Raw genomic sequence first — 144179 nt, forward strand, 5'->3', positions numbered from 1 at the left:
TGGCCTAGTTGGGAGTGCACCCGAAGGCGCCATCCATGTCATTTCTCCGACACTCCATTTGTTCCGACCCATGGTCGGAACAAAAGTTTTAAGAATTACATAATACCTAGTCAAAAATAACCACATATGTACTCCGACTGTGTAATAAATAGGTATTAAAAATAATAAAAACAAATCTAGGTCTCGTACCAGGGCATGACATGCTTCGGCCAATGAATCGATTTTCTCACCACGAGACTATGGCTGTGCGCCATAGTCTCGTCAATGTGTGGGAAAGGTTGCCAGTGTTAATGCTAACCAGTAAGCATAGCCTAATTTTATGAACATAATGCTAGGTCATAACCTGTTCGAACTTACCTTTCTTCGGTTCAGAGACATGGGGGGTATCTGTGGAGTCATCACCACTGTCAAAGTTGATGTCACATGTTTGAGCGGAGGCGGAGGGGAGCATTTTGTCGTCCTTCGCTGCTGTTCTTTCTTAAAACTTTCCCAGATCTGGTGCCTGCCGACATTACGTACACTTCCAAATAAACTAACTAGCTTGGCTTGCGCAATCAAAAGAGCATCAATGTGAACTTCAGCCAAGTGTCTCTGCTTGTTGAGCTCTGCGAAGTGACTTCCAACAGGAGCAGTCAGATGTATGCAGACCACTGTGATTGGCGCATTTGAAAAAAATAAAAAAGTATGCATATTTATTTATTTAGTTGTTTATAATATAAAAGTTTGAAGAATTACATAATACATAATTACGGTAATAAAAAAAAGTTTCACAGCTAATGTAGCCGTTAGCACACTCAGGATCTCGTAATTACGAGACAATATCTCGTAATTACGAGATCCTGAGTGTGCTAACGGCTACATTAGCTATGACATTTTTTTTTATTTGGTGAATGCTCAGCACCACCGTACATTAACCTATAACCCCAAGGAAGAATTGGAGGGAAAGAGCCATTATCAGAGAATGTCTAATATGAGGAGAATGGGCACTCGCGGGTTAGTTCCGGTTTTCTGGACTGGTTGCAGTAATAATCTCTGACCACGCGGGGCGCTATTAGGCGAGTCCAGAATGAATGGGAGCCAACGGGGTTTTATCCTCAGAATCCACTTTTCTCACGATGTAATTTTTTGTCAAGTAATTTGAAAGGTGGGGCTAAGATAATAAACTCAGCTGAATATTGCATTTTTTAAGGTCACGTATCCGTTCTATAAAGGCGTTAAAAACATGCGATGACGTCACACATTGTCATACAGTCAGAGGTACTGCTTTACAGCAGTTTCTAAAGCACTTCCCTTTTCCCGCAACGATAACACCAGCTGGAGGCAAGGCTTTTTTTTGCTGAATACCCTAGTTACAGTTTTAGTGAGCTAATGTAAAAAAAAGAAATGCGCGAATGTTTTACATATGTATGTTACTTACAGAGAGTGTTTTTTCTAATCCTCACTAGTGCCGATGATAAAGCTTTTTTTTTTAGTAACGATTATGAGCCATTTCTTTCTCCTAAAATAGAAACCTGGATTAGAATCATAATTTTAAGACTGCATCAATTTAGTTTACATCAGTAAACAATCTGCTAGAGAGCAGTGTTCTGTTGTACTCCTCATGCCTCTTCCTTACTTGATCTCTACAGTTGGACCTTGATGCTGTGACAACGGACAAGTCTTCTTCCTTCCTGTCCTTTTCCCCTGCCTCTGTTCAGTATGTTCAGTGTTGTTAAATCATTTCGCTTTTTTTTTATTAGTTACTGTTCTTATTGTGTTCTTGTTAGTGTGATGTTTGAATAAACTTGCCTGTTGCAATGTTGGTATAATGTTTGTATAATTACTGTTATACAACTGTTACTGTTTCAATGTGACCCAGACCATATTTCTCATTTAACAAACATGTGTAGCTTATAATGTGTTGCAGGGCAGAGCGATTATATTCAATGGCTTAAAACAAACCCATCTGTAAAGATCAGTGAATGCATAGAAATCAATGACAAGTGGTGCAGATGGTTTTCCCTCTGTGCAAGGTCATTAGCCCAAGTCCTACAAAAAAAAACGACTGTAATAGCTGATAGCTGTTGAAGTTGTTAAATCGTTAACTAACCATTTGTATGGAACAATCGGTTAAGGTAAGTTAAGTGCTTGAGTCTCGACACTTTAGAGAATGTCTAGCGCGCAACTTGAATAAGCCATGTGCGATATTACCCGGGCTCCAGCGCAACTTTCCTTACCAGGTGAAGCCTCAGATAGCCTAGGACAATTCATACAGGAGCAAGTAAGAACGTTACCTTTTTCTGTCCTTGGGAAACGAAAAGACGGACAATCCGTTTCCACTGTAAGTGCAGTTTATCATTGCACATTTACGAGGCATTTCTTTTTTAAACTATCTTTATTTTCGAAAAATAGACAATGACAGATGAAATGATATTGAGCGGGACATTGACTGTATTATTTAAGGTGGTCATACCGTACCTACCATGTATATAACACATTGAACATTGAACACAAGAAATTGAAGAAATTCCATTCATGCCCATGTACTTTCACCATACATACTATCTAAAAAATAAAAGGGCCTGCAGGAAAATATAAATACAGTACGCAAAAATTGAGTTAACACGTTTCTGAATGCTCCTCAGCTTCAGATGCCGTCAAGAGGGGTCTCTGGTCGTAATCAGTCGCAAGTCCGTCCCTGACCAATCAGCATTCATTAGCAGAATGCTAGCGTGTATGGCCAATAACGGCCCAAACTGTAAGAAATCGAAAGGACATAAGTAATCACTCATTTGACTTTTGAACCATAATCTATATTGAACTTGTGGAATCTACAATAAAATGTGCGATATTTCAACGACATGCAGGTGAAAGAGGCATAATTAGCCGTCTAGCCCCATAGACTCCCATTCAATCTGGACTCGCCCGCGATCACCCCCAGTGGATGTCTCATGGAACTACAACCAAAATCGGTACAATGGGGTGTATAGGGAGTGCCCGGGCTCTTCGTAGACGGGCTCTGCCATTATGTACATTGGGCTAACAGCGCTCTCAGTCAAGCATAGATGGGTCTGAAGACATGCTGTGTACACAATGACAGGCTTAGCTAGGAAATTTAGAATCCTTATTGAGGGTCGCCGATCAACTAAAAAACATTTAAAATTAATTAAGTGGCTACAGAAAAAACTAATCCTCAAGCAGAAGATGAAATGCAAAACCTGCAGAGGCAAAATGAAAATGACAAAGAAGTCTTGTGGAGACTACTATGAATGGTAAGTTGGTCTTCTTCTTAAGTTTACTGTCAAATTTACTCTTGACTTTTTTGTTAAAGAAATATATTAATATTTTAATCTGCAGGATGTGCAGAGGGGGCTTCAATCACAGGAACAGAGTGAAGCAGTCTATAAGGCACAAGTCAATTTTCAGCCAGTCCAAGTTATCTCTTTTTGATTGGTCACGGTTCATTTACAGGTAAGATTATGACACAATAATGTAGGCTAAGGATAGATGAGTGGAGTGTTTTCATTGTGCGCCTGCATGTAGCCTTTGGTAATGTTATTTTAACGTATAGCTTGAGAATTTAAGGAAAGGTGAGAATGAAGTGAACGGCTCTTCTGCCAAAGTGCACCACATACACCAGCAGCCAAAATGTGACATTAAAATAGCCTGTAGCCAAATAAACACTGTCATGCTCTTACACAATGTCAAATGTGATGTGAAGCCTTGCGATGTGATGTGAAGCCCTACGCATACCGGCTCTGTTACTAATGTGTTACACGTGTCCTTTCTATTTTCTGAATATTATTACAGTCTATGTGTGTGTGTGTGTGTGTGTGTGTGTGTGTGTGTGTGTGTGTGGAAGGGGGGGGGGGGGGGGGGGGGTGTCATTTGAAGAAATGCAAATTATTTGTGATGCTTTGTTTCAGGTTATCACAAGGACTGCGTTTAAGACAGATTGACATGATGATGGATGAGATATCAAGGAGTCCGACCTCTCTTTCAAAGATGGCAAAGAAGCTACGAGAAGTATGTATTTTTGGCACTTAATAGAAGAAGGAGAAGGAAGGGACAGCGATTGGGTGGAAGACACGAGTATGTGGTGATCGACGAAAGCCACTTCAGACATAAGAGAAAGGTCAGAAAATATTGTTTTAATTTTCATAACATGTACATAAAATATCAGAGTGACAACTACCATAATTAAAATATGCTGGAAAATTAAGTGGTAGACATCACTGACAACAACACACATTGATAATAGTAAAGTGCATACACACGCATTGTGCACCCATTCCCCTCTGCATTCGGCCAAGTGTCATTCTTCACATTCAGCCCCAACCTACACACACTCATTTACCCACATGTGCCCACTACTCTACCCCGACAGCTCTGCCCCTAGCTCTGCCCATCATCAAAAAAAACCTACACTGATGTATTCTGTATATTGTAAGCCCCCCCCCCCCCCCCTCACCCCTAACGCCTGCTACCACCCCCCACTCCACACAACCCATAGCCCATCACCAGAAAGCCCCCCCGCCCCTCGTGCCTGCAAACCCCACCCTGCAAACCCCCCTCCCTTTGAAAGTGTTAACATTAGATCAGGGGCAAATTCAACCGATGCACCGGTTTTCGCAAATTAATTGCCGATTGACTTACGAGGCAAGGTCTTTATCTGTGATGTCCAAGCCGACCCTACAATCCCTCAATAATCCCTCCCCAATGTCCAACATGCACTTTACATCTTTACAAACTCAATTTCATTGCATTTCTTAAACCAATAACTATGTGCACGTGACAATAAAACTTTGTTGTATCCTTGTGTAATGCATATCTTATACACAGAATGTGTTATGCTTTGCTGCGACTTGCTTGCCTTCATGATCATTTTCTCTTTTGTTTTGTTTTAACACAGTATGGGAGAGGCAGAGCGGCTGGGGGTTGGAAAAGAAAAAAGTGGGTTTTTGGCATGTTGGGCGTGAAGAAAAGTGATGGGAAGAGTCAGAGACCAATCCTGCGCCTGGTGGACCGGCGAACCAGACAAGAACTTGTCCCTTTGCTATGCCGACATGTAAAAATGGGCTCTTACATCATTAGTGATGAATGGCGGTCATACCGCGTACTTAATGATCTGGGGTTCAGACACTTGACTGTAAACCACAGTATGCGGTATATGGATCCTATTACATGAAACCATACACAGCACATTGAACGTGCTTGGCGAACTGTTAAGGAGCAGGTCTGGAGACAAAGGGGCAACCGGACAGAAGAACTGTTGTCAGACCACCTAAATGTGATTGAGTGGCATGAATGGATTGCAAAAAAGTACCACAGTGGTCCATTGGGTAGGATTTTGCATGACATAGCAGAGATGTACAAACATCTCCGAAACACATACACAGTCTTTCATTAAAGGCACACCAGGTAAAATTTTTAGGTTAATTTAACAGCTTCTTAGTCACTGATGGTTAAATGGCTAATTACCGAGTGAATGGAGCGTCTCTCACCCATCTCTAAAAACATTGCCTTGAGTGCCTTTAAGAAACCTATTAAATCTTAAAAAAAAGCTATTGGAGAGTTCTTTGTTAGAGAGTTATAAATAAAGTATTTTCATCCCCCTTCCCAACAGTGTGTGCTGAGATCATTCATTTCCAGTGTGAAAGTTAAAATATTTGCTATCGTTAATAAATGTTCTAATAAATATTTGTAAATAATTAATAATTTCTATTCCGACTTTATTATAAGGGTCCCCCATACTGATAGTTATATATTACTAATATATTAATTAAGCTTAACCAACTTTATTATAAGGGTCCCCCATACTGATAGTTATATATTACTAATATATTAATTAAGCTTAACCAACTTTATTATAAGGGTCCTCAATACTAATAGTTATATATTACTAATATATTAATTAAGCTTAACCAACTTTATTATAAGGGTCCCCCATACTGATAGTTATATATTACTAATATATTAATTAAACTTAACCAACTTCATTGTAAGAGTCCTATGAGGAGTGGTTCATATTGGGATAGGCAGAAGCACAGTTTAATAACAATTAGTTAAATAATAATATGTCATTAACTTTTATATTAACATATCGTTTGTAAATAAACATTTAACATTTAAATAATGTAAGAAATAACTGTTAATTAGTGCCAAAAATACATTTAGTTAACTATTAATAAATATGAATACAATATTAGTTAATAGATTGTTTTCTATTTGTTAAAACATTAACATACAGATTGTATGCAAACAACTAATATTTAATTAATGATGGAAAAACTATTAACTTGTGCCAAATAGATATTTTAGTAACAATTAACAAATATTAACAAAGGGTTAGGTAATGACTAGTTTGCTATTTATTATGGCACCTTATTATAAAGTGTTACCTAACTTTTTTTTTTCAAACAGTGCCATTGTTAACAACTTTCTGTCCCAGCTTCTTAGTCGAACTGTTCTTCCTTGTTCTATGAGCCTCTCAGGAGGTTTTCTTGATCTGGTAGACCTTCTAAGTGTCTCAGTCATTGGGAAGGGTGAAGGATGCTCACTGTGGTGAACATCTGGTGCACCACCCTCTTGTTGTTCAGATCCAGTGTCCTCGGCTTGATGTTCAATGCCCTGAGCCTTTAGCAGACTCCTCCTGTTTCTCCTTAACACTTGTCCATTCTCTGTCATAACAACAAACGACCTGGGTCCTTCTTCACTGAGAACTATTGCTTTCCTGTCCCAGCAGTCAGGGCCCTCAATCTTCACATCATCCCTTTCCTGAAGAGGTTCCAGACGCCTTGCGGTTTTGTCATAGTTCATTTTCTGTCTGTGCTTGAGTCTCATCCTTTTGTCAACCAGCTTGTTGTTGTGTTTGTCATCTTTGTTGTTTGGAATGTGTGGGAGTGTGTTGCGCAGCTTGCGACGCATGAGTAGCTCAGCAGGGGATGCTCCATCCTCCAGATTTGAAGCCCTGTAGCTTAGCAAAGCAAAGTAAGGATCAGTCTTACTGTCTCTTGCCTTTTTCAACAGTCTCTTTACAATTTGTACCCATTTTTCAGCCTGTCCATTGGCTTGTGGATACAAGGGGCTAGAGGTGACATGTTGAAATCCATATTGCATTGCAAATTCTCTAAATTCACCACAAACATACTGTGGACCATTATCACTGATGACACATTGTGGAATTCCAAGTCTTGCGAAAAAAAACTTTCATGTGTGTGATGACAGACTGTGCTGATGTACTGGAAAGCTGTGCAACTTCCGGATAGTTAGAATAGTAATCAATCACCAGAAGATAGTCTTTGCCTTGCAGATTAAACAAATCCGTGCCTACCTTTTGCCATGGTGCAGTGAGTAGGTCTGCTATCAGCATCGGCTGCTTTGCTTGTTTGTATTGATGTTTGAGACATGTTTCACATTTCTGTATCATCCCCTCAATATCCTTGTTGATGCCTGGCCAGTAAACTGCCTCTCTCGCTCTCCTCTTACATTTCTCCATGCGTAGATGTCCCTCGTGGATACGCTGAAGCATATCCTGGCGCATGGATTGTGGGATGACAATCCTGTTTTGTCTCAGCACCAGCCCATTAGCCACACACAAGTCTGGATGCACCAAGTAGAACCCCGGACAGACTCCTCTTGACCAGCCATTTTGCATGTGGTGGGACACTTTCTGCAGCAGAGGGTCTTTCACCGTCTCCTGTACGATTTGCTGCAACATGACATCCGACGTTGGAAGCGAAGCAGTCACCATGTTTATGTGTGTTTCAGCATCCTCAGTTGTAGGGCTGACCACCATGTCACTGCTTGGTGCTGGTGCTGGTGATAAAGCACCTGCCAGCACAATATATTTTCCCGGTGTGTAAATCAGCTTAAAGTCATAACGCTGCAACGCTAACATCAGGCGCTGAATTCTGGGTGACATGTCACTGAGGTTTTTTTTTCTGATAGAGATGAGCGGTTTGTGGTCAGTCTCTGCCGTATAGGTTGGTAATCCATACACATAACTGTGAAACTTTCCGAAGCCAATCACTAGACCCAAAGTCTCTTTTTCTATCTGTGCACAGCGTTGCTCGGTCTCTGTCATTGATCTTGACGCATATGCTACAGGTTGCCATTTGTCTCCATTCATTTGGAGCAGCGCAGCTCCCAAGCCATCTTTCGAGGCATCCGTGGAGATTTTCGTTGGTTTTGATGTGTCAAAGAATGTGAGGACTGGTTCCATAGTTACAGTGTCCTTTAATTGTTTCCACTCTTTCTCATGTCGAGCAGTCCAATTAAACACTGTGTTGTGCTGTAGCAATTCACTGAGACATGCTGTCTTGGAGGTAAGATTAAGAATGAATTTTCCCAGGAAGTTGATCATTCCCATGGCTCTCAAGACACCTTTTTGTCAGTGGGGGCAGGCATATCCAATATGGCTTGCACTTTTGACTGGTCAGGTTCCACCCCATCACTTGTGACCTTGTCTCCCAAGAAGTTCATCTCTGTGACTCCAAAGAGGCACTTGTCTCTATTCAGTTTTAGTCCACTCTTTTTGACTCTCTGTTAGAGTTTCTCCAGTCTTTCATCATAGTGTTGTCTTGTAGACTCTGGTGCCTTCCAGACCCTCTATTATGGACTCCATAGCTCATTGGAAGATCTCTGGCGCTGATTTAATGCCAAACGGGAGCCTCAAGAAACAGTAACGCCCAAATGGTGTGTTAAAGGTAGTGTACCTGCTGCTTTCTGGGTCCAGCCTCAGCTGCCAAAACCCCTGTGAAGCATCTAGTTTGCTAAAAAGCTTAGCATTAGCCATTTCACTCATTATCTCTTCTCTTTTTGGAATCTGATAATGCTCTCTTCTAATATTTTCATTTAGATCTTTGGGATCAAGGCAGACTCTTAGAGCGCCTGTGTTCTTTTTCTTGACACAAGTAATGGAGTTCACCCAATCCGTGGGCTCTTCCACTCGCTCAATGACACCCAGTTGAGTCATTCTCTCAAGATCTTTTTTCAAGCCAGCCCCGAGTGGTGCAGGCACTCTCCTTGGGGCATGCACTACAGGCACGGCATCATCCTTGAGATGAATTTTGTAAGTGTAAGGTAATGTCCCATGTCCTTTGAAGACCGAAGAGAATTAATTGACAATGTTTGAACTTCCCTCACACTGTTGGTGTTCCAGTTGTTTGCCTTGTTTGACCACTGTCAGGCTGTCAGTGTTTATCTGATAGATCCTCTTTACTAGTCCTAGGTCCTCAGATGCTTTCTCTCCTAAGAGTGACTCGTGTCCATCAGGGACAACGATGAACAGCATGTTATGCAGTTTGCCTTTCACAGTCACTTTAAGTCTGCATGCACCTTTTGTTTGTATTGGTTGGTAATTATAAGCCTTCAGAGGTGTGACCTTCTCTGTGAATATTTTAGGCTTTTCAGTCAGTGTGTTGAAATCCTTCTCACTGATCAAGTTAGCTTTGGACCCTGTGTCAATTTTAACTGTACTTACAGTTTGATCTGTATTGTTCATTTCTGAGGACTGAAAAGTGACATCATATGCCATGATTTTAATGAAAAATGTGTCACTCAAATCATCGCTGTCATCTGAGTCTTCCTGCACTGTGTGTACACCCTGTCTTTTCTTCTTAGAGAGACACATCCTTGCATAATGATTTTGCCCTTTACATTTTGCACATGTTTTTCCATAGGCAGGACATTGTCTCGGTCTGTGTTTCTCGCCACAACTCTTGCAGGGGAACATTTATTTTTCACTGGTTTTAACCCTGTTATCATTGTTTTTAAATTTGCTCCATGGTTTTCCTTTTGTTGCCACGGCAATCACTGCTACGTCTTCTTCGCGCACTGCTCCATGAGCAGGCTCTCTGAAAGTCAGCACATGTTGTCGTGCTAGCTCACAGCCTTGACATATTGTTATAGCGCTGTGTAACGTGAGTTCTGTTTCCAGGGCTCTCAAGTTTTGAACTGAGTTCAGAGTGAGATTTTAGCGCGGGGGGGGGGGTATGTTAACATGTGACCGCTTACAAATGTGTCCACAAACATGGTGACTAATGTATGATAGTAAGCATTATTGGCCCTTAACACTAATATTCAGAAACAACACTCCCTCAAAAGGCTATTGTTTTAAGCAACACCAGAAGAGGCTATACTTTCCCCTGAACTTTTAAACGTTGCAAACCTGCAGAAACATAAGTATATATATTAATGTGGCATTCATTCCAATGCTTAAAATATATCTGTTGCATTCAGTAGGCCAATGCTGTGGTAAAGTGTGTAAAGTATGACCAAGTGTTTCTTTCTTTTCAATAGATGGAACTTTATCAATCCCCTGTAGGAGAAATTTGTAAATGTTTGTCCCTGTAAAACAATAATGGTAAAAAAAATAATTCCAAAACATGACGGTAATCAAGTAAGTCAAACCGTCCAATCCGAAGGCTCTTCTTAACCACTCCCCCTTTCTCACTTCCACCAATGTAAAGTGAACAGAACTGAGTAGGGGAGGGCGTAGCCTAACAAGTTTTTGAACGACCCAGGGAAACGCAACGCAAATTCAATGTGAACATGTATGAGGCTTTGATAAAATCCCCTACGATTTTTTTAGTGTCTCCAAAATAGGGCATGGCCGGGCAAAAGAGGACGTCTGGTTACCCTACGCACGGGAAACCCATTTGATTCCTACCTGTTCCACTGTTAAATAACGGCCCAAATTGGCGGGCGCTATCCTGGTAATTTCTCTGCGTGAGAAATACGAAGTGTGGCGTGAGAGCGTGTGCATGGGCTGAATTGCGTGTGTCTCACGCGAATGCGTGAGACTTGAGAGCTCTGTGTTTCTCTAAAGAGTTTCTCCCGGAGCCTCTTCTCATTTGTTCCAAACACAATTTGGTCTCTTATCATGGAGTCTCTGAGATCACCAAAATTACAGGACTGAGCTTTAATCTTGAAGTCAGTAAGAAAAGTATCAAAAGACTCACCCTGGTGCTGTAGGCGTGAGCGAAAGACGTACCTCTCTGTTACGTCTCCAGGATGTTAGCTTGCTACGTCTAGGGGGGGAGTAGGGGAACCATAACACATGTTACTGTTAGACTGACTGGGAGAACAACAAAGCAGGGCACAACAGCAAACTAGGTACATAAGTGTATTTATTTGGCGAGCGTTCCGCCAAGGGGAATAGAGAACTATAAGCGGAGCCAAATCAAAGAAAACAAGATAAAGTGACAACTAACTAGTGCACACATACAACCTAGCTAATACATACAGAGGGTGGCCCCGCTTCTAACCTGATGTGATAACAGAGTAAATCTACGTGATGGTAGTGTAAACCCAAGGGTATCTTACCAATTCACCTAAACCCCTATGGCATCTCAAAAACAAAAGGCAACAACATGACACAGCCAACACACAGGCAGACAATGGCGTTTTTCAATGGAGACCAACAGGTGCAAGTTATCAAGGCCTGATGACTCTGACATGCCAACAGACAGCTCCCAGATTGGACAGGGGGTTGGACGATGGTGGAGGAACAGTCAATGGCGTGAGACCTACAGAGAACGAGAGGGGAGACACAGGAAAACAACCACACACGTAACACCCCCACCCATAAGAGCAAACATCACACACGAGAAAGGGCATCCGCACACATGTTCTCGGAGCCCTTCTTGTGACGAATCACCAGGTTGTACCCCTGCACAATCAGCGCCCACCGCATGAGGCACTGATTCTGATTATGCCTCCGGTGGAGAAATACCAGTAGATTGTGATCCGTGAAGACCACAATAGGCCTAGAACTCGATCCCAAATAAACTTCAAAAAACTGGAGCGCATCAGCAAAGCCAGAGCTTCCTGTCGATAGTAGAATACCGTGTCTGGCACTCATTGAACTTCCGTAAGAAGTAGCAGACTGGATGGTCCAGACCGATGGAATCCTCCTGGATAGGAACGGCACCGGCACCTACATTACATGCGTCTACCTCCATCTTAAATGGCTTCTCAAAGTCAGGAGCCACCAGAACAGGGGTACTACATAGCAGAGCCTTAACGGAAGCAAAAGCGTGTTGGCAATCTGGAGACCACGCAAACGGGACAAAGGGGCTCAACAGACTGGTCAGCGGGGCGACAACAGAGGAAAAATTCCTACAGAAACCACGATAGTAACCAGCCATACCCAAGAAGCGGCGCAGCTCACGCCGGGTGGTGGGCACGGGGAAGGCAGTGATAGCAGTCACCTTAGCCTCCACGGGGCGCACTTCACAACCTCAAACCCGTTTACCAAGGTAAGTAACGGTAGCCCTACCGAACTCACATTTTGCCAAATGCAGCGCCAAGGACGCACCTCGCCAAACGCTGGAACACTGTTGTCAAGGTATTTACATGATACAACTTAAGCATGTTGACATGGCAAATTCTTGACTTGCGCCTCCGATCTGGGGTCTGTATAACATAATCTGTGTCACTCAACTTCCATCCCACACAATAAGGACCGGAGAAACGGGCAGAGAGAGAGGATCCGGGAATGGGCAGCAGAACTAGAACCGGGTCACCTGTCTGCAGTGAACGTGGGACAGCCTTCTCATTATACTGCTCCAGTGCAGAATCTATCTTTTGCATAGCAACCAGCTTATTACAAGTTATCGGTAGAGGCAATGGGTCGAGACTAAGGCCAGCACACTCAACGGCACTGTTCTTATCAGGCTGTGGAGGGGGCACAGGGGTAGAACCAGTAACCTCATTTACGTGCGAAACTGACTTGCGAAACTGAGTGGTGGGAGAGGTAGCAAACACATGAGCGGGCTTGTGGGTCAGTACAAACTCGTCCGCTAACACAGCAGCCTGGGACAGTGACATCACTTTTTGCTCATTCAAGTATGTTACTATTCGTTCGGATATACTATTCTTAAATTCCTCCAGCAGGACTAATTCTCGAAGAGAGGAAAAATCTGTAGTTTAGTGGCGGTGCACCACCGATCAAACAAGGTGGCCTTCTCTCGAGCAAACTCCACAACCACACACGTAACACTCTCGTACGTTTCATTTTTCTTTGATAGACAGTGCTCGTCAAATTTCTTCAAGACTTCATCAAACTTGTCATTGTCCTCAGGTTGAGCATACACAAAAGTGTTGAAGACCTCTATTGCGTCTGTGCCGGCGACGGTGAGCAGCATGGCTATTTTTCTTTCATCTGCCAGTCGATCCACTCCGACAGCTGCAATATACAGCAGAAACTGCTGTTTGAAAGCCCTCCAACTTGCATCTACGTTTCCAGTCAGCTTTAGCGGACTTGGCGGTTTCATTGCAACCATAATGTTGTGTTGCTTCTTATTCTTGACCCTACTCCTGGTACCATGTAATGTTCTTATTCATCTATAAATAAAACATCATGAATAGAACTTGTGCTAGCTTCGGCTAACTGTTTTAATATGAACTCCTTCCATGTACTTTCCCTCTGCGGTACAACATACAGTCAATCCAGCATCTGTTGATGTTAGAGCACAACCTAGTGTCAGCTCCTTTGTTAGCACTTATCATTACACGGAGTGGCTGTAACTCTGCACCACGGCTGAATTTCGGGAACGTTTTTGAATACTGCGTTATGCCGCGTTTCCACTGCAGGGTGCGGTACGGTTCGGTTCGCCTCAGTCCAGTAGGGAGGGGGTGGTATAGCCCAGCTCAGTTCAGAGGTCGCGTTTCCACCGCCGACAGTACCCTTTGTGGTAGGACGGATGTCGATCGCCGCGGCAGCTACGCAAACATCGTGACAGTGCGACACAGTGTAGCCTGCTCAATAAAAACAATGGAAAAGTTGAACGCGACACATTAAACCAAGAACTACCATGGAAGTCGTCCAGCAACCGTTCCTGGCTTTTATGCTTTTCACATGGCAGTTAATCAACTTCCGAATGCAAGCTTTGTTTCATAATAATAATACCTCGAGGCTACTGTTTGTTTGTTTTTATCCCCACGTTGCCCGGAAGTGACGATTCTGTCGACCAATCAACGGAGGGGGTTTGTAGCTCGAATTTTCCGGTACCCTTTCAGGCGTCTCGTCTCGTTTTCAGTACCCCAACAGAGGAGTACTGACAACGAGGGAAAAACTAGTACGGCTCAGTCCGGGTCATGCCCACTTTTGGCGGTGGAAACGCAATCCGTACCGCAGCTTTGTGAACCGAACCGTACCGCACCCTGCAGTGGAAACGCGGCATTAGTGGCCCACTAATACCTATATTAAAGCATCCATAAAATAGCATGTCATGGCACCTTTAAATGTGATGCATGCCTCCGAATCGTGTGATGGGTCCTATCAGCTGCGTTTTTGGGGATAAAATAAGAGCGATGACATGACAGTAGTCATCGCTCTTATTTTATCCCCAAAAATATATAATAATATAATAATAATAATTTTCTAATAATAATTAACACACCGTTGGTCTCCCACCATATGCACTGTCATCAGCACAAATGATCTGTCCCTAAAAGTTAAAATCCACCATCCCCCTGTCTTTTTTTACAACTCGACCACTGATAAATAGGTCTGAAGTCTATTGTTGACGTTATCCAGGGATGGGTCAGAAGTGATCTGACTGTAAAGAATAAGAGTGAGCTGTATGGCGCATTCTGAATAATTCCTTTGTTTCCTTGAATCGTTATCAAGTCAATTGTTGAAACGTAATCATTGAACGGGATTCGTTGGGAAGAATATCATCAAAATGACGAAGTGTTCATAATGTCCAACACGTGACCGCTGGAGGACAGGTTGACGTCACGGAAGCTGTCACTGCGGTGACGGCGTCTGAGCATGCGCAGTATGCCGACTGTGTTGACAGCTGTGTTGTCAGGTTTCTATTGACTCTTTATACTCCTGATCGGAACTCCATAGTTGGAGGATAATGGCCGGGACAGCGCTAAAAAGACTCATGGCGGAGTATAAACGTGAGTTAATGTTATTACGTTATGTTATAAGGTTACCGTACCCTGTTAACTCTGCTAGCGTCACAGTAGCTAACTCTGCTAGCGTCACAGTAGCTAACTCTGCTAGCATCACAGTAGCTAACCCTACTAGCACCACAGTAGCCAGCCTGGGTCAGTGTTTATTAGAGTCTCCTCCACTCTGGTTGCATGGCAACTATTAAACACGTTTGCTAACAGACATGCCAGCTGTGCGTGGAAGTGGACCAGAGGCAACAATAACGAGTTATAACACGTTATGTGTTATAACACGTTACCTCTTAACTCTACTTGATGACTCTTCTTCAGTCTACTTAGTTGATGTGTCCTCGTCAGTCTACTGGATGAGTCCTACAGTCTACTTGATGGGTCCTCATCATGTGTTCTTTGTGTTCCTCAGAGCTGACCCTGAACCCCCCAGAAGGCATCGTGGCAGGTGAGAGAGCGGCTGTGGTTAGCCAAACTGTTTTATATATTCACCAATGTTCTACAAATGGAATACACTCAATCCACTGTGATTTATTTTTGTATTGTGACCACAACTTATAGAAAGCTTCAACTTAAACTGAAACCATTTATGTGGCATCAAATTTTTTCATGTAAAGCTGTAAACCAAAATATGTCATCATGTTTCCTACATGACATCATGCTTTATATTTATCTGTAAACCAACGTGTTTGTGTCTAGGTCCGGCCAATGAGGAGAACTTCTTTGAGTGGGAAGCTCTGATCATGTAAGTTACTACCATCTCGAGATTTGAGGTTCAGATCGGGCCTGGACCTGGTCCAGGACGCTGCCACTAGGCCGGAACCTCTCCACTGAAGCCCTTATTCCACCTCCAGACCGCTTATTCCTTTTAAATCCAGGGTCAAAACATTTTAATCTTCAAGGCTTGGATTTTATCTGGTTGGATTTGTGCCTGGAATTTGTCTCTTTTATCCGTGTTCAGTGATGCTTATTTGTAGTTTTGATTCTCATCGTGATTTTACTCACCTGCTCTGAGCTGTACGGCACTTTGGTCAACCAACGTGCTTTAGAAATAAACTCACGGACACACATAGCTATAAAGCTCTAACTGTAACTCTGAAGTATTGAAGTTAGAATCCATTAACGTTGGTTAAATTCTCTATTCATCAGTCTGGTCAGGCAACACAGACAGCAGAAGACACAGGTCAGATATTGTCAGCATATTCAACAGAAGAAAGGTTGATCTATTTCAGCTAGCTTCATTATGAAGTCTGAAGGTCTCACCTCTGATTGACTCTGGTATCGTTATTGTGCAGGTACAATGTGTGACCACTAGGTGTCTCTCCTCCCCTGCCGTTAGTTGAACACAGAGTAGAAACGTCTTCATGTGTGTCTATAGTTCCTCTTGTATTTTCTGATCTGGTCTGCATCAGTAGGTCCTAACCTTTGCCTTCCGGTGGACCAATTAATATCAACCTGACGCCGGGATTCCACCGCACGCGTTACGGCCGCGTTACGGCTGCGGCACGGAACGGCTGCGACTTTGCCCTGCTTGCATTTCCACCGGGCGCGTTACGGCAGCGCAACGCTGCCTTGCGAGCCAGCCGTAATCACGCGAGATCACGAGATCACTCGTTAATCCTAAAGCTAATGTACTCAACTTCCACTCCAAAAATGACTGCAATTAAATGCCACGCTTTGTTCTTCCGGCCATTGTCCTTATAAAAAGGATGATAAATGATACATAAATGACTTCATGTTGCTGAACTTCGACAATCCCAACTTTACATCAACATTATTACGTCATGACCGGTGGCACCAGGTCAGCAGTCAATCAATCAAAGGATCTCAGAGGGTCGGCAACATGGACGACGAGAGACTCATTGTCGAAGTTCAGCAACATGAAGTCATTTATTTACCAAATCATCCTTTTTATAAGGACAATGTCAGAAAGGACCAAGCATTAAATTGCTGGAATTTAATTGCAGTAGTTTTGGGAGTGGAAGGTGAGTACATTAGGTTTAGGATTATCGCGTGATCTCGCGTGAATACGGCTGGCTCGCAAGGCAGCGCTGCGCTGCCGTAATGCGCCCGGTGGAAATGCAAGCAGGGCAGAGTCGCAGCCGTTCCGTGCCGCAGCCGTAACGTTGCCGTAACACGTCCGGTGGAATCCCCGGGTAAGGATAACCTGGTAGAGGCAAAGGAGCAGTCTAAAGGCCTGATTCAACCGGACGCGTTACGGCTGCGGCACGTCTTGGCCGCGGTCACCGCAGCAGATAGGTTCCACTCTAATCAATGAGACCATTTCCACCGGGCGCGGCTGCGGAACGTCTCAGCAGCGTCCCAGGAGCGGCTCGCCGTGCCGCAGTGCTATCATTCCGTAGCATTTCTATTTTTGCCGCAAGCCGTTGCTGAACCGCATCAATTTCAACAGAGCAGATCGAGCAGGGCAGGAAGTGAAAAAGTAAAAGCCATAGAGCATCCGGTCAATTTTCTAAATAAAACACAATACTCAGCTCATGTAGCCTATCACAACTTCACATCAACATTATTACGTCATGACCGGAGGCACCAGCTCAGCAGTCAATCAATCAAAGAGTGTCAGAGGGTCGGCAACATGGACGACGAGAGACTCATTGTCGAAGTTTTGCAACATGAAGTCATTTATGTACCAAATCATCCTTTTTATAAGGGCAATGGCAGGAAGAACAAAGCGTGGCATTTAATTGCAGTCGTTTTGGGAGTGGAAGTTGAGTACATTAGCTTTAGGATTATCGCGTGATCTCGTGATCTCGCGTGAATACGGCTGACTCGCAAGACAGCGTTGCGCTACCGTAACGCACCCGGTGGAAATGCAAGCAGGGCAAAGCCGCAGCCGTTCCGTGCCGCGGCCGTAACGCGTGCGGTGGAAACAGGCCTTAATAAAGAAGGCCATGGCCAATGGGAAGAGTGGAAAGAAAAAAGTGTTTAATTATGAAACGCCAACTATTAAATTGCAAAATTATTATTTTTTAAATAATAAAAAGTTATAATACTATATTTACTCCAGGATATCATAATATTAATGTATTTATTTTCAATGATTTATATATATTTTTGTATTTATTGTAAATTTAATGATTATTGCCAGAGGTTGCTAGACCTCTGGCAATAAGCAAAATGAACTGATCTATGTCCCAATCTTTCTTTCTCACTGTCTGTTTACCTCACTGTGTATCTGTCTGCCTACTTGACTTTCTCCCTGTCTGTCTGTCGTACTCCATGTCTGTTTACCTAACTGTCTGGTCCGCCTATCGGTCTTTCTCCCTCCCTGGCTGTCTGGCTGTCCTTCTGTGTGTCTCCCTGTCTGTCTGTGTGTGTGTCTCCCTTCCTGTCTCCCTGTGGGTCTGTCTGTGTGTGTGTGTCTCCCTCCCTGTCTGTGTGTGCGTCTCCCTTCCTGTATCCCTATGGGTATTTTTGTGGGTCTGTCTGTGTGTGTGTTTCCCTCCCTTTCGGTCCGTTTGTGTCTGTCCCCCGTCCCTTTCTGTCTCCATCCCTGTCGTCTGTGTGTGTGTCTGTCTCCCTGTTTGTGGGTATGTGTGTGTGCCTCCCTCCCTGTCTGTCTCCTTCCCTGTCTGTCTCCAGGGGTCCTGAGGACACGTGTTTTGAAGGAGGAGTGTTTCCTGCTGTCCTCAGTTTCCCGTCTGACTACCCCCTCAGCCCCCCCAAGATGAGGTTTATCTGTGACATGTTCCACCCCAATAGTAAGTACTGGTCCCCCCTCACAAGGACTGGTAGACGATACAGAGTACTGGTCCCCACTACAAGGACTAGTAGATGATACAGAGTACTGGTCCCCCCTCACAAGGACTGGTAGACGATACAGAGTACTGGTCCCCACTACAAGGACTAGTAGATGATACAGAGTACTGGTCCCCCCTCACAAGGACTGGTAGACGATACAGAGTACTGGTATACCCGCTACAAGGACAAGTAGAAGATACAGAGTAATGGTATCCCCTCATCAAGGACTAGTAGATGATACAGAGTACTGGTACACCCTCACAAGGACTGGTAGACGATACAGAGTACTGGTACACACTCAAAAAGACTGGAAGACCATACTTGGGTTTGGTTTAGGTGTGATCGTGATCCGACTGTAGGAAGCAAAACCAATCCTTTGTTGGTAGTCTAGTTATATCCAGAAACAATAATAATCAGCCAGGCTTTTTGGGATCTTTTCGAAGATAAATATAAATCTGGTCCGACATAGATGAGCATTCAGGGCTAATCTAAATCTGGTCAAACTACTATTTGAAGCAGTTGATGGTGGTCGCACCAAACTGACATTTTCAACAATTCAGTGAATGCTGGAACTGATAGGAACCCTAGTACAAGCCTGGGGACCATGGATGTGTGGTTGTGGGCAGTAGTGATAATGATCTCCTCAGGACCTCTCTGGGCTTCACAGGCTCATTGAAGGATGTCTCTGTTTGTGGATTTTGTCCAACTTGTCCCACTGACGCTCTTTAAAATGTGGATGAACTTTATATTGGACTTGAATATCCATAAACCACAGAAGACAATCATATTACTGGTACCGTGATCCACAAATATGGTGCTTGTGTGCTTTGCAAAATAATATCCACACTTACTTTCAGAACCATATCTTTTTTATGAACTTTGAACTGTGAATCACTTGGATGCTCCTTCCCAGTTCCTGCTGACCTCTCTCTCACAGTAGGGTTCTGTCCACAGTGGCTTCAGGATGTCCACCCTAGATCCATGGGTGCACCTCATAGTTTAGTCCCATGTGTTCCGCAGCCAAACGCATTATACGTACATAGCACACACCTCTGGATGTTGGCGAGCCGATTTACATATTGCCACCTTCCTGCCTTGTTAAGAAAATAACAGTTTGAGTGAAATGTATTGTAAAGGCTAGAAACCTGCATGCTATAATGTTTTTGACATTTTGGAACAACGCATTCAGGGTGCACTCACACTAGGCCATCCGGCCGTGGCCGTGGCCGTTTTCACAGCTAACCGTGCTCAAATCTGCCAGTGTGAGTGTGGCCAGTATGGCCAGGCTAGGCCAACTTGGCCACTTGGGAGAGGTGTGCTGCTACGGTACGGGCCGCCATGGTACAGATGCTAATGAGCCGACCCACGCACGGCTACGCAACCTGAGCTGGATGACGTATAGTCCATGCGATGACCATGGTCATAATAAAGGCGGCGAGCCTTCTTTCCCATTCAACGGTAAACATGGCGTCAAGCGGTTCAACTGTTGGTTCACGTTGGTCCCATAGAGAAGTCGAGTGTCTGTTAGCCATTTGGGCAGACGATACTATTCAGGCAGAGTTGGAGAAGACCTACAAGAAATTCGATGTATTTGGGAGAATCCACAAATCAATGACTTTATTATGGTCCATGCAGCGGACGCTTGGTGATGACGTGTTACGACGTGATGACGTATGTACAAGAGCCTACCGTGGCCCGGCCACAGTTGCGACGGCCAGATGGCCTAGTGTGAGTGCAGGCCAGAGAACAACGGGGCCGGTTGAGCACGGTTAGGTGTGAAAACGGCCAACGGCCACGGCCAGATGGCCTAGTTTGAGTGCACCCTCATAATCTAAGAAATCTGTTCCATCTCATGTGTAATATGTAAGGACATCATGTGTGAGAGATGTCTTGGCATTTGTTCATCGTTGTGTGCAAGTTGTATTGTGTGACGGTTTTTCATCAGTTGGGTTTATGTATGAGCTGCTGTACGACAGGATCACAGAGAATATACCTTTCACTTGAAGGCCCCCCTCGCATACAGGCCACTTTACTGCAGATCACGTTGTTGATATGGTTGACTTGTGCTCCTTCACTCCACCCTCACCCCTTCATTCCACCCTCGCTCCTTCACTCCACCTGTACCCCTTCACTCCACCCTCACTCCTTCCCTCCACCCTCACACTACCCTCAATCCTCATTCCATCCTCCCTTTATCCTCACTCCTCACTCTGGAGCTCCTTCACTCCACCCTCACCCCTCACTCTGGAGCTCCTTCACTCCACCCTCACTCCTCCCTCTGGAGCTCCTTCACTCCACCCTCACTCCTCACTCTGGAGCTCCTTCACTCCACCCTCACTCCTCCCTCTGGAGCTCCTTCACTCCACCCTCACTCTGGAGCTCCTTCACTCCACCCTCACTCCTCACTCTGGAGCTCCTTCACTCCACCCTCACTCCTCCCTCTGGAGCTCCTTCACTCCACCCTTACTCCTCACTCTGGAGCTCCTTCACTCCACCCTCACTCTGGAGCTCCTTCACTCCACCCTCACTCCTCACTCTGGAGCTCCTTCACTCCACCCTCACTCCTCACTCTGGAGCTCCTTCACTCCACCCTCACTCCTCACTCTGGAGCTCCTTCACTCCACCCTCACTCCTCACTCTGGAGCTCCTTCACTTCACCCTCACTCCACCCTCACTCCTCCCTCTGGAGCTCCCTCACTCCACCCTCACTCCTCCCTCTGGAGCTCCCTCACTCCACCCTCACTCCTCCCTCTGGAGCTCCCTCACTCCACCCTCACTCCTCACTCTGGAGCTCCTTCACTCCACCCTCACTCCTCACTCTGGAGCTCCTTCACTCCACCCTCACTCCTCACTCTGGAGCTCCTTCACTCCACCCTCACTCCTCACTCTGGAGCTCCTTCACTTCACCCTCACTCCACCCTCACTCTGGAGTTCGTTCCCTCCACCCTCACTACTCCCTCTGGAGCTCCTTCACTCCACCTTCACTCTTAACTCTGGAGCTCCTTCACTCCACCCTCACTCTTAACTCTGGAGCTCCTTCACTCCACCCTCACTCCTTAACTCCACCCTCACTCCTACCTCACTCCTGACTCACAACCGTTTGGTATTCATCCACAGTGGCGTTAGGATATCCACACATCCTTCCTCCACCATTCCCATACTATGACATCTGTTGGTTTTGTATAGAGGCCACTGTGTAAGCCAATGTGTTCACCTCATGGTCACAAGGTGGGGGCTTGAGTTTTGGAGAAACGAGTATAGCGAGTAGAGTTTAAGAGTATAGTAAAAATTGTGGATTGTGGTAAACATAACGTGATTTTTTTTCTTTTTTTCTCACTTGCTTTAATATCGCATGTCGCATTAACAAGTTTATGCAATTAATCCATCCACATTTTATAGATCTTTAATTTAAACTAAGTTTAAACTTGAAGTTAAACTTGAAGTTCTGTTCTGAAAGTGATTGGAAGACAAGTTTTTTACAAGTAAAAATGTGTAGATCGTGAAATATCATTGTCTATTTCATTTTACAGAGGACATACATCCAAGTATTTGTGGATCGGGGTCTACACACTTGTTGAATTGCATGTCTTCGAAGATCAGCATGTGTTCGGGAGGAGGTGTTTTCTTGTGGCTAGAAAACTATCCACAAAGTATGAGTAGAACACACTGATCAATAAAAATGTCTATCGTTTCATATTATCCTCTATCGTTTATATCGTCTTGTCGCAAATCACACTCTTTACGGTAATATTTTACGTCATTTGGACGACGCTATACATTCTTCCACACGGCACATGAACGCAACACAAACAAACGTGGAGGAGAGTGAACGTGACAATTCTGAATAGGAGAAGGACTCCCACGACCAGCCAAGACAAAGTGAGCTCGTACCTAAAAGAGGGGCTACGAAATAGGCCTTTCCATGTGGTCACTTTATATAAACTACCGAAATTTTCCGACTATAAGACGCCCCCTTTTTTTTCTTATTTTTCGATTCTGCGGCTTGTATAACGGTGCGGCAGAGGACAGCTGATTTGGAACGGAACAACAGCTGTTCGCTTTCAAGGGGAAAAACTAAGGAACTTCAACCTACTTAGGCCTACTAATTAACCTTCAAAAGCTATTAAATCTTCAACAAAATATGCAGATACTGTCAAAATCAGTTCCAGGGAGTATATAGGGATTATTAATGTTGTTTTTGATGGTGTTTTTTTCTGGAACGAGTATTCGAATATTCGCTCGGAAAAACCAACGAGTATTCGAAGCCTGAAAAATGGCATTTGGGCCAGCCCTAATGGTAATTAAACATTAAAACACCTGCGGCTTAGAGTCCAGTGCGGCTTATATATGTACACATCATTCAATTTAGCTGCTGCGGCACTCCGGTGCACCTTATAGTGCGGAAAATACGTTATTTATTCATTGAATTTACAGAAAATGTGCTATATTGTGATATATATCGGAATATGAATGACCTATATCGGGATATGATATTTTGGTCATATCACCCAGCCCTACTGAAGTACAAGTACACACTCTACAGCTCTAGTTGTACACACTACTGTTAGTGTTGTTGTATTCAGGTTACTCGTGTGTCTAGGTACGTGGGATGACATCATGGTTGTAAAGGGTTAGCCTGCAGTTAGCCCTGTGGAGACTGTCATTAAGCAGGTTCCCTGTGCTATGCTAACCATAGGGCCGGTCTGAGCGTGTTCCCGATAAGAGCAAGATGACATGATGACGGTGGTCAGCACCACCGTCATCATCATTACCGGGCCACCTTCACACACCCACAAGGGGGAACACACAGCTCACATTGACAAATGGTCTCCAACCTTCATTCCTGAACATTAGCTCCAGGGGGGTATATCCTGCTCACATCAGATTGTGATGACGTGGTGGTGATGAGGATGGTGATACCGGTGATGATGATTTCATTATATTGATACTGAATAATGTGTTATTGAGCATATTGGATGGCAGGTTGTGAATCTCTTTTAGTGATAATAGACTGTGTTGGAAATGAAGTGCGAGGTTCTTACCTTGTAATTAAATACAGTTGTTTACGGCTCAACATGTATGATTTGTTCCCGCTATTATAAGCAGTGAAGCTGCTCATTATTCTATGGAGAACTTCTTTGCCGTTGCAGTTAAGATATATGCATATCTTTACTGACCTGATGCTGAGGAATCCATTGCTTGCTCTCTCCGCCCGCCAGGCTCTGCCTGTTAGTTCTCTACTGACCAGCCACCACTCATGGGATAGGATCAGGCTGCTCCGTACCTAGTTTAGTCCATCTCGTATATTAACCAGTTAAATGGGTACTTACAATATTCAGTTCTAGTATTGATGATCATGGGAAGGTTCCAGTTCATCTAAAGGGTGTGCATCTCTACAATTACAATTAGGGCATTTAGCAGACGCTTTTATCCAAAGCGACTGACATCGGATAATACACACATTGACACACCGACGGCAGTGTCAACCATGCAAGGCGACAGCCAGCTTGTCAGGATCAGTTAGGGTTAAGTGCCTTGCTTAGGGACACATCAACACTCAGCTAGGAGGAGCTGGGGATCGAACTAGCAAACTGAGCTATGCTGACCCATCTCTAGTACTGATGATCATGGGTATGTTCTAGTTTATCCACAGGGTGTGTATCTCTAGTAGTGATGATCATAGGTATGTTCCAGTTTATCCACAGGGTGTGTATCTCTAGTAGTGATGGTCATGGGTATGTTCCAGTTTATCCAGACGGCCGGGTGTGTATCTCCATCCTGCACGCCCCAGGTGACGACCCCATGGGCTACGAGAGCAGTGCTGAGAGATGGAGCCCAGTCCAGAGTGTGGAGAAGATTCTGCTGTCTGTGGTCAGCATGCTAGCAGGTACCTACCTACCGGTCTGTCTGCCTGTCTGCCTGTCTGTCTGTGGACAGCATGCTAGACGGTCCCCCTCTTGAATGTGTGACTGTCTTTAGAGCCCAACGATGAGAGCGGTGCCAACGTGGACGCGTCTAAGATGTGGAGAGAAGACCGCCTGCAGTTCAACCTGCTGGCCCAGCAGGTGGTCCGCAGGTCCCTGGGCCTCTAGACATGAGGTCATCAGCCTGAGTGCGTGTGCGTTAGTGTGCGTTAGTGTGCGTTAGTGTGTGTGTGTGTGTGTGTGTGTGTGTGTGTGTGTGTTTGTTGAATCATGGACGTCTAGAATTGTGCGTCGCTCAAGAGATATCACTGAACCGGCTCACTAGTCATGACAACCATTAGAGACAACACCACCCGGCCGTGATGGAGCACAAACTGAAGACCATTGATCAATCTTTCTCTCTGTGTGTGTGTGTGTGTGTGTGTGTGTGTGTGTGTGTGTGTGTGTGTGTGTGTGTGTGTGTGTGTGTGTGTGTGTGTGTGTGTGTGTGTGTGTGTGTGTGTGTGTGTGTGTGTGTTAAAGAACTGCTTCAGAGACTCAGTATTAGAGGAGCAGTTTAACTCAAGCCACACCCCTTCCCATTTTGCACCAATGACGACAGAGATACAGCTTTCAATTCATGAGCCTATCGATGGCCCCCATTGTGATGAACTCACCTCTTCATTCAATCAATAAACTAAATGAATACTACAAATACCTCTTACCTCTTTCAGTGTCAGTGGCGGCTGCTGGTCTTTTAAAGAGGGGAAGCTCATTTTTGGCCTACATCAAAATAGTTGTCAAACTGCCATCGTGTGCACCTTACTAGCTGGCTAGTTCACTCCGACCTAGCCAACAGTATAAATTAACGAACTAACGAAACGATATTAATCTCGGAACAAGGAAATGCGGAAAGTATGTTAAACTGAAACAAGGAAATACAATAAATGTGTTAAATTAATAATGGAAGCAATTTCGCCAAGCAAATACCAAGAAATGTGTTTGTCATGAGACTTCACTTGCAAAATCCGCGATGGGACTGAACTCAGATAGTGAAGTGACTGTGTATATCTCAAAATAGCTGTCAATCAAAAAGTGATTCAGACTTTCGACTGATCCTCCAATCATAACGCGGAAGCCCAGCGTCCAGGCTAGCCCAGGCCAGCCCACTGCTCCATCCACCCCCAGAGACGCTGAGCGTCCGGGGGCGGGACAAATCTGGGCATTTATCCAATGACCGTCGAGTTTCGAGGCAATGAAAAAAACTGTTCCATGCAGTCTCATTGAAGTGAATGGACGCTCGGCTTCTACGGTTTAATGCATTGACATTACGGGAATGTATGAGAAGTTAACAAAATCGAGTCAGTCTTGGATAAGATTCTTATCGAACTCGTCTTCGACATGAACGTATTTTAACGAATTTGTAGTCAATGAAATGTTAACACAACAATACATATTTGACAATTTAATGTTCGAAATTTTAGGGGAAGCTGAGCTTCCCTTGCAGTCTTAGAGAAATCGCCACTGTTCAGTGTGCATGCGTTTCTTTGTGTCTGTGTAAGAAACTACTGGTATATGTGTTTTTTTCAACCTTGTGGATAAACACCAGGTTTCTCCTTGCTAGGTGCTACTGTAGCAAGCTTAGGGTTGCTCGATTAGGGAAAAAATCATAATCAAGATTATTTTGTTCAAGATTGAAATCACGACTATTCAAAAGATTATTTTTGAGTTTGAAAACATGATGTACAGTATTTATTCAGCATGTCTCTCCCAAAAACACTTTGTAACTGCGAACTTTGAAATTGTGTCTTAAAAAATTGGAAAACAAAATGGTCAATTTTATTTATTTTTTTAATCAAAAATAGTGTACAGAAATGTATACAGCTGTTGTGCACTTTTTATAAAACATTTAAGAAAAATAAATGTATAACAATCGAAAACTCAATCATGTTAGTTTTGTGATCGTCGAACGCTAAAATCGAAATCTAGATCGAAATTCAATTAATCGCCCAGCCCTAAGCAAGCTATTTGTTCAGTGCTTATGTAGCTTGCTAACCAATCTTTCCCTGCTAACTCCTAATATAGCATGCTACCCCCTGATTACAAGGTGGTGTTTGCACTCAGCCATTGGCCCGAGGCTAGACGCTAGAGCTACCAACCTGTCCGGACCGGCCCAACACACTTATTTTACAGGCTAGGAAGTGTTGCTAAGATACACAATATGAGAAGACTCTAGGATACATAAGAGGGGATTATACCATATATCCTAGAAGGATAGTATCCTAGGGAACATCCTAGAAGGATAGTATCCTAGGAAACATCCTAGAAGGAGAGGATCCTAGGAAACATCCTAGGAGAGGATCCGAGGAAACATCTAGAAGGAGAGGATTCTAGGAAACATCTTAGAAGGAAAGGATCCTAGGAAGAATCCTAGAAGGAGAGAATCATAGGAAGCAGTATTATATTTATAACAGTATAGAGAGTATTCTGGTAAAATATTCACAGCATATTGGATGGCCGCAGTAGTATTAATACTAGCAGTAGGCTACTATATGTTGACAGCAATAGTATTCAAACTAGCAGTACTATTGGATGACAGCAGTAGTATTAGTACTGGCAGTACTATAGGGTAACAGCAGTAGTTTTAGGGAACTCGGCGCTAGCCCTGCAGCTAAGCTCCGCGAGTAACATCCCTTTCTCTGGCCCCGTGCTCACCCCGCCGGAGCTGCCGCCGAAGGGAAGTCGGGAGGAGGAGACACATGGAGTAGAAAGGGATTGTACTCCCGGAGCTGAGCTGCCTGACTGCCGCCGAGCTACCCCAGCCGGAGCTGCTCGTCCACCCGAGCTGCTAGTCCGCTGGAGCTGCCACCTAGCTTCGGCGCCAGTTCAGCTCCCGGAGTACACCGCCCGAGCTGCCGGACTGCGGCCGGACGGCTTCAACGGCGGCCGGCAGCTCCGGCGCGGGGAGCTCGGAGGCAGCTCAGCTCCCGGAGTACAATCCTTTTCTTCTCCATGTCGCGGTTCATGGACTTCAGAGAGTCAATGCCAAAGTTCCTTCCCCCAAATTCTTCTCAACCATGGCCGAGATATCCCCCACTACGAGTCTTTACTTGGAAGTGGAAGTACCAGAGACGTCAGATACAGTCTTTTATTATTCATAATATCATCCGAGGCGCACATAGCTTTTTGCCGTGATATTAGATAGATTATATAAATACCCGTATATAATATTATTATTATGTTATATTATATAATATAGATATAGAGCTCCAGGAGTCAGCAAACGGCAACAACCCCTTCTCCTCCATGCACCATGCTGTGGTTCAGTCTGACAGCTCATTGGTCAATGGGCAGCAGCTCATTTGCATCAATGCTACAGACACCAGAAACAGCGCATTCTGAAGGGACTGAAACAGGGGAATAGCGGCAGACGATATTTTTCTGGAACTCAAATACTATGTTTACTTTTTGGAAAACACCATAATATGTCTCCTTTAAAATAAGGTGACAAATAGAAAAAAAAAGATATAAAATAACAATTGAAATAATTAGCCTTATATAGTATAATCGAAAGAGTTCAGAAGTTAAAATGTGCAAAAAAAATACAGTAAGAGGAAATATTAATAATTAAATTTAGGTAGTCTATGTTATTCTTTGTGTCTGCATGTGTGCATGAGTTGGACAGCATTAGTGATTACAGTCCTGATGGCCTGAGGAAAGAAAGTCTGTCTCAGTCTCTCTGTTTTCGCAGCATGACATCGGAGGTGTCTGCCTGATCGCAGCACTACACACAGTCCGTTATTGGGGTGATTGGAATCCTTCATGATCCTACAGGCTCTGGTTGTCCACCTCCTGGTGTATAAGTCCTGCAGAGTAGTTCCCGTAGTGCGTTCAGCTAGCCGTACAACTCTCTGCAGAGCCCTCCTGTCCTGGGCAGTACTATTGCCAAACCAGGCAGAGATATTGCATGGCAGGATGCTCTCCACAGCTCCAGAGTAGAAGGATCTGAGAATACCCAGGGAGACTCTGAATTTCCTCAGCTGCCTCAGGTGGTATAGTTGCTGCCTTGCCTTTCTCACCACAGTGTCAATATGGAATGACCATGTCAGGTCCTCTGTGATATGGACTCCGAGGTATTTGAAGCTTCTCACCCTATCCACGTTATTCTCATTAATCCACATTGGCATGTACATAGTATTATTACTAGCAGTACTATAGGTTCATTCTGTAGTATTATCCTAGCAGTACTATAGGTTAATGCAGTACTGAGTTTCTTAGATGACAGCAGTAGTATAAGTAATAGCAATACTACAGGTTAATGCAGTAGTATTAGTACTAGCAGTACTATAGGATGACTGCAGTAGTATTAGTACTAGCAGTTCTATAGGATGACTGCAGTAGCATTAGAACTAGCAGTACTATAGGTTAATGCAGTGGTAGCCGAGTTCTCTGTAGAGTTCAGGAACTATGCAGCCAGGTCAGGCTGGAATGACAAAGCACTACGTGGGCTTTTTCTTTCCGGCCTCTTTGAGTCCATCAAGGACGAGCTGGCTACTAGGGAGGAGGCGGACACTCTTGACGAAATGATCTCCTTTTCCATCCGGCTGGATAATCGCCTACGCGAGCGGCGTAGGGAGAAGACCGTACCCCCGGCACTCTCTACTCCCTGTTCTCCACACTTCCCGAGAGCTACCCTCTCTGCCCCCGTGACACGTGCTGTGCCTGAAGAGGAGCCCATGCAGCTTGGGCGCACTCGTCTCACCCAAGCTGAGCGGCTCCATCGGATTAGGACCGGAGTGTGTTTGTATTGTGCACTACCCGGACATCTCATCTCCACCTGTCCGTCACTGCCAAAAGACAGGGCCCAGCAGTGAGACTCGGGGCCCTGCTGAGCCACACCCCCTCCGTCCCCGTTCCTTTCTGTTCACGCTCTCTGCTGGATGCCACTCTTCTCTCCCTCGGACGTCCCTTCCCGGTATCGGCCCTTGTGGACTCGGGAGCGGACGAAAACTGCGCCGGTTTCGCATCTCAGGTTGGCATCATTTTAGAACAATTACCCTCTCCCCTAAATGCTAACGCCATGGATGGCTGCCACCTGGCCCTTATTACTCATCGTACTAAGCCCCTTGAATTAATTGTTTCTGGTAATCACCATGAAACACTTCAGTTTCATGTCATCCTGTCTCCCCTTGCTCCCCTGGTCCTGGGTCACCCCTGGCTCAAGCGGCACAAACCCCATTTCGACTGGTCTTCTGGCAAGGTGGTGAGTTGGAGCACTTTCTGTCATTCCACCTGCCTTCAATCTGCCCTGTCTGCAGCAGAGTGTTTAGTAAGTGGAAGTGCGCTCACCCTGCCTCCTCATCGCCCCAATGACTGCCCCATTGATCTCCTCCCCGGCGCCCCTTTGCCCAGTAGTCGCCTGTATAACTTGTCCCGTCCTGAGAGGGAGGCCATGGAGAAGTACATCAAAGATTCTCTTTCGGCTGGCCTCATAAGACCCTCCTCTTCTCCTGTTGGTGCAGGTTTCTTTTTTGTCTCCAAAAAGGACAAGTCTCTTCGTCCATGTATCGACTTCAGGGGACTCAACAACATCACAATCAAGAACAAGTATGCCCTACCCCTCATCAGTTCCGCATTCGAGCCACTGCAGGGCGCTACAGTCTTCTCGAAATTGGACCTACGCAATGCCTACTACCTGGTCCGTATCCGTGAAGGGATGAGTGGAAGACTGCTTTTAACACCCCCGTCGGCCACTTTGAATACCTTGTCATGCCCTTCGGTCTCACTAATGCCCCAGCCGTGTTCCAGAACAACTGTGACGTGGGTAACAGAGAGCTGCTGGCTGTGAAACTGGCGTTGGAGGAATGGCGACACTGGTTTGAGAGGGCAGAAAAACCGTTCGTGGTTTGGACCGACCCCAAGAACTTGTCCTACATCGACAGCGAAGCGCCTTAATTTCCGCCAAGCCCGATGGTCCCTGTTTTTTGGGCGCTTTAACTTCAACCTCAACTGCCGTCCCGGTTCCCGTAACGTCAAACCTGATGCCCTCTCTCGTCAGTTCAACACTGAGAACGCACCGACCCCCCCTGACACTATCCTCTCTCCTTCCTGCCTCATGATCGCTGCCGTCACCTGGGAGATCGAGTCCCGCATCCGGGAGGCCCAAGTCACTGAACCAGATTCGGGTAACGGTCCTCCTAACCGTCTTTTCGTCCCCAGTGCGGTTCGCTCCCAAGTCCTGGTGTGGGGCCACACATCGCGCTTTGCCTGTCACCCTGGCGTGGTCTGCACCCTGTCCCTCCTGAAGAGGCACTTTTGGTGGCCAGCGATGGACGTTGACACCCGGGCATTCGTGCTTGCCTGCACGGTTTGTGCTCGGGCCAAGTCCTCCCATCAAGCTTCTTCCTGTTCCTGGTCGGCCCTAGTCTCACATCGGCCTTGATTTTGTGACTGGTCTTCCTCCCTCTATATCTCACACTGTAATACTCACTGTTGTTGACAGACTTTCGAAGGCAGTTCACTTCATTGCCCTTCCCAAGCTCCCCACTGCCACCGAGACTGCCCAGCTGCTTGTGCAGCATGTTGTCCGCCTTGTCCGGGATTCCCACTGACCTCGTCTCCGACCGTGGTCCCCAATTCATCTCCCAAGTTTGGAAAGCCTTCTGCCGAGCGCTGGGAGCCTCTGTCAGCCTGTCTTCAGGATACCAACCACAGACTAATGTGCAGGCTGAGAGAGCTAACCAGGACCTAGGAACCGCACTTCGTTGTGTGGCTGCGCGCAACCCCTTTGCATGGAGCGACCATCTCTCTTGGATCGAGTATGCCCACAATTCCATGTCCTGTGCGGCCACCGGCATGTTCCCATTCTAATGTTCCCTGGGGTACCAGCCACCCTTGTTTCCCGCCCAGGAGGATGACATCTCCGTCCCCTCGGTTCAACAGCATCCCCGCCGTTGCCGCAAAATGTGGAAGGACGCACGCTCCGCTCTGCTGCGCTCCGCTGAGCAGAACCGGCACATTGCCGACCGCCACCGGGCTCGGGTGGGTCAACAGGTGTGGCTGGCCTCCAAGGATCTCCCCTTACAGACTGGCTCCAAGAAGTTAACCCCTCGTTTTGTTGGCCCTTTCCCTATTGTTTCGGTCATCAACCCCTCAGCTGTCACTCTCAAGCTGCCTCCAGCCATGCACGTACACCCCACCTTCCATGTCTCTCGCCTTAAGCCAGTTTCCGTCAGCTCTCTCTCCCCCCCGGCCGTTCCCCCCCCTCTTCCCCATTTGATTGACAATCACCCAGCTTACACCGTCCGGCGGTTGCTGGACATTCGTCGTCGGGGCAGGGGGCATCAGTACCTCGTGGATTGGGAGGGTTATGGGCCAGAGGAAAGAAGCTGTGTTTCGCGGAGTCTCATCCTCGACCCCTCCCTCATCCGTGACTTCCGTCTTGCAGTGTCCTCCCATTTTAAATTGTTAATGTTTACTTTTTTGAGGTTTGACCTAATGTTGTCCTTGGAGCGCTTTTTCTGGCCTCCAGGTGCACAGTGGCCAATTTAAAGCTGTGAGTAGAGGACCTGCTTTGGGTGCCACTTTTGACGCCAGAGAGATAGAGGATTTTGTAAATCGTACGAACTCCAGATGGCGGAGGTTATCCCCATTTTCTCCAACACCAAGGCCAGTCGGTTTTCGGGGGGATGCGGGGAGTGGAGGATGGCTGCTATAAAGACTGTGAAGAGGGTGGGGGCAATAATGCAGCTTTGTTTGAGTCCAGTTTCAACCTTGAAAGGTTCAGTCTCAGAGCATTGCAGAGGACAGCTGCTGACATGTTGTCATGGAGGAGTCTCAGGATCCTGATATACTTTTCTAGGCATCTACACTTGGATAACATTGACCAGAGGGCCTGGCGGTTGATTAAGTCGAAGGCTTTTGTGAGATCTATGAAGGCCATGTATAGTGATTGTTTTTGTTTCTTGCATTTTTCTCGTAGCTGTCTGGTTGTGAAGATCATGTCAGTTATGCCACGGGCAGGATGGAAGCCACACTGTGTTTCAGGGAGGACCTCCTCTGATAGAGGAGGAATCTCTTTAAAAGAATGCAGGTGATGATTTTCCCATTGGTAGATAGGAGTGAGATTCCCCTGTAGTTTCCACAATCTGCTTTGTCACCTTTCTTGAAAAGGATGACAATTAGTGCATCCCTGAGGTCTGATGGCATCACCTCCTGGTCCCAGATCTTCATAATAAGGGCATGTATGTGCTGATGGAGGTTAGCCCCTCTGGCCTTCAGGATTTCTGCAGGAATCCCATCAGGGCCAGTGGCTTTGTTGTTCATCGCTGAGATGCCATCGCAGACCTCCAGCAGAATTGGTGGATGCCCTCCTTCGCTGGGTATTCTGGGACACTGTTAAGGACCTCCCCCTCAACTGTTGTTCTCTGGTTTAACAGATCCTCGAAATGTTCCTTCCAGCCTGCCTTGACCTCCTCCTCTGTTTTCAAGATGTTCCTTCTGTCTTTCGACCAGAGGGGGTTGGATCCCCGGTGACTGGGTCCACATATTGCTTTGGTAGCACTGAAGAAACCCCTTGTGTCTCCTATGTCTGCCAGATGTTGGATTTCCCTTACTCTGCGCTGAACAATGGCCTTAGCGGTGGAGTGAGCTTTCCTCTTGGTTTGGCAAGTGATGTCCTTCTGCCATGCACAAAAGGCCTGCCGTTTCTTTTAAATAAAAAAAAATGTTCGATTTCCTGGTCATTGTCATCAAACCAGTCCTGGTGCCTCTTAGATTTAAGACCCTGCACTGCCTGTCCATTGGTAAGGATGGTGGATTTCAGCAGGTTCCAATGTACTTCAATGTCGTCAGGGTACTCTGGTGGTAGGCTATCACATAATGCAGGAAGCAGTACTATAGGTTAATGCAGTACTGAGTGTGTTGGATGACAGCAGTAGTATTAGTACTAGCAGTACTATAGGTTAATGCAGTAGTATTAGTACTAGCAGTACTATGACTACAGTAGTATAAGTACTATAAGTAGTATAAGTACTACTGCAGTTCTATAGGATGACTGCAGTAGTTTTAGTACTAGCAGACAGTACTATAGGTTAATGCAGTAGTATTAGTATTAGTAGTACTATATGTTAATGGGGTAGTATTAGTAGTAGCAGTACTATAGGTTAATTCAATAGTATTAGCACTAGCAGTACAATAGGTTAATGCAGTAGTATTATTACTAGCAGTACTATAGGTTAATGCAGTGGTAGATGACAGTAGTAGTATTAGTACAAGCAGTACAATAGGTTACTGCAGTAGTATTAATAATAGCAGTATTATTGGATGACAGCAGTAGTAATAATAGCAGTACTATAGGATAACAGCAGTAGTATTAATAATGGCAGTATTACAGGTTAATGCAATAGTCTTAATATGAGCAGTACTATAGGTCAATGCAGTAGTATTAGTACTAGCAGTAGTTAATGCAGTAGTATTATTGCTTGCAGGACTCTAGGTTAATGCAGTAGTATTAATACTAGTAGTACTATGGTTAATGCAGTCGTATTAGTACTAGCATTACTATAGTTTAATACAGTAATATTAGTACTAGCAGTACTATAGTTTAATGTGGTTGGATTAGTACTAGCAGTACTATAGTTTAATACAGTAGTACTAGTCCTAGCAGTACTAGTTTAATGTGGTAGTATTAGTACTAGCACTTACTGCATCTATCCAATGTATATCTCCACCTGACCTGTCCTCTCCTTTACTCCCAAACTCCACCTCCTCCCCCTCCACCTGTCCATCTCTTTTCTAACTCTCCTCCCAACCCCATCAGCTCTGCCTCCACCCAACCCCATCAGCTCTCTGCCTCTACCCAACCCTATCAATTCAATTCAATTTGAAATCACCATTACAGTCTCAAAGGGCTTAACAGGCCAAATATTTGTGACACCCCCCTTTACCCATGCCCCCACACGGGCAAGAAAAAAATCTTGAGAAGAAACGCAGTGTAGGGGATCCCTTCTTCCAGGGATGGTCAGGAGTGCAATGGGTGCCACAATTGACATACAGGTAAATACATGCACATCATATTAAAATGGTGATGGGGTTCTGGCCGGTTATCCATGAGGAGAGTCCAGGCATCCAGTCCAGTACCCGCAACACGCTAGAACAGACAGAATAGTGAATTAGAACGGAAAAGTACATAGTGGGAATGTATAATGTAATAAGAAAAGCACAAGCAAACAGAGTGGTCTTCACTTCGCATCTGTTGTTTTCACACTCCAAATGCAAGATTAAAGAGGTGCGTTTTGAGCTTTCCTTTGAATAGCTCCAGAGTCAGCTTCCCTGATCACTGATGGCAGCCTATTCCATAGGAAGGGGGCTCGATAGGCAAACGCTCTCTGTCCAGCCGATTTCTTTTTAACCTTCGGCAATGAAAGAAGGCCGGCTCCCGAAGACCGGAGGGACCGAGAAGGACTATAAGGAATGATCAGGTCCTTCAGGTAGGATGGAGATAATCCATGCAAGGCTTTTTAGGTTAGCAATAGCACCTTAAAGTCTGATCTGAAAGTTATTGGTGGCCAGTGTAGAGAGGCGAGAATAGGTGTAATATGATCAAACTTTCTCGTTCTGGTCAGCAGTCTAGCTGCCGCATTGTGTACCAGCTGTAGACTTTTTGTGGTAGAGTTCGGTAATCCCGAGAACAGTGCATTGCAATAGTCCAGTCTTGACGAAACAAATGCATGAATCAGTGTCTCTGCATCCACTGCAGATAACATTGGTCTGATTCTTGCAATGTTTCTCAGATGGAAAAAGGCAATTCTAGTTATACTTCTTATATGTTGGTCAAAGCATAATTGAGGGTCAAACAGGACACCAAGATTTTTGACGGACGCACTCTGTGGGATGGCGAAGCCATCCAACCACAGAGATACATCCTCAAACTCTTCCCGGTCCCGCTTCGAGCCGATAATTATCAGCTCTGTCTTCCCAGTATTAAGCTGTAGGAAGTTTTGTGACATCCAGCCCTTCACAGCAGCCAGACAGGACTCAACCCTTTGAATCTGGGCCGAGTCCCCGGAATCTACAGGAATGTAGAGCTGGGTGTCATCCGCATAGCAATGGAAACTAATTCCGAAGCTGCGGATAACGTCGCCCAGGGGAAGCATGTAAATTGCAAAAAGTAATGGATCAAGAACCGACCCTTGTGGTACGCCAAAGTGCAATTTACAGTGCTTTGATTCTGCACCCTCATGAAGCACAAATTGGGTTCTATCTGTGAGGTACGATTCAAGCCAACCAAGAGCCGTACCCCCAAAACCAACATAGTGTTCAAGACGGTGAAGAAGAGTGCTGTGGTCGATCGTATCAAGTTTAGTCGAGCGCCATTTGCGTTCAAGGATCCTGCAGTTTTGCTTCAAAATGCGCGTTTCTGCATTAAACCAGGGGGCTGGTTTTTTCGATGTTCGTTTTTTTGTTACGTTCGGAGCAACTGAATCAATGGCAACAGACAAGGCAATGTTGAGGTCATCAGTAAGGCACTCCACAGAACCACTATAGTTACAGAGAGGTGCAAGTGAACCAGATAACTTATCTGCCATAGCTGTAATGGTTGCAGGTGTGATGCGGCGACAGCTGAAAGTAGCTTGCTGATCGTCGCAGGGGCAGGATACCACCACCTGGAAAGTGAGCAAAAAGTGGTCTGATAAAGCTGAGGTGTAGGAAGAGACCACTAGCTGTGAAATGTCTACACCGCGGGTCAGAACGAGATCCAGCGTGTTTCCACCGATGTGGGTTGGGTGCTGGACGAGCTGTTTGAAGCCAAGCGTATCTGTAATGGACAGAAAAGCCCTTGCGAGGGCATCAGACGGGTTATTCACGTGAATGTTGAAATCCCCAATAAGCAAAATATTGTCTGAGTATGTAGCCAGATCAGCTGCAAAGTCAGAAAACTCATCAACAAAAACTGAATACGGTCCTGGGGGACGGTATACTACAGCTAAAACGAAAGAGTCTGGAACTCGTTTCGCTTCTCGGGGAGCTGAGGTGCAGAGCGCTAGCACCTCAAAGGATCTGAAAATATATCTATTCTTTGGCTTTAAATTAAGCTTAGAATTAGATATCAGGGCTACTCCACCACCTTTCTTAACTTCTCTAGATACTTGGGTGCTAACGTAATGGGGTGGAATAGCTTCGTTTAGGGCTAGAAACTCATCTGGTTTTAACCAGGTTTCACAAAGCCCCAGTATGTCGATATATCAATAATTAGATCATGGACCAAGAGCGCTTTCGATGAAAGCGACCTTATGTTCATGAACCCTATTCTGAGTGCTTCCTTTTTATTATTTTCAGAGGGAGTCTGGTTAACACTCAGCTCTGAGGCGATCAGTGGGATCGCCGGAGTTGGACATACTGGTCGCGGCCCTCGCCTGCGGGTTTTACACCTCGAGACAGCGCGAGGCCGCACCACCGTACATATAGGTACAGCGTTAGTTTCAGAGGGAGTCCGGTTAACACTCAGCTCTGAAACAATTGGTGCAATAGATACTGGTTCAGCTAACCCATCTGCTGTTCTAGACTCTGCAACGTAAACTATCATGTTGCTAGCAGGTTTGCTAAACTCCTGCAGCCCAGCGTGCTGTGAGTGGATGAGTCACGCCTGACTAAGACATCTATCTATGTTTTTTGACATAATTGAGGCGCCTAACCCAGTAGGGTGTTGGCCGTCTCTCATGAGCACACCAGGGCGACCCCACAGGGTGGGCCAGTTATCTATGAAACCAAAGCCCTGCTCTGAACTATAAAGGGCCAGCCAGCGATTTAGAGACAATAATCTACTATAACGCTCATCATTACCCTTATCGGGTAGAGGGCCAGAGAGAATTAATCGATGCCGACACATCTTTCTGGCGAAGCCACAAAGCCTAGCTATGTTGCTTTTTGTGACCTCAGTTTGTCTTGTCCTAGCATCGTTGGTGCCGACATGAACTACAATATTGTCGAAACTAGTGTCGGTGTTTGGTGCATCTAATCTAACTCCGTATGAGGTCTGACCGCATGTCAGCACCCTAAGTTTAGCTTCAATGTCGGGAGCCCTGGCCCCAGGTAGGCAAATAACTTTCGCTGGCGAGTGTAGCCTAACTTTACGTGTAACAGAGTCACCTATGACTAGCGTTTTTACCCCCAAAAAAGAGTATCTGTTTTCTTTACGCTCGCTACCCTTTCATCCTCTAACTGACAGATACGTCTCTCTAACAGAGCTATCTTATCCATGAGAAAGGCAGAGCAAGAACAACCCGAATCCATGCTTACCGTGGTTGATGCAGACGGAGCTCCAGCGAGGAAACAGCGAATACAATACAGAGTATGCAGAACAGGTCACAGATATAAATACCGAAAAGTAGATACAAACCGAGATAGCAGGTCGACGCTAAGCGTCCTGCTAACCAAACCAAACAAACCAAACCAAGCCGGCTACCCGGAAGTTGCGTCTGCGGCGTCACACGGCTGCGTCTGCGGCGTCACACTGCAGCCTTCGGGTCAGCCTGTAGAGAGAGAGCACAGGTTATCAGCTCTCTGCCTCCACCCAATCTCATCAGCTCTCTGCCTCCACCAAATCCCATCAGCTCTCTGCCTCCATCCGTCCACTCCAGCCGCTGACCTCAGATTCTCGGGCGGGGCTAGATGAAGGATAAGAAAATAATACTTAGCCTGCATCTGTTGGGGAAGGGCTCCGCCCCTCTTGGTCAGTCCTAATTGGGAGACAGGCACACCAGTCCTAATAGGGAGATAGGAAAATCATAGGCATGGCCTTGCGGCCATCACAGTGTCTGTGTGTATGTGTTTGTGTGTGTGTGTGTGTGTGTGTGTGTGTGTGTGTGTGTTTGTGTGTGCACATGCATGTGGTGGCATGGTTTTGTGTGAATATGTGTGCAAATATATAACCTGGCTAGAGTTATTAATTTTTCCCAAAAAAAAGCCACAAACAACCCAACCCAACCACACACGAACACACACACATGCACACTCACGCACACGCCTGTTATTTGTCAGAACTGGCTTATTAATCATTTAAGATCTATCACCATTAGTCCAAGGCTGTAGCTGTAGTAACACACACACACACACACACACACACACACACACACACACACACACACACACACACACACACACACACACACTTGTTGCCTTCAAAGCCCTTATGTTGTTATGATGGTTTGATCTCTTCCATTAAGAGCTCTTATCTGAGTTAGTAGGCAGCATCACACGGTGCAAACACAACACTCGTCATGCAAACATGTTCACTGTATGATGCTAAATATTGGAACACACATGACAGCTATTTGTCATCTGTGTTCGTTTGTTGCTAGAAGAAGATATATACAACCTATTTTAGCATATTTTAAATATAGAGGCAGATATATAGGAGTTTGTATATTGCTAGTATATAAGCTTGTGTTTAGCAGAGAGCAGTATATTAGCTGAAAGAAATGCTAGCATGTTGCTAGTATATTAAGAGGCAGGTTATTAAGCGCAGGTTGGTATATCAAGCTAAGCAGGAGTCTAGTAGCGTTTTCATTGAAGTGGTGGGGCCTTGATCCGGGCATGATGGTTCATGTTGACTCAACAGAGAGAAGAGAGAGAAGAGAGAGGAGCAGAGAGAACAGAGAGAAGAGATAGAGGCGCAGAGAGAAGAGAGAAAAGAGAGAGGAGCAGAGAGGTTTAGGGGACATTTGGGTCCTTTGAGTCTGTGGTGGAGTTTGTGAGTAACTTCCTTTTGATCCTGACCACAGACGTACAGATAAAAAGTAGTCTGAACTTCCCTAACAAACACAGACTGTCAGGGTGAACATTACACTGGGAGCTGCTCAGTGCAACCACATTCTGCTACTGGTTATGCTGGGAGCTGCCAAGTACAACCACATTGTTGCCCACATTGGGCCATCATCGTACAGTGTGTTGAGTGGCCACGGGCAATGGAGACAGCTTTATCCACACTAGACTGATGATGTCAAAAGATGAACATGAAACCACAGAAGGCTTTCCTCAGAGGAGAGTGTGCGGTTGCTTCACTTTACTCCGGTTTCGGCCAGAGCGTAACAACCTAAGGCCACGCCCATTTATGAGGATAGCCTTCTGCTCAGCCGAGGCCAGACTGATACTCATGAACACACAAACCTAATATGTGGCTGGTCTCAGGGGGCTAACTGGGAGCGGCCCAATGCAGCCAGTCTTCTACTCAGCTGCTGCCCAATATAACCAGTCTTCTACTGGTTCTACTGGGAGCTGCCTTATTCTGGTAGACATTAGGAACTTCCCAGTATAACCAGTCTTCTACTGGTTCTAGAGAGGGTGTGTGTTGCCTTGTTATTCTCTGAGATAGGTAAGGGACCGTAGGATAGAGAATAGAGAGATGAGGGGAGGAGAGAGAGGAGCAGGGGGAGAGAGAGGAGCAGGGGAAGGAGAGAGTGGAGCAGCGGTAGGAAATAGAGGAGGGGAAGAGAGAGAGGAGTTGGGGGAGAGAAAGAAGCAGGGGGAGGGAGAGGAGGGGTGGAGAGAGAGGATAGGGAGGAGGGGAGGAGAGCTGACGGGAGGAGGGGTGTTGGACGACTCCGCCCATGACTGGGGAATTCTTCTGGCGCACACCTAACAGAGAGAGACTAAGATCAATTAGTTTCAAACTGACATTGTAGCGCCTCTCTCTCTCTCTCTCTCTCTCTCTCTCTCTCTCTCTCTCTCTCTCTCTCTCTCTCTCTCTCTCTCTCTCTCTCTCTCTCTCTCTCTCTCTCTCTCTCTCTCTCTCTCTCTCTCTCTCTCTCTCTCTCTCTCTCTCTCTCTCTCTCTCTCTCTCTCTCTCTCTCTCTCATTCTGAATTTATGTAATCGTCTCTCTACCTCCCTTACCTGTCTGCTGCTACAAGCCCCTTCTGCTGTCGGCCGTTGTTATTTAAATACGCAGCCTGTCACTGTCACACACACACACAGGAGCCAGAACTATACATACACACAGACAGGGGAGAAAGACACACACAGCATATAGTCTGTCAGACAGGGAGACAGACACACAGCCAGAGAGGACACTAATCCCTTCATTTAGTGGATCTGAGAGAGAGAGAGGGTTGCTCTGGTGTATTTTATTGGTTGTGCTGTGACAGGTTAGAGACCTGATCCAGGAGGGTCCGAACCTATAGGGAGGGGATTGACCCAGCAGATCCAGGGACATCATTCCCATCACTCCCTCGAGACCAGGACCAGCCCTTCACATTCCAGTCCCTCACGACCAGGATTAGACCTTCAGGAGAAGGACTGGACCCTCAAACCTCCAGGATAGACCTGCAGACCTTCAAGACCAGGACTCTCATAACCAATCTTTTCGACTAGGACCAGATCTTAAGGACTGGACCTTCAACCAGATCTCTAGACCTCCTCCAGACATCTGGACCAAGTCCGGCCCAATGCGTTGCTTTTACTGGGTTGGCTCCTTGACTCGTCTGCTGTGTGATTAGTGGCTGCAGCCATTTGTCCGTCAAACAGCCCATTAACCAGGACTTCTGACTGGAGAACAGCCAATGTGAATGTCAAAAGAAAGATATGAAATTGAGGCTATCCAGGACCAGACCGCCAGGGGTCGACCTGTGGCATCCCCAAGAGAAGCAGGGCCTGATGGGAGCTCTGATAGGCTACCGTGGGCTGTAGTTTTGCCCTGGGTCTAGAACCCCCAGGACCTCTTGATGTGGACCTCCAAGCTGCTGCTCCTGCTGGGGGCTCTCACCTGTTCTCCTCCTCTGGCCCACACCTGGACACCCTGCACAGGTAACACACACCTGGACACCCTGCACAGGTAACACACACCTGTGCTGTGTTCCGATATCCATACTTCCATGAGTACACTTAAACGTAGGGTTAGGGGTTAGGGTTAGGACAGTCAACAATTAACGACACCACCGCCAAAGGCGGTGGTGTCGCTGGCACGGGCCATCATCAGGCGTCCCCCCGGTGTTCCCCTACCCACCCCAACGTTCAAACCAAGGGGTTGCCAGGTCCCCAGCCTGTCAATCCAAAGCCTCTCAGCTCTGCGCCGTTGAGCAGCAGACCAGAAAGGGTTGGCTTCGAGCACCGATGCGGAAAGGGCCAGCCATCCGTGCTCCACAAAATGCGCAACCACAGGTAGGTGAGCGTCCTTTTTGTGTTTGATGTTGTGTTTGTGTTGGTGGAAGCGGACACGAATGGTGTTCCCCGTTTCCCCCACATATTGGAGATCGCATGCGAGGCAATGGATGAGGTACACACAATTTTTGGTGTTGATGTCCGAGTGCCGGTCAGTGGGAAAGACGTCTCCATTATTTTTGTTGTGGGCCCACGGAACGAAATTATAAAAATAGGAGCGTCTGTCGCTCCTATTGTTGTTAGGAGCGACAGACGCTCTTGTTCCTCCGGTAGGCCGCAATAATATCATAACCCGGAAGGGAGGTGGTGGAGTCCAGAAGACATTGGAAATTTTCTCTGACCCGTCGGGTCAGGCGAGAGGAGGAGGTGGAGTAGGTCGTTACTAAGGGGATACGCGTCAACGGGTGGACGCACTAATTTAAACTCCTTAAGGGAGAGACGGCGGGCCGGGCGCGAGTAACCCCAAAGAGACAGGGCTTGAAATAGAATTTTGACAGCCGCCCAGAAGTCGGAAGTTCTGGAGCAGATGCGTTGAAAACGTAAGAGTTGCGACTTGAGGAGCCCAGCGAATGTATGTTTGGGATGGAAGCTGTTCGCATGCAAGAGCGCATGCGTGTCAGTGGGTTTGAAGTAGACCTTGACGTCTAGAGTGAGGGACATCGCGAAATCGGGACCTTTAAACGTGGTGGTGTCAAGGAAATCGACGAGGAGAGGTGTTGACATGATTTAAGTGTGATTGATGGATCGTGCGTGTTGAGGATTTTTAAAAACTGTTGGAATTCCGATTCCGAGTGTTGCCATACGCCCCAGATGTCGTCTAAATAGCGCATGTAGGAGAGAGGTTGCAGAGGGCAGACGGCGAGCGCAGAGGTTTCCCATTGGGCCATGAAAAGATTAGCGTAGGAGGGGGCGAATTTCTTCCCCATGGCCGTGCCCTTAACCTGAAGGAAGAACTGGTCGTCAAAGAGGAAGTCATTCCTAGTCAGGTTAATTTCAAGCAGGCGGAGGAGTTCGTCATCAGGGCGCGTGACGTCAGGGTTCAGATTAAAAGCATTGCGCACGGCGCGCATGCCCCCAGCAATATCAATATTGGTGTATAAGCTGTCAACGTCCATCGTAAAGAGGAAGGCGTGCGCGGGGATCCGGAGAGCACGCACCTTGGTAACGAAATCATAGGTATCCTTCACGTAGCTCGCGTGGGAGATAGACAAAGGATAAAGGTAATGATCGAGAAACTCGGCCGTGTGGTAGGTCTCGCTGCTGCAGTCAGAGACGATGGGGCATCCCGGGGGGATTTTGAAGGGCTCACTCCAGGCCACAGGCTCTTTATGTATTTTGGGCAACATGTAGAAGAGCCTGGGCCTGGGTTGGGCATCCCCCAGAAGGTTATCGCGTTGTTTGTGCGTAATGTATTTTTTTCTCCAAAGGGAGTGAATCAATTCAAAGATCATCGGAACGGTCTCAGTATATATGGGAGCCTCAAGTTTGGAGTAATAGCGCGCATCGTGCAGCTGCCTGTGGCCCTCCCATATATACTGAGACCTATCCATGATGACAACAGCGCTGCCTTTATCGGCGGGCTTGATGACTATGTTTTTGTTTCCAATCAGTTGTCGGAGAGCCTCCGACTCCTCGGGGAGGAGGTTAGCGGGGACCGGGTTGATCCTAAAGGAGTCAGCGTAATACAGGAGGTCATCACTGATCAGACGCGTCACCTCAACCGGGATATCATCATCTGGCGGAACCCACGAAGACTTGTAAGTAAAGGGTATTTTCTCAGACGGGGGGTGATCTCTAAAGTAAACAGCGAGTTTAACCCTACGGTGATATTGTTGTAAATCCGAGCGGACCTGTTGGTAAAGCTCACAGGGGTTTATGTCGGTCGAAGGGATGAACGTGAGTCCTTTGTCAAGAAGGGAAAACTGCGCCGCGGTCAGTCGGATGGACGGAGAGAGGTTTATAATGGAGCGGCTCCCTCGAGGCGTGTCTCGGGACGCGGGAGCGCTCAGTTTAAAAACTTAACCCATTGGCTGAAGAGGAGCGCTGCCGTGTCCCGAGACCAGTGGACGTTGTCCCTCTCAGTCACAAAGGACTTCCTGGGCAGAGCGGGGATAGATTCATAGCGGGTGGAGATAAACGTATTTAATTTTGAGAGAAGCTCCTGTTCCCTGAACGGGAGCGAGCGAGAGTAATTAATCTCCGGGATGAGGATCGCTGCGCAAGGGAACACGATGCGCGCCCATTTGACTGCGGATTGAAGATTACCCACACACACCCATTCTGTTTTGTTACCCCTCTCGTTGATGCCGAACGCCAGAACCAGTTTGCGGACCTTGGGGTCGACGGCGGTCTTCGCCAGAACCGCGGAGGCATGACGGAAGGACGCGCCAGGGTAGCCGTCGATCTGAAGACCAGGTAAGCCATATTCGGCGAAGCACGTGACGTTAGAATCCCCTATTACCAGAAGCGGTTCCCTTGACTGCAAGCGCCATTCCTGGCATTTCTTACCCGTGCTGGGGTGTCGGGTGGGTCTGGCGAGAGTCACAGTCGGGGTGGAGATCGGGAGGGCGGGGCTGGCGGGGCCCCGTGCGTCAGCAGCCGTGTCGTTCCTCTCAGCGTTGGCCCGGGCTAACCCATGCGTGGGTGTCGAGCCGGAGGGCGGTAGAGGAAGAGAGGAAGAGGGAGTCGGAGAGACGACCTTGACAGGGACAGCAGCGGGCGTCAGGACCCCGTGCAGAGGCGCAGGTGCGGAGGATGGCGAGGAGGGTCCCGGAACGCGCGTGGCTGCGGTGCGTCTGCGGAGGCGGCAGGACGCGAGCCTGGTCCTGCGGGCCAGCGGTGTGTTGCTCCGAGGGGGTCCCGGGACTGCAAGTCGTGGAGGAGAGGGGGTGGGGGGCACAGGAGACGAAGAGGAGGAAGGGGGGGAGGCTGGGGGGATGGGGGGGCACAGAGGCGGAGAAGGCCAGCGAAAAGGTACGTGACGGCAGCCTGGAACTCCGGTCAGCAGGTCCCGCCCCCATGTTGAGGGCAACCGGACCGGGCCCAGGGGTCCGGAAGCCGGGGGTAGACAGCGGCGGTGCATCAGGTGGATTGAAGCGCGGCAGCGCAGCGCCAGGCGCGATGTCCGGGAACAGCTGGACCAGTCGAACCGGGGTGTCCAGTGTGTCTCGGAGGCGAGCGCACAGCGCCTCCACCGTCTCCGGGCGCAGGCGTTCTCCGAAATGGCGTTGAGCCCAGGCCAACGCCACAGCGAAGTTGGGGCGCCAGATGGGGTCTGCAAACAGGAGGAGCGCACCCACCTTCTCATCTAAGGCAGCCTTGTAGTGGTCGCGGAGCACCAGCATCGTGGTGTGCTCCCAGTTGCGTGCGTTGCCATCGATGAGCTGCGCGGTAGCAACGTTGGGGACCGCAGGGCGTATGGAGACCCTCAAAGTCTCAGCGAGCCTGGCGACAACGGGCAGGGGCTCAGGACCCTCGCTGTTGACGAGGTGGTGAGAGGCCTTCAAGGCCGCCAGGATCAGCCTGTTCTTGCGCCTGAAGTCCGGGGAGTCGGAGAGTTGAGCGGCAGGGGCGCGCGAGCGGCGCCTGACTGGGCGGAGGCGGACGCGCAGACCCAGTGCGCGCCGCGTTGGCCACCGGAGGCTCCGGACGTCGTGGAGGTCGGGGCCGGTCTCGGGGTCGCGGGTCAGGATGCGGGGGTGGAGGCCTCACCTGTGGCCGTGCTCTCCGGGGTCCGGCGGGGGGGCCCGGAGCCCAGGCAGGGCGGCGAGGGGCCCGACGCCCTTCAGGCGCGTGGCGCTGGGGAGGCCTCTGCATCACCTGGCGAGGAGGTGAGTAGGCATGCCGGCGAGGAGGCGAGTAGGCCGGCCGGCGAGGAGGCGAGTAGGCCGGTCGGCGGGGAGGCGAGTAGGCCGGTCGGCGGGGAGGCGAGTAGGCCGGTCGGCGGGGAGGCGCGTAGACCGGTCCGTAGGCCTCAGACCAGGCTCCGCGGTAGTGGTGGCGAGCAGGCCCGTAGGGAGACCAGTCCCTGACGGGCCTGGCGTGTTGCTCACCTCGCCCTGGAGACGAATGGCGCGGGGCCCAGAGGCGTTCCTGTCCGTTATCATATCGACGGAAGCGATCCTCCGGGACAGGTGCAGCCCACGCAGAGAGACTCATCAACGGAGGGGGGTGGGTGGGGTCCCGAGGAGACCGTCTTCTACGGCCCCGTTGGACCAGGGTCCACTCACCGTCGGCTGGGTGGTAGTCGGGATGCATTGTTCTCCTCTAGCAGTGTAGGAGCTCGAACGATAGCGGAATGGAACTAAGCTAAACTGTAGGTTTTAAATAAGACAAGTGTGATCCAGCCAATATCCGTTTTTATTTCAGGAAATTTGGCTGCTGCAGGCTAGTACAACGTTTCGTCAATTTAATGACTTCATCAGGTACATTTTAAGTAGCAATAGAAACAGACCGTATGATCGAGAATCCTATCAAGCCGAGGTAACTAAGCACGAATAAGACAGCACAGAAACAAATACTTTTATAGACATATACAACAGAGGGAGGGGAAATTTGACGTCTGGGGCAGAGGTGTCCAATGGGGGGCCAGTGCATCACAACAAATTTGAAATTTGGGGTGGAGAGCCAATCGGGAGGTCAGGTGGAGAGCCAATGGGGGGTCAGGAGGATAAACAATTTTTAAGATTTGAATTGGGCCAATAGAGAGGTCGGATTTTCAAATGTAATTGTGCCTAATGCAACAATGTATCTTAATTTGGTTGTGTCTCCCAGTCACCAGCAGGTGGAGTGAGGGGGACCACGGTGCCTGCACCTTCCGGAGTCGCCAGCAGTGGTTGCTGGTTGTCCCCAGACCGGGTGGCGTTGGGAGGACAGCTCGCGACAGAATCAAAAATAAACACATAATAAAATGACACTGTTGCATTAAATGATTGCAGTGGGGGACAAAAAACAAATAACAGAAAAGAATGAAAGCATAAAAAAATTCGGAACGTGCCCCGAATAATATATTTAGTAATAATGTGACCGTAAATACGGTTCAAACATCAGAAGCATCCTTATTTACACATGGTATACATTTTTAGATTACATATGTACAAGAGAGAAGAGGAAGCAGCAGGTGAGTGGGGGGTGGAAGATGAGCAGGGTTGGTAAATAAATAATATGGTAAAGGGAGGGGGGGCCGATCGTAAGGTCGAATTAAACCGCACTGTAACTAAAAGTATATACAATGTTATTTTTATATGTTACACTACCATCAAACATCCAGGAGATGGAGCTGGAGAACCGTGGTGATATAATTAATTTGGGTCACCAACAGGGGGTGCTAATGTGACCGGTTCGTTCAGCGTTGTGTTTCTTTCTAATTATGAATGACGTGACCCACGATGTGTCTGGACTCGGGCACTCCGACGTCCATTTATTCGATCTGAATCTGAATACACACATATACAAATAGCTTCCTTAGCCCTTGTGCCCTTACTCCAACTCTCTTCCCAAGGGTATCGCAACAAAGGGCAACTACATACAATATTACAACAGAAATGATTGAAATAAAAGGAATAAAAGACATACCTGAATACACACATATACAAATAGCTTCCTTAGCCCTTGTGCCCTTACTCCAACTCTACGAAACACACAGGGGGGGAAGGGGAACTAGCATGGCTACACGAGGGTCAGTTATATGCTAGTACATCGCAACAAAACACAAAGTTACCCATAACACAGAAATCTATCTAATAACTATGGATAGATTATAAACCCCAGACTTCCAATTAAACAATATATAATCAAAATAACTAATATAAATAATGATAAATTATAAGATGGTCAAAGATTTGATTACAATATAAATGTACACACCTCTTCCCAAGGGTATCGCAACAAAGGGAAGAGGGCAGGGGGCGCGGGAAACTTATCGGGTTCTCTGGAATGTGGGCGGGAGTATAGAAGGAGGTGGAGCCAAATCAAAAAAATAAATAAAATAGAGCTTAACCCTCATAGGGTGTTCGTGTTTTTGTTACACAGGAGGTGCTGCTGGGTCTGGTGGACCCATTGCCTTTTAATTCAACATACTCAAGCTTTTTTTTTTAAATACTCACCAGATGGTTACTTCATCCCAATTGCAAGTAATATAAACAACACATATGTTAAATTTGTTCACTTTACCTTTGTTAAATCACATTTATGAATAGAGGTGCCACTCGTTTTTGTTTCTTTTTGCATTAAAATGCAACAAAATAAGGAAATGCCTCATAAAACAGGCATAACTCATGGGAAATAATCAACATCATTAGAAATTGAAACATACTCAATAACATCTGTCTGAACAACACATTAAAGCCTTTGAACACGGCCATTATACGTATATCAGACTATACCACACATGAGGGGCAGTCTCACTGTGTGTATTGCATATGTATTTTTTGCACTGGTTGCATGTATATTGTGTTTTTCTGTCCATCATGGGTCCACACACTTCACAGCGTTTCTTTTTGGCTGACGGGCTGGTCCGCTGCTTGCGGGTTGTTCCTGGGGCTGGCTGCTTGCGGGTTGTTCCTGGGCCTGGCTGCTCGCGGGTTGTTCCTGGGGCTGGCTGCTTGCGGGTTGGTCCTGGGGTTGGCTGCTCGCGGGTTGGTCCTGGGGTTGGCTGCTCGCGGGCTGGTCCTGGCTGCTCACGGGATGGTCCTGGGGCTGGCTGCTTGCGGGTTGTTCCTGGGGCTGGCTGCTTGCGGGTTGGTCCTGGGGTTGGCTGCTCGCGGGTTGGTCCTGGGGTTGGCTGCTCGCGGGCTGGTCCTGGCTGCCCACGGGATGGTCCTGGGGCTGGCTGCTTGCGGGCTGGTCCTGCCTGCACACGGGATGGTCCTGGGGCTTGCTGCTCGCAGGCTTGTCCTGGCTGCTGAAGGGCTAGTCCTGAGGCTCTTTTACGTTTCGGAGCTGGCTGATGCTCATCCTCCTCTTCAAACTCTGAAATGTTATCCTCACTTTCCGAAACTATTTCCTCTGCATCACCATCAAAACCCTCTGTCTCTTCAAATATCAGCTGTAAGGCAGTCTGAACAGAGAATTGCTTTGCCATCTTGATCAGTTGTGGTATGGAACCACGCTGACAGAGCTTTTTTATAGTGTCAGGTCCCCAAGCTTGATAGTGTTGGGTGCTCCAATTTTGCAACCTTGTGCGGGAACAGTGGGTGCACACTGTGGGTGCTCACACCATGGGCCCATTCACCTGCTTTACTCTTTCCCCCTCTCTCTTTCTCACACACACACACACACACACACACACACACACACACACACACACACACACACACACACACACACACAGAGGAAGAAGGGAAAATGAGGGTGCACAGAACCTATGATTTCCACACTTAAACTAGCTCCGGGTCCACTGGACCCGAACACCCTGTGTGTAATATAAATGTGATGGGGGGGTATACAGGGGGGGGTCATTGAAAATGTTTTCTGATTCATGTTCCTCACAGAAAATGAGCCAAAGCCAATGAATCTTAGTTCAAAATAATAATTATTTGTATCACTTTTATAAAGCTAAAAACTGAAAACGGGTCCCACAGACCCGAACACCTTATAAGGGTTAAGGCGGCATGGAAAGCTAAACTTCAGGTAATACAGAAAAACAAAGGCAATTGTGTAATTATAATTTAAAGGATATAACACACCCTGTTACACTAAGTGACTCCAAATTATATTCAGGTTGGAGATCCAAGATGGCGGCCTCCGTGAGTAGAAACGTAAACATAACATTAAATAAGAGCGGTATTAGGGGTCACAAAAATGCCAATGTGTGACGATAAGGTAGAACACGAAACGAATCGAAGGAGAACAAAACACAAAGGGTATACAAATTGAACCGAAAACTTAAAAAGAGTTCGGACCAAAATGGCCGCAGAGCGTCTTCGTTCCCCGCGGTCAGTGGCGAAATAGACCAAAATCATACGTTCCATCAAGCAACCAGGAGATGGAGCTAGAGAACCTTGGTGGGGGATCCAAGATGGCAGCCCCCGTGGGCAGAAACGTAATCCGTTCATTAAATAAGGGCGGTATTAAGGGTGACAGAAATTCAAATGCGTGACGATAATTAGTAAAGGCAGAACACGAAACAAACCAACGGAGAACAAAACACAAAGGGTTGCCATCTGAGCCGAAAACTAAAAAAGAGTTCGGACCAAAATGGCCCCAGAGTGTCCTAGCCCTCCGCGGTCATTAGGTGTCGCCAAATAGACCCAGATCAAACGTTCTTTATATAACGGTGGGTTAAATCAACCCACTATCTGGGTTTGGAGGGTACATTAAAGCACTTTTCAGGTGAGTAGGGGATGGGGAATAAATGAGAGAATGGCAGGGAAGGGGGGGCACAGGACATCAATTGAATAAATAACAAGGGTGCAATTGGAAACCAAATTAAAAAGCAATATTGTTTGTAAATGGCTTACATATATGAAAAACAAAAAAGAGTAGGGGGACGAAGGGGGCCTGGGGCTGGGGCATGGGGGCAGAATAAAAAACACACACATGGTAAGAAAAATAATAAAGGGGGATCCTTTGTGGGGGGCCGGGGGCTGGGTTGGAAGTCGTGTAAGGGCCCGTGTCCACCAAAAGCGTTTTTAAAAGACGGAGCGCCGGTCTGCAATGCATTCTCTATGGCAGGACGCGCAAGCAGCGCGCCTTTTAAAAAGCTGCCCGGAGCGTTTAAACGCTCCATGCGCCTTGCGCTTTTAGACGCGCGCCCCCGTTGAAAAAAGTTGAACTTTTGAAGAAAAGCGCTCCACGTCATCGGCGCTTTTTTTGAACGACCAATCAAAATCGAGGAGGAGGCAAGGCTAAAAGTATCAACGGAACTCAAACTGAAACAAACTGAAACATGTCGGACGAAAGCTTGATAACAGCTGTGAGTGAGTGTCCGGTCCTGTACGACCTCACGTTAAAGGCGTATCACGACCAAACAAAACGCAACCAGGCCTGGCGAGACATTTCAGCTATGCTGGGCGTTACAGGTGAGAATTATTAATTGATTATTTATATTTGTATCATGTTTATTAATGATATTATCGCATTTAACTATTAGCCGTTAGGTACAAACTGCCACCCGTACTTGGCAGTTAGTATTAACATTTACTTGGCAGTTAGTATTAACGTTAACTTGGCAGTTAGTATTAACGTTACTGATAGGTAGGCTTGATATTAACCTTGTAGGTTGTGTGAATTGCTAATTGTAGAGACATAATCTTGTATCAACAGCTGAAGTGTCCCGCAAGAAATGGAAATACTTGCGTGATAAATATTTGAGGGAGAGGAAGGCAGAGAGGAACAGAAAGAAAAGTGGGGCCGGTGCCACCTCTTTCAAGAGGTGGAAGTATATGGCCATCATGGGCTTCCTGGAGCGCCATGTGAAGGAGAGGGTGACGTCGAGCAATATGGAGCAGGGAGATTATAGCCAGGAAATAGCACCGGAGATCTTGGCCCTGCTAGCGCCCAGTATGTCTCCCCAACGAGAGGTAGGCCTATAACAAAAGCTAGTAGCCTAAAACATATGCTAAAAACATACCCTAACATACTAGTGTTCTTAAGGTTTTTGTTAGGTGAAGCCAGATGCAGAGATATTTATAAGAATTCACCATTTTAATTTGCACATTTTAAACAAACAAATGTATGCTTTCTTTCACAGGTGGTGGCTCAAAGTGAAGAGGAGATATCTCCTCCCTCTCCCAGCCTATCAGAGTCCGGTGTGGACACCTCTCCTCCATCTCCTCCCACTACCTCTACGGTGGCTCTGGTCACACCGCGGCGTCCTGTACCTCCACCACCACGCAGGAGACAGCTGGAGCAGCCGCTGTCTGTGTTCCAGCAATCTATCCTGTCCTCCCTCCAAAAAGAAAAGGAGAATACACTGGCTCTGGACGAGGATGAGCATTTTATGCTCTCAGCCTCGTCCCATCATTGAGGAGGCTGTCAAACCAAAAAAGGGCCCAGGCGCGCATGAGGATGCAGCAGGTCCTTTACGATGTGGAGTTTGGAGAGTAATTAATTTGTAATCATTTTCTATTTAGATTTAGTTTTAAGATTTAAGATTTTTTTAAATGTGTAAATAAAATTTGTAATAATTTTCTATTTAGATTTAGTTTAAGCTTTAAGATTTTTTTAAATGTGTAAATAAAATTTGTAATCAGTTTCTATTTAGATTTAGTTTAAGCTTTAAGATTTTTTTTAAATGTGTACATAATATCTTGGAATCATTTTCGATTTAGATTTAGTATAAGCTATAAGAAATATTTAAATGTGTACATAATATCTTGGAATCATTTTCTATTTAGATTTAGTACAAGCTATAAGAAATGTTTCAAATGTGTACATAATATCTTGGAATCATTTTCTATTTAGATTTAGTACAAGCTATAATAAATGTTTCAAATGTGTACATAATATCTTGGAATCATTTTCTAATGAATCAGTTAATTAAGCATTTTAATGCTAAGACAATGTTGTTTTGTTTTCATTGCATTAGGTAGTAGATACATAATGAATGCTCTGATGATGATGAAGGTGTTAAAGGTGTGTTTTTGTCTTCAGAAGTAATCCAGCATACAACATGAATGTTAGATTGATTTAAGAAATTTTATTATTAGTTTTGGTTTTTCGCCTTTTTTGATTTAAATATATACAAAAATGATCAACTAAATTCCATCCTGCCAAGTCACTCGACCAGGCATAGATGAAAAATAGCGGTTGAAGGTCTCCCTCACTGCGACCGCGTTGTTGCTGCCGTTGTTGCTGCCGACCCTGGGGATGCTCTGCACTGCACCCTGTGATGGCACAGTTGGAGTGCGGGGGCCATCCTCTCCCTCACCATCCCATCGCATATAGTTGTGGAGGATACAGGTGGCTTTCACGGCGCTCTCTGCAACCTCTGGAGACACGCCGAGAACCCTCCTGTAGGGCCTCCACTGGTTGGCGAGGATGCCAAAGGCGCACTCCACAATTCTCCGGGCATGGGACAGCCGAAAATTGAAGCTCCTCCGCTCTCCCCCCAGGTTTTGGCCAGGGTAGGGCCGCAGGAGGTTCCTCCGCAGAGGAAAAGCTTCATCCCCAATGAAAACATGCGGCTGGAGTCCCAGATGGTCTGCTCCAGGTAGGGGTCGATCAAGTGGAAGGTCCAGGTTCCCCAGCCGCAGAGCAGTGCCAAAGGCCGAAGAAGAGAGCGTGCCTCCATCACTGCTCCTGCCATAGGCCCCGACATCCACGACCCTAAAGCGATAGCGGGCATCCACCACCGCCAGAAGGACGATGGAGAATGCCCCCTTATAATTAAAGTACTGGCTGCCAGTAGACGGTGGGGCCTGGATAACCACATGTTTGCCGTCTATGGCGCCGAGGCAGTTGGGGAAGTCCGCCAGCTTCTCGTAGTCCCCCGCTATCTTCATCCAGTCCTCTGCCCCTGGCACAGGCAAGTATGTGGAGACCATACACTGCCATATGGCCTCACACACACTCCTCACAATCCTCGCCACAGTGCAGAACCCCACCCTGTAGCTGAAGGCTATGGACCTGTACGAGTCTCCAGTTGTGACAGGTACCTGCAACATAAACAAAGATAGCCTACATTATCTTCAGTTAATTAGAAAACAAAAAAGAACTGCACAGCTGCTAATAAAGGTTTGCCTTCTTATTAATTAAATATGAAAATAGCCTACATTTAATTTATTGAATTAATAAGAAGCCAAACCGTTAACTCCTGTTAACTCCTATAGACCTAACGTTGAATACCAACTGTTGTGTTCATTTACAAAGACACATTTCAGTTTATACTACTCACCTCAGACAAATGCAAAGCCGTTGGGCGGGACTGATGCTCTCCCTATAATTGGTGTTCATCTTGGCGATGGTCGGCCCAATAAATGTTAAAACTCCTTCAAACTGCTGCCGGTTGAGTCTGAAATAGACCTTGAAGCGATCCTCGTCCAGGCGGAGCTCTTGGCACAGCCGGTGGTATTCCCCGTACTGCCCCCTGCCACAATTAATACTGTGGACCCACACTCTCCTCCGGGCAACCACGACAGGCGCAGGGGGATCGTCCGCAACCTCCGCTGCCACGGCAAGAAGCGCTATTACTCTTGGATTCATTTTGCAAATTGTAGGAGTAACCAGGACGTTCAGGTGTCAGATGCCATATGATGGAGCCAACAGATAGAAGCTGTGTATCTATGGATACAAGCGATGACGCGTATTTCATGACGTAAATGAAAAACGCTTCGTGCATCTTTTTTTGAGCGGCTGAAACCAGTTCAAGGAGCGCTCCGCCTTTTAAAAACGCTTTTGGTGGATTTGTGGGGTAGGGAAGGGAAAGGTTGGGGTTAGGTTCAGGGGTGGGAGAGGATAGGTTTAGGGTCAGGGGGTGGGGTTAGGGTTGGGGTTAGGGTTGGGGTTAGGGTTGGGGGTGGGAGAGGTTATGTTTAGGGCCAGAGAGGGTGGGGTTGGGGTTAGGGTCTGGTGAGGGAGGGGGTTAAGGTTAGGGTGGGGGGTGGGAGAGGTTGTGTTTAGGGCCAGAGAGGGTGGGGTTGGGGTTAGGGCCAGATGAGGGAGGGTTAGGGTTAGGACAATCAACAATTAACGACGACACCGCCAAAGGCGGTGGCGTCGCTGGCACGGGCCATCATCAGGCGAAACCTCGGGGGTCCCCGGCCCAACCCAACGTTCAAGCCAAGGGGTTGCCATGTCCCCAGCCTGACAATCCATATCCTTTCAGCCCTGCGCCGTTGGGCGGTGGACCAAAAAGGGTTTGCTTCGAGCACAGACGCGGAAAGGGCCTGCCATCCGTGTTCAACAAAATGCGCAACCACAGGTAGGTGAGCGTCTCTTTTGTGTGTGATGTTGTATCTGTGCTGGTAGAAGCGGACACGAACTGTATTCCCCGTTTCTCCCACATATTGGAGATCACAGGTAAGGCAGCGGATAAGGTACACACAATTTCTCCTGTTAAGATCAGCATGGCGATCAGTGGGGAAAACGTTCCCATTGTTCCGGTTTCGGGCCCACGGGATAAAGTTATAAAAATAAGAGAGTCTGTTGACTCTGGGCTCCGACAGTGGGCGTAGTTTGGCCCTGACTAGCAGATCTCTAATATTCTTGTTCCTCCTGTAGGCCGTGATAATGCCGTAGTCAGGAAGGTAAGTGGTAGAGTCCAGGAGGTGTTGAAAGTTCGCCCTGACCAGTCGGGTCAGGCGAGCGGAGGAGGTGGAATATGTCGTCACAAAAGGTATACGGGCCTCAACAGGCGGACGCACTAATTTGAAAACCTTAAGCGAAAGACGGCGGGCCGAACGCGAATAACCCCTGAGGGCAAGAGCCTCAAACAGAACCAGAGGTTCTGGAACAGATCCGTTGAAACCGTAGGAGTTGTGATTTTAGTAGTCCCGCAAATGTGTGTTTCGGGTGAAAGCTGCTCGCATGCAAGAGCGCGTGTGTGTCTGTGGATTTAAAAAAGACTTTGACTTCCAACGTGAGGGACGTTGCGAAGTCAGGTCCTTTAAACGTTGTAGTGTCCAGGAAGTCTACCGAGGAAAAGTGCTTGCAAGATTTGAGCGTGATGGACGGATCGTGCGTGTTTAGGATATTTAGAAAACAAGCGAATTCCGCTTCCGAGTGTTGCCAGATACCCCAAATATCATCCAAATAGCGCATGTTGGAAAGGGGACGTAGAGGACAGGCGGCGAGCGCCGAAGTCTCCCACTGTGCCATGAAAAGGTTGGCATACAAGGGAGCGAACTTCTTCCCCATAGCCGTGCCCTTGACTTGGAGGAAGAACTCCTCGTTAAAGAGGAAATCGTTGCTAGTGAGATTAATCTCCAGTAAACGAAGAAGTTCGTCGTCAGGGCGCGTGACGTCAGGACAGGCATTGAACGCATTACGCACTGCTCGCATGCCCCCAGCGATATCGATGTTAGTGTACAAGCTGTCCACGTCCATAGTGAAGAGGAAAGCGTGTACAGGGATTCTAAGAGCGCGGACCTTGGCAACGAAGTCGTAGGTATCTTTAACATAGCTCGCATGGGAGATGGATAACGGATAGAGGTAGTAATCTATGTATTCGGCCGTGTGGTAGGTTTCACTGCTGCAGTCCGAGACTATGGGACGACCAGGTGGGATCTTAAAGGGTTCGCTCCAGGCCACAGGCTCCTTATGAATCTTGGGTAACATATAGAAGAGCCTGGGCCTGGGTTGGGCATCCCCCAGGAGGTAATCCCGCTGCGCACGCGTGATATATTTTTTCCTCCACAGGGAGTGGATCAAGTCGACGATCATCGGAACGGTCTCAGTATATATGGGAGCCTCTAGTTTGGAGTAGTAGCGCGTGTCATGCAGCTGTCTGTGGCCCTCCCATATATACTGAGACCTGTCCATGATGACAACAGCGCTGCCCTTGTCGGCGGGCTTGATCACAATGTCAACGTTACCGATCAGTTCGCGGAGAGCCTCCGACTCCTCAGGAAGGAGGTTGGCTGGGGCCCGGTCGATCCTGAACGCATCACGGTAGTACAGAAGGTCAGCGTTGACCAGATGTGTGACCTCTGGCGGAATGTCATCCTCGGGTGGGACCCAGGAGGATTTGTTGGTGAAAGGTAATTTCTCCGACGGGGGGTGGTCACGGAAATGGACGGCTAGTTTCACCCTGCGGTGGTATTGTTGCAAGTCCGAGCGCACCTGTTGATACAACTCACACGGGTCTATGTCGGTCGAGGGGATGAATGTGAGACCTTTGTCCAGGATGGAGAATTGCGCCGCGGTGAGTTGAAAGGACGGAGATAAATTGATAACCGAGCGGCTCCCTCGAGGCGTTTCTCGGGACGCGGGAGCACTTAGTTTAAATAACGAACCCATTGGTTAAAAAGGAGCGCCGCCGTGTCCCTAGACCAGTGGATGTTGTCCCGATCGGTTACGAATGACTTGCTGGGCAGCGCGGGGATCGACTCATATCGGGTGGCGATAAAGGCGTTGAGCTTAGAGAGAAGCTCTTGTTCCCTGAACGGGAGCATGCGCGAGTAGTTGATTTCAGGAATTAAGAGCGCTGCGCAAGGGAACGCGATGCGCGCCCACTTGACAGCGGTCTGGATGCTACGGAAGCAAGCCTGTTCTATTTTGTTGCCTCTCTCGTTGATGCCGAAGGCCAAGACCAGCTTGCGAACCTGAGTGTTGATAGTGGTCTTGGCCAGGACCCCGGAGGCGTGCCAGAAGCACGCGCCCGGGTAGCCGTCAATCTGGAGACCAGGTACACTATATTCGGCGAAACGCAGGACGTTCGAGTCCCCTATGATTAAAAGCGGTTCCCTCGATTGCAAGCGCCACTCTCGGCATTTCTTACCCGTGCTGGGGTGTCTTGTGGGTCGAGCGAGGGTCGCAGTCGGGTTTGGAGTCGGGGAGGCGGGGCCGGTCGGGTTCCGTGCGTCAGTGGCCGCGTCATCCTTCTCCGCGTAGGCTCGGGTTACCCTGGGAACGGAGGGAGGCGAGGACGGCCCGGGGGTGGGCGTGGCTGCGCCTCGTCGGCGGAGGCGACAGGAAGCGAGCCTGGTTCTGCGAGCCAGCGGTGTGGTGCTCCGGGGGGTCTCCAGGGTGGCCAGACGCGGAGGAGAGGGGATGGGGGGCACGGGAGAGGAGGGGGGGGAGGCGGGGGGGATGGGGGGGCACACGGGAGGAGAGGACGGGGAGGAGGAGAAGGCCAGCGAGAAAGTGGGAGACGGCAGCCTGGACGGGGAGCGCCGGTCAGCAGGGGACGGGGAGCGCTGGTCAGCAGGGGCCACTCCCATGTCAGGGGCCGCGGGTTGGGTGAAGCGTGGTAGCACAGCTCCAGGAGCAGGGTCCAGGAACAGGGGAACCAGCGGGACCGGAGCGTCGAGTTCCTCCCGAAGACGAGCGCGCAGTGCGTCAACCGTCTCGACGCGCAGACGCTCACCGAAGTGCCTTCGAGCCCAGGCCAAGGCCACCGCAAAGTTGGGTCGCCAGATGGGGTCGGGGAGGAGGAGGAGGGCACTCACCTTCTCATCCACCGCGGCCTTGTAGTGGTATCTGAGCACCAGCGTGGATGTGTGTTCCCAGTTGCGCGCGTTCCCGTCAATCAGTTGCGCGGTCGCGGCGTTGGGGACAGCAGGGCGAATGGAAACCCTCAGGAGTTCGGTGAGTCTGGCGATGATGGGAAGGGGCTCAGGGCCTTCAGAGTTGGCGAGGTGGTGAGAGGCCTTCATGGCCGCCAGGATCAGTCTGTTCTTCAGACTAAAGTCCGGGTCGTCAGAGCGCGGAGCCGTTGGCGCGTGCTGCGCCTCCCTGGGTTGAGGTGGACGCGCAGACGCAGTGCGCGCCGCCGTCACAACCGGGGGCCCTCGGTGTCTTGGAGGCCGGGGCTGGTCACGGGGCTGAAGGTCGGGACGAGGAGGTGGAGGTCTCACCTGCGGTCGTGGCCTGGGGGGTCCAGCGGGAGGGCCCGGAGCCCGTGCAGGACGGCGAGGAGCCCGACGCGTCTCAGGCGCGCGGCGGTGAGGAGGCCCCCAAGCCTCGCGGCGAGTAGGCCGGTCTGTAGGCCTCAGGTCTAACCTCGTGATGAGGTCCGGTAGGTCCGTAGGGAGACCAGTCCCTGACGGGCCTCGCATGTTCTTCCCAACGTCTGGGAGACGGGTAGCGCGGAGTCCAGAAGCGTTCGTGACGACGGTCTAACGGATTTAAGCTCTCAACAGCATAACCATACAGCTTCGCCACATCGGCGGGAAAACACGGCACACGTAAAGTACATCCATGGAATCAGCCGTTCAAAACTGCATGAATCGTATGACAACTGGATGGCAGGGGATGCGGAATAGGAATACACAGCAGGGGAGAACATGAGAGCCCCAGCTCGCCACATAGTTGCCTGGGTGCTTTAAGCGTGGAACAAGCTGGATACCGAGTGGGTGAAAAACTATGTGTGTATGTGTGTTTGTGTGTCACTCTGTTCGAGCCTGCATGAGAGTTCAATGTTGTCATTAGCTGTTACGTCTTTCTGACCAATCGCAGTTCAAGGCCGACCTGGGCTGTACCACTTCGGGAGGGGGCGCTCAGTTACTCCCCTCTAGACAAATTCGAATTGGTTGTGACGTTGACCCGGCGCCCCCCGAAACGTTAACGGGCCACAGGGAATTCTCCCAACTCTCCCGATTACCACTCTGCGTGTGCGTGCGTGCGTGCGTGCGTGCCTGTGTGTGTGTGCAGGCGTTATTTAACTGCCTGGTAAACATGTAGGCCTACGGTAATATTCATACTGGTTTAAATAATGCATTTGATAGTAGGCTATTTCCCATCCTTGCTGAGCAAGAGTTTTGTTCGAAAGTTCAGTGATAGAAAACAAATAATAGCCCGGGCTATTGACGTTTTACGGTACCACTGTCATGCACCTACCCGATGTCAAGTGGACCGGGTTGAATTCACTGCGGGTCTCTCTTATATCCATCTTACCAAAGATATTTTGGTACTGTCCTTCTCAACACTCTCTGATCTCACTAAAAGGCTAGCAGCACGAAACGGCAATATCGACGAGATGCGCTATGCATGGAGAAGAAAGAATACCGACGTTGAATTTGCAACATTTTGCAACAAATTATTCAAAATCTGCCCATACACGGCAGAATTTTGCGGTTTCACTCGCTACAATGTTGCATCTGTGGCTGCTGGTAATTCAATCACAAAAAAGTAAATTCTACGGGGCTATTTTCAGCATTATGATGGTTTTTTTACGGCACAGCGATCCGGGGCTATTCCCAAAAGATCCGGGGCTATAGCCTCGAATGCCCAGGTCTAACGACGTGCGGCGCATTCAAAGTTCTCCGTCGGGATGTCGGATACGCATTGCAATTCTCCGCCCGATCGATCTTATATGTTGGCAACAAAATATTTGTAAATACTTTTGTAAATAAACTTCCAAAGCTTTAAAAATCCTATTTGGTATTTGATTGGTCCTGTGCAAAGTAAACAACGTACAAAGTAAATAAGGTCCAAAGTCAAACCGAGTAGCGTTTCCGGAAATGATTTTGTTAGAGGACCAATCACAGTCTCTGTTGCGTCGACTGATAGTTAAAAAATATTGGATGCGCACGTAAACTACGGAGAGGTTCTCCGACAGGCTCTCCGTGTTAGTACAGCACTTTACGGAGGACTATAAACTGGCCAGCCTCTCTCACGGAGGTCACCTATTTTGGTTTCAAAACGGCGAGTGATGTGATTTTCATGCCTGTCTATGTCAGATCCTGTACCCTCCGCCATTGTACTTCAGTTTTATCAACAGCCTCTGTTAGCTTATGCCGCGTTTCCACTGCAGGGTGCGGAACGGATCGGTTCGCAAAGGCAAGGCAAGGCAACTTTATTTATATAGCACTTTTCATACACAAGGCAGACTCAAAGTGCTTCACATATAAACATTGTCATACAATAAAATAAAATAATAGATAAGTAAAAGAAAACATGCAAGAAATGAGTCAAATAGAAAGTGCAATGTATTGAAGAGAAAATTAAATTGAAAGTTAAAAAGGATCAGATTAACAGTCTCTCTGGAACCCAAGTCGGGACTACAAACCGACCTAAAGGAACTTGGTCCTTTCTCAGGCTATTCTAGGAATCTAACCCAGATTCTAGGAATCGAACCCAGATACACCTATTCTAGGAATCTAACCCAGATTCTAGGAATCTAACCCAGATACACCTATTCTAGGAATCTAACCCAGATTCTAGGAATCTAACCCAGATACATACCTATTCTAGGAATCTAACCCAGATTCTAGGAATCTAACCCAGATACACCTATTCTAGGAATCTAACCCAGATTCTAGGAATCTAACCCAGATACACGTGTCTTTCTCTCTGGTATCAGATCATGTATTTTTCTGGTAAAAATAGAAAATAAAGGGAAAGTTAAAAAGGCATTTTAGTAAAATAAAGGTAAAGTATTTCTGAAAGCTAAAGCAAACATAAAATAGAAAAAGGCGTTTTAGTATTAAAATAGAAAATAAAGGCAAAGTTAAATGTATTTAAGATTTAGCAGAAAGCTATAGCAAACATAAAAGTCTTCAGTCTTGTTTTAAAGGTGCTCAGAGTTGGGGCAAGTCTTAAATCCTCTGGGAGTTTATTCCAGCTATTTGTTGCATAGTAACTAAATCCTGCTTTCCCATGTTTTGTGTTTACTCTGGGGATAATTAACAGATTGGTCTCAGAGGATCTTAGTGGTCTAGAAGGCTGATGTAGTGGAAGCATATCAGTTAAATATTTTGGGCCTAAACCATGTAGGGATTTATAGGTTAGCAACATGATTTTAAAGTCAATTCTCTGACCTACAGGAAGCCAATGTAACGATTTCAGAATTGGTGTAATATGATCACATTTTTTGGTCTTTGTTAGAACTCTAGCAGCAGCATTCTGAACAAGCTGAAGCTTCCTCAGAGTTTGTTTTGGGAGACCTGTAAGGAGACCATTGCAGTAATCAAGCTTACTAGTGATAAAGGCATGTACAAGTCTTCGGTGGACATGAGCCCTCTAAGTCTTGCTACATTTTTAAGGTGATAATATGCAGATTTTGTAACTGATTTGATGTGACTGTCGAAATGTAAATCTGAATCCATGATAACCCCTAGATTTCTGGCTTTGATTGAGGTTTTCAGGGACAGAGAGTGAAGGTGTTCGGTTACTTTAAGCCTTTCTGTTTAAGAACCAAATACAATTATCTCTGTTTTGTCCTCATTTAGTTGAAGGATATTTCGGCACATCCATTCTTTCACTTGCTCAATGCACTGGCACAGCAGATCTATGGGCCGATAGTCATTTGGTGATAGCGATACATAGATTTGCGTGTCATCAGCATAGCAATGATGGTCAATATTGTTATTTTGCATGATTTGCCCTAGTGGGAGCATGTAGATGTTGAATAAAGAGGGTCCTAACCCTACGTTGGTTGATTCTGATACAAAGTCGCCAATGGAAACAAAGTAGTTCCTATTTTGTAGGTAGGACCTGAACCAATTTAAGACGGTGCCTGAAAGCCCCACCCAGTTTTCTAACCTGTCCAGAAGTAATGTATGGTCTACAGTGTCGAATGCAGCACTGAGGTCAAGTAGCATTAGTATTGAGATTTTGCCAGAGTCTGTGTTAAGACGGATGTCGTTTACAACTTTAATAAAGGCGGTCTCCGTGCTGTGCAGGGGTCGAAATCCTGATTGGAAGGTGTCATAGCAACCAGTTGATGCCAGGAAGTGATTAAGTTGCTGGAGGACAACTTTCTCAATGATTTTACTTATGAAGGGTAGATTTGATATTGGTCTGTAGTTGTTAATAACAAAGGCATCTAGGCTCCGCTTTTTTAAAAGGGGTTTAATAACTGCAGTTTTCAAAGCTTTTGGGAAATTGCCTGACTGGAGAGAGTTGTTAATTATCTGCAATATGTCTGCTGCTAGGCAGTCGAAAACATTCTTAAAGAGGTTGGTAGGTATAGTATCAAGGCAACAGGTGGATGTCTTTAGTTGTGTCACAGTTTCCACAAGATTTTGAGAGTCTATAACATTAAAGCATGCCATCCTTGCCACGTTATTTTTGCCTGAACAGGGTGGTAGTCCAACATTTTTGTTTGAAGTGGAGATATTGATGGCGCGTCTGATACCTTCAATTTTATCAGTATAAAAAGCTGCAAACTCATTGCATTTCTGCGTGGAATGGAGATCAGGTGGAATTTGTGTTGGGGGGTTGGTCAGTCTGTCAACAGTTGCAAATAGGGTTTTTGCATTATTAGTGTTGGTTTTAATGATATTGGAGAAAAATGTTTCTCTAGCATTTTTTAAGTCTAAATTGTAGGCACGGAGGCTCTCTTTATAGATATCATGGTGAATATGAAGTTTTGTTTTACGCCAGATGCGTTCAACCTTCCTGCATTCTTTTTTCTGTGCTGTTACAGAAGCAGCTTTTCTCCAGGGTGCCTTTTGCTTTCCAGAAATCGTTTTAACCTTATAAGGTGCAATGACATCTATGACTTTCAAAATTTTCAAATTAAAGTTTTCTACAAGATCATCAGCAGAACATGGGTTTAGAGGTGGTAGCAAGGAGATGGCCTTTTTAAAAAAGTACATTAGAATCTTCATTGATATACCGTTTTTTGACAGTGTTTGATTTTGTCTGTATGTCGGGAATAAAAGATATGTTAAAGAAAACACAAAAGTGGTCAGACAAGGAAGGATCAGTCACAGAGAGATCAGAAACATTGAGGCCCTTTGTGATAACCAGGTCTAGAGTGTGCCCCTTACAATGAGTAGCCTCTTTCACATGTTGAGACAGTTCAAATGTGTCCAAAATGGTAAAAAGAAATTTTGCACACTTGTCATTCAAATCATCAGTATGAAAATTTAAGTCACCAGTTTTAACTAGACAGTCAAATTCTGTGGAGATGCTAGACAATAATTCTGTGAAGTCATCGAAAAAATTTGCAGAATATGTGGGTGACCTGTAAATAATTAATAGGAGAACTCTGGGGGAGCATTTCAATACAGCACTAAGGTATTCGAACGATGGAAAATCACCAAATAACATCTGTTTCCCCTGAAATACATTTTTAAATATAGCAGCAACCCCTCCACCTCTTTTTCCAGATCTACATGCATCAAAAAAGTTATAGTCGGGAGGAGCTGTCTCTATCAGAACGGTTGCACTGTTATTTTGTTCCAGCCATGTTTCAGTTCAAAACATAAAATCCAGTTTAGAAGTGTTAATAAAATCATTAACTAAAAATGATTTGTTATTAAGAGACCTCACATTAAGTAGAGCCATCCTGATGGTGCTGTTGATAGGCTTTAAGGTTGTTTTTGGTTTGGAGGCAATAGATATGAGATTTGTGAGGTTAGCAGTGTGTCTAAGTTTCCCTTTGTTTACTCTCTTAGTGGTTACAGCATGAATGCGAAAGTTGCCCTGCTTTGACGTAGGCAACCTTGGGTTCAGCAGATTATGAGAAACTTCCTTTATACTGTGTCTACGGCTGAACCCTTTTTTGTCTCAGTAATACTCAGGACTACTATCAGTACGGTGGTGGGGGTGGGGCGCCATCCTCCTGGGTGTTAGCAGCCTGCGGCCATGACGTGGCGATGCTATCATTGACACAGATGCAAGTTTGATGCCAGCATATTCCAGTTTCTTAAATTCGGCTGGAAAATCGCAAAGGGAGACATCGGAGACTCTATCCCAGCTGGAGTTGTTGTTGTGGCTATGGGAGAGATGAGGCTGGAGGTCATCGTCGATGGGGGAATGCAGAGGAGGGGGGTGGCCGTTCCTCGCCAAGCCAGCATCAGCGATGGGGGAGGGCACAGTGTTGATGGCGTCGGGCGGGCTGTTGTCTCTCTTCAAGGTCTGTGGGCTGTCTGCTATCTGTGTGTCAGATAGTGGCAGAGTAGTTGTGTGGGGGAGGCTGTAGTCTCGCTTCTTCTCAACCTGTGCTCTGATTGTGGCCTGTGCGTCAGACCATGGCAAGATTGTGGCCTGTGCGTAAAGCGAGAAGAGAAGATTGTCCCTCAACAGTTTTGAGCCTAACCTGTTTGGGTGTAGGCCATCTGCTCTGAAAAGATATTTGCGCCCCCAGAATAAGTTGAAATTGTCAATAAAGTCCCTTCCTCTTTCATTGCAGACTCTGGAAAGCCATGTATTCAGTGCAAGTAGACAACTGAATCTGTTTATTCCCCTGTCAACTGTTGGTATGGGTCCACTGATGAAAGACTTGATGTGTATTTTGTCCAGTGTATCCAATAGATCAGTGTAATCCCTCTTCAGAAGTTCTGACTGTTCTCTTTGAATATCATTAAATCCTGCATGCACAATAATCTGTGAGATTTTGGGGTTTTCCAATATGATTTTGGCTAGTTCATGGTTGATATCACTAACCATTCCATATGGGAAGATGCATGTTTTGATCTTCTTACCGGTTATATCCTTGATAGTTGAGTCTCCTATAATCAGAGTGTCTGGTTCATCTGTCTCTGAGATGGGGCCTTGTTGGACGGTGGCAGACACATGCGCAGCCCGCCTCCGTGGCGACTGGTTGTTCCGTCTCTGTCCGCACTGTTCGTCCGGACGCATCTCGGGGCTCAGGGGTGCATCGGTGGCAGGTGCGTTCTTGGAATCTTGAAGTGGCAGGAACCGGTTCTTCAGTGGCAGGGTTGACGGGCTAATCCGGCTGATACATGTAACTTTAGCTTTGGGTAGCTTAGCATTTGGCGTTGAGTGAACTTGTTGATTCACTTTGGTATGTTGCTTTGGCTTAGCGCCGACTCTGTGCTAGTGAGACGCAGCTGGAACTGTCTCTCTCTTGTCCAGCTTCGGGAAGGATACAGTGTAGCTTTGGTCATCTTGCTATATCTGAGTGAGCTCAGCAAACTCACCCATCGGCACTGTATCCTGTAGGAGTCCTTTGCATTTTTCTACTGCTGCTAGTCTAGTTTCAATTAAAGCCAATGTCTTTTCCAGTTTGGCGCAGTCTGTGCATTTCCCAGTCTCCGTGCCTGAGATATCCGAATGCGGAGGCATGTTGGCGATAGGAAAGTCCAAGGCTTTTTCTGCGGTCTGATCCGGGAGTAAAAAGTGCCAAAATGTATTGTTGAATCGAGCGATTGAGGACGACGGAAACAAACTATATAAATAAAATAAGATAAAGTAGATCTGAACGATGAATTAAGTAGTTTTTTCCAATGCCTAGCGGAGCTTCGGGAAACATGACCTCTCTCTCTGCTCTCTCTCTCTATCTCCGTACCGCAAAGGTGCGGTACGGGTTGCGTTTCCACCGCCAAAAGTGGGCGTGACCCGGACTTATCTGTACCCGTTTTGGCCTAGTTTTCAGTACTCCACCGTTGGGGTACTGAAAACAAGACGAGACGCCTGAAAGGGTCCCGGGAAATTCTAGCTACACACCCCCTCCGTTGATTGGTCGACAGAATCATCACTTCCGGGCGACGTGGGGATAAAAACAAACAAACAGTAGCCTCGAGGTATTATTCTTTACAATTAACATGTCGCGTAAAACGCTTGCTTGGGCGAACAAGGAGGTGGAGACGTTCCTCTGCATTCTTGGGGAGGAAGACGTTGTTTACGATGTTTACGTAGCTGCCGCGGCGATCGACATCCGGCCTACCTTAAAGGGTACTGTCGGCGGTGGAAACGCGACCTCGGAACTGAGCTGGGGTCTCATTTATAACCGTTGCGTACGCACAAAACGGGGCTGAAATTGGCGTACGTGACTTTCCACGCCAAGGTTGTGATCTATAAAAAACCAACTTGACGGGAAAATGTGCGCAGCCCTAAGCAAACTCTGACCCATGCGTACGCATGGTTTGGAGGAAAAGGAGAATTGGCGACACAGATGGTGTGGTGGTGAACTGAAATCAGACCGAAGAATTGTAGAGTGAGAAGAACGATTATGTTTTATCATCGCCCTTCATAAATTTAATTTCAACCCGTATCATGCGTTAAATCCTAATCAGAATAATTTAAGTCAACTGCTCAGTTATTACTCCAGAAACATCTCCTTAGAATAGAAATAAAAAAGAATTCTCTATATTTAATCCCGTCACTCCATACCCCCATGTGTCAATAACATAATATTTTTATGTGACACTGTAAACACATAATCAAATGTCAATTAAATCCCAAGTGTGGAAAACCAAGCCACACTCCTCATCACAAACGTTGTCCGTTACTCTTGATGCTTTTCATGACAAATCACGCATTAAAAAGGGGTTATGTTCAAGAACATTTTACGTGGGTGATTACAAACTGATTATCCAAGGTGTTCTCGGTCAGTCTTATTACCGTAACCCTATAAATACAGAGGTCTGCGCCGTGGTAATGCTGCACTATATGGCACTTCTGGCGGACCATGCAAATGGCAGGATTCGGAGGGAGAGGGTATTTAGGGACCATAACGATTTATTGGTAGGCTACATAAAAATATGTAACTCTATGTCAGACCACTTCTTTTTTAATTCTGGGACTGTGCGCTCCGTGCTACTGACAGAGTTCACTGCTGCAGCAACATGTTGCCACTCACTCTGCTTTTTGTTGTTGGCGATCCCAATCCCGTGACCGCAGAACAAAACTACCTTTCGGGCCTCCATCTCACCCAAAAGTGTCTCCACTTCAACCTCCGTGAAATTTCGCTTTTTTGCTTTTCTCAGTACTTCTGCCATTGTTTCCGACAAGACATAATACTTGCATCTGAGTCTGTTTTATATGCAGATCGAATTCATGAGGTCATTTGCATTGATCATTTATGGTTAAGGGGCGTGTACAAGGCGGAACGTGAAGCTGATTCAGCTGCGCACACTTGTAGGCACTCTGTGATTTATAAAGCAAAGACTGCGTACGGTGTGCGTACGCAGGGTTTTATAAATCTGAATATTTTTTGGGGCACGCAAAACTTGGCTTCTAGGCGTACGCACATTTTTAGTAACGATCCCACGCACAGTTTTATAAATGAGACCCCTGGGCTATACCGCTCCCTCCCTACCGCACCTTTGCGAACCGATCCGTTCCGCACCCTGCAGTGGAAACGCGGCATTAGCTTCAGACGCTGTGGATGTTAGTTTCTGCTGGTGAAGTCCCACCCACTGGCACTGCTCTAATAGGTCTGTAGCGTGAGTGGGTCCCAGCTCCTAGAGGGGGGTGGGACTAATGGTTGTAGTCTTGCGAGAATCATCCCCTCTTATGCTACGGCCACACCAAACGCGTTACTCGCGTTCGATAACGCGAGTAACGCGTTATCCGTGGCATACTGGTGAAGGAGTTGGACTGGTAACTGGAGGGTGGCCAGTTCGAATCCTGAGAAAATCCACGGATGAGGTGCCCTTGAGCAAGGCATCTGAAACCCCCCTGCTCCCCGGGCGCTGCACCGCGGCAGCCCACTGCTCCGGTAGTGCCGGTGTGCCCCCATGTGTGTGCCCCCATGTGTGTGGACCTCTGTGAGTTTATGTGTTCACCGGCTACCCGGATGGGTCAAAAGCAGAGAAAGAATTCCTAGTACGCGAGTAACGCTCCTAACCTGACGCTTGATCATTGTGTGATGGTTCAACGCTTCCAACGTGTCAACGCGCCAACGCAGCTAGATGAGTCCATGTCCATGCAAGTAAACGGAGCGTTCCCTCTTCGTCATAACTATCAAACCAAACATCCTTCACATTCACCGGGCGAACATTATGAAAGTAAAATGCACATTTCTCGCTAAAAATGTTTCCATAAACGCATTTAATGGCATAACTATGTTACTATTTCCACCCAGAATAAAGAAAGATGTCGGCCGTATGCTTCTGTGCAAGCGTCACTACTCTCTGCCAGTGAAGTCTGGTCAAGCTCCACGCTGATTGGCTATCGCGGCTAAGCGTCACGCGTTGGAGCGTTGAAAGTTAATTTTTTGAACTCCGGGCGTTGGTGCGTTGGGCGCGTTACTGCGTTTACGTGTGTAATTACGTGCGTCTGCCGCCCCTAACGCGTCTACGCGCCTATACCAATGATTCCCTATGCAAAAATGCCGATTTTCGACGCCCCTAACGCGAGTAACGCGGTTGGTGTGGCCGTACCTTTACACTTCCTATTTTCTTGTACGCAAAAATCGTCATATTGCGTCATTGTAAACAGGAAGTGTTGGAGATTGATACGGTCCAGTCCAGTCTCTCCAGAAAATAAGGGAATGATGCTCGACCATTCAAAAATATGAGTGGGTTTCTAACGATACAAAGCTTAAGTGAAATGGGTGAAGTTGCCCTGTAATGCTCCGCTAAGTTAAATGAACCAAGACAGGACAATCTAAATCGATAGATAATACAATAATAATAATTTTAGCAACCAATGGTTGCAATATCGTAAGAGATGCAACACTAGGGACTAAATATGAGATTATTGCTTGTCCGTAATATTCCCTGAAATTATTCACATGACATTGACACTGTTAACTATTGACATTTTCACCGCAGTACTAAGTAAATAAGTAGTACTTTATTTACTTAGATAAGCACACACACACACACACACACACACACACACACACACACACACACACACACACACACACACACACACACACACACACACCTTGAAGAGGCGGGTGTGGTGGTCCATGAGGAACAGAAGCAAGGCTTGGCTGTGGGCGGGGCTCAGCTCGCGGTTCCGGACGACGGCCTTCTGGAAGGTGCAGCTGACTAACATCCTGTTGGGAATCTGGCAGAAGGAACACCATCATGTCACCCACCCGTGGGATTACCCATACCCTAACCATAAAATATGGTTAGATTACCAATACCCTAACCCTAACCCTATGGTTAGATTACCCATACCCGAACCATAAAATATGGTTAGATTACCCATACCCTAACCATTAGATATGGTTAGATTACCCATACCCTAACCATTAGATATGGTTAGATTACCCATACCTTAACCATAAAATATGGTTAGATTACCCATACCCTAACCATAAAATATGGTTAGATTACCCATACCCTAATTGTTGGAGCTATGCAGTTCTTAGATTTAATTGTAAAACATTTATTTAGTTTGTTTGCTTAATATAAAATAATAGGACTATTTCATGTTTATTTTCTCGTTTGTAGTATAAATTAGTTAATTTGAGTTTGTTTTTGTTTTGAAATTATTACTAGCCTATCTATAGAGGTGTCGGGCATAGGTAAGACCGGCACTGGGAAGGGTCATGGTTTTTTACCAGCTGTACGAGAGAGACAAAGGACTGAGGCTGCTGGTTCACACTGTGTTGCACATTGTTTTGTTTGCTTGGAAGATCGGAAAATAAACCTGCACACTGTAAAAAATAAAAAGTTGAGCAAACTCAAAATTGCAAGGCAACTTACTGCAATCAATTTTTGAGTTTTGAGCCCATCAAAAAGGTCATTTTCTTCTTTAGACAAACTTGAAAGTTAGAGTAATACCAACTAAGATTTTTATATTTTACAAACTCAAAAAAATAAGTCAGGGGTGTTAACTTAATATTTCAAATTAAGGTTAATATTATTGTGGCGGTGGCCAGCTGCCCCCCCACCGCTACGATCAGCCGGTCGGGGAGGAGCTCCAAGCAGTCGGCTGCTGCCAGGAGCCAGTCGTCCAGACTGAGTCAGACGGACGGACAGAGAGAGAGAGAGAGGCACAAAGACAGACAGACGGACAGAGAGAGAGAGAGAGAGAAGCACAAAGACAGACAGACGGACAGAGAGAGAGAGGCACAAAGACAGACAGACGGACACACAGAGAGAGAGAGAGAGAGAGGCACAAAGACAGACAGACGGACACACAGAGAGAGAGAGAGAGGCACAAAGACAGACAGACGGACACACAGAGAGAGATAGAGGCACAAAGACAGACAGACAGACAGAGAGAGAGAGAGAGAGAGAGAGAGAGGCACAAAGACAGACAGACGGACACACAGAGAGAGAGAGACACAGACAGACAGCGAGAATGCATCAGCATACATTATCACAAAATAAACGTGAGCTCCGTTGAAGTTAATCACAGTGAAATTGTTAATCAAATCTAAATACCACGGAAAAGGAAAAAGAACATTTAATAATAATGGATTGAATTTATGTAGCGCTTTTCCGGACACTCGAAGACGCTTTACAGTGGAGGGGGGACCTCTCTCACCACCACCAGTGTGACGCACCCACTGGGGTGACGCACGGCAGCCGGTCTGCGCCAGAGCGCTCACCACACACCAGCGTTCCCCCAAGAAAATCTCTTAGTCAAGGTGGTCAAGGAGTGGGGGGGGGGGTCTTCGGTGAGCAATAACATGCTCACTGTCAAAAACCGGGTCAAACTTACACGTGTCACAAATATAGCTGCCAAATTAATTGGTCTCCCCACACCCACACTGTCAGAGCTCAATATAAAGGCCATCTCACGCATTGCATCCACAATAGCACAGGACAACACACACCCTCTCAACTGCCACTTCACTCTCATGCCCTCTGCACGCAGGTATAGGTCCCTGTTGTGCAGGAGGGCTCGCTACGGCAAAAGCCTGGTGCCTGCAGCCATAACAGCACTCAATAAAAGGCCAAGATAAATCACCCCCAGTCCTACTCTGTGTAGATGTTTATGCAGATCTGTGTAGATGTTTATTTGTTTCTGTTTATTGTCTGTCGGCGTGCGGCCCACATATGTAATGTACTGTGACGTGAAGAAAAATTTCCCCTTGGGGACAATAAAGTCTAAAGTCTAAAGTCTAAAGTCTAATAATATATACAACCATTTACTGCTGTTTCAATTCCATTCAAAAAGTTTTATGGCACGACTATTGTTTTGAACACTATTACAGATGCATTATTTATCTTTATTTTTTGTAGTTGATGGAAGCATGTTTTCTTTCCCTACGAGAGTTTTTCACCTGCGTGAAGTTGGCACCCCATGTGTAAAAAAAACATGTAAAACTATTTCTGATCGTTTGTGCTTCGTTTGTGCACGTTTGTGCACGACAAATGAAAATTTGTGCTCATACCGTTTTTGAGATATCAAACATTACATTTTGTAAACATATGACGTCGATCAGCACCCCAATATTGTCCGAATCGGTTCAAATGTGTCTCAATCATTTGTGCATCGTTTGTGCACGTTTGTGCACGACAAATAAACATTTGTGCTCTTTTAATTTTTAAGTTATTAAGGTTTAATTTTTTTCACTCAGCACCCCAATAATGTCAGAATTGGTTCAAATTGGTCTCATTCGTTTGTGCATCGTTTGTGCACGTTTGTGCACGACAAATGAACATTTGTGCTCTTTCAAATTTTAAGCTATTAAGGTTTCATTTTTTTCACTCAGCACCCCAATAATGTCCGAATCGGTCCAAATCGGTCTCATTCCTTTGTGCTTCGTTTGTGCACGTTTGTGCACGACAAATTAACGACAAATGAACATTTGTGCTCATACCACCTTTGAGATATTAAACATAACATTTTGTAAACAAATCACGTCACTCAACTTCCGAAGCTGGCGCCCCAAAGGTGAAACAAATATATAAAACTTCTTCTGATCGTTTGTGCTCGACGCATGAATATTCCTGCTCTTTTATTTTTTTAAGTAATAAGGTTTCATTTTTTCACTCACCGTTTTTTGTTGCACTGACAGACTTCAACTTACTGCAATTAATTTCCCACCATCAGTTTATTTTAGGGCTTACAAGCACACAGTAACATTTCTTTTTTTTTTCTTCAGTATGACACATTTTCTACATGACCAGCAACTGAATAACAATGATTACATGATACTGTGTGCAGAACCTAAACTTGTGTTTCCTTCAGAAAACCTAATATGTAGTTCAGTTCTCTTCCATACATGTGTTCATTGTTCAGTAAATACAATTTTCTCTGTGGTTCAGGTTTTCATATCTTTCATCTCTGTTTTGCCATCACACATCTTACAACTAAACATTCTTCATTGATTCTTCTCTTAAATCTAACATAATCAGAACCACAATCTGCATCTGCTTTAATTGACCAAGTTTGTTACTAAAAGGCGTCGTCAGCCCCTTTTTACTGGGGCACGTGCCCCAGTAAAAGTCTCCAGTGCCCCAGTAAAATTCCATTGATCATTATTAAATTAATCTGCAGAAGCGCCGCTCTCGCTATGGAATCGGCAGGATTCATCAAGTGCATCTCCTGCTGCCTCGGGAGTCTTCAGTCGAGCCTGCCACTTACCAGCCAATCAAAAAACGAAAGGGGCTATATAAAAGCCAATCAGAAAATAGCCCTACTGTGTCTGGGTAAGATTTAACGCAACAACCAATGAAAAAAATCAGTTATTTCCGGATTCGTCCACGTGACTCTTCTGAATCGTTTCGTTGGAAATCACGGGAGCTGGAAACAGCACAGAGTAAGGCCCAATCTCAATACTTCCCCTTACCCCTTATCTTCCCCCTTACCCTTGAAGTTGCGCGTTCATGTGAGAGCTAGTGGTGTCTCAATACCCAATTTGATCAAGATTAAGGGATAAGATTGAGTGCTATGTACCCCTTATTTTTAAGATGATTTGAGAGCTCACTTGCTCCTCCAAGGGCTATCCCAGAGCACATAGCGAAACCGGGAATTTAAAAAAAAACATGGCTGCTTGAAGCGAGGAATATTTTACAGCTATCTACACAACTTTTTATATGTTTATAATGACTCGGTTTGATCTGAAATGTGCTACACGAACGATGCATAGTATTGTAGGTCTTAACTGAAGCTTTCAAACGGTAGTTTTAGGATACAATTAGCGCGAATACCACCGGCACTCCATTGGCTTATATGGTAGCTTGCCAGCTAGATGGCCTGCAGCGGATTCGAATTGTATCTGAATCCGTTCGGTTCGTTTATCACAGTTCGGAGCATTCTGGAGATCCGCGGATTTCGGTTTCATGAAGGCATTGCCTTATGTAGCGTATTTTGCCTACTGTAGCCTACGTCCGATCCAAGGGTGTTTAGGACCCAGCGGAATGCATTCTCTCCAGTGCTGCCCGAGCCAATGAGACTTTTCCCGCCCCTCCCTTCAGCCTGTCAGCGTTCAAAACAAACTGGGCTTTAAACTTCGTTGCGCTCGTCGCCAGAGTTCTAAGCCTCGTCGGCCGTTAACCCTTACATGTTACACTCAGTGCACCATGTTTTCAAATGCATTTAGGGGAACATTTATTGCACAAAAAAGCCTTGCAAGTTGTCTGATTGCAGTCAATTAACACATTGCAAATAGACTGTGGGTCTCATTCATTTTTGTGTTTCTCCCCCAAACCCGCCGTCAAAAAAAAGTCCGCCTTTTTACTATCACAGACATGATCCTAATCCGAACCGTATCCGAAACCGAGGCCCAAAACGGTTATCTGAACCGAACCGTGGACACACTGATCCGTTTCACCACTATGCTACACACACCCTCAACTCTTCAACGATGGCGGCAGCATCTAAGATATATATATATATCGCTCTTCTTCTCTGGCTTTTATTGGCGTTTCGGCGCTCTGGTGACGGGGCAGCCAGCTGGCGACGATGAATGATGACGTACCCGAAACCGAGTGGCGTCTCATTTCATAGGGGAAAGATCTCAGCCCTTGGCCCTTACACTTGCAAGTGCTAGGGTTAAGACAAAGACAAAGACAAAGCAAAAGGGGCAAGGGGAAGAATCGAGATTCGGCCTAAGTCATCTCCTGTTTTAACGTTACAACAAATTCACAACTTGTTTGACACAAACAATGACGACTTGATTGCTGTTAGAGAATGTTGCCCACATAATTAGCACCAGTTTTTCAATACTGAGCGTCTGTAGCCTGTAGTTTTATAGCACACACACACACACACACACACACACACACACACACACACACACACACACACACACACACACACACACACACACACACACACACACACCATGCGTGCAGGTAAACACGCGGAAAATGAATAATGAATGAAAAATTGTCTGTCTTCAAAACTTGAGGAAGTTTTAGTGGACAAAAAATTCCTTAACACAAAAAAGGAAATTATGGATATAGCCTACAGGGTGTTTATAACATACTGGATCCAACAATGTTCCCAACACTGACACAGATAATTCAGATTGCACTCACAATTCCTGTAAACAGTTGTAGTTGTGAGCGATCTTTCAGTGTGTCGAGAAGGCTCCACACCTGGCTTAGGTCAACCATGGGGCAAGGAAGGCTATGCAAAGTGAGTCAAAGCCAAGTTATTGACCGCTTTGCCACCATGAAGGCGCGGCGATACAGCTTAATAGTGAAAAAATTATCATTTGAAAAGGCTCTATGCAGTAGTGTATGGCCTTTTTTAGTTTAATTTAAGAGCTTTGATGGTTCTATAACATTTTCCAGGTTGATTGGTGGTAATGAGCCACCTCACCTTAAGTCTGAAATTCTATTAGTTTTAAACCTTGTTTCTTGCCTTTTTAGTACATGTCGTTCTGGCAAAATTATGCTGTTTCCACACAGCTTCTAAATAAATATAGATGTGTAGACTTCTCCTGATAAAGAGGTGAAGGTCATAAAGAGACTTTTTGTTTATTTGTCAGTTACCTTATTTGTAAATCTTTGAGATGTGTATGTTGTGGCATTCCCCCGGTGCCACGCCCCCTGTTCGGGAGAGTCGAGGCCGGGATATACCGCCGGTGGCCAACAGCCGGCGACAAACCCCGACCTCCCGAGAGCCGCAATCGGGGAAACGAGGAACACCTGGGCGGGAGACACCCAGGTGTTAAATGGAGGCCACCAGCCGACAGAAAGGAGAGAGTCGAGTGGAAGAGAGGACGACGCAGAGGATCGAGACACCGTATAGTGAGCCGCACGGCGGACACGTGGACCACGACTCGAGCAACCCCCCGACTTTGATGTGCAGCGTGCGCTTGTGTGGCTATTGGAAACCGAGTGTAATAAACCGCCGTTTGAGGCTTTGGACCCTCACACCCTGCCTGGTCCTTATTCTGAGCCCCTCTACCGAACCGAGTTACCACATATGGTGGAGAATGCAGGCAACTCGGTCCACGTACGGCTCCCGGTAAGGACCCCTCCCCGCGTTTTGGCAGTGGCTCTTCGTTTTTTGATTTTTTTTTTGTTTTTTCCGGTGCGGTTCCTCCGTTCGCGGAGGTGAATACCCGCGGACGTAGATGCAGAACCCCGGGACAGCCGCAGGACCAGCCGGCCCGAGAGAGTCGGACCCCAGCCTGGCCCTGCTGACGGAGGCGGTGCTCCGCCTGACCCAGCAGGCCACCCGCGACCCGCCGACCACCGCCCCGACGAGTCGGCTCACAAAGCTAGGACCCGACGACGATGTCGAGGCCTTCCTAGAAACATTTGAGCAGGTGGCAACCCGGGAGAGGTGGCCAGAGGCCCAGTGGGCCTATATAGTGGCCCCGTTTTTAACCGGGCCCGCCCAGCAGGCGAGTCAGGACCTCAACCCCGGGGACGCGGGCCGGTATACCGCACTCAAGGCGGCCATCTTGGCCTACTATGGACATAGCCTTGCTGCGAAGGCCCTCAATTTCCACGAGTGGACGTTCGACGTCCGAGGACCCGTGCGGACCCAGGTGGCCCACCAATGTCGGCTAGCCCGGAGGTGGCTGGTAGACGGAGCGGGACCCAGCCCCGTGGATCGGGTCGTGGTGGACAACACCGTGCGACAGCTGCCCCCCGACGCCCGGAGGGTGCTGGCCCACCACCACCCTGAGACCGTGGACGACCTCGTGCGCCAGCTGGAGAACTGGCAGGTGGCCCAGCGGCTGGCGGCGGGCCTGAGACCCAGCCCCCGGGCCACCCGGAGAGAGACTCCAACACCGCCGTCGAAGACCCGGCCGTCCACCCCGCCCCGAGAACGAGGGGAACCCGAGACCCGGCGCTGCTACCACTGCGGACAACGGGGACACCTGGTCCGGGACTGTCCCGACCGACAGGACGTCCCCATGCCCTCCGCGTTCACCGCCCCGAGAGACCGCCCCACCTGTATGCTGGCGACCTGCTGGACACAGAGCGTCAAAGACTCCCCCACCGTCCCCATCAAGGTGATGCACCAGGACACCCATGCTCTGGTGGACACGGGGAGTGCCGTGACCCTGGTGAGGGCCGACCTAGCCGGGGGCAGACCGGGAACCCCGATGCAGGTCTCCTGCGTACACGGCGACACCCGGACATACGAAACCTGCCACGTGGTAGTACGCACACCACAGGGGGTCTTCGTCGCCCGGGCCGGGATAGTACCGACCCTTCCGGTGCCGTTCCTGATCGGCCGGGACTGCCCCATCTTCACCCGCTTTTGGAGCCCCATGAGGGGGAACCGAGGGGGACGGGAGCTGCACCGTCCGGCCGGCCGAAGCGGACGCCCGGCCCAGCGAGGGGCAAGGCGCCCGCCGACGCGAGAGTCCGGGTCGGAGACCGGACCCGTCCCGACGACCGCCGCCGACCCCGGACCAGCCCTGGGAGCGACCCGCCGACCGACCGCCGCGCGGACCGAGACGGACGACGAGCCGGGTTCCGGAGGAGAGGGACCGTCGGCGCCGGGAAGCCCGCCCCGATCTACCGGGGACCAGGTGCGACCGGGACCGGGAGACGGAGCGGGGCCCAGCTCCGACACCGTTACCGCCTCCGAGAGGGGGAACACCCCCGAGGAGCCCGAGAGCTCCCCCCTAACTGAGCTATCGGACTTCGCCCAGGCGGGGGGGGAGAACTCGGCCCGACCGGGACAGTTCGCTACGGCCCAGCATCGGGACGATGCCCTGCGGCACGCGTGGGGACATGTGGTCGCCCACGACGGTCAGGTGAGGGACTCAGTGAGCCACCTGACCCACCCCCACTTCTGCACTCAGCGGGGGTTACTGTACAGGGTCGACGTACGCGAGGGGGAGGTAGTACAACAACTGGTGGTACCGCAACCGTACGCGTCTAAGGTTTTGTTCATGGCCCACACACATTTGCTCGGCGCACATCTGGGCATGGACAAAACGCGAGAGCGGGTGGTGGCGCGGTTCTATTGGCCCGGGGTGCGTAGAGATGTAGCGCGTTACTGCCAGGAGTGTCCCGACTGCCAGCGCGTAGCCCCGCGGGCAGTGGAGCGGAGTCCGCTCATACCGATGCCCATTATTGAGACTCCCTTCGAGAGAATAGCGCTGGACATCGTAGGACCCCTCCCCAGGACGAGCCGGGGACATCGTTATCTCCTCGTCATATTAGATTATGCGACCCGATACCCCGAGGCCCTCCCACTGCGTGCGGCGACTAGCAAGGCGGTAGCCCGAGAGCTAGTATTACTCTTTAGCCGGGTGGGGCTCCCAAAGGAGATCCTCACCGATCAAGGCTCGTGTTTCATGTCCCGCGTAGTCAAGGAGCTACTGAAACTGTTACAGGTCTCCCAGCTCCGGACCTCGGTATATCACCCGCAGACGGACGGGCTAGTCGAGCGGTTTAACCAGACCATCAAACGGATGCTCAAAAAGAGTATCGAGGCGGACGGGAAGAACTGGGACCAGTTGCTTCCCCACGTCCTCTTCGCCATTCGTGAGGTGCCCCAGGCTTCCACGGGGTTCTCGCCCTTCGAACTCCTTTATGGGAGGAGACCCCGTGGAATACTGGACCTGGCGAAGGAGGCGTGGGAGAGTCATCCCTCTCCACACAGGACCACCATCGAGCATGTGGAGCTCGTCAGGGACCGAATGGCCAAGGTCTGGCCCATAGTCCGAGACCACCTCGCCCGTGCTCAGCAGGCCCAAGCGCGCGTGTATAACAGGGGGGCGCGCGTGCGGAACTTCCGACCGGGCGACCGGGTCTTAGTGCTGGTTCCAACCAGCGAGTGCAAGTTTCTCGCGAAATGGCAGGGCCCGTACGAGGTAGTAGAGGCCGTGGGGCCCGTTAACTACAAGGTGAGGCAACCCGGGAGACGCAAGCCCACCCAGGTTTATCATGTGAATCTGTTAAAACAGTGGCGGGGTGAGGACGACCCTCCCCTACGGGCCCCCATGGCCTTGATGGCTCGGCCCGCGATCCCTGACGTCCCGATGGGGACCGACCTCAGCCCCGCACAGAGACAGGAACTAGGGGAGCTGGTGCTGCAGAGCCGGGACGTGTTTTCGGACGTGCCGGGGCAGACCTCGGTGATCTCCCATGAGATCCGGACCGCTCCGGGGGTGACGGTTCGGATCCCGCCCTACCGGTTACCCGAGTCCCGGCGCAACGCCATCCGAGCCGAGGTGGAGCGGATGCTGAAACTGGGGGTAATTGAGGAATCCCGTAGCGCCTGGGCTAGCCCTATCGTGCTGGTGCCCAAGCCGGACGGGACCCACCGGTTCTGTAATGACTTCCGCCGGTTGAATGAAGTGTCTGACTTTGACTCCTACCCCATGCCTAGAGTAGACGAGCTGATCGAGCGGCTGGGACCGGCCCGGTACCTGTCCACGCTGGACCTAACCAAGGGGTACTGGCAGGTCCCCCTGGCCCCGTCGTCCCGGGAGAAGACGGCCTTCGCGACGACGGGGGGCCTGTTTCAGTACACTGTCCTGCCCTTTGGTGTCCACGGGGCCCCCGCTACGTTCCAGCGGATGATGGACCAGGTCCTAAGGCCGCACAGCAGTTACGCCGCAGCATATATCGATGATATAATCATCCACAGCGCCAGTTGGGACGAACACGTCAAGCACGTGCGGGCCGTGCTCAACGGCCTACGAGCGGCCGGGCTTACCGCCAACCCTGCAAAGTGCAGGTTGGGGCGGGAGGAGACGGCCTATTTGGGGTACCGGGTGGGGAGGGGGAACGTGCGACCCCAGGAGGACAAGGTGGCGGCTATCCGGGAGTGGCCTCAACCCCAGACCAAGAAGCAGGTGAGATCGTTCCTGGGGCTGGTGGGGTATTATCAGCGTTTTATCCCGGGGTATGCCACCCTAGCCTGCCCCCTGAACGATCTCACCCGGAAGGTCCTCCCGGATAGGGTCCACTGGACTGAGGCAGCGACGAGGGCCTTCGAGGACCTACGGGGGGCCCTATGTAAGGAGCCGCTGCTGGTCACCCCTGATTTTAACCTCCCTTTCACCCTCCAGACAGACGCGTCCGAGGTGGGACTAGGTGGGGTCCTATCCCAGGTCCGGAACGGAGAGGAGCATCCGGTGACCTATCTCAGCCGGAAGCTCCTCCCCCACGAGCGGAACTACAGCACCGTAGAAAAGGAGGCGCTGGCCATTAAGTGGGCCGTCACAAAACTAACGTACTATCTCCTAGGACACCAGTTCGTCCTGGTGACGGACCACGCCCCACTGAAGTGGATGGCCACCGCCAAGGACACGAATGCTCGGATAACGAGGTGGTTCCTGTCCCTCCAGCCCTTCTCCTTTACCGTGGAGCATAGGCCGGGGCGGGAACACACCAACGCCGACGCCCTGTCCCGCCGAGATGCGTGCGGGGGCTGGGCCCCGCGCACGGAGGGGCATAGGCAAAGGGGGGGAGTGTGTGGCATTCCCCCGGTGCCACGCCCCCTGTTCGGGAGAGTCGAGGCCGGGATACACCGCCGGTGGCCAACAGCCGGCGACAAACCCCGACCTCCCGAGAGCCGCAATCGGGGAAACGAGGAACACCTGGGCGGGAGACACCCAGGTGTTAAAAGGAGGCCACCAGCCGACAGAAAGGAGAGAGTCGAGTGGAAGAGAGGACGACGCAGAGGATCGAGACACCGTATAGTGAGCCGCACGGCGGACACGTGGACCACGACTCGAGCAACCCCCCGACTTTGATGTGCAGCGTGCGCTTGTGTGGCTATTGGAAACCGAGTGTAATAAACCGCCGTTTGAGGCTTTGGACCCTCACACCCTGCCTGGTCCTTACTCTGAGCCCCTCTACCGAACCGAGTTACCACAATGTGTTCAAATAAATATCATTGTACGGTACTCATGAATCCATCTTTGCATCTTTACCTTTACCAGTGCTTTAATATAGCCTACAGTATGACAGTGACAATGATTTTGACGCTCGTACATACCCTTCTGTATCCATCTATTTCATAAAGTGTTGGCAGTTGGGGGCCTGTGCCCCAGTAAAACTCTAGGTCTAGCAACGCCCCGTACGCTACGACTTTACTCACCTCTCAGAAGACAAAAACCGGTGTTAGCACAGGAGACGTTTGAGTCGAAGCCTTCAGATCTTCCCGCGGTTGTCTTCTGCAGCACAACTACGCCGCGTGACCAACTGCGTCACTTGTTAAACAACAAAAGCAGGAATATTCATGCGTCTAGCACAAACGATCAGAAGAAGTTTTATATATTTGTTTCACCTTTGGGGCGCCAGCTTCGGAAGTTGAGTGGCGTGATTTGTTTACAAAATGTTATGTTTAATATCTCAAAGGTGGTATGAGCACAAATGTTCATTTGTCGTTAATTTGTCGTGCACAAACGTGCACAAACGAAGCACAAAGGAATGAGACCGATTTGGACCGATTCGGACATTATTGGGGTGCTGAGTGAAAAAAATGAAACCTTAATAGCTTAAAATTTGAAAGAGCACAAATGTTCATTTGTCGTGCACAAACGTGCACAAACGATGCACAAACGAATGAGACCAATTTGAACCAATTCTGACATTATTGGGGTGCTGAGTGAAAAAAATTAAACCTTAATAACTTAAAAATTAAAAGAGCACAAATGTTTATTTGTCGTGCACAAACGTGCACAAACGATGCACAAATGATTGAGACACATTTGAACCGATTCAGACAATATTGGGGTGCTGAGTGACGTCATATGTTTACAAAATGTAATGTTTGATATCTCAAAAACGGTATGAGCACAAATTTTCATTTGTCGTGCACAAACGTGCACAAACGAAGCACAAACGATCTGAAATAGTTTTACATGTTTTTTTTTACACATGGGGTGCCAACTTCACGCAGGTGAGTTTTTCTCTTAGGTTTGTTTTCATACATTGGTAGTCAAGGCGGGGTCCTACTGTTGTTAAGGCCTTAGCCATACAGTGCTGGGGGAAACACTGCACCAGCTGGAGGTGGAGAGTGAGGGAATTAATGAGCCAGCCAATTATACAGGAGGATGATTATGATTATCTTTTCTTCCATGTATCCCCAATGTAAGTTGGCCTGACTTGCAACTAATAAAGGTAAACTTGTCATTAATATGTGCCATAATGCATAGGCAGCACACAGATCATTCTCAGACACTAGGGGTGTAACGATACGTGTATTTGTACTGACATTTTTCGGTTGGGGTCTAACTGTTTCTTTTCGGTGCGTACCGATAATTTTTTTCATCTTTTTAATCTTAATTTAAGAAATTTTGATTATCACACTGGGAGTGTCTTGTCTTGTACCGAAAAACCTACTGAACTGTGAATGAGGTACGTTCTTAATCGTGACTTTTGTGTATGGCTACACCACTATCAGACACTATGATACCACATCCTGTTTTTGTGAGACAGACGTTCCTTTGTGAGACAGACATATCCACCACCGCAGCGGGGGCGGGGGGTGGCGGTTGTCGATAAGGGGTCGGTTGGTGAGAAGGGGTCGAAGTCGAACACTGATCAAACTTGATCAAACAGGAATTCTTACTTCCTCATTGGCTAAAAGGGTTATTTGAATGGTCATTATCTAGTGTGCGTGCTGCTTTAAGATAGCATCAACTCAGAGCAGTATTGTAGCCATGATTATTCAGCAGGGTGGACTTATGCAAAGTAGGGTAGGCCACTAGATATAGGCAGTACAGTAATGTCCCTCGTTAATAACTCGTCAGATTGAACCGCTACATGGAGGAGAAAGGGATTATGGCGGGGCGGACTCCCGGACAACCGCAGAGTCAGCCCCGGGAACTGACTCCTGCTGGAGTGGTTTCTCTGACGTCTCTGGTACTTCCAAAACAAGTAAAGACTGGCCATGGTTGAGAATGAATTGGCACATGAGAAAGATGGCGGCCACAAGAGGAAGCCTCTCTCAAACTCGGACACTACTATACTTCCTCACATACACTACTATACAGTACTCTAACAGTACTATACTCTCTCACATACAGTAGCCTACTATGCTCTCAGACATACACTCTGATACATGGAAAAGGAGTATAATAGTGTGAGTATCAGAATCAGAAATCAGAATCAGAAAGGATTTAATTGCCAAGAAGGGTTTTACACCAACCAGGAATTTGGCTTGGTGATTAAGGTGCATACATTAAGACAATAACAATGAACAATGAAGAAGATATATATATATATATATATAACACCATATAAACAAGCAGGAACATAAGCGATCAATTAAAAAAGGATAAAATAGAATAAATAAATTAAAAACTAAAGTAAAAGATACAAGAATTTAAGAATTTAAGATACAAGAATATAAGAATTTACAAATTGGTGATGGGTATGAGTGCCAGAGTCAGTGTCAGTCAGTGGGGGTGGTGGTCCTGGGACTTGTTAAGGAACCCAACTGAAGAGGGGAAAAAACTGTTCAAGTGGCGGGAGGTTTTGGTCCTGATGGACCGCAGCCTCCTGCCAGAGGGGAGAGTTCCAAATAAACTGTGACCAGGATGGGAGGGGTCGGCCATAATCTTGCCTACCCGCCTCAGAGCCCTGGAGCTGTGCAGGTCCTGGAGGGATGGAAGGTTGCAGCAAATCACCTTCTCCGCAGAGCGTATGATACGCTGCAGTCTGCTCTTGTCCTTAGCCGTAGCAGCAGTGTACATGAGTATAGTGGTGTATATGCGAGATTATAATAGTGTGTGTAAGACCAAGTATGAATTATGTCCAAGGCGGGGCCTCATGTGTGTGTGTGTGTGTGTGTGTGTGTGTGTGTGTGTGTGTGTGTGTGGTTTACCGGCTTTGGAGAGGAAGGAGGAAGACGAGGGGGCGCGGTGGTCCAGTGCGAGGGCCAGAGATGGCTGCAGGTTGATCCTCCTCAGCACTCGCTCCACGCCTCTCTCTGAAGGGCCGACCGCCAGCGGGTTGGAGAAGGTCCTCAGCTCATGTTGCCTGGAAACATTCAAACCGATACCCTTCATAACAATATTGGATTGCATTAATGTTCCCAAAGTGCAAAGATGCTCGACTGTCAGGAAAAAACTATCCAATCAGAGAGCGGGGGCTGATTAGGGGCCCGTGTTGGTACAATAACCGGGTCCAGGAAACCGAGGTCCTGAGCACTGATTGGTTGATTGAACAGATGCATTGACATTTGAAAACATCTTAGAGCACAAATCACTCTCTCTCTGATAATGGCTATGCTACTTCTTACAAATTAATCTCAAATATAGCTCATAGATCCTTACCCTAACACCTGCAAGGTTATCTTAAATGAAGTTAGATTACCCACTGGGATGCCTTCTTCTTCTTTGATTCAAGCTCACCTGGGGTCACATTTTCGCTGTCACAGTCCTTTGAAAGGGAGCTGCTTAGTGACTTACACTCTAATGTTGCCGTGTCATGTTTTTGCTGGTTTTGTTTGGGTATTGTGTATCATTGTGTGTGTGTGTGTGTGTGTGTGTGTGTGTGTGTGTGTGTGTGTGTGTGTGTGTGTCACTGAGCTGAGCCAAATGCCTGGCCAGGGGAGGAGAAACTTTTGCGGCGCAGCAAAGGTTTCGCGGCGCAGCAGAAGTTTTGCTGCGCTGCAAAACTTCGGCGACAACGCGTACGGGCAGCAAATGCATCTTTTGGTGTGAACGCAGGGTAATGCGTTTATTCAAAATACATACTGACCAATTTGAATATTTTCACGAAAACTCAGAGTTTGGCTATTCAGCCTTCTAAACCGAGGAGTCAAATCTACAGCCATCATTACTGGCTTCTTCCTCTGTGGAGAATTGTTGGGAAACGCGTTGCAAGGAATGTGGGAATGCGCCATCCATAGGCCAAAAAGGAAAATGTTAAAGGTCCCATGACATGAAAATCTCACTTTATGAGGTTTTCTAATATAAATATGAGTTCCCCTAGCCTGCCTATGGTCCCCCAGTGGCTAAAACTTGCGTTTGGTGTAAAACGAGCACTAGCTGTTCTGCTCGCCTTTGAAAAAACGGAAGCTCAAGTGCGCTGATTTGGAATGTCTGTGTTTAGGACGTCATCAGCATCTAAGCTCCTCCCCTTACTCTGCCTGGCCCGCCCAGAGACGTTGGCCCGCCAATGAGACTCGACCGTGCGAGCGCCACATGTGTGTGTGTGAATACACACACTGTAACGCAAGTGTTTCTTGTCGGTTCTTTGACGTCTCTTGTATTTCCACAACGAGACTGTCGTGGGGGTTATCTGAGCCATGGTTGAGAAGGAATTGGGGGAAAGGAACTTTGGCTTTGACTCGCTGAAGGGCATGAACTGCACATGCCGCCGGTTGCCGCGAGGCACCATCGCCCGGCAGCGGGCAGCCGGCAGCAGGCAGCGCGCGGTTCAGTCGACTTCAGGTTGATGTGAAAGTGGATGAAGCAGAGACGTCGCAGAACCCGACAAAGTCGTTTGTGATTCATAATATCGTCTGGAGGCGCACACAGCTTTTGGCCGTGATAATATGTATTATATGATACAGATATCTATGTATTATATGATATTATTTAGATATAGAGCTCCAGGACTGTAACGCAAGTGTTGTATACTTCCTTGTTATTTGGATAACCGTTCTGCTTTTGGTGTTATGGCGCATAACACGTCGGACTCTCGTCTCTGGTATTTCTACAACGAGACTCGTATTGGGGGTTATCTCAGCCAAGGTTGAGAATGAATTGGGGGGAAGGAACTTTGGCTTTGACTCCCTCAAGAACATGAACCACGACATGGAGGAGAAAGGGATTGTTGGCGGCGAATGTCTCCCGCTTGAGCCCCGCTAAGGGACCACCGCCGGAGGCGAAGGTGCCTAAGCGCTGCCCGGCAACGATCCCTTTCTCCTCCTTGTCGCGGTTCAGTCTCCTTCACATTGATGTGGTCGTTGAAGAACCAGGAACGTCGGAGAACCCAACGCGGTCGTTTGAGATTCATAATATCGGCTCACACAGCTTTTGGCCGTGATAATATATATTATATGATATAGGCCTAGATATATATATGTAGGCTATATGATAATATTTAGATATAGAGCTCCAGGACTCCTGTGTGTTCTAGAATATTTACAGAACACGGCTAAAGGCTGTGTGCGCCTCGCCATTGCAATACATCCACTGTAAACAGAGCGCATGGTACCGTGGCTGCAAGCTTCTCAGGGCCACACCCCCACCCTCCTCCTTGACCCGCCTCGCTCCTCCTCATTTGCATTATAGCTACAGACACCAAAACAGTGCATTTGGGGGAAGCTCAATGTGCGACTGGCTCGGAGTGGCTGTAACTCTGCACCATGGCTGAATTTCGGGAACGTCTTTGAATACTGTGTTAGTTGCCCACTAATACCTATATTAAAGAATACATAAAATAGCATGTCATGGGACCTTTAATACACAAAGAACAAAAAAAGAAACACACACATTAATAACACACAGGCCAACCAATGATAGATAAGGAGACATTTCTGGACTGGTAACAATGCAGTGGCAGATTAAAGTAGCACTCCCATTATTGGTTTAATTGGCACCTGTGATTATCCTACAAGGCCACAAAGGGTATTGGTCTCTATTATATTTGCATGGTGGAAAAACAATTATGAAGCTCTTAATGTGCAATACCAAACTGCCGTACGCAAATATTGGTTTGCGTACGGCAGTTTGGTATGGCGTCAAAACAGTCTCATTAATAATGAATGCACAGAGAAGGATTCACAAATGTATTTTGTAATTTAGATATAAATTAGCCTACTCTCTTCTCACAAATACATTTCAATGCACACACAAATGGATATTGGTATGTACCCCCCCCTCCCCTCATCGTCATCCGCTTATCCGGGGTCGGGTCGCGGGGGGAGCAGCTCAAGCAGGGGGCCCCAGACTTCCCTTTCCCGGGCCACATTGACCAGCTCTGACGGGGGGATCCCGAGGCGTTCCCAGGCCAGTGTTGAGATATAATCTCTCCACCTAGTCCTGGGTCTTCCCCGAGGTCTCCTCCCCACTGGACGTGCCTGAAACACCTCCCAAGGAAGGCGCCCAGTGGGCATCCTTACCAGATGCCCGAACCACCTCAGCTGACTCCTTTCTAAGTAAAGGAGCAGCGGCTCTAATCCGAGTTCCTCACGGATGGCTGAGCTTCTCACCCTATCCCTAAGGGAGACGCCAGCCACCCTTCTGAGAAAACTCATCTCGGCCGCTTGTACCCGCGATCTCGTCCTTTCGGTCATCACCCAGCCCTCATGACCATAGGTGAGGATAGGAACGAAGATCGACCGGTAGATCGAGAGCTTTGCCTTGCGGCTCAGCTCTCTTTTCGTTACAACGGTGCGGTAAAGCGAACGCAATACCGCCCCCGCTGCTCCGATTCTCCGGCCAATCTCACGCTCCATAGTACCCTCACTCGCGAACAAGACCCCGAGGTACTTGAACTCCTTCACTTGGGCTAAGGACTCATTTCCTACCCGGAGTAAGCAATCCACCGGTTTCCTGCTAAGAGTCATGGCCTCAGATTTAGCGGTGCTGATCCTCATCCCAGCCGATTCACACTCGGCCGCCAGCCGATCAAGTGAGTGCTGAAGGTCACAGGCCGATGATCCAATGAGGACCACATCATCTGCAAAAAGCAGTGACGAGATCCTCAGACCACCGAACTGCAACCCCTCCCCACCATGACTACGCCTCGATATCCTGTCCATGTATATCACAAACAGGATTGGTGACAAGGCGCAGCCCTGGCGGAGACCAGCACCCACTGAGAACGAAACTGACTGGCTGCCGAGAACACGAACACAGCTCTCGCTTTGGGAGTACAAAGATTGGATGGCCCTGAGGATAGACCCCCTTACCCCATACTCCCGCAGCACCTCCCACAGTTTCTCCCGGGGGACCCGGTCATACGCCTTCTCCAGATCCACAAAACACATGTAGACCGGATGGGCATACTCCCAGGCCCCCTCCAGGATCCTTGCGAGAGTGAAGAGCTGGTCCGTAGTTCCACGTCCGGGGCGAAAACCGCATTGTTCCTCTTCAATCTGAGGTTCGACGATCGGCCGAACCCTCCTTTCCAGCAGCTTGGAGTAGACTTTACCAGGGAGGCTGAGAAGTGTGATACCCCGGTAATTGGCACACACTCTCTGGTCCCCCTTTTTGAACAGGGGAACCACCACCCCGGTTTGCCACTCCTTTGGCACTGTACCCGACTCCCACGCGATGTTGAATAGGCGTGTCAACCATGACAGCCCCTCAACACCCAGAGCCTTTAGCATTTCTGGCTGGATCTCATCAATCCCTGGGGCTTTGCCACTGCGGAGATGTTTGACTACCTCAGTGACCTCCACCAGGGAAATTGACGACGAAACACCATCAACCTCGAGCTCTGCCTCCAACATAGAGGGCGTGTTATTCGGATTCAGGAGTTCCTCAAAGTGTTCCTTCCAACGTCCGACGACCTCCTCAGTTGAGGTCAACAGAGTCCCATCCTTACTGTACACAGCTTGGATGGTTCCCCGTTTCCCCCTCCTGAGGTGCCGGATAGTCTTCCAGAAACACTTTGGTGCCGACCGAAAGTCCTTCTCCATGGCCTCTCCGAACTTCTCCCACACCCGCTGCTTAGCCTCCGACACGGCAGCCGCTGCAGCCCTTCGAGCCTGTCGGTACCCTGCAACCGAGTCAGGAGTCCTCCAGGATATCATATCCCGGAAGGCCTCCTTCTTCAGTCGGACGGCTTCCCTGACCACCGTAGTCCACCACGGTGTCCGAGGGTTACCGCCCCTTGAGGAGCCTAAGACCCTGAGGCCACAGCTAGCCACCGCAGCTTCAGCAATGGAGGCTTTGAACACCGCCCACTCCGGCTCAATGCCCCCAACCTCCACAGGAATGCCAGAAAAGCTCCGCCGGAGGTGTGAGTTGAAGATACCTAGGACGGGGGCCTCCTCCAGACGTTCCCAGTTCACCCGCACTACTCGTTTGGGCTTACCAGGTCTATCCGGAAATTTCCCCCATTCCCTGATCCAACTCACAACCAGATGGTGGTCGGTTGACAGTTCCGCCCCTCTCTTTACCCGAGTGTCCAAAACATGCGGCCTCAGATCAGATGACACGATCACGAAATCGATCATCGATCTTCGGCCTAGGGTACTCTGGTACCAGGTACACTTATGAGCACCCTTATGTTCGAACATGGTGTTTGTTATGGATAATCCATGACTAGCACAGAAGTCCAATAACAAACGACCGCTCGGGATTAGATCAGGGAGGCCGTTCCTCCCCACCACGCCTCTCCAGGTGTCTCCATCGTTGCCCACGTGGGCGTTGAAGTCTCCCAGCAGAACTACGGAGTCCCCTACTGGAGCCCCATACAGGACTCCATTCAGGGTCTCCAAGAAGGCCGAGTACTCTGAGCTGCTGTTTGGTGCATACGCACAAACAACAGTCAGAGTTTTCCCCCCTACAACCCTTAGGCGCAGGGAGGCGACCCTCTCGTCTACCGGGGTAAACTCCAACACCGCGGCGCTCAGCCGGGGATTTATGAGTATCCCCACACCCGCCCGGCGCCTCACGCCCTTGGCAACTCCGGAGAAGAATAGAGTCCAACCCTTATCCAGGAGTACGGTACCAGAGCTGAGACTGTGCGTGGAGGTAAGCCCCACCAGATCTAACTGATAGCGCTCCACCTCCCTCACAAGCTCCGGTTCCTTTCCCCACAGCGAGGTGACGTTCCACGTCCCCAGAGCCAGCTTCTGCCGCCCGGGTCTGGTCCGTCGAGACCCCTGACCTTCGCTGCCACCCATGTGGCTGCGCACCCGACCCCAACGGGTCTTTCCACAGGTGGTGGGCCCATGGGATGAAGAGAGGGGGGGTGCCACGTTGTTTGTTCGGGCTGTGCCCGACCGGGCTCCGTGGCAAACCCGGCCACCAGGCGCTCGCCATCGAGCCCTCCGTCTGGGCCTGGCTCCAGACGGGGGCCCCGGGCTTCCTCCGGGCCGGGTCACATCTCCTCTTTTTTCGTTCTTCATTGGAGTTTTGTGAACCATTCTTAGTCTGGCCCCTCACCTGAGACCACTCTGCCATGAGAGACCCTACCAGGAGCACAAGGCTCCAGACAACACAGCTCTCAGGTTCACAGGGACACGCAAACCTCTCCACCACGATAAGGTGACGGTTCCAGGAGAGGGATATTGGTATGTATAAATGTAAAATAAATCCATTAACAAAAGTAAGTTTCACACATTTCTGATCCACACACGGGACTTTGGACTGCAGTCATGTGAAAACGAGGGAGGCATCTGATTGGCTACAGAGAGTTCCTTGTTGAAAAAAATGCTTTTGTTGATGGATTTATTTTACATTTATTCATACCAATATCCATTTGTGTGTGCATTGAAATGTTATTAGTGAGAAGAGAGTAATTTATATATAAATCACAAAATACATCTGTGAATCCTTCTCTGTGCATTCATTATTAATGAGACTGTTCTGACCCCATACTCTCTGCCTAGGTTTTAGTTTTAGTATATGAAGCCTCTCTGTACCTTAGTTTGAGTTGTTTTCATGATGTTTCTGCCAGTTGTTCTTGTGCAATGTAGCACTTTGAGATCATTTGTTTGATGTAATGTGCGTTATAAATAACGTTTATTATTATTATTATTATTATTATTATTATTATTATTATTATTATTATCCTTCAGGGGGGGAGATGTTGGAAGGTTGTAGAGCAAAAATGCCCACTTCCAGGTAACTCTGAATAGTGTAAATTAGAAAAGAAAGAGTGTCATACATAACAAACTATTGCGGATGTAACCTAATATACAACTCATTTGGGAGAAATCCATCGCATTCTAATATAGCCCTGCCGAGCAAACGGAGGTTTGATTTGTAATCATCCCGAGGCGTGACGGATAAATCCTAATCGATCCGGTTCAAAAAGCGTCCCTACCCTGCTTTGCCACCTGCGACAGTCAAGAGCCGCAATTGCTGCTATATATGCGCAGCCTGGATCGCGTGCGTATATAAACTCAGCAATGCGCTTCAAAAAGACTCACTTGGATGGAGGAGACCTGGTCAACACCACTCAAACCTCCTTGTTTGTAAAAAGGAAAATACTATTTGTGTAATTATTGTCATGATTGGGCAACACTGCAGCTATTGGAGGCCCCTTGGTGAAATTGATAACGTTTGGGAAGCAGTAAAGTATCTCACAGAAGAGACACACAGCTGTTCATTATTTAACACCTGTGCGATGTACGAGTGACGAGTCCATGGGCTAGTGACATACTCTCAAGATTTGGAACTGTAACATTGAAGAAAGAAAGATTATAAGGTCAGTGAATATCTGGACAATGAGAAAACCAACAACATATGATTAAAATAAATAACTTCTGACATTATACAATATAACATGTTTAAAGACAGGTGGAACGAAAAGGCAAAATTGAGGAAGTGGTTATTGTGTACGTTAAAAGTTGCTGTACTTTGGCCAAACACAAAATATAAATTATTTCAAAATATTTATTCCGCATTGCCAATATAGCCTACTAATTCAGTGAACTAATCAGTTAGAAAGCTAATGAATTCTCTAGTTTTCTTTGTTTAATTCTACCTCTCAAATGCATCTAGGCTTGGATTCAGATTTAAAACAATTTAAAATGCAGTTCCTTTTCTGGAAATTTTTGATAGGTACTCCTTAACCTGGTAACATAATTAAAGTTAGATTTGATTTGGTGAAATTGTCCCACCCACCATGGTGTGTGTGTGTGTGTGTGTGTGTGTGTGTGTGTGTGTGTGTGTGTGTGTGTGTGTGTGTGTGTGTGTGTGTGTGTGTGTGTGTGTGTGTGTGTGTGTGTGTGTGTGTGTGTGTGTGTGTGTGTGGAAAGAAAGAGAAAGATGAATAAGTAACTTTTCAGTCAGGCTTCCTGGTGATTAAAGTAACGATGTGTACCATTTCAACCATAGATGGTAGCTCAAAATAAACTGCTCAATGCTGATTGATAGTGATTTCAATAATGTTATTGTGGAAAGAAAGAGAAAGATGAATAAGTAACTTTTCAGTTCAAACTGTATCAAGAAGTCACAATAGTAAACTGGAGCCTGGCAGGTTCCTCCTGTCTGTAATGCTACCTGTGTTTCCTTGATCAAAGCATCTAAAAACGAACTGCGTGTTTGCAAGATGTTGTTGTGTGTGGTGATGGCCTAAAATGGCCTTATGTAGCCCTCATTTGAATCTTGAGTAGAATTTCCTGTTCTGCTAACCATTTCACAAACGGTTTTCCACACCTTTGCCAGTTATTTGTTAGAGCGGAAGGAGGAAGGCTATCCAGTCACACTCAGAATCCACCCCTAGCCTAATAACACAAAGGTGTGGTTTTGGCGGTTTTGGCGATGAGATATTTAGATGCAAAAAGCACACAATACTGTTGACAATAAGTGGTTATATATATTTGTAATAAAAGTACGAACAAAGATACATCACAACATGCATCAACAAACAATTAAACAGGCATACATTACAATAATCTGAGGCCTCAGATGGGAGCTTCTCTTTGCGTGTTGCGTGTATCGATTTATAGAAAATCGATAACAACAACAATGCCGCCATTTTCTTTATTTTTTGTAACCTACAATAAATAAAGCAGGCTTCCAGTCAATGGAAAAATGGCTTCTCCCCACCGGCGATTGTTGTTGTTTACGATATTCTATCAGTTCTCACCACACAACGACGTCTCATCTTTGCTCCTTGAATGTCGATATGTAATGGTATGGAGTTATTGAAACTTACTACGTGTAAAAAAGACTAGAAATTGAATGTTTATTTTTCATTGAATGTTTACATAAAGTTGCACTGGGTGCCTTTAAAGGAGCGCGCTTTTTGCCTGCACGCTCGTAGTTGAGGCAAGTGATGCTGCTGATGACGAGCCACAAAAACACAAGATAGTCATAAGTTTGGTCAATAGAAAAATAATAATAAGCATAAATACATGCAACAATGAATAACTAATTAATGGAGCCATTGCTTATATGCTAGATTACATCTTAGTTGATCGCTATCGTGTGTGTGTGTGTGCGTGTGTGTGTGTCTGTGTGTGTGTGTGTGTGTGTGTGTGTGTGTGTGTGTGTGTGTGTGTGTGTGTGTGTGTGTGTGTGTGTGTGTGTGTGTGTGTGTGTGTGTGTGTGTGTGTGCGTGTGTATGTGTACTGTTTATTATGGAAAAGATCCCCTCAACCTGAGCATTTGTGCCAGGCAGACAAACGGCAAACTGACAAATTAGAAATAGATTTTTGTGCGGTATGTCCCTGCTTCTGAAATGCGCGCACATCTCCACCCACCGCTCGTCCGCTGGTTTCCAACAGCATTCCACTTTGCGACTATCCCTGTTGCGTAATGCGGATTGTTTATGCCCTCATACATTGTTGAAATCATATGCTGGATGCTTTATTCTTTCAATGTGTTTTTTTAGTTAATGATCGGGCTATAATAAGACCACGTTGGCTATGCAACCGCGGACAAATACGATGCCCTGCAATAGCCGCAATAATTCTCTCACGCACCATGATGAAGGAACAAATGTGTGGTAGGTGTAGTGTGTTGGAACCCATACTCCTCTGCAAACATTTGAAACTCTTGGCTGCTGTACTGCGGACCATTATCACTTTGGACTATCTGGGGAATGCCATGTCTGCCAAAGATGCTTTTCATGCGAGTTATAACAGCACTGGATGGAAAGTCCTTTCCATTTACATGAAAGAGATCTGTTCCAACTTTTTGCCATGGCTCAGTCGGCATTTCTGGGATCAACATTGGCTCTTTGGCTTGCTTGTATCTGTGTCTTTGGCATGTATCACACTTACTAATCATTGTCTCAATGTCTCTGTTTATACATGGCCAGTAGACCGCTTCCCGTGCTCTTGCTCTGCATTTTTCTATGCCAAGGTGCCCCTCGTGGATTCTGCTGAGCATATCATTCCGCATAGATGCTGGGATGATGATCCCATTTTGGTCTCAGCAGTTGGCCGTTTGCCACACTCAGTTCTGCCCTGATGGAATAGTATTATGGGAGTGTGCCTTTTGTCCACCCTATTTGGAGTTTCGCTGCCACTGCCTGCAGTGTCTCATCTTCTTCAGCACCATGTCTGACACGGGGAGAGAAGAGACAATTAAGTTTACATGCCTTTCAAGCTCTTTTGACGATTTTGTTTGTGCCTCTCTTGATTGCACAGCTGCTTGGGGCGGCGCGGGTGCTCGAGACAGTGCATCAGCCAGGACTATGTATTTCCCTGGCGTGCAGATTAGATCCATATCATATCTTTGTAACCTCATCATCATACGTTGAATCCTGGGAGACATGTCATTCAGGTTCTTTTTGTAGATAGAGATGAGTGGTTGGTGATCTGTTTCTGATGTGAAAGTAGGCAGCCCGCATATGTATCCATGAAACTTCTCACTTCCAAACACTAACCCTAGAGTCTCTTTTTCAATTTGGGCATTCCTCGTTTCCGTCTCCGTCATTGATCTTGATGCATACGCCAGTGGTCTCCAGTGGCCATCGTCAGCTTGGAGCAGCACTGCGCCCAATCCGTCTTTGGATGCATCTGTGGAGACTTTTATTTTTCGAGAGGGATCAAAGAAGGTAAGCACTGGTTCTCTGGTAAGCGTCTCTTTGAGCTTCTCCCATTCTTTGTTGTGGCTGTCAGTCCACTCAAATCCTCCTTTTTGCAGCAGACCTCTGTTTTTTCACTGTTTTTGCGGATAGATTTGGAATAAAGTTCCCTAAAAAGTTCACCATTCCCATAGCTCGCAGGACCCCCTTCTTGTCCATAGGGGCAGTCATGTCAAGAATAGCCTGTACTTTGGAGAAGTCTGGCTCTACACCCTGAGAGCCAGGTGACCTTGGGTGTCTTGAAAGGCGCCTCTAAATTAAATGTTTTATTATTATTATTAAAGTGATCTCTGTGACCCCGAACTGACATTTGCTTTCGTTCAGTTTCAGACCACTCAACTGAATCCTTTTCAGGAGATTCAGCAGCCTTTCATTATGTTGTGCTAGTGTTGAGCCCCATACTATTAAATCATCGATGTACACACGGGTGTCCTCTAGCCCCTCTATGATCGATTCCATCGCCCTATGAAAAATCTCGGGGGCCGATTTTATTCCAAATGGCAATCGAAGAAAACTGTATATTCCAAAAGGTGTGTTGGATGTGCAATACTTGCTACTCTCAGAGTCCAGTTTCAGTTGCCAGAAACCATGAGATGCATCTAGTTTGCTAAAATATCTCGCCCCTGCCATTTCACTTGTGATCTCTTCCCTTTTTGTTATCTGGTAATGCTCTCTTTTAATGATTTCATTGAGATCTTTGGGGTCTAGGCACACTATTAACTCACCATTGGGTTTTTTCACAGATGTGATGGAGTTTTTTTAACACTGTTGAGCTGGTAGACCCTCTTGACCAGCTCCAGGTCCTCACATGCTCTGTCCCAGAGCAATGATTCGTGGTCATCAGGAACCACTACAAACATGAGGTTTTGTGTCTTGCCTCTCACACACATTTTAAGCCGGCACACCCCCTTGGTTTCAATTGGCTGTCCATTATATGTTTTCAGTGGGACAGTGCGTTTCTGTATTTTTGGCTTCTCTTTAAGTGCTTTAATGTCCTTTAAACTAATCAGGTTGGCTTTTGCCACTGTGTCTAGTCTGAACAGAACCACTGTCCCATTAACTAACAGAGGTGCCACCCATTTATCTGTTTGCATTGCATTGACTGGCCGTACAGTCTCCTCTATTTCACTGCCCCCCTCAGTAACCATGTACACAAACTCGGGATCACTCTGCGAATCGCTGTCATCTGTTTCATTCACTACGTGGATTTTTCGTTCCTTCTCCCTTGAAAGACACATTCTAGCATAGTGATGTTGTCCATGACACCTGGAGCAGGTTTTTCCGAATGCTGGGCACTGTGTGTCCTTATCTCGGTCCTTCCTGGGCAACTTTCCTTTGAAAGAAATTGCATCTACGTCACCATGCATTTGAGCGGGCTGCTGAGCTAGTCCTTTGTCAGCAACATCAAACGTTTCGGCATGCTGCCTAACTAACTCCCTCGCCTGGCATATTTTCACTGCCTTCTCTAGGTTCAGGTCAGCCTCACCCAACAGCTTTTCCCTGATTTTCCTGTCACAGACCCCGAACACAATTTGATCACGAATCAATGAGTCCTTCAATACAGTGAAATTACAGGTGCTAGCTTTTAGCTTCAGGTCCGTGAGGAAGCTGTCGAACGCCTCTCCTTCACGTTGCAGTCGTGATCTAAAAACGTACCTTTTGTAGGTCTCATTCTTTTTAGCAACACAACGTTCATCAAACTGCTTGAGTACTGCATCCAGCTTGTTTTTGTCTTCTTCAGGGTCAAAAGTGAACGTGTTATACACCTCTATTGCTTCGGTCACGCAACAGTTAGCAACAGTGCTATAGACGTCTCCGACACACCGATAGCTGCGAGGTACCAACCCGGTCTCACGAAAAGTCGTGACACTGTCACGTTATTTAATCTATTGAAACGTGTTCAGGATCACGTATTTTCAAAATTTTCGTGTTTTAAAGCACAAATTTCAAACCCATGTATTTCAATTGGAAGTATTTGTCGTGTCACCAGCACGACTTCCAAACTAAGGTTCTGTGCGGGAGCGTTCTCCCTAGTGTCCCTTAAGGAGCTCCGTACAGTACATTTATTGTTAAAAATTGTGAACAATATGACAGCTTTAGGCCACCCGTTTCTACTTTCACCTTTGATTCTGAGAAATTGTGACAATTCACGGATATAGGCTATTAAATGCAGGTGCGCTGCTCAGGCAAAGCGCAAAAGAAAAAAGGGTAGCTGCTTAATCTTAATCTGAATTGTATGTCTTGATGTTTTGATCTAGCCATAGATCTATTGTCTTGTTTTTGGCTATGTGAATGGAAGTCCGCGTCGATGCCTCGCAAGTCCAGTGTCGCGAGCGGACGTGACATCTAGAAGTCATACCGTATAATAATGGGTTATCATTAATATTGATGCGTAGGGGTTGATTATAACTCTTGTTTATTGTTTATACCACAGTCTGGGGGAATACTCGTATTCTGATTGGCTGCAGGGTGTGTATTATCTCCTGATATAGGCTACAGACACCTGCTAAGTAGTTCCAGTCAGTGTTTAGATTCTCTGCCCGAGCGTTTTTACTTTTATTTTATCATTATCATAAATTAGCCTAATCTGAGGAGAAATCTATGCCATAAACAGAAATATTATGGGTCTTTATTACACGGGTCTTCTTCTCAATGCCGTGGAACGCTCCGTTCACTTGCATGGGTCCGGGGATATCTCGGGATTGGTTTCTTTATTAATCGAATGGGAAATGCAATAGGTCTATTTTAGGACCGAATCACCGTTGAACTTGTTTCTAATAACATTTCTAGCGAGAAATATACTTTTTACTTGCATAATCTTTAGTCAGTGATTACGTCTGATCTTTAGTTTTATAGTTATTAGGAAGATTTTATCGGCTCGCTCGCATGTTTCAATGACGTCAGGTTGCTAAGGACGCTGCTTTCGCTAAACTAGCACACACACACACACACACACACACACACACACACACACACACACACACACACACACACACACACACACACACACACACACACACACACACACACACACACACACAATGCATTTCGCTGCAGATATTCCCTCAATTATTATTACTTTCAAAACGTTGGCCAAGGTGGAATATCCTTTTTATTTGGGGTGCTTCTTGGACATTTTGGGTGGATTTTGAACGGTATGTGGGCGGGACGTTTTTTGCAGGACCTGGCAACCCTGCGCTGTTGCCCGGGGTGCTGAAATGCTCCGGAACAGATCTGGATCCACTATGGCCAAAAGACTTGTATGCCCCCCCCCCCCCCCCCCCCCTTAAATAAATTCTATGGCAGAATAAAGAATAAATTCATGCATTATCATTCAACTTGAACATGTGTTTTTACAGTATAGCGTGGTGGAGGGCTGACGTATGTTGCCCAACCCGGAAGTGAGCGTCGCCCTGGTTTCCCTTGACAAAAAGCCAACGGGTTTTTCCATTGGATTTTGGATTATTGCAGAAAAATTAGCATCTTTGAAGCACCTCCTCAAAAACTGAAAATAAATAAATAAATAAAAAGATCTGTGCTCCAAAGAACGAAATGTAAACCAATGCATTCTGAATAATAATAATAATAATAATACATTTAATTTAGAGGCGCCTTTCAAGACACCCAAGGTCACTTTACAGAGCATATAGTCATCATTCAAAACTATGTAAAACAGACTAGGAATAAAAGAAAAACAGAGGTTAAACATGAAGAATAATAATAATTAGTAACACTCAAAGACGCCTACAGTGAAGGGGGGACCTCACTAACCACCACCAATGAGTAGCACCCACTTGGGTGAATGGGAGTGTTTCTCCGATTTTTCCATGCTACACAGAACAAAATGTAAACCCATGCAAATAAAGACTTCATGTTCATAATCATTTAAATATCATTAATCTCCTGAGTGTGTCGAGTGGTATTCTATTTTTTTCAACGGGGCTGCATCCAGTCACTTGACCGTCATGGTTGCTATGGTGGTTGCTATCGACCGCCCCCTCTAATCCTTACATGGTTCTAAAAACCACGCGGCAAAGGAGCTGCCGTCCATTGTGTTGTTTTTGTCGTAAACTAGGGTCAGATGGTTAAAAAATAGACAGATATTCCAAGGTATCCTTAAAAGGCAGCTTGGATGTTTTTATTTTGTGCAGTTTAGACTTCTTCTATAACCTATTTTTGAAAGCAAAACACCAAGCTCATTGATTTAATGAGGCAGGGTTATTTGAAACAATTTATTGAATAAATATTTATGAGAGGTCATTCCTTCTCCTGAGTTTGCTTCCTATTTATGTCTAGTGTACACCCCTACTGTCAACAAGCATCACCGCCCCCCCCCCCCCCCCCCCCCCCCATATGGATTTGGAGAATTGCTGCCACGTCCCGGTGGTGGAGGTATCATATATATGAAAGAGGGCATTCAATTATACTACAATGATCAATTAGGAGGCCGAAGCCCTAAAGGAAGTGATGCAATAGGTGACTGAGTCGACAACATATAAGTAAGCCTTGGGGTCTCTTATATATCAAAGGGGGTCTCAAAGGACGCATATATGCTTCAACCTGTGGCTTACAGGAAATGACTCAGCAAGTGCTCCATCTTGTTGCACCCACCCAGCGGCTCGCTTGCAAGATTTTGGCCTGAAGTTCTTCCCAGACCTACACCGTAGCCATCCAACCTGCATATCGGAGAATCAGGCCTCTCTTTAATAATGACAAAAAGTTATGAGAGGAATACACATAAACTTTTGTTGTCTCATAAGCGGCGTGGTGCCGGCTGCTTTTGACCTTTTGACCCCAGACTTCTGAGGGAATAGCTGCATCAATTCATTAGTCAATCAGAAGTATGTAAATATCTTCCCGGTGTCGTAAGAGGGCGAACAAGGTGTCCTTCAACATCTACGCTTCCAGGCGATTGCAATGGTGCCACACATGAGCATATTCGAACATGTTTAATGGTAGTAATTAGCTGTCGAAATTGGAGGCCTTAATCAATAATGAGCAGCTATTGATTTACTTTCCGATAGAAATTTGTGACAAATGACATATTATTTAGCATCTACACGTTGAGCCAATGACACCAAGCATGACACTCTAGCAAATGTATTTTACATGGTACATATGGTCTAGGACATGATCTCGGTGTGGCAAGAGGGCAAGCTTGATCTCTAATAACTATAAAACTAAAGATCAGACGTAATCACTGACTAAAGATTATGCAAGTAAAAAGTATATTTCTCGCTAGAAATGTTATTAGAAACAAGTTCAACGGTGATTCGGTCCTAAAATAGACCTATTGCATTTCCCATTCGATTAATAAAGAAACCAATCCCGAGATATCCCCGGACCCATGCAAGTGAACGGAGCGTTCCACGGCATTGAGAAGACCCGTGTAATAAAGACCCATAATATTTATGGCATAGATTTCTCCTCAGATTAGGCTAATTTATGATAATGATAAAATAAAAGTAAAAACGCTCGGGCAGAGAATCTAAACACTGACTGGAACTACTTAGCAGGTGTCTGTATATCATCATATAACAAGAGTTATAATCAACCCCTACGCATCAATATTAATGATAACCCATTAGGCCTATTATACGGTATGACTTCTAGATGTCACGTCCGCTCGCGACACTGGACTTGCGAGGCATCGACGCGGACTTCCATTCACATAGCCAAAAACAAGACAATAGATCTATGGCTAGATCAAAACATCAAGACATACAATTCAGATTAAGATTAAGCAGCTACCCTTTTTTCTTTTGCGCTTTGCCTGAGCAGCGCACCTGCATTTAATAGCCTATATCCGTGAATTGTCACAATTTCTCAGAATCAAAGGTGAAAGTAGAAACGGGTGGCCTAAAGCTGTCATATTGTTCACAAGTTTTAACAATAAATGTACTGTACGGAGCTCCTTAAGGGACATTAGGGAGAACGCTCCTGCACAGAACCTTAGTTTGGAAGTCGTGCTGGTGACACGACAAATACTTCCAATTGAAATACATGGGTTTGAAATTTGTGCTTTAAAACACGAAAATTTTGAAAATACGTGATCCTGAACACGTTTCAATAGATTAAATAACGTGACAGTGTCACGACTTTTCGTGAGACCGGGTTGGAGGTACAGCTCAAACTGCTGTTTAAAAGTCTTCCAGGCGGCGTTGAGGTTCTCGGTAAGTTTTAGAGTCCCTGGTGGCTTTATAGAATCCACTCCTGGTACCATGTAAAGTTATGTAATTATAAATAAACAACTTTGGATATTTCTAAGTAGGTGTCTTTGGCTGTTTCCCAAAGTGAAGGCTGCAGCCTTGCTAGGACGCGTCCTTGCTAGTCGTGTCCTATGGAGATGAGACTAGAGTGCTAGCTCGAGTGCTTCCTAGCGTTTGTAACGTCGGACTTTGGGAACGACTTGGTAGTGTGGAAGCGCTTCCGCTTCCGCTTTTTAATACTGCGTGTCCGCTTGTAAACACATGTGCGCTTATGAATAAAACATGGCAGCAATCAAGCTGATCGATATTTATTTGACTTTTGTCTGTTATGAATGCGGTCATGTCTCCTTCGCATGGAGCCTCTTTGGGGAAGTCACAAAAGCTTTGTTGTGGTTGATCGAATTGTCTTTATTAAAAGGAAAATCCATTACATTTTTATAAAACTAAGTGAAATTGTGAACTATGAGAACTTAATTCATGCATCACATTTACAGTGTTACAGTGTTGTATTTTATCATACAATTATATACGTTCATTAAAAATTACATTGCAAATGATCGGTTGTGCATTAATTTTACAACATTGGATAGTGGCACTATCCCTTCCACCGGTAAACAAATGTTTGTGCGCCACCCTTAGGCGCACAAAAGCCTCCGTTTGCTGGGCTGACCCTAAAAAAAACGATTCAACACAAAAATAAAATAGGTATACATAAATAATGTAATCTTGTGAGCGAGTAAATTGACGTTGGTGACAGTGGTGTTTAACACCAGCTACGTCCATGCAAAATATAGCAACGTATCATTAAGTTGCAAAAACGTTTGAAAAGTGGCACAGGTCTTTAGGCTTGATTATTTGCATTAACATGATGAATCTATAAAAAGCAATACGGCACAAAATATTTCTGAAAACTAATATAACTTCACTTCGTTTGAACGTGTACTGCTCTGCCATTTTCAAGAACCCGCCCAGTGAACGCAGAGGATTGTGGGTAGTTTTGGCTCGTCTAGGATGCAGCGATGCATCCTTGAAAAATCTCGGAATTCTCAAAAACAAAGGACGCAAAAATGGCGCGGCTTTCGAGTGTCCTCAACATTGGAACAGTGCTTGTCGGCGTTCTATGACGTAGCGTCCTTAAAAGGGCGGCCGTTGAGCATGCTTCCTTGACATTGGGAAACAGCCCCCATTTTACCAGCCTTCATGGTTCTTCCGTTACACTTGTTCTGTCGTTCTCAAGCAGTGGCGGCGCCAGAGATTTTTTTCTGGTGGTGCTATGGGGGTGCTCGGCGTTTTACTGAGGGTGCTATGAAATTAGGGTGATAGCATATGAGTCTCATTTTTCTCTACTACAACACCTCCCCACCATATCGTCACATATGTTTACACGTTTGCTCTCTAACGGGTCTTTGGGGTACATAAAAAGCGCCATTCAAATCGATCGTATTATTATTGTCATTAGGCTACTTCTGACGGACGCGCACAAAGCCGCGTTCATCTCCGACGGTCAAAATGGATGCAGCATGTTATAGATAACGTAATCCCAAATACTTCACTTATTTCAGTGTGTGGATTAAAGTTTGCGCCAGATGACTACCAGGTCACCAGTACCATGAGCGACAAATTAAACTAAACATACCAAGTTCAATACACTTCTAACTAAAGACGGCAGATTAGAATGTCAGATAGAATTAACTTAAACAGGCAAAGAGTCAGAAATGCTTTCAAAAAGAGTATTATTTTAGGTCACAATCAAAACATGAATGAAACCAAACAGTAGGCACTCAAAACCACAATAATAAGAGATCAAAAAGTGTATCAAAAAGTGCACACAAAACTATGCTTAAAAATCCTTAAGAAAAACCAAAATCCAGGCAAGCCAGCAGATCAGGTGTCAGTTTCCACCTAAACAAGAACAATGTGACAGAAAAACACATTGTAAACCCAATTGCAAAAACCCAGCAGAATGCAACAGACAACACGGGAAAATCTTTCACTTACCTACGTCTTCATAACAGGACAATGCGTCTGTTGTTGTGGTTGAGAGCGAAGGCATCTATGATCCTGTCGATGTCCAAGGCCCGTGCTCGCAGAGGGTTAATCGCCAGAAGTGCAAGGTCACTGGTTCGGCCATCCCCACTGCTATTCCTCAGGTAGCTCTTCAAGCGACGCAGACAAGAAAAACTGCGCTCGCAGCTCGCAGATGTTACAGGCAGGGTCAGAGATATGGAGATCAATTTGTAGAGGTCCACGAAGGCGTCTTTGTAAGGCCGCATAAGGTATAGGAAGGGATAGGCGTTCATGCTTAAGTCACCCAGGGTGCTAGCATCATGGCTGGCAGCGCCCTCAGTAGAGGTGAAGGGTTGACTTGGACCAGGACGTTCCTCTTCTTCTACATCAGAATCAGAATCCACTACCTCTTGCATTTTTTCTTCCACTTGAACGTCTTCTTCAACTCGAGGAATTTTTCGGATCAAATACCGATCTATTTTCGTGATTTTGTGAACGCTTGACTTAAAATTGACCGATCGCCAGGATTACTGTTACTTAGCCTACTACTCATTGAACAATCACGTTCACGCACGCAACGTGTCTGTGTCGTGCTACGTGAACAATCTGTTTATTTCAATCTGTTATTTTCTTTTGTGATTAAAATATTATTATCACACAATACATATTTTTAAGAACTCAGAATGAAATTAAATAATGATAATAAATAAACCATTATTTTCTTGGGGGTGCTATGGCCAATCTAGGGGGTGCTCTAGCACCCCCTAGCCCCCTCCTGGCGCCGCCACTGTTCTCAAGTCTAGCTCCATCTGATCTAGTAACCAACACTGCCACCTAGTGGTCATAACAAGATACAAGATCGTTCATTGTCATATACACAATGGAAACATAGTTTACACTGGGCAATGAAATCCTTAATTTGCAAGTTCCCTTCACACAAAATATACTTAAAATAAAAGTAGATAAATAAGCTAAACTACTAAAAATATCTGTACGAAGAGCAGAGTTTAGTTCAACAAAAACAGTTAAATATAAGGTGCTGTTTAGCATGTGCAATGTTCGCATACAGCAGAAGGCCCTGAAAGACATTGAAACATAGACGTTTTTGAATGTATAAATTGGATGTTGAATATTATTAGTAGATAAGTACATAGTGCAAATGAAGCTCACAGTAGAAAATATACTATATTCACAGTATTGAATATAGTGCAAATACAGGGTGTCATCAGTGTTAGGGTTAGGGTTCCACACGCCGGAAATCGGATAACAAAAAATTAAAATCGGAAAATAAAATAAAAATCGTGCGTTACGTAATGTGTTTACATAAATGAACGGGCGTTAAGTAATGTGTTTACATAAATGAACGAAATAAATTAAGTTATAAAATCGGATAAACGCTTCCGGTTTTGGACAGAAGACCTGACACTCGCTGTTGACTTTAAGCTGGAGCTTATGGCTCTTCTCTTTCTGTAAATACACACACCTTATTCAGAATTCCCTCTGTGTTATACTGCAATCATCTCAATTTAATATTTGATAGGACACAAACTGATACTCGTATTGTAAAGCTGAAGGGCATCAGAGATTGAGGCTAATAATTATTTTAAATACTATGTATGAGTGGACAGGGATAGTTAGAACAATTCCCCTTTAGCTTCACCTTTTCTGACCTATTTATATTAGGTCTAGCTATGTTACATTCTGTTGTCTTAATATCATAAGGTTCGACTGCATTCCAACATAATTTATCATATGTTATTAGCACTTTTGCATTCCTAAATTCTTACTCTGAACCATCATTCATTTAATATCTGGCTCTAATTGTCTATAATATTGTCTTACCTTGTGCTGCTGGACCACCTTATTTGCCCATATTTAAATACGACAAACTCAAGTCTGTGTTTTAACTTAGCTCTGTGTGTTACCAAAGTGAATAAGTAAAGTCATACAAAAAATCTATTGTAAACACTTTATTAAGAACACTCAACAGATAACTGAACTCAGAACCTCAACACACACACACACACACACACACACACACACACACACACACACACACACACACACACACACACACACACACACACACACACACACACACACACACACACACACACACACACACACACACACACACGTCACTGGCTGTCCACCCAGGGACCCAGAAACATGGCGTTGACCCGAAGATCCTCCTCAGCTGCCATGTTAAGGAAGACCTCCATGTCTTCCTGAAAATCAAATGTGAAGAGCAGGGGATACTTTTCTTCTTCATCAGTTGAACGTATCCTTTCCAGGAGCTGTTCTTTTGCGTCCATATTCGGAAATGCGGGCTCGACCACCTTCCCCCTGAGCAAACCTGCATTCTGACGCAGCCAGGAAACTCCAGCCACAATGTTGTCAAGTGGCCCCTGTTTAATGGAAAATGAAATGCCACCAAGTTGGAATCATTTTATATTCAATTATATTATTTTTGCAACCAGTTAGTTACTTAAACTAAGACTTGGAACTGTAAGGTTCTACACCCGGGACTGCAGACAAGCCCATCCAGATAATAACACATAAAATTAGACAACAACGGCACTGTGGTGGGAAACATAACTGGAGGGGGTAAGTCTGTCTACAGAGAGGAGGACCTGAAACTGTTGAACACTGAGTGAGTTGAACACCAGAATAATTTTGTCCTCTTTAAATACTTAAAATAATGAAAGACCATCACACCTAGGAGGATGGCACATTCTTTACAAAAGATTATTGTCATGACTGAATGGTGGAAGATTCAGGGAAATTATCATTGATCTTTGTGTCTAAGATCAATGCAGGCAAAAGATAGAGGAAAATAAGTCAGTGACTTATAAAAGTAAGCAGACAAACATTCATAAATATTGTCTACAGACATGTACACATACATTCTTATATTCTTTCTACACACATACATATATCACCTTTAAATGTAATGGAATGTTTTATGTGGGATTCCAGGTGGCACTGAAGCTTCGTGTTTACGGTTGGTTTAAAAGTTGGGCATAGGGGGCAGTGAAAAAGTGTGCAGCAAGTTGTGCAGCGTTTGACTTCTGGCTTTGAATCATCCCTAAAAATCGAGTGATGCATCTACAAAAGACAGAAAAAAAATGTTACAATTGATGTTAAGATCAAAGACGATAAATTCTCACAGCACAGCAAACTATTTAAAGGCCGGTAATTCAGTAGTGGTTGTAGTCTAGACGAAAAAGGCTGAAATAGAAAAACTTAACATTTATTAGGGGTGTGCAGCAATTATTGTCCCTTCAAAGCATCAACTTTAACTATTATTGGCATATTGTCAGGGTGTGTGTTTCCCTGTGTTTCCCTCCTGTGTTGATTACTGTTCCCTCCCCTAATGTGTCTCAGCTGTTCCTCGTTGTGTTTGTTATTTAAGCCCTCGTCTTTCCTTTGTTCCTTGTGCTGTCATTATAGTTTGTTGGTCCTGCGTGCTCTCTGTGGCTACCTGTGTTCCCTTACTCCTTGCTCCTTGCCTTAGCCTTTTGGCAGAAATAAAGTGCCGTTTCCTTTACCCGTCTGCATCTGGGTCCTACCTGCCTGCCTGCACCCTCAACCTCTAACACATATAAGTAATGATGAGATATATTTCTACCTCATACTGTACTTTACATCTGTTTCTCTCTGTCATTATATGTTTTATGAACTGTCTGAGCCCCAGCACCCTATTGACTGGGGGACATTGAACATTTAGAATCTGAGACAGGATAGTAGGCTATTACATAACAGTAATTCATTAACTTTTATCAGTTTTATTACATTTTTCATCTCTTTTACCCCTTTTAACTGAACTAAGTGCTATGATCTCTTAGTTATAAACAGATTGTATGAACTAAACAGGCAGATCGAATATTGAACGATCGATTTTGTCTATTGAATGATATCACACTTCTCAGCCACCGCTGCGGAGATGAACAGCTGATAGGTGCAACTCTAGTTAAAGCGAAACGAGCTGCGTCAATTTAATTTGTGGTAATTATTTTATTACAACTTAAAGGCCCACTATGCAACTTTGGGCATTTCTTCGCTGTTTTCTTGGTTTTGGCACGCACATTTCTCTACACAGCGCCCCCTACAGCTTCGTAGTAGATATTTCACAACACTGTCGTAACAACTCGTTGATGACCCTTCCCCATGCACTTCTACGCATAGACATCTTATAGATAGACGGATCATTGGCTGCTGGGACGCGAGAAATACGGCCGCCATCTTGGAGTGGTCAACCGGGAGCAGCAACAGCAGCAGAAACAGGATGCCGGGCTGTTGTTCAGCGTATTCCTGCTCAAATCGGCGGACAATCCATAATAGGAATCGGGGGATTACTTTTCACAAGCACGATTTAACATTACCGTACTATTGGTATAATTAGTATTGAATAATAAAACACGCCAAACCATGTGGCCTTTATCATAGCTACACGTATGACAAAAAACCGCATGAAAATCAGTGGTATTCAGTGAGATATGATTAATTAAATGCGCTGACAGTTCATTGCTCCAGCCAAACGGATTACACTGAGCGGAGCGGATGACCACTCCAAGATGGCGGCCCCGCGTCTCGTCAGCGCCAGTAGGCGGTAGCATTCGATGCTCCGTCTATCATATAAGATGTCTATGCTTCTACGCGAGCCATGTGCATTTGTTTTCAAAGAAGCCGGCGAATGCGTGGAGCCATGTCCGAAGTTGATGTTCATAAAGTGTAGGCAAGGTTATACATTTTTAAAAGGGTGTATTTGTATTGCAATAAACATAAATCCATCATTTTTTATAGTTGACGGGGAGAATTTATATCCTAGATTATAATTGTTTTATCTTAGGTTGAACAGAACAATCAGTGTAAGAGGTTTGGCCAACATAATAATCTAAATAAACAAGAACCTGGATTCGGGGATTCAGTCCGTATCTGCGGGACGAGACAGACGAATAGCAAAACACCCATGGAAACAAAGGTGTTTATATGGTTGCAACCAAGCAAGCTAGAAACATACAGGGCTCACAACAAAACGGTCGAGAAAACAATTTTTACAGGGCTCACAACAAAATGGTTGAGCAAACACATTTGTACAGAGACTATCAACATCAAGAATACCACGAAGACAAAGGCCACCCAAGGGTACTTTCAATTTCAAAAGCAACACGGCCGAGTCGGCGTCTGATTTGCAGTCTTCTTTTTCTTTCAGTTCACGCTATTCCTGAAAAGCTTGCCCAACGTTTACTCATGTCTGGCCTCTCTGCCGGTCAGTCTCCCTTTCTCTTCTTCTGTTCCTCCGACATTGGGTTTCTCTGTCTCTTTTTAGTCGGCTGATCTATGATGAATATAACAATCCCTTAGTGACTTGTGTTTATATCGAGCCGGTTCCGTGTTTGGGAGTCTGTGCCGTAAAGCAATTCGTTACTTCGCGAGACCCGAGACTCCCGCGAGAGTGGGCGGCGGGTCGCCAGCAGAAACATATTCCTTTTCTCCGCCAAGATGCGCAAGGGTGAGTCGAAACAACGAACAATAGAACAAAAATGTATAATAGAACCATCGCAATGACTCTTAGCCTGTTATATTAAGGTTAATCAAGCCAAAAAAGTTGCATAGTTCCCCTTTCACTCGTGTCTGATCTCTTTTCTGGTCCATTCTTCTTTTGTTCCACCGACGGTCGCCTCTTGGGTCCCTTATCAGTCGATTGATCCATGATGAATGCAACAATTGCCTCGCAAATGGCTGTTTATATCTAGCCGGTGCCATGTTTGGGTGCGTAACTGTGCCGTAAAGCAGGGGTTTTCAAAGTGTGAGAGAGTGAGCCCCCCCTCAGAGAAAAAAATTCAGCTGAGCCCCCCCCCCCCATTTTTTTTTCTAAATACCTGTGTTTTGAAAGCTATTTTAATTATTTTACACATTTCAAACATATTTCTGAAACATTACAACATCTTTTTGCGTTTTTAAACACAATTTAACAACTTTATCTAAGCATGTTTTAGCTTAACCTTTTTTAAATACATTTGAACATCTTAATCTGTGTAAACTGCCAGTTTACAGATTCATTCAGGGTCCCCGACTCTGAATTTTCTGAGTCGAATCAGATCTGCCTTTTCAGTCCAGAGATTCGACTATTCGGTGAAATTATTATAAGCAACTGAAAACGACGCCGGTTTGAAACTAAAACTGTGATTCTGAAAAAAGTATAAATGCTATCAAAATTCCGTTTTGATAAAAAACGATTCCAAAATTCTGAAGATACAAGTGTGTAGATTTGTTTAATGGTTTGAACGATGGTAAACGGTTAAAAAAGGAATGAGTTACGATGTCTAGAAGTAGGTGTATCAGAATGGGCTGACGTCTTCAATGAAAACAGCTGAAAACGAAGCGGTATGAAACTAAAACTGTGATTCTGAAGACATGTTAAATGATATCGAAATTCTGTTTAGATATTATTGAAGATACAAGTGTGTAGATTTGTTAAATGGTTTGCACGAAGATAAACGGTTGAAAATTGATTTAGTTAGGTTACTTCTACAGTTGAGGTACGACTGATGATTTGAATCATCGTCTTTCAGGGTTTTCTTCGGGTTTATTTTTTTCTCACGTCGCGCCCCCCCTGAAGAACTCTAGCGCCCCCCAGGGGGGGCGCGCCCCACAGTTTGAAAACCACTGCTGTAAAGCATTTTCGAAACTACAATCTGACTACATTTTCGAGGATACTTCCGCCGCGTCACATCCGGATTGTGTCAGTCCGAACAGAGCAAGTTGCATATGCGCTTTTTCACTGGAGAGGCGACATGGGTAAATGACACACCCACCAATCGACCCAGAAATGGATGCAGAACCATCAGCATAACTCTCAACCTGCATACTTAATGTAATTTTGGCTAAAAAAGTTGCATAGTGGGCCTTTAACTCTGTTTTGGACTACAGATGACTGTCAAAAGTCCAAATCTTAAAATCGTTTATGCTCCCAACACATCTACAAATCTCTAAAATCGTTTAATAAGGCCGACTATAGGCTACACAACGTTTACAAAAAACATTTGCCTATCTTGCAAAAATGACACCTAGCTAGCGTTGACCACCGTCAGTGTGGAATAAAACAACAAATGCTTCATATTGGTGTAACGTTCTGTTATTTGTTTGATGAAAAAATCTAAACTTAATGAAACTAATAGATCGGTAAAGAAATGCAAGTCTCGTGCATTTATAATTGTATCGCTGTGTTTTGAATAGTCACCTACCATAACCTCCAAGTGCAGCTGAGCCGAACGTCACATCTTCGTGCAGTGAGTCCCGTTGTTACACCGAATTCTGCGACCCACCGAAAAGTGTGACCCGAGGGGGCGCTGTTGAATAATGTGCAACTCGCGCTCCAGACATCCACCAGCACGCAATTTCCGGCGTGTGGGTGGATGTTTCTGTCTGCAGCGGAAGTGCGTGTAGGTGGATGTCTGGAGCGTGTGGGTGGATGTCTGCAGCCAGACCCCTCTCGAACGGAGCGTTCCACGGCATTGAGAAGACCCGTGTAATAAAGGCCTATAATATTTCTGTTCATGGCATAGATTTCTCCTCAGATTAGGCCAATAAACCAATGGTAAAATAAAAATAAAAACGCTCGATCAAAGGCCCGGCCTGAGTATAGTGGTGGGAAATATCGGCCGGACCCGGCCCGCGTCGGGCTCGGGCTCGGGCAGAGAATCTAAACACTGACTGGAACTACTTTGCAGGTGTCTGTAGGGCTATATCAGGAGTTAATGCACGCACTGCATCCAATCAGAATACGAGTATTCCCCCAGACCGTGGTCTAAACAATATTATTCACGAGTTATAATCAACCCCTACACATCAATATTAATGATAACCCTGTGGAAATTGCAATAAGTGAGGGATACAATTTCGCACGTTGAGCACACAGTTGTGTGACTCGTTTATTTAGTAAGAGAGAAACAGGAAATCAAAACGTGCTGAAAGTAAACAAATCCCGCATGGGCTCTGACGTCATGAGACACTCGTAATCCTTAAAGGGACAGCGATCCCTGAAACCACCAAGACAGTAAACGACATGCCTAACACAATTGAAAGAACAACACATAACAAAATACTGTAGGTGAATTATGTTACACTCACTACAACCCATTAAATACGGTATGACACGACAAATAGCCTACTTCCAATTGAAATACAAAATTTAGAAAATAGGCCTACGTGTCCCTGATCACGTTTCAATAGATTAAATAACGTGACAGTGACACGTATTTTCGTGAGACCAGGTTCGAGCGTGTGCATGGGTTGAATTGCGTGTGTCTCACGCCAAATGCATGAGACATGAGAGCCCTGTACTTACGTGACACAAACCAGCACCGCAAACGTTCTCTCCCGCTTGAGATGACGTCTTTCTTTATAGGTTCATGGGTCTGATTCGCCGATTTCCCATGCTGATATCCCCGGAGATTCTCGGGCATCTTCGACAATTTGGCTATAGATAGTCTCATTACACGCTAAATAATATAATTATAGCCTAATTATATATATATTGTTACGTATTTTAAGAGCACAAGGTGTATTTCCCTCACTTAACCACTAGGGAGTAGGACCCAACATATAAGCCGTAAATACTATACATAGCCACAAGGGGAGCAAGACCTTACTGAAGGCTGCAATAAATACTTTAGCCACAGAAGGCAGCACCACAGACCAGGCGAGGAAGCCGAGGGTTACGTCACACCGGCTCCTCCCACTACTTCCGGGCCGCGCTGTTCAGACAATAACAACCTACAGATCGAGCATGCTCTTCAGAATTCTCTCGGTAGCTATTGGACAGGGGTTAAGTCTATTGATCAGCTAGGAGAACGCTCGCATGTGCTTAGACACATCTTCAATCTCTCTTTGCTTCAGAGTCTCAGTTTACCATACCGAAAATACGAGATACCAAATAAACTCTTTTAAAAGCTATTCCTTTGGATTCGACCACCTTCCTTGAAGAACTCAGCAATAGCCTATATATATATATAGGCAATATATATAATTAGGCTATATATATATATATATATATATATATATATATATATAGTGTAGCACCCGTGGTCTTAGCCGGAAGGGGCAGATAGGATGCTAGCATCACTCTAGGTCCTTAAAGAAGTTAAACAGTGATGACTCACGAAGGGAGTTGGTGTTGGTTGAATAGATGAGCTATTTTAATGCCTTTCATCATAAACATTTACATTTGGTACAAAATAAAGCTTTTGAAAATAACAAACAAACAAACAAAATCAAAAGAATAAGTCCTTTGTAGCTGGATTCCCCAGCTACAGTACTCCTTGGGAAAGGAGTTGTTCGGTCGAGGAATGTCGAGTTCAAGGGGGGGATATCCGGATATGTGTGTTTCTCTTACTACTACCCGGGTAGGTTAGTGTGGATCTATTTCTATGTCATATCTGTTATGAATGGATCTTCACAAGGGTCTTCTATGGTGGTGTTCACGGCTGGCCACGCCGTATCCACACCATCCACAGTTCTATTGGGAAAAGCTCGCCATCGTAGATGCAATCTTCCTTCGATCAAACAAAAAAAAAAAACCTGCACAAATAGTGCAGAATTGTAAGTTATCTGGTACTATTCTATATCAAACATGGGATTTGACACATCTATATTACAATGTATAACCAAAAACCAAGGTTATATTTATAAATATAATGAAATGAATTGTCACCTATTAGAACAATTAGTATTTAAACCACAAAGAATGAAATGCTAATCTTGAATTACAATATGTCACAGTATTTAATCAAACAATTAATTATTTATCTTTTTAAACCATGTTTCTAACTTAACATTTGTAATTTAAATTATTTGTATATTTATGTTTTAACCATTAAATTGAATGAAATTATTCTTAAACTTATCTAGCAAGTGCACTACAGTCAATGAAATGAATTCAATCACACTTAAAGTGGGTTAAGTATGCAAAAAAATGTCCTTCGGTAACATCAAAATAAACGCATTGCTCCTTTAAGGTTTCATCATCATGTCTGTTTTGCTCTACTAAGATGCGTCCTTAGCATAGTGATTGACCTTCGCTAGCATTAGCATACAATTAGCCTGGTATGAACGATTAGCAGCTAGCGCTTAACATGTAGCTAACGATTAGCGATCGCATTAGCGATTCATTAAACACATTTTAAAATGACACCATGAACACAAAAGTATAAATAAAAAGGTATCTGAACTCAAACAGCATTTATAGTATTTTGTTCTCTTTAGTACTAAGCAACAATACATTAGCATTGGCATGTGCAACACTCACCAGAGATTCAAGTGAACAATATAATTCACGGTAGATTCCTGTATTTTCAATGATCAGATCCTAATAAAATAACACCTTATTAAAGGCACCCAGTGCAACTTTATGTAAACATTCAATGAAAAATAAACATTAAATTTCTAGTCTTTTTTACACGTAGTAAGTTTCAATAACTCCATACCATTACATATCGACATTCAAGGAGCAAAGATGAGACGTCGTTGTGTGGTGAGAACTGATAGAAAATCGTAAACAACAACAATCGCCGGTGGGGAGAAGCCATTTTTCCATTGACTGGAAGCCTGCTTTATTTATTGTAGGTTACAAAAAATAAAGAAAATGGCGGCATTGTTGTTGTTATCGATTTTGTATCAGTTCTCACCACACAACGACGTCTCATCTTTGCTGCTTAAATGTCGGTATGTAATGGTATGGAGTTATTGAAACTTACTACGTGTAAAAAAGACTAGAAATTGAATGTTCATTTTTAAGCCTCGAAAGTTGCACTGGGTGCCTTTAATACCATGGAAATATTTATGACTGAATTAATCAAGGTAGAAATATTAATTTATGGCGTTTTATACCGGGAGATTCTCTGTTGTGCTTAATACCTCTCTAACGTCTTTCCAGTGTTACGGTTCAAGGTGACCCCCTCGAAACGGGGTGCTCACGTGCAATTTCCTGTTACTGGAATCATGTTGAGCGCGCCCTACTGGAGAACTCATGCAATTGCATCTTTAAATAATCATGAGTTTAGTAGCCCTATATTCCATATGGGTTACAATAGCATTTGTGGTTTTGGCATAAACACTAGGGTGTTTATGATAGTACTAGGGTGCACTGTACTATCGGCGCACACCCTTTCTGAAGCCTCTCTCTCGCTCTCTCTCTCTCTCTCTCTGTCCCTCCCTCCCTCTCTTTCTCTCTCTCTCGTACCGTTTTGTGGGGCACGTTAATTGTCTGAGAACACTCCCATTCAGAATGCATTGGTTTACATTTCGTTCTGTGTAGCACGCAAAAAATCGGACTATCGTGCTCTGGAACACGCTTCAATAGATTAACGTTCGTGCGCAGGAGCACGCAATCGCGTGATACCGGGTTGGAATATGCCAGGATGGATGTTAGCTGGCAAACCTGTGTCAATTTCTGATGAAGAGAGTTTTTGAAGACATAGGGCTGTGTCAATCTCCTCCATTTGTGAGGTTGACACGCAGTGATGAAGTCAGTTTAAGATGTTTATCAGCTCTACATTCCTTGTCAAAGACTTGACACTAAATGGGAGAATGACATGCTTGGAAGGTCTGATTCTTCCACATGTCACCACATATACCATTTCTTGACCAAGAGATTGGACAAGCCGCTGAACTTGAAAGCCTAGATAGCAAAGGAAGACACTGAGCGACTCTGGAATGGTAGGACATTCTACTTCTGGTTTAACATCAGGTGGCCAGGCTTGAGGTACATCCTGAATCTTGATGTCTGTTCTCAATTGAATGGCTGCTCTTGCTACAGCATCTTGAATGTCAATACTTTTCAAATTGTGGTTTTCTTTGGCAGGTTCCCTCATGGACAGGTTATCTGGGTAGAGGAGTTTTCCGTTATCATCAGGGAAGATGTGCAGGGCTCCACCAAACAGCTCCAGCTTTCGTCTTTTTGGTTGATTCCGTGACTTGGTTATTCCTTTGGAGTACATTGCAGCAACCAGTCTAGAAGTTAGATCAGTCATTAATATCATTTTAGCATTGGCAAAAAGCTTCACCCTGATGAACTGGAATATTTCCTCTAATGTGTTACAGCAGCTTCATACTGGGCTTCAGCCTCATGTTCGTCGCAGCCTAACACCTCTTTAGGAATGTCCTCTTTTGTGTACAACCCATAGCAAGATCTATGGTAGTGTCCCTCAGCTGCTACAAGGTCTCTACTCACAATAGCCAGGATTCTGCTGTCCATTTTCTTTGTGGCTGTACTAAGGACCGTTTCATTTGCTTGCAGTTCTCGACACTGTAGCAATTTCTCTTTCATATTTTGTCCCTTTATATATTTGTCAATTTTCTGCCATAATCTGCCCTCTGTCATAAGTCCGGTTCCTGAGACGCTGTCTCTCTTCTCTCTTAGACGTGTTCTCTTCAGCAGAACCACGAGCACTTTGCTTTTCTTTTTCAAGGATGCCATTAGGAAGTTTCTTCGTAGTGAGGATGCTACGACACAGTTCCTGTGGTAGTAGATTGTTGGAATCTACACTAGAGTCTACACCTTGAATTGAAACCAGCTTTTCTCTATCATCAGAGCAGTGGATAATGCTTTCCATTTTTGGTTGATTTTGTTGTGGATTTACTTGTCCACTGGTGGCCATGATCATGCAGTTTAACTAGAAACATAATCAGAAAACATAAATCAAAACATATCTTAACTAATGTTTTAACATGTAGCCTACATTAACAGCTTGTTTAATATGAAGTTTGTACTTTTTATAGATTTATTAAACAGAAATACATAACCAATACTGCAAAGTTCTTCAAGGGAAGTGATCGAATCCAAAGGAATAGCTTTAAAGAGACTTTATTTGTATAAAGTATTTTCGGTATGGTAAACTGATACTCTGAAGCAAAGAGAGATTGAAGATGTATTCTAAACACGTGCTGAGCGACTCCCAGCTGATCAATAGACCTAACCCCTGTCCAAGAGAGCTACCGGGAGTTTCTGAAGACAATCTGGATCTGTCGGTTGTTATGGTCAGAACAGCGCGGTCCGGAAGTAGTGGGGGTGGAGCCGATGTGAGATAACTCTCGGGTTTCTCGCCTGGTCTGTGATGCTGCCTTCTGTGGCTAAAGTATTTATTACAGCCTTCAGTAAGGTCTTGCTCCCCTTGTGGCTATGTATGGTATTTACGGCTTATATGTTTGGTGCTGCATCATTGGGTCTATGTGTGGGTAGCTTAGATTCTTAAAATACGTAACAGTCCCTCCTTGGTCATCTTAGATGACCATACAATATTATTTTAAATCATAAACACCATTTACCACACCGAAAACATATCCAAAGTAGGATCAATCATCAACACCATCAACCGTGTGGGAACAACTCTATCGGATAGAGAAAAACCACAACGCGTTCCCGATAATACTGGAACGGTATTCACCTTGTGGGTCTCATTGGAAATACAGGTCATTATTTAACAATACAACAATGAACATAATCTTGTTGTCATACAATCACATGATCAAACAGCACACAAACAAAAGTATCCATAGAAATCCTAAGCTAATACCCTTCAGTTATGTGCTACAAGGTCATAAAATGTTCAACATGTTCAAAAGTAAAGTAAAAATTGGTGTTCATAATACAATTTTAAAATTTCAAAATGATTGATAGGCAAGCATGGATTTGGGGGGTTCAGGTGATCTTCGTGTATTGGTGCGCCGGTTCTTGTGGGTGGTTTGGGCATGGATTTGGGGGGTTTAGGTGATCTTCGTGTATTGGTGCGCCGGTTCATGTGGGTAGTTTGGGCATTGTTATTATCGTAGTCATTGTTTTTATTTTTATTTTTTCTGTCGCCGTCGGGCCTGTAATTCATGAACCCAAGACTCGTCCCTCCTTGTCAAGGGCTCAACTCAGAGAGGTTACTCCTACATCATGGGAGCCTCCAAACAGGTTCTCCGTCGTCGTCGTGTCAGTAACAGGTGGCCTGTAAAACAACCGTCTCAAGGAAGATCAACAGTACCATTATCAATGCAGCGATTCAGAAATAACGGGTTGCACTCGCAACCAAACAATACTATATAATAACAAACATAGTCTAGTATGGTTGTTTTAAAATTTGTTATTTAAGTAAATCCGGGATATTGATTATCTTATATACAGGCGCTTCTACTAGAATAGTATAGGTGTTGACTATTCTACATATTACAGCTGGATAGGGTCGGGCCCCTCAGGTGATGTATCGTTCACTTTCATCGGATCATATCTGATCCCCATGTAAGCCTGAATGGCACTTGGCGCTTCTGTAGCGCCCACTGCTGTGGTGATCAGCAGATGCAGTAGCCCTCGTGCACAGGGAATACAACGGCAGCCGTTGACAATTAACACGGTCTTTGCATTTATTCCCGCGACGGGCACTTGCTGGATCATGCCTTTTCACCCCCCAAACATATTCTCCATCCATCCTGTGAAAGGGTCATTAATGCCGGAGTTCTCTGCCAATTCTAACCTGAGGGATTGTAATCATGCCATCGCCCTGGCCACCAACCCAACCGGCGCTGTGCTATTGGGGATAAAAGTACAACATGTTGTGCCTATCATCACATTTACCCCTCCTTGCTCTGTCAATAACATATCTATATATGTTCCTTTTAACTTTATCTGGTAAACTGAACGAACTGTTGCTGATTATGATACATGTAATTTATCCAAACAATATATATATACTTTTTTTTTTTTTTATATGGTGGACAACCAAAACAGAACCGATTCAAATCCTGCCGTTATTTGATTTCCTCATGTGACTGTTACTCCTTGCTCGGCGGACGTAGTTTATAGGCTCAGGGTTTGTCTGCATCTGGTTCTGGAACTTTTGTTTCTATTGTAGAAATACAAACTCATGTACAGTAGTTAGTTGTTCAAAAAACATATTTCCTATAATTCTATTTTTAATTGTTCTAATGCAAGTCCATTATGGGATCCTAGAAATGTAAGTGTAAGCATGAATCTAACTGTAAGCATTACGTGCAAAGTTAGCTGTGTCAGAGTGATATACGGTACTCATCTTGCTTCTGGAAACATTGGACCTGAAAATTGTATGCGTTTCAAATATGTTTGTATTATAATTGATCTATTTAGTGCTTGTACGGATTTTAAATTTTTGTTTTGAGTGACCCATTCCTTATTCTGAGCCGATTTCAACCGTCAACCTTGATTTAATATTCACACTACATCCCTCCTTGCGCATTGCTTCAGCCATGCATATTAAAATTAACCAATCCTACCAACGGTGTAGTGCAACCAAGTTGAAGTTCCCTTCCTTAATCATCTTAACCAATTCATTATGAAGATAAATGAAGACCAGTACATACAAAACCAAAGGTCGATAGTTGTGGGTTTATGCAGCCGTCCTGAGACCACGCTGTTGTTAAATGCAGTAAACCGTAAATGTTCCATGAGTCAGTATACCTGTGTGCCGTAACTTATCAGAGTAAAAAATATCAGACTATGAGACGCTGACGTTGTAACAAAGCTTTACAGCAGTAGCAGTGGTATTTGAAAGGTTAACCCACACTACTTCTGAATCTAAATTGAGCCTATATTGTCCCTGGCGAGCAGATGTATTGCTAATCCCTTTCCTATCTTATAAACCCAAAAAGATGAATAAAGGGAAATTACAATGTTAAAATTTGTATGTTCAATATCACTTCTTTGTAACCGTATCTGGTTCCAACAGTTGCTTTATAGGGTGATATTTTAAAACAAAACATAACTTGAACCTAAAAAGAAAAATTCCGAAGTTATTGGGTGAAGCAAATGTTATTGAAAGTTAATTATAATGAACCATTTTCTAATTATCTTAGTTTTATATGTGGTATGCTTTCAATATCCCCTTGTGTATGTAACAGTCGAGTAACCTCCATTATTTTGGTGGCTCTGACACACACAAGATGACATTCACACATGGTATATGAATCCACCATTTGTTTTCATTTTATATTTTTACTGATTTTTATTTTCATTTTATTCTTATCTCTATATACACATTCTTAAGAAAAGCACGAACGAAGATTAATCATAACATGCATCAACAGACCTAAAAATAAGCATATTATTCAACAATTTGAGACCTCAGATGGGATTTCTTCCTGCGGAGCCCTTCATTTTCTAAAGGGTCCGCAGAAAGGTCCGCTGAGTGGCCAGGGGTTCTTACACCTTCAAAAGTGTTGCTGAGGGCAGCTGGCTCACAACAAACAAAAAGCCTTTGTTAACCATATGGTCATCTCAGTCATCATTCCTTAAGATGTCATAAATATGGGGTTGGCCGTTCCTTATCTCTTGCGTCTCTGCGCTTCTCTGGGGATCAAGGATAACAGGCCCAAACCAACACAAGATAACAAAGGAACAGAGTGAGAACTGATTTCCACTAACCTCAAAGGATTTTGAAAGACCCTGCAGAATAACAGGGTGACAAGACCACATGGGAAAATACAAACATACAAAACTTAAATTTGAACATTATCAAAATATCTTAATATTAAAAATCTGCATTTCAATATTAGGCATCATACTTCTGTTGTTACCGGAACGTTGTCAGTTGGGAACAGTCGGGGTTACGTACGGCTGTGCGTTTTGGTTGACCATTAAACTGGTTGTGATATATTGTAATAATCGAGTATCCACTGTATTGGCGTGTAAAGAAAAAACGTAACACGTATATTGTTAATCAAAATTATGATGAATTATGGATTACATTTTATTACTTACGTAATTTAATTGTAGTTTACGTGAAGACTTATTATTTTCATAGTTTGCAATGAAATATATTTTATTCTTTCTTATTTTGGTATTTTGGACCTCGTCAGGTCTGTTGAACTATGCATTTCTACCGCTTGTCCTCAGGATCCTCTATTGGGGGGGACTCCTCTATTGGAGGTTATCCCAGAACTCTTCTAATAAGAATCCCCAGGCCTGGATAACCCCGGACTTCTGTGGACGAGCGGTATGCATGCTATGGACAACTTTAAAGGCTAACCGTTCATGATGTGGAGTCTAGATAATTATTTCTATTTTAAGATCACTGTGTAACTGCCGTACAGGGATCTGGTTGATGCAAGACCCCTGGGTTGGTGTCCTTTTGTAGGACTTCTTTCGGTTCTGGAATCCGGCTTTCCTAATTGTTGAATACAAGATATTGCATGCATATTGGTGGTTAAATATTATATCTATTGCAATCGCTTCAATGGAAGCAATAGTTGACCTTTGAACACACATGCAGTGTTATTCAGTTTATTTGTATGTAGTAGCTGATTATAGTAGAATTTAACCCATGTACCTTTAATATTCGCAAAAAACGTATTGTAATTGTGACTACAGCAGTTGAGCTAACTCTTTCCTTGGGCACCGTTTAAAACCATGTGCACCATTTATTAATTAGACATATTATTCTAGCAGTTGAACCCCATGTCTATTTGAACCAGCCTGGTTCTCTACCTGTCTTGCTACACAAAACGCATGTTTAATAGACAGAAGGGCTTAGCAACCTGAAAAAAAATAATTACTGTCAGTGTTTGGCATTCGTTCTTATACTGCCATTTCCTGGAGAGAGAGAGAATTAAGATCAATGCAGAGAAGTAAAAAGATGAGTGTTTGGCAACTATAATGCTTGTGTTGCCACCTCCTAAAGAGAAAAGAGAATTAAGATTTTAATGCACAGAAGTAAAATGATGATCGTGGGCAACTGATCGTTGTGTTGCCACTCCTTGATTAGAAAAGAGAATATTTGTAGTAATGTTAATGATTAAAATGATGAATGTCGGGCATCCATTACTGCTCGGGTTGCAAAGGCCTGACGAGAAAAGAGAACAAATTTAGTACAAATGCAAGACATTTATAGATCGTTTAAACTATTAATGTTGGTGAATCAATAAACATTGATTACAACCTGCACAAATATTTGCGTGTTTTGCTTATATCATATCAACTAGGGACTGGTTCCCCGTATTTCAGCACCAAGACACACAGACCCTCAAATATACAAACACTTAACTAAATTTACATTTTGGTTCCAGCATATTACCAGATGTCAACCCAGTCGCCAAGAAAAAACGTTGACGGTGTACGTTTCCATGAACACTGGAGACGTACTATTACAACGTAAAAACAGCGTGTTATACCTACAGTATCCACGCGTGCCGCTGTGGAGGCGGGTTTCGGGGTTTGGGTTTCACGGCTTTCGCGGCAAATTGTGGACACGATTGTTTAGGGGGGGGGGGGGGGGAGGTAGACTGTTGTTGACCGGGGAGGGGGGGGGGAGACACGTTTGTTGAGGGGGGGACGACGACACGATTGTAGGGGGGGGGGGAACACGTTAGTTGAAGGGGGACGACGACGACGACACGTTTGTTGAGGGGGGGGAGACACGTTTGTAGGGGGGGGGGGGGGGCACGCTCGACAACGAGAGTTGGTTTTTATTGAACGCTCGACAACGAGAGTTGGTTTTTATTGAACGAGACTTCAACACGGAACAGCTGCACGAAACGATGGTCACGTCACTCTCGGTGACGGTGTCGACAACAATGAACACACGAACAATGTTAATAGAACAACACACAACCACATAACATCCCGAACCCATCAACCCCACTTAATCCTAACAACAAAACAAGTTAACAAAAGCCCCATTTGTCAACTGACAACCCCAATTCCCAGAATCCCCCGCGGCTCCGGAAAACGGCGTAGTTTATATTAATCTTCATTATCCGAATGGGAAATGCAATATTTTAGGACAGATACACCATTAAACGCGTTTCTAATGACATTTCTAGCGAGAAATGTACATTTTCCTTACATAATCTTCAGTCAGTGAATGTGTATGATCTTTATTAATCTTTATTATCTGAATGGGAAATGCAATATTTTAGGACCGATTCACCGTTAAACGTGTTTCTAATAACATTTCTAGCGAGAAATATGCTTTTTACTTGCATAATCTTCAGTCAGTGATTGTGTCTGATCTTTAGTTTTATAGTTATTAGGATTTGATCGGATCGCTCGCATGTTTCAACGTCAGGTTGTAAGGCTGCTTTCGCTAAACTAGCAGCTCACGTGCTTCCTGCGTTTGTGTTATTAAACTGTTACTTTATGTAACTTTTAATGATATCATCTTGTTAGAAACACGTATATCTGAGAGGCAACCCAGTCGCCAAAAGCATTCGTTGACAGTGTACGTTTCGTGAACACTGGATTACGTCGCATTTCAACATAAAATAGCGTGTTATACACACACACACGCACGCACACACACACACACACACACACACACACACACACGCACACGCACGCACGCACAGACACACACAGACACACATACACACACACACACACACACACACACACACACACACACACACACACACACACACACACACACACACACACGCACACGGTGCATTTCGCTGCTAAAACAACAACAACAAAATATTCCCTCAAATATTATTACTAAAGAACCGTTTTCCAAAGAACGAAATGTAAACCAATGCATTCTGAATGGGAGTGTTTCTCCGATTTTTCCATGCTACACAGAACGAAATGTAAACCCATGCAAATAAAGACTTCATTGTCATAATCATTTAAATATCATTAATCTCCGTGTGTTGGGTGGTATTCTATTTTTTTCAACGGGGCTGGTGCCGTCTCCTTTTGACCTTTTGACCCCAGACTTCTGGGGGAATAGCTGAATCAATTCATTAGTCAATCAGAAGCATGTAAATATCTTCCCGGTGGTGTAGGAGAACGAACAACATCTACACTTCCAGGCGATTGCAACGGTGCCACACATGAGCATATTCGAACATGTTTAATGGTAGTAATTAGCTGTCGAAATTGGAGGCCTTAATCAATAATGAGCAGCTATTGATTTGCTTCCCGATAAAAAATTGTGACAAATTACATGTTATTTAGCATCTACACGTTGAGCTGAGTCCAATGACACCAAGCATGACACTCTAGCTAATGGTAACATGTATTTTACATGGTACACCTAGGTCTAGGACATGATCTCGGTGTAGCAAGAGGGCGAGCTTGATCTCATTGGACTCAGCTTAACGTGTAGATGCTAATTAACATGTAATTTGTCAAAAATCTCCATCGGGAAGCAAATCTATAGCTGGTCATTATTGATAAAGGCCTCCAAAATCGACAGCTAATTACTACCCCGGAACATATTCAAATAGGATCATGTGTGGCACTGTTGCAATCGTCTCGAAACGTAGATGTCAAAGGACACCTTGTTTGCCCTGTTGCACGACCGGGAAGATATTTTCATACTTCTAATGGATTGATTCATATTTTAAGGTTCTCGGAGTGAGACTTTAAGCGGCTGCAGCAGAAGTGTTGAGACGAAAGATGATATCAAGACATTAATAGAATATTCCCATTCACATTATGATTCTTCGTCATAACATCCGACCAAACATCCTTTACATTCACCGAGCAAAGATTATGAAAGTCCAGGCCCCCCCTTCCTGCACTCGGGGTCCGACCGGGCCAAGTTTCGGTGCGGGGGTCCCAGTTAGGCCCTAGAATATGGTATTCAAATTTCAGGGCGGTAGGACCTTCCTATCTCAAAAACTGTTTTTCCACCACATTCTGAACCATTAGGTCTCGCAGGCAACACTTCTGAAGGGGCTTTGTCCAAATGACAGTCCATTTGGGAAAACTTTTTTTCTCTATGGGCTAGAACTACAAATCTTGGATATGTCGTTCTCGGGGCCCCGGGAAATGTGTGTAAACATTTTAGCATCCCTAGCTATCTCGAAAAGGCCGGAAAAGGGGCGTGACCTCCAACAGTACAGTCAATGTACATAAGACAGAGGTTAGCTTCTAGGCCCCATTTTTTGCGGGATGGAGGTGTACATTTGTGGCTTAATGTGTGTAGACACAGCTGGCCTGTGGCCACGTCTTTGAAGTCTGGGGTCAAATGGTCAAAAGGAGCCGGCACCACGCCGCTTATGAGATAACAAAAAGTGAATCTGTATTTCTCTCATAACATTTTGTCATTATTGAAGAGAGGCCTGATTCTCAGATATGCATGTTGGACTGTTAGGGTATAGGTCTGGGAAGAACTTCAGGCCAAAATCTTGCAAGCGAGCCGCTGGGTGCAGGTGCAACGAGATGGAGCACTTGCTGAGTCATTTCCTGTAGGGCTGGAGCCACAGGTTGAAGCGTATGCGTCCTTTGAAACCCCCTTTGATATATAAGAGACCCCAAGGTACAGTTTACTTAAATGTTCTCGCCTCTATTATATGATACTTCCACCACTGGGACGTGGCAACAACTCTCCAAATCCATATGGGGAGGGGGGGGGATGCTTTTGGACAGTAGGGGTGTACACTAGACATAAATAGGAAGCAAACTCAGGAGAAGGAATGACCTCTCACAAATATTTATTGAATAAATTGTTTCAAATAACCCTGCCTCGTTAAATCAATGAACTTGGTGTTTTGCTTTCAAAAATAGGTTATAGAAGAAGTCTAAACTGCAGAAAATAAAAACATTCACGCTGCCTTTTAAGGATACCTCGGAATATCTGTCTATTTTTTAACCGTCGGACCCCAGTTTACGACAAAAACAACACAATTTACGGCAGCTCCTTTGCCGCGTGGTTTTTAGAGCCATGTAAGGATTAGAGGGGGCGGTCGATAGCAACCACCATAGCAGCATGACGGTCAAGTGACTGGATGCAGCCCCGTTGAAAAAAATAGAATACCACCCAACACACGGAGATTAATGATATTTAAATGATTATGACCATTAAGTCTTTATTTGCATGGGTTTACATTTCGTTCTGTGTAGCATGGAAAAATCGGAGAAACACTCCCATTCAGAATGCATTGGTTTACATTTCGTTCTTTGGAAAACGGTTCTTTAGTAATAATATTTGAGGGAATATTTTATTGTTGTTGTTTTAGCAGCGAAATGCACCGTGTGCGTGTGCGTGTGCGTGTGTGTGTGTGTGTGTGTGTGTGTGTGTGTGTGTGTGTGTGCGTGTATGCGTGCGTGTGTATAACACGCTATTTTATGTTGAAATGCGACGTAATCCAGTGTTCATGAAACGTTTGATATAAAGAAAGATTAATATAAACTACGCCGTGTTCCGGAGCCGCGGGGGATTCTGGGAATTGGGGTTGTCAGTTGACAAATGGGGCTTTTGTTAACTTGTTTTGTTGTTAGGATTAAGTGGGGTTGATGGGTTCGGGATGTTATGTGGTTGTGTGTTGTTCTATTAACATTGTTCGTGTGTTCATTGTTGTCGACACCGTCACCGAGAGTGACGTGACCATCGTTTCGTGCAGCTGTTCCGTGTTGAAGTCTCGTTCAATAAAAACCAACTCTCGTTGTCGAGCGTTCAATAAAAACCAACTCTCGTTGTCGAGCGTGCCCCCCCCCCCTACAAACGTGTCTCCCCCCCCCTCAACAAACGTGTCGTCGTCGTCGTCCCCCTTCAACTAACGTGTTCCCCCCCCCCCCCCTACAATCGTGTCGTCCCCCCCCCCCTCAACAAACGTGTCTCCCCCCCCCCTCCCCGGTCAACAACAGTCTACCTCCCCCCCCCCCCCTAAACAATCGTGTCCACAATTTGCCGCGAAAGCCGTGAAACCCAAACCCCGAAACCCGCCTCCACAGCGGCACGCGTGGATACTGTAGGTATAACACGCTGTTTTTACGTTGTAATAGTACGTCTCCAGTGTTCATGGAAACGTACACCGTCGACGTTTTTTCTTGGCGACTGGGTTGCAGATGTTAGGGGTGGGAGGGGGTAAGGGGGAGAAAGAACAATGAGATAAGACTTCAATTTAACTGACAATAGGAAGGGGTTTAGTCTCCTTCTTTAAGCAATGTAAATAAGGCAGTGTGTGGTAGAGAGCGTTTGAAGGTACAGCCTAGGTGTGTTCCTCTTTAAGTTGCAGGGCTGTGTGATCCTATTGTTGCAAGGCAAATTTGGTCTCGTCTGGTGGGGCAGACAATTAAGGGGATTCTTGAGCTGGATGAGGGGAAAACAGTAGATCGGCTACTTGGAAAGCTGGGGGTCGTCTAGTTGGGACTTATAATAGTTATATTCTTGTGGTACATTTGGAGATGTTGAGATGTAATTGGGAATAATCTCGTGTTAACGAGTAGGGGTACTACCAAGAACTACAAATATGGCTGCGGTGCAAACTGCATGCGTATCAGCCGACTACAGAAACTTCTCCGAGTTCTATATGTCCGGCTGAAAACTGTGGTACCTTATAACATAAGGCTACTACTTAACCGCAATTTGTGTTCTCAATGCACTCTGTTTCTGCGTTGTGTGTACATTTATATGTACACAGATAGCCCTATGGGATCCTTGGATGATAAGGGTAACTACAAATAGAAGTTATCGTTGTTAAAAATAGCGACAGAGAGAGAGAGAGAGAGAGAGAAAGAGAGAGAGAGAGAGAGAGGTGTCGTGGGAGGGGTGGGGGTTGGTCTTTACGAGGAGGTTCAGGCGTGAGGAAGAGACGAGGAGGAGATCCATCAAGGGGGGATCGGAGGGAGGGGAGGTTGGATTCACTATCAAGAACTACAAATAAAAATAGCGACGGAGAGAGAGAGAGAGGTGTTGTGGGAAGGGTGGGGGTTCATTCTATTCTCTGGGGAAGGGGGGGGGGGGGTCTTTATGAGGGGGGGTGGGAGACAGCGACTAAAGGATGGGGAAGGAATTTAAGGGGTGAGGGAGGGCCTATCTTTAGACAGGCAGGCAGACAGAGAGAAAGAGCGAGGAATTGGGAGTTACAAGATTGTACAACGTTAATTACTTTTCAATATTCCATATTGAAACTGGGAACAACCTTCCTGGTTGCCCAAAAGTAATATGTCTGTACAAATAAAGTGGATTTACAGATGTTATCACATGTATACATAAATATTGTTCTCCCATAGATGTTGAATTCTATTAGTTACAAAATTATAGCCAAAATATTATTTATCCAGAAACTATTGCTTTACTGATGGTTTTCAACTTATTGCTATGGATTTATTGATTCGTAGAGGATGAGGGCACTTAATGAGCGTGCGGAAACTGTAGTTATGAACTAGATATTGATATTTAAATCAAAATCAAACTAAATACCTCATATATTGGAATGAAATATACAATATAATACTTCCAGCTATTGACTAGTGAAATGTGACAATTATACACCATTGGCTGAATAAGTAACTGCCAAAACATTGTTATCATTTGAAACAGATGGATTTTTAAGGGAATATATTTATGGAGAGAGAACATATTTCTAGAGACAGACAGACAGACAGACAGAGCACACCGGGGGTCCCTTTGTGCAGGCTATCATTGCCTTATCAAAACACCCAGGTCAAAAATGACACTTGTTGCCTTCAATAAGTGTGTGCTTGGAGAGAGTTAGAGAGAACATATCTCTAGAGAGAGAGAGAGAGAGCGAGAGGGAGAGGGAGAGGGAGGGAGAGAGATCTGCTATTGTCCAGGACTTGCAGGAGAGAGAGAGAGTGAGTGAGTGAGTATAAAAGTGAGTGTGCGAGTGAGTGATTATAAAAGTGAGTGAGTGAGTGAGTATGTGAGTGAGTGAGTGAGCATCAAAGTGAGTGAGTGAGTGAGTGTCAAAGTGAGTGAGTGAGTGAGTGGATGAGAGAGAGAGAGAGAGAGAGAGGGAGGGGGAGAGAAAGGGAGGAAGAGGGGGAGGGAGAGAGAGAGAGAGGGGGAGGGGGAGAGAGGGAGAGGGAGAGAGAGAGAGGGAGGGAGAGAGAGGGAGGGAGAGGGGGAGGGAGAGAGAGAGAGAGGGGGAGGGGGAGAGAGGGAGAGGGAGAGAGAGAGAGGGAGGGAGAGAGAGGGAGAGGGGGAGGGAGAGAGAGAGAGAGAGAGAGAGAGGGGATGTAACACTGTAGTTGAGCCCCCCCTGTTGCTTTTGAGCAATGGCGTTTATTTCAAAAGAGGGCTCTGACTATAAAGACTGAAGGCATGAACAAAGGAAACACACGTTTCCAAGACGCGCCGTCCCTTTAAATCGTACACCACGTGGTACATCCAAAATGCTGTAGAAACAAACTAGTTTTGACCTAGGTAGCACTGGCCAAACGATTGGATCTCTATAAGAAGTATAAGATTCCTGCAAGTTTGTCCCCACAGCGGGTTAGCGAAGCACTCAAAACAGATGGGTTAAAAACTGCGCAAGTGTGCCTCTACGGCTGCGTTATACACTATACAAACTTTTCAATGGACCGGGCCTGGAGGAATCAAACCCATTCCAACTCCATAGCAAACAAAGCTACGCCACCGGTTTAATGCAAGTAAGCTAGATTAACGTTAATATTTGACCTTTTTTACCCCACCGTAAGGGTTCAAACGTTTTCTGGTCGATATAAATATCTTTTGTACAGGCTTAACATCCGTACATTCTTCACACAACACAAAAACCACAGGTATTATTTCTCCCACGCGGTACAAACATTAGAATCTAGACGGGATCGGATAATGTCTATCTACGAAACCATATAAAATACACTCCTAGCCCTTTGCTTTGTGAGTTCGTTATTTAATTTCAATCTGTTAGCGTATCCGAGGCCGTTTATCTAACCGGCTGTTTATGAATTTCAATCCGAGGCCAAGACCACGGAGCCTCGAGACCAGACGGAGGCACAACAAGCTCTTCACCTAAACGTTTCTATAACTAATTCTATTGCAGATTCAATCTTTAAGACAATGGGCTCTGCTTACCAAATTCTTGAATGGCCTGCGAAGAGCTTGTTATGCGTCTCGGTGGCAGCGTGGCTCGAGTCTCGGTCCGGAACTTTCCCATGAACGTCGGGGTTCACCAAATTGCAAAGTTCTTCAAGGGAAGTGATCGAATCCAAAGGAATAGCTTTAAAGAGACTTTATTTGTATAAAGTATTTTCGGTATGGTAAACTGATACTCTGAAGCAAAGAGAGATTGAAGATGTATTCTAAACACGTGCTGAGCGACTCCCAGCTGATCAATAGACCTAACCCCTGTCCAAGAGAGCTACCGGGAGTTTCTGAAGACAATCTGGATCTGTCGGCTGTTATGGTCAGAACAGCGCGGTCCGGAAGTAGTGGGGGTGGAGCCGATGTGAGATAACTCTCGGGTTTCTCGCCTGGTCTGTGATGCTGCCTTCTGTGGCTAAAGTATTTATTACAGCCTTCAGTAAGGTCTTGCTCCCCTTGTGGCTATGTATGGTATTTACGGCTTATATGTTTGGTCCTGCATCATTGGGTCTATGTGTGGGTAGCTTAGATTCTTAAAATACGTAACAATACTATTACTTACCTTAGTAGATGATCATGACAAATTGTAGCCTGGTTATTGCCAGGAGACTGCTGTCATTTTCTTCAGCACAAGATTCCTGATCAATGGGCATAGTTCAAATGACTCTGTATGCAATTGGATAGTCCTTCAACAAATCAGACCGTACCAGCTAATAGCGAGCCAAGGGGAGAAGCAGGCTTGGTGATTGACTCCAGTAACAGCGGATCGGAAACAGGAAGAAAAGTATTGCTTCTCTCCAGCCCCTGCTGCAGGGAGGATTCAGACCACCGGCAGACCGGGCGGGGGGTACCCAGTCTAGACAGACCACCGGCAGACCAGGCGGGGGGTACCCAGTCTAGACAGACCACCGGCAGACCGGGCGGGGGGTACCCAGTCTAGACAGACCACCGGCCGACCGGGCGGGGGGTACCCAGTCTAGACAGACCACCGGCAGACCGGGCGGGGGGTACCCAGTCTAGACAGACCACCGGCAGACCGGGCGGGGGGTACCCAGTCTAGACAGACCACCGGCAGCCCGGGCGGGGGGTACCCAGTCTAGACAGACCACCGGCAGACCGGGCGGGGGGGACCCAGTCTAGACAGACCACCGGCAGACCGGGCGGGGGGTACCCAGTCTAGACAGACCACCGGCAGACCGGGCGGGGGGTACCCAGTCTAGACAGACCACCGGCAGACCGGGCGGGGGGTACCCAGTCTAGACAGACCACCGGCAGACCGGGCGGGGGGTACCCAGTCTAGACAGACCACCGGCAGACCGGGCGGGGGGGACCCAGTCTAGACAGACCACCGGCAGACCGGGCGGGGGGGACCCAGTCTAGACAGACCACCGGCAGACCGGGCGGGGGGTACCCAGTCTAGACAAATTGGTGACCTGAAATGCTTGGCAGCATGGAAAAAATTAACTAAAAACTAAACCTGAGTTAGCTAGTTTTTAGGGCCAAAATGATTCGAACAGAGGAATTGTGCACCGATTTGAACAGAACAAAAGGGTTAACAGGAAAAAATGGAAGAGAGGTACCATACAGTAATGGAATGATTAAGAAAAGCACAAACTCTTTGAAACATACAACTAGTGCAATTCAGAAGGAGTAAAGATGGTGGTTATGGAGTCCAAATGGAATAAAGGTGAGAAGTTATTTACCATATTTAGTCATAGTTTCGTGAATAACGTCTGTCTAATATATGGCTGAAAATCCCCCCCTCAAATTAAATAATATAAACAAATCCTTACTGTACGTTCACCAAAAGCTATAAAGCGTTTCGAGCAATAAACGCCCCTTCACTTTCTATTATGCTTACGCGATAAAGCGATAGGAGCGATAAAACGCTTGAGCGACAGCTTTAAAGCTGTAAAGCTGCAAATGAGAGTTGAAAACCACTCAACTCTATGAAAAGGAGCTAGAAGCGTTGCGGCTGTAAACGACCACCAGCAAATCGGAATGTAGATGTCTCTCGCCGGCGTGGGTCCCAGTAAACATACGTGCAAGAGCTGTGAGCTGTGAATATTTTTGACAGCGTTGCGTTTTGAACTATTCTGCATTCTGCATTCCAGTTTTTGTATTTTGTATCTCTGATGTTTCTTGAAGCCACAGGACAAAAAAGGAAACAGATGATTTAGGCGGAAATAAAAAAAAGAAGGAAATTAAGGGTTTGAAGAGCTCCCGTGTCCCCTTTAGTGGTCATACATACTCACAAAGGGCTTAAAATAAAGCTCTGAGTGCCCCCTTAAAAAATCGACCAAGCATGATAATGTAAAACATTGGGATGCGTCCTGAAAATTAGCCAATATCAAGATATGCTCCAGCATCTAAAATGCATTTTTTTTTAATGGGGGAGGGTAACTTTAACGGCTGATAAGGCAAATTTAACATCTGGACTGGCCAGTGGACTATATCATCTCTGAACACAATTCAAGCAACAAGTGAATAAAACAAACTGAACTGTAATATTTCAGCATCTCTCCTTTGTCTTCTAGATCCGCCATGATGTTTCTGGTTCAGTGGACTCCCTATCAACGCGCCGGCTTCTGCACCGTCATTGTATTGTGTTCCCTCGCTGTTTTCTTTGCGTGCAACAACGTCAACATCAACTCGAATTATGACATCTTCAAAATTCTTCGCCCTCCAGGCATCTCTGAAGAGGTCAACGGAAATGACTCAGAGGTCCAAGTTTTTGAGGAGCAAATAAGGCAGGAGATGAGGAATCTCACGGCGGTGCCCACTAATAGGACGATAATATTGATCTGGTTGTGGCCTTTCAATTACAAATTTAGCCCCGAATGCATTGGATCTGATTTGAGCGGACTACACTTTACCGACAACAGATCCCTGTATAACCAGGCTCACCTGGTCTTCTTCCATCACAGGGATATCCGGACTGATCTTTCCAACATGCCCAAGGAGCCACGACCATGGTTTCAGAAATGGGTGTGGATGAACAAAGAGTCCCCTGCTAATTGCCATCGAATTCCTCAGGCCACTAGCCTGTTTAATTTAACAAACAACTACAGGCTGGATTCGACGGTGCCAGGACGATACGGAGAAATAGCTCAACGCAAAACCGCCAAGGATGATTTTAAATTACCAGCTAAGGACAAACTGGTATGTTGGATTGTTAGTAACTGGAACCAAAATTACAAAAGAGTCCATTTCTACAATGAACTGAAAAAGCATATCCATATTCATACTTATGGGGCCGCATTTGGATTGAAAGTTAGCAGAGATGAGGCAGACCAGTTAATTACTAGCTGTAAGTTCTACCTGTCCTTTGAGAACTCTATCTTTAAAGACTACATCACAGAGAAGGTTTACAATCCCCTGTCAATGGGAACAGTGCCAGTTGTTCTAGGTCCTTCTAGAAATAATTATGAGGAGCACATTCCTGGTAGTTCATTCATCCACATCGAGGACTTTGATACTCCAAAGAAGCTTGCTGACAGACTACACTACCTCGACCAGAATCAAGAAGAGTACATGAGTTACTTTCTCTGGAGACGGGAATTTGTGGCCAAACATGGAGGGTGGGGCATGGATGTTTGCCGTACATACAAATATATGAAAAACGCCCCTGGATTCCAAACAATTAACGATCTAAACAAATGGTTCTGGGGTTAAGAAAAAAGGGTTAGGGCTAGGTTTGCATTTTTGGATAAACCTTTGGGTAATAATTTGCCACCTTTGGGTGCAGTACCACGATTGGGTTTATTAGTAGTTTGGGGTATTGGTATCCACCTAATAATAGTCATATGTTTCTTTATACAATAACAAAATGGTCATATAAGAAAAATGGGCTAACTGCTCCAATTTTATTGGCCAATATTCCTCAAACGGAACTAAGTAAAACAAATTCTGTTCTATGATTTTTGTGAGGCTTGGTTTTAAGATTTTATGTGGTGATTTTGGTGAATTTTAGATTATTTTTGTAGCCTGTGAATCATTTTATCATGTTTAGCTTTGATATGAAATTGTGGGAAAATTATAAATTTTTAGGGCATAAGACCCGGGTTTTATAAACGCTTCTGTTTCTAGAGATTAATATTCTGAAAGAATTTTGAGTCCCGGTCACTCTGGTGAGGAGAAATAAGCCTAATTCATGATTTTTTACAATAGCGCCACCTTTGGGTGCAGTACCACAAATTTGGGTTTATGGTAGTGGTGGTTATTGATAACAATGCCTGAAAGGTTTAAGAGTTTTCGACTTACGGTATAGGCTGCAGTAGGACTTTTGCATACTGCAGCCTTCGCTGCTTGGACCCCTGGCGGGGAAGAGTCCAACTCGCGATGGTCCAAACACCCCCCCCCCCCCCAGGATCCCTTGCGGCACCCTGAACGTTGGCCACAATATGTTTATTTAATATAGCGCCTTTCTCATACTCAAGGTCGCTTTACAGTGTCATGAGCTCACACAGAACAAGACGGCACAGCAAAAAAAAAGATAAAATAAAAATTAATAATATATACAATGGAATGAATGGAATGGAAGGGAATAGTATAGTCAAGCTTTCTTTGGGATAATCATTTATAATATTGGACAATCATGGATAATACATGTTTTATGTTGACCTGATCCTACTGTTGGCAGGTTTAGGGGGATTTTATATTATTCCTTTTGCCTTACTCCTTTTTATACACCTATGTATCCACCATTAGATTTTCATTCCGAAAACTGTATTTTGTCCATGTAAATGTGAGCATATATTTAGTCAGACATGTTCGATGTTCATAGTTGATTAAAGTTCTGATAAAACATAATTTTGTTGGGTTGTAGATGCAGTCCTGGACCTCACATCCTCTTCTCACACATTGTCTGCGCTACATTTATTTAAAAAATGAGTCAACCGTAAAATAATTCCAAAACCCCTGTGCACCAGTACTACAAAATAAACACTGGAACACGCACTCATGCACGCGCACGCGAACAATCGCGCGCGCGCAAACGCACACGCATACACACGCGCACACACACACACACACACACACACACACACACACACACACACACACACACACACACACACACACACACACACACACACACAGAATTCCAAAACATGGTTCAAAGTCTCTTACCACATGAATAAAGACAGAAGAAAAGGTTTTCACTTTTAATATGATGAATATAAATGAATCAAAGGCGCAGATTAATTTCGTGGCATCTAGCCAACCAGACTTGGCAGAAATCAAATGCTCAATATCAATTGGTGTATAATCCCATGCAGTTAAGAATCGTTTTGTTTTCTATACAGAAATTGTTTAAAAAAAAAACGGTTCTAGAGAGAACGAAGCCATAACGAATAAACGGCCCTAGAGAGAAAGAGTTTATAATTAAATCAAATAAATGAGTTAGGCTATAGGAAGGAGGGGGGCGTGTTATCCCCATGGCTAAGGCCCCGTTCACACGAAGCCGAAACGGCGAAACCGTTACGGTTTCGATCTATCCGGTTTCGAAGTATCTCCGTAAAGACGAAGCCAAGCGAAACCGGGTAGATCTGTAGAAACGCTGTAGTACACATTCCATAAGGAGCGCTGCTTCTGGTACAGAAATCCATAAGAAATTAAATAAGAAGAAGAGGCGAGCATGCGCATAAAGAGGCTGCCCTTATGCGCATGCTCGCACGTGATTTCTGAGACTCCGCGGGCTTAAGAGCCATTGGCTAGGAGGTGGAGGGGTGGGGCGATGACGTCATGGTTTGCGGTTTCAGTCGGTTTCAGGCGTACACACGAATCCAAAACGAAACCGGGTAGATTTGAAACCACCTGGGATCCCCAACCCAACCCCACCCTAGACGCCACCGTCCAGGAGGCACGCTACGGAGAGGACTCCGCAGACGAGCCCCCCAGCGGCGAAGCAGCCGAACGACGCCTCACGGCACGCCACGGTCCAGTCCCTACCTCAGGCTTGCTCTCAGCCTTCCTGGCGGTGCTGGCACGGCGAGAGAACATCCGCGAGTGCCTCTTCAGCGTGCTGCCGTCCGCGGGCGGGTCAAGGGTGGATCGGGACTTCCTCGTGGGGCTGGTGAGTCTCTTGGACTTACCGGTGGACGTGTCCAGGATGACGGCGTCAGCCGGAGGAACGAAGGTCAGCCGGGCGCGGGCGGAGCCAAGGGTGGTGCTGACGTGTCGCGGCGGCCTCCTGGTAGGCGTGTCTGGGGTGGCGACGACGTCGCCGGTCGGGGGGTTGAAAGCCGGGCGGGCGCGGGTGGAGCCGAGGGGCGTGTCGGCGGGGACAGTGTCGGCGGGGACAGCGTCCCGGGGAGCGTCGGCCTGGGCAAACCCATAGCCGGGTGTCGTGCCGGAAGGCGCCGGGGATGTCCAGGGGGGCGTGGCGACAGTCCGGGGACGGAACAGGCCAGAGACGCGTGTCATCCTACGCGGGAGGGGCTTGACCGGAGGGGGTCGCGAGCCTGCAGGGGGAGGAGAGGGAGAGGGAGGGGGAAGGGGAGGGGACGGGGTCGGGGGGAGGGGGAGGAGGGGAGGAGAGGAGGGGGAGGAGGAGGGGAGGAGAGGGACCGGGACGGAGTAGGGGGAGAAGAGAGAGGAGAAGGGGGAGACAGAGCGCGAACGGTCCCAGAAGGGCAGGCGGAGCTCTGGGTCCGCACGGTCACGTGGGTCGTGGTCGTGGTCGTCGCCATAACCGCGGTACGTTCCAGGGACGTGGGAGCCGGAGGGAGGGGGCGGGGCCGAGGAGGGAGGAGGCGGCGGCGGCAGGGGGACGGCGACAGCAGGTGGGGGGGCGGGTACGGAGATCCCGGAGGGACCCGGGGCGTCCAGCGTCAGCCGGAGCCGGTCACGGACGCTGTCCAGGGTCTAGGGGCGCAGGCGACCACCAAACTGTCTGGTGGCCCAGGAGGAGGCCACCTTAAAGTTCCTACTCCAAGCGGGGTCGGGAAGAAGGGAGAACGCACTCACCTTCTCCCCGATGGCAGCCTCGTAGTGGTCCCTGAGCACAATGGTGCTGGTGTGCGCCCAATTACGTGCGTTGCCCTCCAGGAAGGCCAGGGTGGCGGCGCTGGGGACCGCGGGGCGGATGTCAGCTATCAGGGCCTGGGTCAGCCTGGCGATGACGGGGAGGGGGTCCGGTCCGGTGGCGTTGGCGTTGGCGAGGTGGTGAGCCGCCTTGATGGCAGCCATGACGAGCCGGTTCTTGGCGGCGAAATCCGGGTCCGTGGAGCGCTGGGCGCTGGGGACCTGAGGCCTAGCGCGCGTGGGCGGCAGGCGCGCAGGCCCCGAGCGCGCGGCGGCGGTGGTCTCCGTAGGCCCGGGACGTCTGGGGGGACGCGGGCGGTTCCGGGGCCTGGGACCGGGACGTGGGGGCACGCGGTGACGAGGTCCCTGGTCACCGGTGAAGAAATCCTGGTCCCGAACGTCAGGGCGGAAGACAGGGCGGGCGTCAGAGCCGCGGCGGCGGCGCGGCTGCTCCTGGCGTCGATGCGTCAGCGCGGGTCCGTAGGCCCGGGACGGGAAACCGGGAAGCCGTAGGGACGATCCAAAGGGGGACCAGTCCCTGACGGGTCGCGTGGGGGCAGCCCAGCCCTGCGGAGAAGGGTCCCGGGGGGCCCAGTCGCGACTGCGAGGGTCCTCGACGGAAGCGTAGGAACGCGTCATGTGTGGCTCGAGACCATAGGGTGGACTCACCAGTGCTGGGATGTCCATCTGGTCTCGGGCCCGGTGTGGTCGGCGTCCGTGGTGGACCACGGTCCACCCTTCTCTGTGGTTCCGCGTCGGCATGGTTCAAGGTGAGCGATGACGTGGAAAATATGCTGTCTTCGTTGTGGGAGGATTGAAAGAAGACGAGTGTGGTCCAGCGAAAGATCCGAATTTATTAAATAAATAAAGATTAAATCGCTGTTGCATAAAGTACTATGTACGTTTCGTCATTAAAATGACTTTATCAGGTACAAAAGTCAAAGCAAACCGTGCATATAGTTCAATTAACAGAGCCGTGGTGAGACAAGGGAAATGAGAGAAGGAGACGCGGACGCGATCGCACACACACACACACGCTGTGAGACTGAAGAGCCTGCTTGAGCTCCAGCATATACCGGGGGCGGTCCTAACTCTAAGGAGCCAATCGGGAGCCAGGACCCGTAAACAAGTTAGGGTTAGGGTTAGGGTTAGGACAATCAACAAGGTGGCGTCGCTGGCACGGGCCATCATCAGGCGAAACCTCGGGGGTCCCCGGCCCAACCCAACGTTCCAAGCCAAGGGGTTGCCATGTCCCCAGCCTGGCAATCCATATCCTTTCAGCCCTGCGCCGTTGGGCGGTGGACCAAAAAGGGTTTGCTTCGAGCACAGACGCGGAAAGGGCCTGCCATCCGTGTTCAACAAAATGCGCAACCACAGGTAGGTGAGCGTCTCTTTTGTGTGTGATGTTGTATCTGTGCTGGTAGAAGCGGACACGAACTGTCTTCCCCGTTTCTCCCACGTATTGGAGATCACAGGTAAGGCAGCGGATAAGGTACACACAATTTCTCGTGTTAAGATCAGCATGGCGATCAGTGGGGAAAACGTTCCCATTGTTCCGGTTTCGGGCCCACGGGATAAAGTTATAAAAATAAGAGAGTCGTTGACTCAGAGTTGACTCTGGGCTCCGACAGGGGATGTAGTTTGGCCCTCACTAGCAGATCTCTAATATTCTTGTTCCTCCTGTAGGCCGCGATAATGCCGTAGTCAGGAAGGTAAGTGGTAGAGTCCAGGAGGTGTTGAAAGTTCGCCCTGACCAGTCGGGTCAGGCGAGCGGAGGAGGTGGAATATGTTGTCACAAAAGGTATACGGTGTCCCTCAACAGGCGGACACACTAATTTGAAAACCTTAAGCGAAAGACGGCGGGCCGAACGCGAATAACCCCTGAGGGCAAGAGCCTCAAACAGAACCAGAGGTTCTGGAACAGATCCGTTGAAACCGTAGGAGTGGTGATTTTAGTAGTCCCGCGAATGTGTGTTTCGGGTGAAAGCTGCTCGCATGCAAGAGCGCGTGTGTGTCTGTGGATTTAAAAAAGACTTTGACTTCCAACGTGAGGGACGTTGCGAAGTCAGGTCCTTTAAACGTTGTAGTGTCCAGGAAGTCTACCGAGGAAAAGTGCTTGCACGATTTGAGCGTGATGGACGGATCGTGCGTGTTTAGGATATTTAGAAAACAAGCGAATTCCGCTTCCGAGTGTTGCCAGATACCCGCAATATATCATCCAAATAGCGCATGTAGGAAAGGGGGCGTAGAGGACAGGCGGCGAGCGCCGAAGTCTCCCACTGTGCCATGAAAAGGTTGGCATACGAGGGAGCGAACTTCTTCCCCATAGCCGTGCCCTTGACTTGGAGGAAGAACTCCTCGTTAAAGAGGAAATCGTTGCGAGTGAGATTAATCTCTAGTAAACGAAGAAGTTCGTCGTCAGGGCGCGTGACGTCAGGACAGGCATTGAACGCATTACGCACTGCTCGCATGCCCCCAGCGATATCGATGTTAGTGTACAAGCTGTCCACGTCCATAGTGAAGAGGAAAGCGTGTACAGGGATTCTAAGAGCGCGGACCTTGGCAACGAAGTCGTAGGTATCTTTAACATAGCTCGCATGGGAGATGGATAACGGATAGAGGTAGTAATCTATGTATTCGGCCGTGTGGTAGGTTTCACTGCTGCAGTCCGAGACTATGGGACGACCAGGTGGGATCTTAAAGGGTTCGCTCCAGGCCACAGGCTCCTTATGAATCTTGGGTAACATATAGAAGAGCCTGGGCCTGGGTTGGGCATCCCCCAGGAGGTAATCCCGCTGTGCGCGCGTAATATATATTTTCCTCCACAGGGAGTGGATCAAGTCGACGATCATCGGAACGGTCTCAGTATATATGGGAGCCTCTAGTTTGGAGTAGTAGCGCGTATCATGCAGCTGTCTGTGGCCCTCCCATATATACTGAGACCTGTCCATGATGACGACAGCGCTGCCCTTGTCGGCGGGCTTGATCACAATGTCAACGTTACCGATCAGTTCGCGGAGAGCCTCCGACTCCTCAGGAAGGAGGTTGGCTGGGGCCCGGTCGATCCTGAACGCATCACGGTAGTACAGAAGGTCAGCGTTGACCAGATGTGTGACCTCTGGCGGAATGTCATCCCCAGGAGGATTTGTTGGTGAAAGGTAATTTCTCCGACGGGGGGTGATCACGGAAATGGACGGCTAGTTTCACCCTGCGGTGGTATTGTTGCAAGTCCGAACGCACCTGTTGATACAACTCACACGGGTCTATGTCGGTCGAGGGGATAAATGTGAGACCTTTGTCCAGGACGGAGAATTGCGCCGCGGTGAGTTGAAAGGACGGAGATAAATTGATAACCGAGCGGCTCCCTCGAGGCGTTTCTCGGGACGCGGGAGCACTTAGTTTAAATAAAGAACCCATTGGTTAAAAAGGAGCGCCGCCGTGTCCCTAGACCAGTGGATGTTGTCCCGATCGGTTACGAATGACTTGCTGGGTAGCGCGGGGATCGACTCGTATCGGGTGGCGATAAAGGCGTTGAGCTTAGAGAGAAGCTCTTGTTCCCTGAACGGGAGCGCGCGCGAGTAGTTGATTTCAGGAATTAAGAGCGCCGCGCAAGGGAACGCGATGCGCGGCCACTTGACAGCGGCCTGGATGTTACGGAAGCAAGCCTGTTCTAATTTGTTGCCTCTCTCGTTGATGCCGAAGGCCAAGACCAGCTTGCGAACCTGAGTGTTGATAGTGGTCTTGGCCAGGACCCCGGAGGCGTGCCGGAAGCACGCGCCCGGGTAGCCGTCAATCTGGAGACCAGGTACACTATATTCGGCGAAACGCAGGACGTTCGAGTCCCCTATGATTAAAAGCGGTTCCCTCGATTGCAAGCGCCACTCTCGGCATTTCTTACCTGTGCTGGGGTGTCTTGTGGGTCGAGCGAGGGTCGCAGTCGGGTTTGGAGTTGGGGAGGCGGGGCCGGTCGGGTTCCGCGCGTCAGTGGCCGCGTCATCCTTCTCCGCGTAGGCTCGGGTTACCCTGGGAACGGAGGGAGGCGAGGACGGCCCGGGGGTGGGCGTGGCTGCGCCTCGTCGGCGGAGGCGACAGGAAGCGAGCCTGGTTCTGCGAGCCAGCGGTGTGGTGCTCCGGGGGGTCTCCAGGGTGGCCAGACGCGGAGGAGAGGGGATGGGGGGCACGGGAGAGGAGGGGGGGGAGGCGGGGGGGATGGGGGGGCACACGGGAGGAGAGGACGGGGAGGAGGAGAAGGCCAGCGAGAAAGTGGGAGACGGCAGCCTGGACGGGGAGCGCCGGTCAGCAGGGGACGGGGAGCGCCGGTCAGCAGGGGACGGGGAGCGCCGGTCAGCAGGGGCCACTCCCATGTCAGGGGCCGCGGGTTGGGTGAAGCGTGGTAGCACAGCTCCAGGAGCAGGGTCCAGGAACAGGGGAACCAGCGGGATCGGAGCGTCGAGTTCCTCCCGAAGACGAGCGCGCAGTGCGTCAACCGTCTCGACGCGCAGACGCTCACCGTAGTGCCTTCGAGGAGGAGGGCACTCACCTTCTCATCCACCGCGGCCTTGTAGTGGTATCTGAGCACCAGCGTGGATGTGTGTTCCCAGTTGCGCGCGTTCCCGTCAATCAGTTGCACGGTCGCGGCGTTGGGGACAGCAGGGCGAATGGAAACCCTCAGGAGTTTGGTGAGCCTGGCGATGATGGGAAGGGGCTCAGGGCCTTCAGAGTTGGCGAGGTGGTGAGAGGCCTTCAGGGCCGCCAGGATCAGTCTGTTCTTCAGACTAAAGTCCGGGTCGTCAGAGCGCGGAGCCGTTGGCGCGTGCTGCGCCTCCCTGGGTTGAGGTGGACGCGCAGACGCAGTGCGCGCCACCGTCACAACCGGGGTCCCTGGGTGTCTTGGAGGCCGGGGCTGGTCACGGGGCCGAAGGTCGGGACGCGGAGGTGGAGGTCTCACCTGCGGTCGTGGTCTGGGGGGTCCAGCGGGGGGGCCCGGAGCCCGTGCAGGACGGCGAGGAGCCCGACGCGTCTCAGGCGCGCGGCGGTGAGGAGGCCCCCAAGCCTCGCGGCGAGGCGGGGAGTAGGCCGGTCTGTAGGCCTCAGGAGTAGTTAATACTAGACACCCTCTGGGTATGTTTATGAAAATAGCAACTTCCGGTTGGAGGGAGGGGGGGTGGTGGGGTGTTAATGACTTATTGCTATTCTGTGTATTTTAATATAGGGTCTACGTTCTCCTCTCCTTATGGGGTCAACTAGAGTGCGAGCCTGCTAGGGTCGTGTGATGCGTTTTAATGGCCTGCCTCTTCCTCTCTTTGCGTGTGTTGTAAATCAGCTTTCAAGCAATGTTTTGGTGTATGGTGTTGTTCCTCGTCCCTCTGGCTAGCGTCGCCAATAGCCAGAGGGTTACATGTTTACCATCTGGTAAACAACCACATCCTCCATAAGCCAGCCTAAGTGAATGTGTGTGCGTGTGCGTGTGTGTGTGTGTGTGTGTGTGTGTGTGTGTTTGATGTAATAAAGCGTTAAATATTATTATATGAAACCTCTTAATACATATATATATATATATATATATATATATATATATATATATATATATATATATATATATGTGTGTATAGTGGTCATCGTATTATAGGGATGGGAATACGGTAAACAAGCCCATTATATATCAGGGTTAAAAAGTGGTGTTCACCATATGTGGGTTCCGTTTGTGGTTCACATAGAAAACATATTAGGAGTTATCATGATACTATTAACTGATGTTTTAATAATTTCATTTATTATAAGATAGATGTATTAGCTGTACTTATCAATAGTAGATATATGTCTATTGTGTGAATGAGCTGACGTAGGTCAACGGTGTCTAGGAAATGTGTATCATCAGCGTGTCTAATGGTCAGGATGTCGTGACACACGGTGACGGTAAGTATACGACTCCTAATGGTGTATGGTGTTGTTCCTCGACCCCCCTGGCTAGCGTCAACGAAAGCCAGAGGGCTACATGATACGACAGCCGACCGAAGTGAATGTGTGTGTGTGTGTGTGTGTGTGTGTGGGTGTGTGTGTGTGTGTGTGTGTGTGCGTGTGTGTGTGTGTGTGTGTGTGTGTGTTTGATGTAATAATGCGTTGAATATTAGTAACCTCTTAATACATATATATATATATATATAGTGGTCATCGTATTATAGGGATGGGAATACGGTAAACAACCCCATAATCTCCTATATAGTGATATGATATATATATATATATATATACATATACATATAAATAAAACATATCAGGGTTAAAAAAAGAGGTGTTCACCATATGAGGGTCCGTTTGTGGATCACTTAGACAACATATTAGGAGTTATCATGATACTATTAAATGATGTTCTATTAATTTCGTTTATTATAAGATATATGTATTAACCGTACTTATCAATAGTAGATAGTATTGTGTGAATGAGTAGGCGTAGGCCATTGGTATCTAGGCATGCGCACTAACGGTGTGTCTATTGGTCAGGAGGTCATGACACCGGGTGTAGGTGTGTAAACTGGGTGCATTGTCTGTGAAACGTATTGACAGCAGATTTCAGGCTATCGAAGAGCAAACGAAGCAGTCACTCAAGACACTCGGGGCCATCAAGGCCGAGATAGCGCGTGATCGTCGTGCTAATGCATCCCAGAAAGCCGAGCTAGTGCGTTATGGTCTGGCTATAGAATCAATACAGCAGAAGAATTTGGCTGTCGAGGCAGCAGTGCGTGTTAACACTCTGGCTTTGGATAGGGGGCCTAAGATATCTAATATAGCTCGGAAAATTTGGCTAATTGAAGATACGGCGCAGGATAGCATCAGGGCCTACAAGGCCATGTCTGCCCGTATGACTGTCATGAATAATGCTCTGGATATGCTTACGATGAATCGTTAGTATTTGATTTGTGGTTTTGGGGTGTTCTTTTTATTTTTTGTTTGCTTTTTCGTTTATTCTGTGGAGAGGGTATTTTTTGTTTTAAACTGAACGTAATAAAACTTTTTTCTTTTAATATCTGACTAATTAATTATTATTATTATTATTATTATTTTTTTTATTTATTTTTTTTTATCTAATGGCATAAAAACTATAGCTGAACACTATGCATAAAGCTATTAGCCCTAGAAAAAGGAAATTTAAATCTGTAGACGTAAATCCCAAGAGACGGCGTAGATCTGATAGTGGGGATAGCATTATGGATGTAGATCTTGAAGAGATGGCTATGAGGTATGATGCAACCGGCGATACATCTCATTTGCTGGCTGTAGGACGTGTGGGGGGTGGGGGGATGAGTGCTGAAGGTGGTTTAGACATGCGGGAAATATGTGCGGACATAGCTAGAACTAGACGTGTGTTAATTGCTGCTGATGCCTGGGGGGATCGAATGACAGATGCGTTAGACAGGGCTGCTATGATAAATGTTTCGAACGATCCATGTGTAGATGGCGGGGAGGTGTGTGTGGAGTTAGATGTCCCCGGGGATTTAGACACACATGTGTTGTATGCGGCGGCATACACCAGAGATGTACTTAACACTGTCGATGGGTGGCTGGCTAGTGCACAAGAGAGGCTAGACATAGCCGCGCAGATAGACATAACATCGCGATAGATGTATTGCATGTGTCGCAACGTGACGAAGGGGATGGCGAGGGTTTTCAGGAACCCCTGGCTGCTGCAGGGGGTAGGACTGGTGACTCTATAGAGTCGAATATACAGGACGGTGGCGGTGGTGGTGGCGGTTTTGTTGATGTTGATGGTGACGATGGCGGGGCTGATGTTGATGGCTGTGGTGATGATGGTGGTGGTGATGGTGGTACACCTGCGCCTATGGCGGCGGGTGATGATGATGACGAGTTGCATACTAGATTATTTCCCCGCTTTAACGGTTTTGAGGTTAGACAGTCCATTGATCTGAGAAGTATATCCCTTGTAAATTTACAAGAGGTCCCTGATTTGATCAGGGAGAGGCTGTCGGGGGTCATAACAAACTGCTCACAAAGTACCGCCGACGGTAGTGTCTTAAACGTTGTTTTGAGAGGGCCTTCACTGGCAGCTGATGTGCAGGCTGTGCTCGTGGCAGGTGATGATTACAATGCGGATTTGTTTATGGATCATATTAGCCAAGTCATACAGAGTAACGACACAGGTCTGACGGATGATGTGTTAGAGCTGGTGGTCACAGGGGTCCATAACAAACGTTTGATGTTAAAAACAATTCCCTATGATGAGATCATAAACAAGAAGAAATTAAATCTCTACACACCTAGTAACACACATGACAATTTGTGTTTCTCACTATGCATGATACATTTTCTGCAGGAGGGGGTAACCGGAGGCAACGCAGTGCCCGACGAGACTAATTTGGAGGCGGCTCGCAAATTACATAGGGAGCTGGGGTATGGTCCAGATCACTCTGTGGGTTTCTCGGATGTTTTCAAATTTGAGAGACATCTAGATGTTAAAATCTTGATATTTCATCATAATGCTGCATTCAAGATGCTGGAGATGTTCCAGACGCATACGGGCCAACATCCTAAAACAATATGGTTGTACCTACATGATAACCATTATCATTGTATAGTGAACCGCACGGCTTTCTTTGGTACGCGATATGTGTGTGAATATTGCTACAAGGCCCACGAGGGAATTCTATTCCACAAATGCCCGGTCCATTGCAATGTGTGTCTGACAGTGTGCGGTAGCCTAGCAGGTCGTACTATAAAGTGCAAGGATTGTAGTCGTAAATGCCGCTCACGGGTCTGCTACGCCACACATAAGAAACATTCTGCCGTCCATAAAATGGTACCATGTGAAAAGATCAAATACTGCAATCGGTGTTGTAGACAGTATATCATACCGCAGAAGAAAAAGAAGAGGGGGGAGGAGGAGGAGGAGGAGGAGGAGGAGGAGGAGGAGGAGGAGGATGCCTATAAAGGTCATGTATGCAGCGTGTCAAAGTGTCATCACTGCGGTGAACCGATACTATGGAAGCATATATGTAGCAAAATTCAAATGGCAATGCAATTTGCAATTTGCAATTCAATAAGTAATTACGTTATGCAATTGACAATGCATTATGCAATTTCATAAAGTAATTTGTAAATACGTTATTCAAAGTGTATTTTAATATGCAAAGTGACAATGCAATCCTCAATTAAATTTAAGTTATTAAGTTATAACAATAAAAATACAATAACATTTTGT

General features: G+C 46.4%; 3 protein-coding genes and 1 long non-coding RNA gene across 4 annotated transcripts; all 4 read left to right on the forward strand.

Annotated features, from left to right (window-relative positions):
* Positions 1-3006: 3006 nt before the first annotated feature.
* LOC132475029 (uncharacterized) lies at positions 3007-6382 on the forward strand. The gene is made up of 3 exons (XR_009529791.1): positions 3007-3450; positions 3906-4114; positions 4892-6382. It is a non-coding gene; the product is annotated as an uncharacterized LOC132475029 (long non-coding RNA).
* Positions 6383-14736: 8354 nt separating this feature from the next.
* ube2g2 (ubiquitin-conjugating enzyme E2G 2 (UBC7 homolog, yeast)) lies at positions 14737-25287 on the forward strand. The gene is made up of 6 exons (XM_060074693.1): positions 14737-14895; positions 15311-15346; positions 15598-15643; positions 18502-18620; positions 24407-24547; positions 24640-25287. Exons 1-6 carry the CDS (start codon positions 14853-14855, stop codon positions 24750-24752), a joined length of 498 nt encoding a protein of 165 aa, XP_059930676.1. The 5' UTR covers positions 14737-14852; the 3' UTR covers positions 24753-25287.
* A 17534-nt stretch (positions 25288-42821) lies between these two features.
* Positions 42822-47690, forward strand: LOC132474148 (uncharacterized). Its single transcript, XM_060074696.1, has 3 exons — positions 42822-43476; positions 44037-44134; positions 46493-47690. The coding sequence occupies exons 1-3, from the start codon at positions 42943-42945 to the stop codon at positions 46509-46511; spliced, it is 651 nt and encodes a 216-aa protein (XP_059930679.1). The 5' UTR covers positions 42822-42942; the 3' UTR covers positions 46512-47690.
* A 42590-nt stretch (positions 47691-90280) lies between these two features.
* Positions 90281-132751, forward strand: LOC132474139 (4-galactosyl-N-acetylglucosaminide 3-alpha-L-fucosyltransferase 9-like). The gene is made up of 2 exons (XM_060074688.1): positions 90281-90597; positions 130477-132751. Exon 2 carries the CDS (start codon positions 130484-130486, stop codon positions 131612-131614), a length of 1131 nt encoding a protein of 376 aa, XP_059930671.1. The 5' UTR covers positions 90281-90597; positions 130477-130483; the 3' UTR covers positions 131615-132751.
* The last annotated feature ends 11428 nt before the right edge of the window (positions 132752-144179 follow it).

Source organism: Gadus macrocephalus, chromosome 16 (genome assembly GCF_031168955.1).
Source record: "Gadus macrocephalus chromosome 16, ASM3116895v1".
In the NCBI taxonomy this organism is placed as follows: domain Eukaryota; kingdom Metazoa; phylum Chordata; class Actinopteri; order Gadiformes; family Gadidae; genus Gadus; species Gadus macrocephalus.

Coding starts and splice junctions, on each gene's coding strand:
- ube2g2 (XM_060074693.1), top strand. CDS start 14,853: ATGGCCGGGACAGCGCTAAAAAGACTCATGGCGGAGTATAAAC. Junction 15,644..18,501: donor GAGTGGGAAGCTCTGATCAT/GTAAGTTACTAC, acceptor GTCTGTCTCCAG/GGGTCCTGAGGACACGTGTT. Junction 24,548..24,639: donor TGTGGTCAGCATGCTAGCAG/GTACCTACCTAC, acceptor GACTGTCTTTAG/AGCCCAACGATGAGAGCGGT.
- LOC132474148 (XM_060074696.1), top strand. CDS start 42,943: ATGATCGAGAAACTCGGCCGTGTGGTAGGTCTCGCTGCTGCAGTCAGA. Junction 43,477..44,036: donor GGCGGAACCCACGAAGACTT/GTAAGTAAAGGG, acceptor GCCGAACGCCAG/AACCAGTTTGCGGACCTTGG.
- LOC132474139 (XM_060074688.1), top strand. CDS start 130,484: ATGATGTTTCTGGTTCAGTGGACTCCCTATCAACGCGCCGGCTTCTGC.